The sequence below is a fragment of the Bidens hawaiensis genome, unplaced genomic scaffold, assembly GCF_021521415.1.
Source record: "Bidens hawaiensis isolate Kalapana, Puna unplaced genomic scaffold, B.hawaiensis_p1.1 tig00008515_1, whole genome shotgun sequence".
Taxonomy (NCBI): Eukaryota; Viridiplantae; Streptophyta; class Magnoliopsida; order Asterales; family Asteraceae; genus Bidens; species Bidens hawaiensis.
This window is the reverse complement of record NW_027491608.1, coordinates 869,038-999,623: the sequence shown is the minus strand read 5'-3', so window position 1 is coordinate 999,623 and position 130,586 is coordinate 869,038. Positions and strand designations below refer to the sequence as shown.

Sequence of the window (130,586 nt, the reverse complement as noted above, 5' to 3'; positions counted from 1 at the left end):
TGAAATGAACTTTATTTTGCTAATACGTTCTAGATATATTTTGTTTGTACGTTCAAGTTAACAGACCTTTGTATGGAAATATGATGGAGTTTAATTAGATTTTGCTTATACGTTCCAGTTGACATATAGATTTTGCTTATATATTACAGTTGACATATCTTATTTTTGCTTAATTGTTTATAAGATAATATGCTCCAGAATAACAAAAGAGTTATTCTATATTGCTAATACGTTCTAGATAGATTTTGTTTGTACGTTCAAGTTAACAGACTTGATAAAACAAATAGTTATTCTATTTTGCTAATACGTTCTAGATAGATTTGATTTGTACGTTCAAGTTAACATACCTTCTATGGAAAATATGATGGAGTTTAAATTAGATTTTACTTATACGTTCTAGTTAACAGATCTTATTTTTGCTTAATTCTTTATAAGATAACATAAAAGTTATTCATAAACAATACCAAAAATAAAACATAAAAGACATAGAAATGTTATCAAAACCACATACAACATAAAAAAAATACAAAAATAAAACAGGCAAACAATTATTAGGTAACCAGAACACACTGCCTAAAAATCCATTGATTACATGATAGATTTAAGAAACTATGTCTTCAATTCAATAGAGCAGTTTAGAAGTTTGATCGCCTTACACAACTCTTTCAACTCATCTACTTCCTTTTTACCTGTGTCAATCAAAAACAAAGCACACAAATAGTTAATAGTACTACCAGGCATGTTTGCTAGCAACTTTGTTATTTCATCCCTCATATCCATGTTGACACCAGCGGTGATGATAAACTCATGTTGAAAAGCAGCCCAATTCTTTGTATCCTCAATTATTTGAGCTTGAATCTGTTTCAACAACAGATCCTTAGCTGATGAAGAAGAAGATGAAGATGAGGAATCCATATCTTGTTGTACTGAGTTTTGTGTGGTGAGATGAAAGGTGTGGTTATAATTAAATAGATAAAATAAAGATACATAAAGACAAAAAATAACTACAGTGGCAATAAATTATTGAGAAAAACGTTCTCAATAATTTAAAATATCTGACACCTATGAACCACTGCATGTAATTAAAATATCTGACCAAAATGTTCTCATATGTTCTACACCAAAAAGCATTAAAAAGATTGGGCTCAAAAATAACACTACTGAAGTGACAACTGTGTGTAATTAAAAAATTATCATCAGATTTTAATTTAATTATGAAATATATTAAATCTCCAACCAATTAAAACACAGAGAGAAAAGAAATTACAAAATTCATTAATACGTTCAGCTACTCACTTTGAAAAAATTGGCAATGCAATCATGACTACTAAAAAATGTTATGATGCCTATATATAATTATACCCAGTTCAATAAATTAAGTAAAAATTATAATAACTTCATTCACCAACCAAAAAACATCAAAAAAGTCTATAAAAACATAACAAGCGCATCCCACAAACACACAACAAAAAATTTGAAAAAAGAAAATGGATTCTGGAAATGTTACTGTTAAAAGCATTTTCCGAGCAAGAATCAACATCGAGCTTAAAAATAACTGCAATCGGCTAAGAGTAGTCGAAGATACAAAGAGGTGTGTGACAGATGAAGCAACAAAAACCGATGCTCTTCACAAAGAAGTTCTGAAGCAACCAGATAGCACATTCAAGACACAGGTGACAACCTATCTGGAAAAGCAAGCTTCATACTATGGTCAACTTCAAGATGTGCTAGAGAGAACAGCTCACAAGGTGACGGTGAATAAAAGAGTGAAGCGTGAAGGGTCCGAAGAGATCCTCGACAACTAGGGTTTCCTGTTGACTGCTGGTGTGATGTGGTGATGGTGTGGTGTGGTATGGTAATGTGGTAGAATAAAATAAGTTTGTGAATAGGTTCGGTATGATCCTCTTTTGTAACCTCCTTTTTCAACCGGGTTTAATATAAAATCTATTTAGTATCAGTTTACTTACACGTTCTTATACGTTCCATTATACAAACTTGCACGTTCCATGAAATATAAAACATTTTCATATACATTCCAGTATACAAACTTGCACGTTCCATGAAATATAAAACATAAAAAGTATAAAAACAGAAAAATATAAACAAAACAATAACGCTAAAAACTATTTTTCTTGAAGTTGAGGACAAGTTCAACTGTTATGACCATGTTTATGACAAATTTTGCATTCTCTATATTTCTTCCCAGACCGACTTATAGCAATCTCTTTATGAGATTTAATCTGTTTATGTGACCCGCAACCCTTATTCTTAATACCACTAGGCACACGGACAATCACCTCTGATGGTTGATCATACCCTAGAATAGCAGCAAACCTATCCCTTTTTGATAAATGAGTTCTTTTGTATCTTGTCTCATCGGCTTGTATGATCATAATGTTCATTTGATCCCTGACTTTAGTAAGTTCATCACATCAGTTGCGTAGCTATTTATGAGATACTCACCAGCCAATGTTATTTCCCTTGCGATCTCTTTGACTTTTAAAATTTTGTCATTACCAAAAGTTGAAATTGGAGCAGTTCTAGGATTAACACCAACATCTCTCTTCCAACGATCGACCATGTATTTCTTTGGAAATCTTGTAACTCTAAACAAATTTAAAATATAAAGGCTGTGACGACACAATAACCCATAATGTTCAAATCTTTTGCATCCGCAAGAAATCGTCGAATCAATTCCTTCCTCACATTCCTTCTTAAACAAAACTTGACACACAAAAATATATTAAAAATACTTTAAAACATTTTGTCAAAAAATCAAATAAACTTTAAAAAAAATGTTTTAATACGTTCTAAAACGTTCAAGCAAAAAAAATAGAATCTTTAACTAATTCATACCTCCAAACAGCCTGGAACGTATGCATTAAAGTCAAATACTGAAAACCTCACAAAATCTTCTTCTTCAGTTGATTTCAAACATGCTACACCGCTCCTAATATGATACATTTCATCTTGGAAATCATTAAAAATAGCCTTTGTATACATCAGTTCTGCTTCCTTCTCAAAAGGGTTTTCACTAACCGGATCTGGATGCGTGTACCTTGTATCATGATCATTATTCCTACCATTGTGCCTCTGTATCTCCATACAATGATCAAAACAACTAAAGAACTCAACTAGTGATAACTGTGAGTTAGAAACTTGACAAAAAAAATAATTTTCACTTTCTGATCTCGATGTAGTTCTCATAAGACCAGACAACGGCTCATCCATGTAATAAGCAGGAATCAAATCATATCTCATTTCAAACATGTCACACAACCATTTATTTGTTTCAAGATCATATTCCTTTATTATAAGTTTCCGTTGCGTTTCGAAATCAGATTGAGAAATTGCATCCGTCCAAACAATGTCACATATTTTACGTTTAAAATCTTCATTGTGACAAAGGGTAGCACCAACCTGATGTAACAAAAAATAATAATTTGGTAATAAGATCAACATCAGTTAAAAAACAAGTTCTTATACGTTAAAAAATACACACTTAAAAACACACTGATGCATGCTAGTTTGTTATACACGTTCTAAAACGTTCTAACACTAATACAAATATGAAATAAATATACTAAAACGGTAACATGTTTATACGTCCTTAAACGTTCTAACACATTTAAAAAAATATGCAGCTATCAAATAATGATGGATACTACTATGTTTAGACATTCTAATACGTTCTGAAACATATGCATAGTACATTGAATACATTAAAAAGTCACCTTATCAGCAAGTTTTTTCATAATGTGCCACATACATAACCGATGTCTCGAGTTTGGTAAAACAAAGGAGATTGCTTGTTTCATTGCTGGGTCTTGATCAGTAACAACCACCTTTGGGGCAACACCAAAAGAATCAAGAAAAACTTTCAACAGCCATGAATAAGATTCAATAGATTCAGATGATAATAACGCAACACCAACTGTAACATTACGACAGTGATTATCAATGGCAGTAAATTGTACAAATACCATATTGTACCTGTAAAAAACAAAATTATTAGAAAACGAATTAAAAAAATATGTAAAAAAATAAAAAATTAAAAAACAAATGTATTAAATTGACATACTTGTTGGTCTTAAATGTTGCATTAAATGATATAATATCTCCAAAAGCCAAATAATTTTTCTTTGAAATTTCATCCGCCCAAAATAAACGATCTAATTCACCATTAGAATTAACAGTATACTCAAACGAATAACCATCACAACAGTTTTTCTTCCCACTTAATCTTTGTACAACCATTTCCGCATCATACTCCCCAATATAACAAGTCAAACTCTGTTTGAAATTCTTACAATCGTCTTTTGTAGCCCCAACTTCCTCAAATCCTCCATACTTTGTCCTCATAATATTAAACGCCTTAACAGGGCCCAAATTCAATGTTACAACTCATATATAATATCTTGTTGTACATGAATCAACTTCCTATTTGATCGAACAAAATGCGTGTCTTTTGCATCCACCAGCTCATGATTATGTCCTTCGACAAAATCATTTATTTCAAACCTCAAACCGTCATCAGATTTTAGAAAAATTTGAGCTCGACAACCACACCGAATTGTTGGTCTCTTCCTTATTTTATAATACGGTCTATTGGAACCATCTTTTTCAGCCATAGAATCATAACTGTTTGCAGGTTTATGACCTTCTTTGGAACATGTAAAATATTTAGACTTTAATAAACCGTCATTCATAGACGAACCTCCTTTACGAACACAAAAACCAGCTTTCTTTGCATATTCACAATAGAAATCATATGCATGATCAATAGATTCAAAAATCATTCCTTTGACAGGTTTACAAGATGCATTAACTTGCGGTATAACAACATCTGATGAAGGATCTGATAAACAAAAAGCAATTTAAGTCAAAAAAATTCACCTAAAAAACAACTAATTACAGTTTAGAAAATACATACGAAAATAAATAAATTTAAAATATAATCAAACATCAAAAATAAATTAATACGTTCTAATACATTATAATATGTTCTAACCGAATCACAATTACTAACCAATTATACGTTCTAATACGTTCTACATAGAAAATCAACAATCCTATCCACGATTTGCTATTAAAACACATAATTTGAAGTCTAACCGAATCACAATTAGTTGACAAACTATAAAACACAATATCGATCATAAAATTCATCAGAAACAAAACCTAAAAATCGAAAAACTTAATTTATCCGTCAATTAACCCTACAGTATACAACTAAATAAATAAACAATAAATTAGAATTAAGCCTACAATTACTTACTTTGATGATCGTAATACATGACGCTAAAAATCAATGAAGACCGTCAAAGCTAATCGAACAACAACTCGCCAATTGTTAAGCAGTTTTCGGATACAAAAGATCAAATTCAATAAAACAGGGTATATGCAAAAACCGTTTATTATACAGGCGTGATTAACTTTAAAAAAAATGTAAAAAGACAAATACACCCTTCTGTTAACTTACGCGATCGAATTAATGAAATTGGAAATCAACGATAGAAAGCCTCGCATACGTAATGTACGATAACCAATTTTTGTATTGAATCTTTTATCTTATATATAGTATAGACTAGGTTAGTTACCCGTGTAGCACACGGGTTAGAATAAATAAATAAATTTATTTAAATAATAACACAATATAAAATTTAAAAAAATATGTTCAACAAATATAAAGATATAATATATGATAGAATAAATTACACAATACATAATATGGAAATAAAAAGTTGTTACAAAATTAATGAATCTCAATACATTTCTTTATACACAGTATTTGTAGTTTTATTTGCAACTTTACTTTTTATATAAAAACTTAGTAGTTTCTTATTATTTCTGCTTTTAACTATGAATAATACAACACACAACTGATCATAAACTAAAATAAATTGTTTAAAAAAGAAACCAACTATCTATAATGATTGACCTTAGCTTTTATTAATCTTCATTGCAAAACAAAAATAAAGTGAAAATTTCATTCTTAGAAATTAATTATTTTATCTAAAGGTGTATGATTATTTTTAAGAATGAAAATATGAGTTCCAATATTACTTCTGGATATGATTTCGGCTTCTATAGCACGGTTATCATATTGTATTTTCATATGTAGTTTAGTTTCATTGCATAGACCAATTTTTTAATTGCTATTTTAAGCAAAATCACTTAAACATCGGCTTTAAGGACTAACATATGGCTTGACAACCTTAGATTTTAAGGCAATTTAAAACATCAGGAAACTAGTACCTTCTTGTAACGTATCATTTTATGTTTGATAGATACCATCTGAAAAATAGTAATATTTTTCATCTTTCAGAAACATGGATAACTAATGTTTGCTAATTTCTTGAACGACCTAATTTTTTGGTGCATGTACAACTCGTTTTAATAAAGAAATCTATATTTTTGAAATCTCCAATAATAGAAGGATATACAGAGTCAATTTGTCATTTGATAACAGTGTGCTAATGTCTAACATTTGTATTCCAAATATAAAAGGTTGTATTATCCACCTGAAAACCAAAACATGTAGTCTAGTGTTTATATTTTTGTGAATTTTTAAGATGATGAATGTAACATAAATTGAGTTGTTTAAACAATCAATTAAAAAAAGAAGTTGTAAATGGTTACTTTTAAACCAACCCGTGATCGAAACATTCTAATCATAAATATTTTTTTTACTTGAACCATGTTTAATACTTTAACCAGTTAAAAAATTCGCTCGTTTAAATTAATATAAACACTGAGAATACATCGATAGTGAATTTGTCTTTTAAGAGTTTGAAAAAAAAAACTTGTAATTTAGTAAACAATCATATATTTAAATAATAAGTTAAAGTTTATCGAAATTTTAAATTTAAGTTAATCTTGCCTCTTCATCCAATAATATCTTTATTAAAAAGAGAAAATTAAAGATTAAAAAGAGAAAAATGAAATGCAAAACTATTAATAAGAAAGATAAATGTATTTAATATGAGAGATGAGAGTGAAAATTTTGTATTTAATAGGAGAGAAATGAGGGAAAATTTTGTAAGGAATACTTTGGTGATGACATATGACAATAAAAACATTTATTTATTATATAGTATATATTAAATTTAAAGAATAATTACAACAATAACCATTAATCTTTTGTTTAAATCTTATTTTAATTTTCACTTTTAAACCAAATAACAACATGATTTTTAAACGTTAATAACTTTTTCATACGCTAATATTTTTTGAAAAACATTATACCATAAAAACGAGCATATTTTTATCTTTAATTTGAGTATGATATTGTCATAGTTTTTTTCAGTTAAAAAAATACATTTTATGTATGTGTGTTTCGGCTTGGTTTTGATAATTTTTAAATTAAATCGTGAGCCAAACCTTTTGTAACAGTTTTTTTGTCGTTGAAAACCAAGACAAAACCTTTGAAAGTTGAAACAACTGGCCAAAAGTTAAAGAAAAAAAATCAACCGTCAAATCAAAAGATGAACGGTTTACGGTTTCAAACCGAACAATAAACACCCATAAACTTATTACGTAGTCTGTGTTTCCCGCTGCATGGCGCGGACACCGGTCTAGTATGACACAAAAAAACGAACTAAATCTTTTATTCCATCTTTTATCTCCATTTTGTTTAATGTTTCATGACTCGTGCATATACGCATCTCGTCTTGTTCGATGAGAAAACCAAGTTATTTTTGTACGTTCATCACAAATCTAAAACTAAATACTAACACACTAAAATGTATTTGCTTTTGTACATAACAAATATTTTATAATGGTTCTTGTGGGATTTATTAGAAAAATGGTGTTTTTCAAAACAATATGATATTTTTTGGTTTCTTGATATCAGTCTTTTCCCAAATCCAACTTTGTAGCGTCGAATAGAAATGGTAGATCCGCAACACCAATACCCAAATTCAAGCCATGCGATGAAATCTCAATCGTCCATTATTAGTTTGACTTCAGTTTTAACATGACAAAGTCTTCTAGTGCAATTAGATTTAAAATCAGATAACCAAATTTATAAACCGCAAGCCAATTTAATCCAAGAAACTAAATTCGAATTCTACAAATTAAATACAAAAACAATAAAAGCAGTTACAAATTTACAAACCGCAAACCACACCGTTGAGTCTGGCAAAGAAGGCGCCAGGCTGATCAAATGCGACGGCAAAGGCGGCAGAGCCACCGATGAATTCGTATCCTCCTGATCAGGATTATACACTTCCAGCGCCATTTTCAAGCCTTCTATACACTGACTAGCATCGCCAGAGATGAAACACATGATACCGGCTTTATCTAGATTGATTTGGGTATCACCGCCTTTAAAGACGGCAGCCGGCCTCCTATTATCACAGCGGGCAAACGCCCATTGCGGTATAATCATAAGTGAATCAACCGGATTGTAATGAAACCCTATTTCGAAAAATAACAATAATATTAATAAATTTAAATCATTCTAGAAATTTAAAAAAACTTCAGCGGTAAGCAACCATTCAAATCGACTATAATAAAGTGACAGGTAAACATGCAACATGTTTTGTCGCAGTCTTTTTTGGATAACAAAACTGATCCTGCTAAATTGAAACTTACGTAAAGTATCACCGACGTAAAATTGGCGTCTGAGAGCCCATACATAGTAGAATTGGGTGTCATTGGGAACTTCCCATCCGAAGGCACCCCCAACGACGAATAAGTCGGCGGAGACGGAGCTAATGACGGTGACGGTGAAGAAGAATAACCGGAAGAAGGTTGAAGTTGAAGCCATTGTTTGTGGGAATACGAATATACGATGATGGTGGTGGTTATATAAACGGTTGAAGTTTTGGAGGGAAGTTAGGGGATTGGATGTGTGATGTGTCAGTGGTTATTTTAGTGTTTGTACTATTGTTTTAAAAGGTTTGTACAAACTTTGAGTGTATGTAATAATAAGTAATTTCGTTTTATGTGGTTATATTTCAGTTTTTGTAATGGGTAGTATATGTTATGAGCACGTGACTTGTTGTAATTGATCCTGTTAGTACAGACGAGGCATGTCATCTTAATAGAGACGGCTCTATGTTTTAAATTGAAATCAAATTGGTTCTTGAAGTGACATTTTATTTTTCAAAGGGTACATAAATTTGTAACTATATGTGCATAAACATTTTTAGTAAATAATAGAGGGTGCATAAATTAGTTCTTGAAGTGACATTTCATTTTTCAATAGTTACTATCACGTCCAATATTACGACCAAATGTATTTTGTTGAACTTAGAAAATAATGATTGTATGTAGTTAAAGTCTTGAAGATGAAAGTTGGGACAATTTTATGATCATGACATAATCGAAAAGCTTCAAGCTAACATGTAATCTAATTACTTAATCGATAAATGATAATGGGAAAGAGGGTAGTAACACTATTGAGACGTACTAGCAAAGTGCTATGGCGGATGTTACTCGCGTTCCAGTTCTTCACCCCGCATTTGATGAGACCTTTTTCAATGGTGGTGCTGGTGCGGGTGAAGGAATTTACGATAGGTCTTTGAGAAAATGTAGAAATCAATTAAACCAAATCCATCCAATAAATCAAAATTATTATTTTTTTTAACGACCAACGCAAATTTTATTAATAACTAGCAAGACGCTAGCACCGTCAAATACAAAACACCCTAGCCATCGCGCAGGCGACAAAACCCAAACAGACACGAACCGTGAAACAAAAACTTACATATTACAACCTAAACCTTCTCCAATCTTCCCACTTCAACCCCTTCCTTTTGACCTACTTTTAACATGAAGGAAACTCGTTGACTTTATATCTCTTCAATCAAGCTCGGTATCTGAATCGGCGTCCCATTATAAACTAACATGTTTCGCTTCTTCTAAAAACACAACATATATCGTAACTAAGGAAACCGTATGAAGCACCTTAGCTTTATCCTTAAGAAATAACGAGTTTGACTCTTAACTCCAACAAGGCACCAAGTACACCAATAAATCAAATTCTAAATTCTTAACACACAACAAAAACTAAAAATTCAATTAAAAAGAAAAAAAAAACTAAAAAACCGTTATGCCTTTAGGAATTAGGGCCCACACTCCTAAACCAACAATAAAAGCAGTTACAGATTTAGTAACCGCAAATGACGTCACTGCATCCGACGGAGACGGCGGCGGTGACACGGAGGAGTTCGTTTTCTCCGGCGGAGCAGATACAAACGGCGGCGGCAGCGGTGGTTTAGATGTAACCGGTGGCGGAGGCGTTGGATTCTCCGGCCGATTGGACACAAACGGCGGTGGCGGCGGGTTAGATGAAACCGGTGGCGTAGGTGAGGGGTTCTCCGGCGGATTGGACACAGGCGGTGGCGGCGGTGCCGTGAGGTTCTGAGGAGTCTCCGGCGCTGTCGGATTAGTACTCTTAACTTCCAACAACATATTAACGCCTTGTTTGCACCGATCAACATCATCAGTGATAAAATACATGGTGCCGGGTTTATCGAGAGTGATTAATGTATCGCCGTCGTGATAATGAGCAATCGGTTTACTTGGATCGCAGTGGTAAAACCCGTATTTTTCAACAACAAAAACCGAATCAATCGCTTCGTAACGAAACCCTGTCAAATAATTTCCAAACTCCAAATATTAATCAAATCAGAAGTAAAACAGAAAAATATGAATCGTAAAACTCAATATTTTAAAAACGACATTCTTTAAGTTTCGAGTCATAGCATTTTTATGCATGACGAGTTGAATATTAAAATTGTAGCATACAACAAAATAGTTATATTAATTAAATAAAAAGTAGCAATTACATCGAAACAGAAGAGAAACAAGTAATTTTGAATTGCAAAACTTATTTTTTTTAAACTGCATTGATTGATCTTTGAGTCATAACATTACTATGAATAACCAATTTAATATTGAAACTTACTTAAAGAATCACCGACGTAAAAGTTGCGCCTGGAAGCCCAAACAGTGTAGAGTTTGGTTGCGTTCATGAGGGGGAGTTTCCATCCGACTACGACACCGCCGACTGCGTATTCTTCAGAGGAGACGGAGCTAATAACAACGGCAGCGAAGAAGGTGTAAAATAGGGTAAAAGTGGAAGCCATTTTTGGGGTAAAAGGTTTGTAGGGAGAGTGGGTTTATTATTATAAAGGTGGTGGAGGTGTATGGTCGTGGGTGGGGTGGTTATTGATGGGTTAAAGTGTTTGTACGATTGCATTAGAAGGTTGTAATTGTTTTGAGTAAATAAGTAAGTTAATTAATTACTAGTGATTTTGTTGAAATGAGTAATGGTATGTATCGTTTTATACTTCTTTTAAACGTGGAAAATGAGGTAGCTTTTTATTTGTAGTAACAGGATAATAAATGAGAGTTCGAAACTTATTAAACGAAAGAAATAAAGAGAGAATGAATAAATGAGAGAAAGAAACGAAACGTAAGGAAAGCGATATATAAAATATGACTAAGTTTTATAAAGGAAAAACATACAAGAAATTAAAGATTTTATGTGTAACTGTTTAACTAACGGCAATATTGAGTTTTGATTTTATTAGTAACTTGACATCAATTTGAAAATTTTCAAAGAGTTTAGTTTGATTATGCCTTTTTTTTTGTATATCTTAAAATTTCTCCAAGTTTGAACGATATAGAATAAGTATCACTGTATCAGTTTGACAATATTGTGTGATGTTGCTATGGGTCTAATTAGTTATTTGGGCTAACTTTACACTTATTTACGGCCCACATTTAGTTTGAAGTGAACATTTTCTGATGTTTATGAATCTTGGAAACAATTATTTCAATGTATAGAAGTCATTTTAATATGAGTAAACTTTACAAATAGCAATCTACTTAGTTCTTGGTTTCAGACGTATTGAGATACACAAAATGGTTATATTTGATAAAATATTAACTCTAATACCGGTGGTGTTTCATGATTTAATTTTCAAAGGGTTCTGTTAAATATACCAAAAGTATACCAAAGTCATTAATGATGTTTGATTCCAAGAAGCTTTTTTGCTCAATTTCCAAATTTCACAAAATTCAATGACATAACTTTGGTGAACCAATCATGAACACATCTCCCAAAAATTCAACTTTTAATTATTAAGTGTATTATTTATTTTTTTATTAACTAATATATTATTAACTTTTTATTATTAAGTTTTTTATTAACTTTTTATTATTAGGTGCATAATTTATTCTTATTATTATTAACTTATGTACACATGTTTTTATTAACTTTTTATTATTAACTTATATATACATGTTTTTATTAACTTTTTTATTATTAGGTGTATCATTTATTCTTTTTTATTAACTTATATATACACATTTTTTATTAACTTTTTATTATTAAGTGTATTATCTATTCTTTTTATTAACTTTTTATTAATTTTTAGGTGTTCGGGTCCCATGAAGAATTGATGAATTGGGTACAAAACTTGGCACGCTCTCTTGGTGTTGTCGTCGTCACTAAAAGATCGAACAAATATCCTAATGGGTTCGTGTATAAAGTTGTAATCATGTGTGATCGTGGCGGAAAATATAAATTTAAGGATTCAAGTAAAGTTTCTGGCACAAAAAAAAACTGACTGCCCATTCGAATTAGAAGGGAAATATTCAATAGAAGACTAGTAATAATTCATAATTGTATAATAAAATATTTAATATACTATTATTAATACTAGTATTGCAAAAAACTAATTACAATAGTCTTTAAAAAACCTAATTAAAAAATAGATATTAGTAGTTTAAATAATTATTATGTAATGATTAGTAGTTATATTTAAATAAAATAGAATAAAAATGATGATTGATATGATTAGTAGTTGATTGAATGATTAGTAGTTGATTAATAGGGTTGACTTGGTATACCAAATAAAAACTTTTGGTATATTTAAAGCCCCCCTTTTCAAAATATGACGGAAACTACAATTCGCTTGTGGGACATTGAAAATTGTAAACCTTTGTCCGGAAATCAAGAGAGAACAATAGGAAGAGGAAGTAACGGTTAGGTCACTACTCAAATAATAAGAGCATGATACTCATACAACTTTAACATCTTCACACAGTATAATTATAATATAATATAACGATCGTTGACATGACAAGAGACGATAAAGATATACATAAAGAACAAAATAGCTATATAAAAATAAATTAATTTATTATTTGTAGTTAAAATGAAACAATTATTTAGGATCATTTATTGTTGCAACCACAATAACAATTTGAAATTTACATACATGAATAACATACAAATGGAAACAAATATATCACACATCAAACATTAAGGCATTTTATTTGATCACAACGATTTCTTCATTAACTTAATCATTATTACCGCCACCACTACTAGTATCAACATCATAATCTTCATGATCTATTAACAACCAGACTCCATCGTCAAATCGAACCATACCTTTGTTCTTATCAACCCACCAGTTAGCAGGCACATGACAATCATCATTGAGACCATCCGAATACTTATTGACTAGAGCAATTGAGCGCTTAACAACCAAATCAAACTTCCCTTCGTCACCTTGTGTACCCGCGACTCCATGTAAATAAGTCTCCAAATTATGCCATTTGTGTATATCTCCGGGTTGCTTCAAGTAGGAGACTTACTTGTATCAATCCTCAAAACATTCCCAACGTGCGAGTACCCTATATTTACGGGGAAACACATCACTTGTAGTTTTAACGGGTAATGTGGGACCACATCATTCTCATTTTCAATGCGTAACACACGAATATTGTCACCTAGTGAAGTGAACATACTTTTGAAGCTCGAGTTTCCCACGCGAGGGCTAGCAAAAACAAAAGCAGTCACAAGAAAGGCCTCACAAGAGGTGTCCGTTGACTTGTATCCATTTACGACAATATCAACTGCATTGAGTGTTGCAAGTGCCGCACCCATACTATGACCAACTATTGTCAAACTTACTTCCTCGTTTTTGTGTAAGTCTACCAATCGTCGAACCTCTTCAAGAACCTATGTCAAAATTATGTTTAAACAAAGTTCTGAATTAATTTTTGTTATGTGTGTAAACTGATAAGCTCATACCAAAAGAATATCTTTGCAAATTAATTTGTTTGTGAAGTATTTCAGTATTATTCATATATTTCTGTTATATTTATGTTACATTAGTTAGTTTCTAGTTATGGACTATGTTTCATCGTCTTTTATCAGAAATACAGTGTAATTTATTAACATTCAATGGTTTAGAGCTTGATGATTTTATTAACCACTTTCAATATTACACAATGACCAAATTTAAAGTTAATTTGATGATATTTATGTTAGGGTGTTTACTCCAAGTTGACCGGTTTTGATCAAATTTTTCCCTAATCATTAAGTATAGTTTTAAAAAAACCAATCTAGATCAGTCAGCTTGGTTGGATCGGTCAGTTCAAAATGGTTCAGTTTTGATGATTGGCCCGTTTGGGACACTTTTTATTTGCACATGATTGTCAAGTCCCGTATCGATAATCAACACACAAACTAAACGAATAACTCGCGTTTATATTAATCAGAAAATATCACTCTAAAAACTGATTACAAACCCTAACTCGGTTTGACTCTTGATGAACCCTAACTCGGTTACACCAACCTCACCCTAAATGAACCCTAACTCGGTTACATCTCGTGTGTGTCTCCAGATGAACCATAACTCGGTTGCACCTCACACCACACTCTATAATGCCAAACCATGCATCGGTTTATATAGGACTAACCTAACTTTCTATCAAAGACATTACCTATTATAATTACAATACAATTAGGAAACATAACCACTATGACCTACTTGTCAATATTGGTCCTTCAAGTTCACCGACTTGTGACTAGAAGTCTGAAATTACTTCCAACAATCACCCCTAATTTCTGACTCGAAATAGGTGAATCTTCAAATTCGAGCTTGTCTCTTTTGCCCTGTTTGATTTGACCCATGACTTGACCTTCTCAATTTTCACAACCATATTAGCCTTGATCTCCCTGGAACTTTTCTTGATCCATAGATGTGTTCTTCGGCTCCCCCGAACTCGACTACCTCTGTGACCATGTCCCTAGCCATTTACTCGGTTGTATGAACTCGCATAACCACTCCTTTGGCTGCAATCCCGGTCATCTAATCGAGCGAACAGCAATCTTCCTTGATCTTCTTTTGTTCCCGAATCTAAACACGAGCACATCCTCCAAATCAAAACTTAGTCAACAAACTTGATTGCTTCACACAACTGACTCAATTTCTAATCAATCTGTCACAGATTGACATGTTTTTCTTCATCGGTATCGCAATGCACCACCCGAGTCACTCAGGTAAACACCGGTATCACACAATACCACCCCGAATTGCTCAGGTAAATTTCACACCTCTTACAGGTGATCAATTTTTCACGCAATCTGAATCACTCAGATTGATGTCCCGTAGTTGCCTCGCACAACCCCATTTGCTCCACTTCGTTGGAACAAATACAAACCAATCAATCCGTCCTAAACCTCTTTTCAGAACCAAACACGATTGTTCAAACCTTGGTTAAAACCTAACTCGTTTAACCCAATAAAATATAAACTCTGAATTGAACCGTCTTGTTCAACCCAAATAAAAACACTTAATATTCAACCCAAACTAGTTGAACTACCAAAAAAAAAAATAAACCAAACCAACTTGTTTTTATTTATTTTCTTGTTTTTAAATAAACTTTTCTTCGTGAGCACCAAAATTATCACCTTCTGACTTTTTACCTACACAACCAATCACAGTAAAGAATTCATTTTCTCCTTCTATACCTTAATCTATGGCCTGCTTGTAAAACTGATCCACCGATCAACAAGAAACCAAAGAAAAGAGAACGGAACCTTCGCGGCTACAAAATCCGATCAACCTCCCTTTCACTATTCCGATCGCTGCAGCCGGACAGAAAAGAACCACTGACATGTAAGGCCCCATTACCGGTAGCCCTACTTTCGTGTTGGATTTACTCATAAACGCAGTTCTAAATATCAGAGTTAATTAAAACATTCGCGGAACATTAAAAACATTCAAACCATTACATTCCATAACCATAATTCTTGTCTTATCGAGCATTCATAGTCATTTAAAAACAAAACATACTTATAAAATAAAACATCATAGCAAGATCTCCCGATGCCAGCTTCGTCCAACTCTGCCATGTGTCCTCCTCAAGCTACCTGCCTCATTCTACTCACCTGCGTGCATACTAAAAGTCAGTTACGCTTAGTGAGTTCTAGTTAATCATATAATCATACAATACCTTCTTACATTTCATACTTAACCTCTTAACTTTCTTTCATACACACGTAAGTGCATATACTTTCATTCTTACCTTCATACTTTCTTTACATACATAATCATACGTTTTAAAGAGCCTTTCGCCCTATAACCTCACAGATATTATAAGGGTCTGGTCCCTAACATCACAGATATTATAAGGGTCTAGTCCCTAACATCACAGATATTATTAGGGTCTGGTCCCAACCATCACAGATATTATTAGGGTCTGGTCCCTTTGTTCGTGTAACTGTACCGTACCTGTTCATACATACTTTCCTTGACAATACGTGCAATCTCCGAAGAGCGTTCACGTACCATCATCATAACATACATACATTATGCATACATCATATATTCATACACACATCATATCTTTCATCATACTTATCGATCATATCTTAACTACCACCTGACGGTACATGCAATATCCGAAGATCGTTCACGCACTGTCAAACAATCATCCTACATAAATCATACAAGGCATACATTTACCACTTAAGATAAGTGTATTAACTATCACATCGAGTATGCACGCAGCCCCGAAAACATAACAAGGAAGTGGGGCTAGAAACTCACCTCAATGCGGTTGCGTTCACCGTTTACGGTTATTCCCTTCTTGAGCTGTGCACGACTAACTGTATAATAATTATACGTATCAATAAACTATCACTACACATATCGTCTTTCTAGTTTATTCTTTACCCTCAACGAACGGGGGTCTGGGGGCAGCGCCCCTGGTAGCGGGGGTTCTAGGGGCGGCAGCCCCTAGCGGGGTCCAAGGGGCAGAGCCCCTGACTGGGGTTAAGCTGGCAGGTCAGCTTGGAAAAATTTTATTTTCCTTAACTGTCTTATCACATTTTCCATTAGCATTTTGAATCATTGAATAATATGCTACTTAAAAGTTCAAGGGTTTATTTGTAATTAAATCATTCTTTTCTAAGTCCAGGGACTGTTCTGTCATTCTTTCAAAGTTCTAATTCGTCACTCAGTTCTTAACGAATGGGAATTCATAACGAATTAGCCATTATAGCGAATCTGCCTTTGTAACGAATCAGGCATCTTAACGAACTGGTCCTTATAGCGAATTGGACTTTAACGAACTGGTCCTTATAGCGAATTGGACCTTAACGAACTGATCTGGTCAACGAATGAACCCTATAACGAAGGGGGTTCATTCTTCCCTCCCTTAGCGAATGGCCTTAGCGAATGGCCTAGTTCGCCCTTATTTCCCTAACGAATGACATGCTAGTTCGCTAATCTTTCCTTAGCGAATCGGCTGGCGAATCACACCTACTTCGCTAATTACCCTTAGCGAATTAGGGTTAGGTCAGGGAATGTCAGAACATTCCCTGACATCGCTAACCTCGTACCAACCTTTTCCGGCGCCGTCATTGCCGGAAAGCCGCCGGAAAAACGCGATTTCGCCGGAAAAAACGGTTTTTAGCTCGTTTTTCACCGTTTTTCGTCCCGTTCAATCCAGATCTGAGCTAGGGTGACTCCTAAGCTCATCATAGGTTCGGTTTATACCCAAATCCACCCGGATCTCGTGACTTAAACGGTTTAACGGTGTCGGCTCGTCGTTTCATGATTATATCTAACGGATTTAAGCTCAAACAATAAAATACTATCATTACCTCGGGTCGGTTCTCGGTTTCCTTCTTGATATCGGTTTAGAGAGAGAGAGAACTAGAGAGAGAATCTTAAGTGTGTGTTTTGGATGGTGTAAGGGATATGTGTAAATGAATTAAATGGAGGATTAAGGGTATATATATTTTTGATCATGGGCTTAAGCCCATGGTCTTTCCTTCATTCTCCCATAACCCAAGTCCATAACCCATATCCATTTACCCAACACAAGTCCATCTCGTATTCTATTCAACTAAACCGATAACGACCCGCTATAAATTAAACGAACTTTATTTTATTAATATAACCGAAAGTAGGATGTTACATGACACAGGTTAGACTAACCCGCGTTAACAAAAACACACTCTGATTCGGAAACCCAACTTGGTTCCGATATGCACCGATGACTCCTCCTCAAGCCACCGCTCACACTGATCTCCGTTAACTCGATTATCGATTTCTTGAATTTGGCTCTGATACCAATTCAAGTCCCGTATCGATAATCAACACATAAACTAAACGAATAACTCGCGTTTATATTAATCAGAAAATATCACTCAAAAAGCTGATTACAAACCCTCAAACCCTAACTCGGTTTGACTCTTGATGAACCCTAACTCGGTTACACCAACCTCACCCTAGATGAACCCTAACTCGGTTACATCTCGTGTGTGTCTCTAGATGAACCCTAACTCGGTTGCACCTCACACCACACTCTATAATGTCAAACCATGCATCGGTTTATATAGGACTAACTTAACTTGCTATCAAAGTCATTACCTATTATAATTACAATACAATTAGGAAACATAATCACTATGACCTACTTGTCAATATTGGTCCTTCAAGTTCACCGACTTTTGACTAGAAGTCTGAAATTACTTCCAACAGATTGTATCACTAGATTTACGAAAGTTTGGTAAAGCGAGAAGTTCAGAATAAAGACCAAACGTTTTACCTTTGAATATTATAGAGTTAATGAGAAGACTTAAAAAAGAAAGTTAATAACAAGAAATTGATTAAGCTAATAATATATGTGTATTGTAACTAAAAATAGTTATACTAATTATAATTTCTTTATATATATATATATATATATATATATTAAAATTATATAAAATAAAACAATTACTTTTTTATGCTTCAGCCGGTTCGTTACCATGTGAGTTTCAACCCGTAAAACGAACCTTAAAACTAGGGTTGTCACTTTTACCCGAAACCTGAAACCCAACCCGAAAAAACACGTACCTGAACCCGAACTAACCCGAACCCGAGAAAAGCCTTACCTGAACCCGAACCGAAATAATTCTGGTTGGTTTTCAGGTTTGATTTATAAGTTTCGGGTCAACCCGAAAACCCGAATAAACTTTTAGTTTTGAAATTAAATTTAGTTTTAGGTATAATAGGCTTAGTCTTAGCCTCTAATTTTATCAGAATCCGACCCAAATAAATTGTTGTCATTCCAACTATTATGGATCGATTGTTTATTGTTAATTTATGTTTTTTGTTTATTACTAATAGCAACCGTAATCGAACCAAATCACGTCTGATTCAAGAAGATTATGGTTCAAGTTAGTTAATTAGTTTTATTCTTCTATTGAATTGTTTTATCAAGTTATGTTGGTTTATTATTTGATTATTTGCTTTATGAGTAAAGAAGAATATGTTGTTCGTTATTTTAGAATTGAAGTTTTTTTAATTTTGTTTTGTTTTGTTTTGTTTTCTAGAATACTCGAAACTCGATTAACCCGAACCCGAATTACAGAAAACCGAATAATCCATGAGAGATTTGGCTTAGGTTTCGGGTTAAAATTTAAAACTTTGAAACCCGAAGAACCCGACCCGAAACCCATAAACAAACCCGAAGAACACCCCTACTAGAAACCCTTGTAGATCGATCATGCTTGAGACAGTTTTTACAATTTTAGAAAATTTCTCTTATATATTTACTTAGTTTTTATTTTAACAAACCAAATCTTAATTTTAAATATATATATATATAAACGAAACTTTTAAAAGTTCTCTAATTACTCCCTATATTATCTCAAGTCACTAGATTGCTTTATTTATAAACAAAGACTTTTCATGCATTTGACCCGAATTCATGCATTTTGGTCTCACCAAAACCAGATAACCCTTGAACGGGTTATTAAATCTCATGTAATTTAAATTAATCTTACCCATTTTTTGTTATGAAAATCCTACAAAATACGAATATACTAAAAATTAATATCCTATTTTTAGAAAAAAAATATTATTTATAATTAAGAAAAAAAATAAACGAGTCATTGATTTTACCAAATCCAAATAGCTTTTAAACGAGTTATAACATCTCAATTATTACGAAAAAGCCTTTTATCATCAAACCATATGTATATTATTAATTTTTTTAAAATAAATAAAATTAAAATTCAAAAAGTTATATAAGTATTATAAAAAAATTGAAAAACAACCACCGTATTACAGGAGATAGTATCTAGTATAACCTATAAGAAAAACTCACTTGGTCTCTAACACATGACTTGTTGAACTTAGACTTAGGATCCGAAGTAGTGTAAATAGAATGCCACCCACGTTGTATCTTAACATTCTCATCCCCTCTAAATATATCAGGAGCAGATGCCTTATCAAACTTAAGATCATTAATCCACTCCAACGTTTGCACGGTACCTCTCCAAGCAACCACAATATCCCGCCGCCCTAACGCCTCCTTCCCTTCGTCGGTAGCCACCGCAACGTACCCTATCCAGTTAGACTCCTTGCTCCACGCCTCCCTCGACAACGACTTCACAAGGAACGATGGTAAATCCACCGCGGACGTGCCATATAAATATTTTGTGACTTCATATTTATAAGGGTTCTATTTGGACTTTAGAAAGTAGATGACTTGGTTTGTATAGACAGTCTCCCGCGTGTCTCGATACTTTCTCTGAGTTAAAAGAGTCGCCCGTCGCCTGAGCCATCTCGCCATAGTGGATGATGTATTGTCGGAGATCGATGTCTAGAGGATCTAATAGACCAGACCAGTTGTGTTGTCCACTTAGTTTCTTCCAATTGCTGCCCATTTTGTCTTTGATACAAAAGTTGATTTCTGTGTGTTTTGTTGTAGTATTGTTAATCTTATATATCTTGAATTAATCGTTAAGCATATTTATTTCATAATGATAGCCATAACTCTTAAAATATTCATTGAAGATGATCGATTACAAGAATTGGTGTTTAAGAAACTAGTAAATTAGTTTAAAACTTGTTTAAATAAATAAAAAGAATATGTGTCACACGTTGCCTTAAGTCTAGAAATGCACCATAATCAAAGTTTATTGGGTGTTATACACGTTTTAAATAAATAAAGACATTATGCTTGTAGGATGTAGTAATAAACCTTTTTTTAATGCTTGTCGAATGTATTATTTAATCTTTCTATAGCGTCCGTAATTGAAAGACGAAGGACGTCCGTGAGCCAACGTGGAGGGCGCAAGATTGAATAGGCTAAGGACGTTTGCCAGTTTTCAAGACAAAAGTACTTCCATAATCAGTTTACACAGACCGTCAAAAAGGTTTCGTTGTGAGAGTGGATGAAGAGAGATGCAACTTATAACTTACAAAGTTTCAAAAAAGTTATAAGTTGTTTGGTTTTGATAATGCTTGTGAGGGCATAAGTCAATAAGTCACAATATTGTGACTTATTTGTGAGAAGTCATAAGAAGGGGAAATAAGAAATCCCAAACACCCACTTAAAATATACCAAAAATGGTTAATTGTAATCCGTTGACCGTCCATTTTCCACATACCATCCTCACAAACTCAAACACAATAAAATCAAGCAACATCTCTATATAAAAGGGCGGCCCGACTGTAATTTTAAAAAACCTGCGACATAGTTCACCAACTATATACGGGCGGTCCGACGATCTAAAAAGATGTTTCCAACGGACCAATGTTTTAGAAATGTCGTTGGCAGTTTCGTGTTTGACATCAAATTTGAAAATTTTTGAAGAGTTTGAGTTTGATAATGCGTTTTTCTCTTAAATTTAGTCTCTCAAAATTCAAACAATGAAAATAAATATCAATTTTCTTCACTTTCTCTCCATTTCTTTCGAAAAATAATACTAAGGGAACATGACATTTCCCTGCTTCCTCCTAAGTGCTTTTACTTTTCTTTTTAAACAAGATACATAACCATTTAAGAAATGTTTCCCGTAGTGGTGTTTATCGTTTGGTTTTAAACAGATTAAGCTGAATTAAATTTGTTTAAAACCAAACCTGAAGAAACACTAGTTCGACCCTAAGAGGATTAACCTAATATCTCAGCCGCGGGTTCAATGTGATATGATCTCCACAAGTTGACACCGATCAATCATGCAAAACAGAATACCGTGAGCTCGTTACGAGAAATGGAATATGTGGTCTTCTCGTAACCACCATATGGTGTGTAAATCAGTATGACCGAGAGAATGATCGTTAAACTGGTCTCAATAGGGAGAGGAAGTAAGGGCTCGGTCACTACTCGAATAATAAGAGCCCCACACAAAGTAATTATAGTGTTACGTATAACATAGTGATTGTGGAAACGATAAGAGCTGATAAAGAAATATGTAAAGAAACAAAATAGCAATATAAAAATAAATTAAATTATTATTTGTTGTTAAAATGAAACAATTGTTTAGCATCATTTATTGTTGCAATCACAATAACAATTTGAAATTTACATACATGAATAACATACAAATGAAAACAAACATATCATACATCAAACATTAAGGCATTTTATTCGATCACAACGATTTCTTCATCACCGTTATCATCTCCATCACCACCACCACCACTACTAGTACCAACATCATAATCTTCATGATCAATTAACAACCACACTCCATCGTCAAATCGAACCATACCTTTGTTCTTCTCAACCCACCACTTAGCAGGCACATGACAATCATCATTAAGACCATCCGAATACTTATTGACTAGAGCAATCGAGCGTGTAACAACCAAATCAAACTTCCCTTCGTCACCTTGAGTACCCGCGACTCCATGTAAATATGTCTCCATATCATGCCATCTTTGTATGTCTCCAGGTTGTTTCAAGTAAGGAGACTTACTTGTATCAATCCTCAAAACTTTCCCAACGTGTGAGTACCCTATATTTATGGGGAAACACATCACTTGCAGTTTCAACGGGTAATGTGGAACAACATCGTTCGCATTTTCAATGCGTAACACACGAATTTTGTCACCTAGTGAAGTGAACATATTTTTGAAGCTCGAGTTTCCCACACGAGGGCTAGCAAAAACAAAAGCAGTCACAAGAAAGGCCTCACAAGAGGGGTCCGTTGGCTTGTTGTATCCATTTACGACAATATCAACTGCATTGAGTGTTGCAAGTGCCGCACCCATGCTATGACCGACTATTGTCAAACTTACTTCCTCGTTCTTGTGCAAGTCTACTAATCGTCGCACCTCTTCAAGAACCTATGTCAAATATTATGTTTGAACAAAATTCTGAATTACTTTTTGCGAACAACAGTTTTTTAAATCTAAGTACCACCTAACGTGTTACTTGGACGGATTTGAACCCTATAGGCACTAACGATAAACAAGCTAAATTGGTTTACTTTGGGTTTTTATATTGCAAGGAAATGTATTCATCACTTGCAATTTGATTGGCTTTTTTTGAGTATTTTAGTATCATTATCCATATGTTATATTTATGTTACATTAGTTAGTTTCTAGTTATTAACTTATGGGCAGTTGGTTTAATTGAAATACTTGTGAGTAGAAGTACCATCTTTCATTGTCAAACTTATGCTAAATTTATTAACTACTCTCAATGCACTATGACCAAATGTAAACTTAATTTGTTGATATTTTTCTAGGATGTTCATGGTCCGGTTTGACCGTTTAGTTACCATTTTTTTGTCCAAATCTATATAAAGGGTTTCAAAAACAGAGTGGACCGGTCACTGGTCGGGTTAGCTGGATCGGTCAGACGGGTAAAAACGGTTTAATTTTGATAGTTTAGTCGTTTGGGATGCCTTTTATTTTTTGCATAGCCCATAGTATCGAATCACTTGATTTTTGAAAGATTAGTAAGTTGAGAGGTATAGAAAAAATACCAAGCGTTTTCGCTTTGAGCATTAAAGGGTTTACGAGAAAAGTTAAAAAATAAAAGCAATGACAAAAAACCTATTAATCTAATCGTATATACATGTTATAATAAAAATATGCATACCATTTTTTAGAATGACGACTTTTTTTTTCGGTTTAGGCCATCGCACTCTTTTATTTGGATAGGTTTTGTTTTCCCACTCTGATCAGATTATGTTATCATACTTATTATGATAATTATTTTACTTATATTAAATTTATGTAGATTAAAATAAATACCTTTCTAAAACTCGGCCAGTTTAGTTTACCAGGTGAGTTTCAAACTGTATAACGAACCATGTTAACCAAGCCGGTTCACTCTTAAACCGGTTGATTCCTTTTAAGGTTTAGAGGGGCCGGTTCAACAATTTTAGAAAAATCCTCTTATATTTTTACTTAGTTTCTGTTTTAGCAAACCAAATATAACTTAAAAGAAAAACTCACTTGGTCTCTAACACATGACTTGTTAAACTTAGACTTAGGATCCGAAGTAGTGTAAATAGAATGCCACCCACGTTGTATTTTAACATTCTCATCCCCTTTAAATATATCAGGAGCAGCCACCTTATCAAACTTAAGATCATTAATCCACTCCAACGTTTGCACGGTACCTCTCCAAGCAACCACAATATCCCGCCGCCCTAACGCCTCCTTCCCTTCGTCGGTAGCCACCGCAACATACCCTATCCAGTTAGACTCCTTGCTCCACGCCTCCCTCGACAACGACTTCACAAGGAACGATGGTAAATCCACCGCGGACGTGCCATATAAATATTTTGTGACTTTATATTTATAAGGGTTCCCTTGCTCTATTTGGACTTTAGAAAGTAAATGACTTGGTTTATATAGACAGTCTCCCGCGTGTTTCGATACTTTCTCTGAGTTAAACGCGTCGCGTGCTGCCTGAGCCATCTCGCCATAGTGGATTATGTAGCGCCGGAGATTAACGTCGAGCGGGTCTAGTAGGTTAGACCATTCGTCTTCTCCACTTAGTTTCTTCCAATTACTGCCCATTTTGTCTTGGGTCCGATTATGTGTGTTTAGTTGTAAGTTTTAACTTTGAAATGTTATAATTTATATAATGTGGTAATGTGGTATTTGGTGTTTATTATCATATAATGAACATATAGTTAATTGATCGTGATAACCATTGCTATTAAATTATTGTCGTGACTTCTTCAAAACAGTATTTCATAAGTAGTAAATTAGTTTAAGTTATAATAAACAAATATAAATTAATAAAGAAAATGTGTTCACGGCTTCACGTTTGCTTTTGAGTATGGAAAACCCATAATTAATCAAATTTGATTGGATGTTGTATAATATTTAAGTAAATAATTAGAAATTGTCTACAAGTCGATATCCAACCTTCTTGACAACTTCTGATTTAAACTATGTGTGCCACTGTGTTGAATTTTATATATTAACTTTTTTAAGCAAAAGTTGTGTTTAACATGCTAACAATTTATTGACGGACACCGAAGTGGAATCTCATGGTTTCATCTTTTTATAGGATTCCCATTTTAGACTTTGACAAAGCTTGCAATAACTTGCATGCAGGACCGTCTTCGAGAATCGTGAACTGTGAAAAATTTGGGTCTTAAACAAGTTGAGATCAATTAAACATTAAGAATACATATTTTTTTTTTTAAATATATAATATTTTTTTATAAAAAACACTCGACCCTATCGAGGTTTCGAGATGGGGTCGGTCTACCACTCGGCCCTGCCTTATAGCCGGCTCTGCTTACATGCAGTGATGGATTACTTACCAATGAAGCATTTGTCGGTGAATATACATATAAATAGCAACCTTATTAAACAAACATGTCAACTCAAAATCGTTTATGTTGGATGCCTATAACTATGATTGTATTTGTTCGTCACTTGTCAATTGGTCAAAGCTCGTTATATCATAGGTTATTCGTTTCATGTGGTGGTAACTAAAATGTTGAGATAGGTGTTCGTAGAAACTAAAACACATCAAAGATGCCTTGGATTCTTGGAATACCGATCTTCGTGTCCTGCAATCTCCGTCTTTGTTTACGATATATCTATTGAGCAAGAAAATCACCATTGTTAAATTGTTATGACCTAGTGTTGGTTTGTGTAACCTTAACTAGCCTAGTAACATATGACAGGGTTCATTAGGGACAAAAAATATAAGTTACTCATAAATATGTTTAATAAACCCAATATAACTCACTATTACCTAATGTTTGTTCGTTTAACTTTTAACTAAACCGACTGACATGTGTCAAGGACCATGATTTTGTTATGACAAAAGGCTAAACGGATTTGTTATGACATAATTTTGCTTCCTTTAACTAGCCCACTAAACATGTTACAGTTCATTAAAGCCCAAAAATGTAAACTAGGGATAGATATGTAAAATAGGCCTGAAATAACTTGTTACGGTCTTAGGTTGTTTTGTCTAACCAAAAGTAACTCACAAAGGTCTATTAAGGTCTAACAATTAAAAAGCAATAACCTATATGCTCTATTCGTCATCTATTGCTGACAGATTGTTATGTTGTTGTCAATAATTGTTGGATGACTGATATAATAAAGTAACTTTTGAGTATACGTGTCAAGATGTGATTGGTTCAAAACGGAAGGATGACAGAAAAATGTATTAGGTGTGAGTTCTGTTACAGTGGATCATATCATTTCGAAATGGGCCATTTTAGGTATTTTTAGCTTAGAGGCTAGTTAAGGGACTGGTTTGATCAAATGAGTCATTTTAATTATTCTCCCTAATATAAATGGTAAATGTCTTATTTCATCTATTTATAAATATTTGCTTTGAATGCAAAAATTTTTATTGAAAAATTACAATCTAGTTGTTTTAAACATAACTACTACTACATAATAATAATATGTTGTATATGCGTCATTGTTATTATATTGTCCTCGTTAGTATTTTGTCCTTTCACCTAGTATTTTGTCCTTTCACTTATATATAGACGTCAATCAGCATAGGAATTTCAAGCTTGTGAGCAAGTTGTTCAGAATACTGAGTGTGGCCAAATGGTGCACGACATCGAAAGCCAGTGTAGAGAAACTGTTACGAAATTAAAGGAAGACCTCGTAATTTGTGATAAATTGTTTTTATATATTTTTATCTTAACATATGCCTTCGCTCGACAAACAAAAATCATCTTAATATTTTTTTTGTTATGTTCAGATGCATGAGATTAATATCGTATGAGAAAAGAACCAACTTGTTAATCAAGTGCTATGTTATTTAATTAATTTTATTTATTAATAAACAATTCAAATTTTCTTTTGACAAAATTTAGCTATCTCTAAAAATTAAAAAAAAACATTTTTTTTCTGTTTAAATAAGAAAAATACATTATTTTTACAATTTTTGTTTTTTTTTGTTATTTTAGAAACTAAAAAATATATTTTCTAATGTTAAAAAAAGAAAGAAAATATGTTCTTTAAAAATAGATTTTTTAACTTATAATAATAATTTTAAAACTTTAGGGAAGAGGTATATGTAGTAAAATTAAAGATAATTCTCATCAATATCTTTCTTCCTATGTTTTTATTTGATTTCACTTGCTTGAATGCATGATTAGTTGACATATAAGAAACTTCATAACTGTTTGTTTATAGCATTCATTTTGGCCTTGAATATGTTTCTTTACTATTGCGGTGTCTATTTAAGCTATGTGTTTACATAGTATATAGGCGTTTGTTATTTGTCTTTGTAATTGAAGATGCTGTTGTCTACACTATACGTACATTTTGCCATTAGCTTTAGTCACCATTTTGTTTTTAGGTGCTTTAGGCTTATTTCCTTTGTAGGTCTAATTAATAATCTTAAAGACATGGGGGTGTCATCTTTAAACGACACATGGACGTCTGCTAAAGAACTCCTCACAAAGGTTGAACACAAGAGTTCCGATTAAACGTGAGGTTTCTTTCTGTTTCATGTATCATTCAAATGGCATGTTACTGTTACCGTTCTACTTGATTTTTGATAGTATAAATTGTATAATTGTTGTTTTTGTATAATGTCTTTATTGACAACAACAAGAGCCTGCAGCTATGCTAGCCCAAAAGCAGAGGACTTACAAGCTGTTGGAGGCTGATGAGTGATGACTATTGTGAAGCCTAAAAATACCGACAAAAAAGATAAACGTTTCAAAACAAGAGTAAAACTGAAGAAGATGAAGATGATGAGGTATAAATTCTTGTTCTCTCTATAATAATTTTTTTTTTGTTTTATAAGTAGTATATATTGGTGTCTAAAAGATCACTCATACGTTTTAAAGTAGTGAATAAATATATATGAAGTTATAAACATATATTAGTGAAATTTACGACAAAACACTTGTTGTTGCAAACAACTGTCTACATGGACAATATTATTTATGTTGTTTAAAACTTTCGGTTATTTTTCAACAAAAGATAACATGATGGTTTTTAACTGTTTAAATGTAGAGATTCTTAACAACTTCAAGGACACCATTCAAAATGCTAAGCCACACCCAACAGAGGATATGGTGACCGTACTTAACTTGTATGAGGCTTCTTATCTTTGTTTTGAGAATGAAAGCATTTTAGACGAGGTTAAAGAGTTGACAACCAAATATCTGAAAGAAAATCTGGGAAATATTAGCGGTGGTTTATCGTCATTAGTAAGCCATGCTTTGGAGTTTCCATTGCATTGGAGAGTCCCGAGAGTTGAGGCAAAATGGTACATTGAAGAATATGAAAAACGACATGGATCGATTTCCATTGTGACCGAGCTTGCAAAACTTGATTTTGATATGAGCCAAGCTATCCACCTTGAAGATCTAAAGCACACATCACGGTATCATTCATTTATGCTTCTTTATATATAATATTCTAGTTAAACAAAAATAAATTAAGGTGTGCAAATGATACATGTATATGTGTAGGTGGTGGAACAATACAAGATGGGATGAGAAATTGAGCTTTGCTCGAGACCGATTGGTGGAGCATTTTATGTGGTCTCTTGGTTTTAGTTACGACCCAAAGTTTAGTCTTGGAAGGAGAATACTTACAATGGTTAACTCCCTGATTACATCCATCGATGATGTGTACGATGTCTATGGTACTTTGGACGAACTTGAACGATTTACTGATATCGTTGACAGGTTAAAACTCATTTATATACCCTTAATTAATTTCTTGTGGACGTTAATCAACTCGCAAGCTAAGCTTATTTATGGGTTCTAATTTGTAGATGGGATGTGAATGCAATGAAAGACCTTCCAGATTATATGAAGATAGCATTTTTGGGATTCTATAATACCATAAATGAGATTTCGTATAACATACTTACCGAGACAGGATTCCTGGCACTTACATATCTTAAGAAAGGAGTAAGTAACTATGAAATCCTCTTGTTTTTAAATATCTATGTGATTGCTGGCTTCAACAATATAATTTTTCGAATGACATTCGGATTTAATTATCATGCAGTGGGCAGACTATATCAAGACATACATGGTAGAAGCACGTTGGTACCACGGTGGACATAAACCAACACTCCAAGAGTATTTGGACAATGCTTATGTATCGATCGGGGGTCCTATCATACTCATGACCGTTAATTGTTTAACACCGTTTAGTTCAAGTGAAGAAATGTTGACAAGCATGGAAAGAGCTGAGAATATAATTTGCTACTCATCAACAATATTCCGACTTGCTAATGACTTGGGGACGTCGTCGGTATGTCTTTAACATACCTAAATTACGTTAACTGACTATTTCATTAAAAACCTATAACAACACCACTTGAGCATTGTCTTTCTTGTCTTGCTACTTGAAGGAGGAAATTGCAAGGGGAGATATTCCAAAATCAATCCAGTGTTACATGAATGACACCGGTGCAAACGAAGAAGAAGCTAGAGTGTACATCAAAGGTTTGATCGAAGCAACGTGGAAGAAGCTTAACAAAGAACGAGCTTGTGGTTATTGTGAGTTTTCAAAGGAGTTTATCGACTGTGCTTCAAACATACCTAGGATGACACAATTCATGTACAATGATGGAGATGGGCACGGTCATCCGTATATTACCGAGTCTCATGTGTTATCACTATTGTTCAATCCAGTTCAGGGCGCGAACTAGCCAGGTTTAATATGTGTAGCATTTGTTGGACGTGGACTTATTAGTAAAATAAGATCACATTAAATCCATATTTTTTTAACTTTCCAAGAAGTAGCAATAGCTTAGTCTACTGTAATGGAGATCGAATGGTTATGTTGAATGTTAGTTCCGGATGTTTGCCACAATTACCAACTGTTTTCCCTAATTTCCTTTCCTAACATACACGTTTGATGACTTGTAATATTCAAATTACAAAACGCTAATCATAGTTATCAAAAGCGCTTGCATGGTGCGCCTGCGCAATTTTTAGGTGAGGGCAACCATACCGCCTTGCATAGTCAAAGGCATTCTATTGGTAAGTTTACCGGCCAAAAATGGTCATCCGTATTTTAAACCATTATTGCAAGTACACAATTGTATGTACTATTTCATTTTACATAGTTTATCTTAAAAGATTTAATTTTATTTTGAAACTAGGTAGATGATTTTAATATCCAATTATATTAATATTAATTTTATATACTTACAAGATATATTTATAATTTTTTTTTCAATGCATACTATATTTTATTTTTAATTTAAATACGCTTTTTTTTTATCTCAGATTCTTGTTTTTTTTACGTCTTGCGCCTAGGCCCCAGACGAGGCCTATGCGCCTTGAATGCGCATAGCGCCTTTGATAACTATGACACTAATCTACTTGTAACAATGTGAGTCAGGATTGTGGAGTGTGATCTTTATGAGATTTGGCAGCATATGTCCCTTCCATTGGTTTATGGGAGCGACTCTCTGTTCCCATTCTCCATCGGGGGGTGAATATTGCGGAGACGGTTCAACCACTCTTCATGTCTTTTACCTATGTTGCGACTCTACTGGTTCACAAATGTACCCGAAGGCGGTCAATGACATCAGCAGCTTCACAAGGTCTAGAGTTAGCTCAAAATGCATGTATCCTTCAAAACATAGCCCAAAGTGCCCCATTACTCAGCCCATTTAAACTAACAAAATTAATTATTATGAAAACTTAGTTGAACACCCCATCCATCAAATCTCCAGGGTCTAATTTTGATCACTTGTTTCGAACTTGTTTACTCCTGATCACTTCCTATGTTTGTTGTAGCTTATAAATTTGTTGTTGTAGGTTAACCACTCGGGTTTCCGTTAGAAAATTAGTTGACTTGTTACAAGAATAATAACAAAACATAGTTTCATAACTATAATGTTAACGCATCTTGTCCTGATTGTAGTCAAGATGGTAGAGAGAAATTGATAATCTGTATTGCTTTCTATTGTGTTTCTTCTTATTTTCATAGACAAAGAAAACATTTAAATGCATACAAACATACTAGCTAATAATGGAAAATACAATAATAAAAATAAAGATGAAATCCTTGATTGATGGAGGCAACGGTATAATGGCTGTAATCTTGGAGGTGAATCTTCAAATAAGGAAATGGTATAAAGTGGTTTTTATATATATTTTTTTTATATTTTCTAACACTGATAACCTCATAAACCTGACCTGACGTGCATTAAAGAAAACAAAATCACATTTTAGCCAAACACCCGGTGAAAATGCAAAAGAACCAGAAGATAACAATGAAAATAACAAAACTGTATAGTTGGAGCAACATAATAAATATAATCGTGAACTCAACCAATCCAAATGAGTCATAATGAATATCAAACCGAATACTCATACGAATAACGAATGTAAGTAGTACAAACAAAGCATAGAATCAAATAAGTCATATCATGGTGAGTGATAACCAATGTGCACAAAACATATATTGTTCTCAATGGGTGCGTCATATTTAACAAAACATGACTTGTAATGCGAACGCACACTACTATCCATCAAAACAAAAACAAAAACAAGCTAGCTTAATATAACTAATCCACACGACTACATGGTTATCCAAAACAATACAACATAGAGACATTGTGGTCTAGTTATACTGCCACGTATATTACAACGATGTTGATGCCTCAATTATGCACCTATGGAATCACCCACCAAACGTTTGCTCGGGCATCAAGCTCGAAATGAATCATTAGACATTAGTTTAAATGTAACAAACATGTAGAATTCCAGATAATATAATCAAATGTCAGGCCAAAAGATCTTATTTATATTATATCGTACCTTAAAACAGTTGACTAGTATGAATATCATCATCATCATCATCGTACTCAGTATATCCCACCAATAGCAAAGCTATGGTAGGGTCTGAGGAGGGTAAGATGTAGGCTGTAACACCCCGACCGATGGCGGATTATACATCGGGGCGCCACGTATTGTTTCATTACTCGCGACACTATTTGGGTGTCAATATTTAATAAATACATTTCCTTGCGCACGCGCAGAACATGACATAAAGTAACGATTCATATCATAACTTAAAATATTCAAATAACATAATATGTCTTGTTACATTTTAATCTAGGTCCAAACAAAAAGAAAACATCCTACGCGTCCAAGAGATTCCCAAAAGCTGCTACAGCAAACCTGAACATGTGTTAAAATAAAACGTCAACACTTGCGTGTCGGTGAGAAATCAAGATTAATACATATAAATAGATAACAATATCTGCGCGCATCATGTGTATAACTGGTGTTCAACAAGGGTGTAATCAGATTGTGATCAAGCCTTAGATCATAGCTCATAGTTCAATCCGTGCTCCCAATTGAGCACAAAAACAGAAAAACTGTGCAAGTGTAAACAAAAGAGAAATCATAAACGATAGTTCTCCCGTGTTCATCTAATGGATCCATGAAAACTGCGGAATAGGCCGACAAGACGGTTAATGATCCACACATACAAATAAACAGCCAAGTCTACGTCCATAACACATGGGGTTTTGCGCGACAAAAGTTCATAAACAAGTTTAAGACTCAAGTTTGTACGAACACATGAACATCCCAAAACATTAAAAATAAAATGGATTAGGTACGAGATTACTCACATGTAAACGGTGCGTTGAAAGGTAATGCAAGAACCAACTTTTAAACAAGCACAAGTTAACCTATAAATAAGAGGTTATTGGTTTAACGATTGGTTTTTTTTATGTCTTGAATATATGTAAGTTACTTAAACAAAATATATATATTTACCGAGATCTGGGCAGAACAGAAGAGAAGACGGAGGCAAGAGAGTGGAGGCGGCTGAGGAATTAGGGCAGAGAGCAAAGGGAGAGAGATATGGGGAGTGATTAAGTGTAGTGTGTGTAGTGTTAATAAACAAGAAATTAGCTATTTTATAGGCAAACCCTAGGGAACACAATCCCTAGAAAAGAGGAAAAGATCTAGACAAATCAAGCAAAAGATATCAAAAAGCATAAGAATCCAAAAGCAAAAGATATGGAAAGATATGCCGGCAACTGCAGGGGAACAGGAAAAAGGGCTGACAGGTTACAGAATAAAGCATGGGAGAAGTCAGATAAAACACTGTTCAAGGCATGCAAAAGAAGATTTCAAAAGATTATGTCAGTCACTTTTTCTGTCAACCAATAGGATTGGTGCGCATGCTGCGCCGAAAGTGGCTTTTCGGACAGATGTCGGAACTGACCTAAAGAGCTCAAACAAAAGATAAGATATCAAAAGAATACAGGCAGACCTAAACAGAAGAAAAGACTTAAGGTCTAGCGCGAGAAGATACGAGCGCACGCGCGAGGGCGAAGGCAGACAGAGCAATCCTTAGCGCGCCGCGGGAAGAACTAAAATTCTTAGCGCGCTGCGAGAAGAACTACAATTCTTAGCGCGCTGCGAGAACAGTTCGCCTCGCGTATCGCAGGAACAACTGGTCTTCACGCAGGCTTCCTTGTAAGGAGTCTGGCGCGTGGAGCTGCGCAGACATCCTTAGGCGGGAAGAACCAAAGGACAAGCAAAGAGTTAAGAGGAAAAGGGGTTCAAGGCGCAAGGGTTAAGCAGAGGGGCGGGATGGCGACAAGAAAGAGAAAGAGGCGGGAATGAAATTATTATTATTAGTAAGTAATATAAAAATAATATGTATATATATATAATTTATTTAATGTTAAATTCACAAAGATAAATAAACAAATTTTAAATCATAAAAAGAATCGGATTCGAAAACGGGTACCTGGGTCGGGTCGGATTGGGCAGTTGTCACAGTCTCCCCTACTTTAAGAAATTTCGTCCCGAAATTTAACTCGAAGTAGGATGCGCAGAGAAAAGGTGCGGGTACTTGATCTTCATCTGATCTTCCCTTTCCCAAGTGAACTCGGCTCCGCGCTTGGACTGCCAACGAACTTTAACAATAGGGATGCGACTGCGCTTGGTTTGCTTTACCTCGCGATCCATAATCTCAACAGGCTTCTCAACGAAATGCATAGACTCATCAACTTGAACTTCATCAAGTGGTATGTGAAGGTTCTCGTCAGCTAAACATTTCTTGAGATTGGATACATGGAAAGTTGGATACACATTGCTGAGCGCGGGCGGCAGGTCTAGTTTGTAGGCAACTTTTCCCACCCTCGCAAGAATCTTGAACGGACCAACATAACGAGGCGCAAGCTTACCTTTCTTCCCAAAGCGGACAACACCCTTCCAGGGCGACACTTTGAGGAGAACAAGATCACCAACTAGAAATTCGAGAGGCTTCCGCCTGCGATCTGCGTAACTCTTCTGTCGGCTTCTGGCAGTCAGCAGATGATCACGGATCTTGGCGATTTTATCGGTTGTCTCTTGAACTAGTTCGGGTCCTGTGATTTGAACTTCACCCACTTCGTTCCAACAAATCGGTGAACGGCACTTTCGACCGTAAAGTGCTTCAAATGGGGCCATACCGATGCTGGAATGATAGCTGTTATTATAAGAGAACTCGACCAGAGGTAGGTGTGAATCCCAATTACCTCCAAAATCAAGAACACAAGATCGAAGCATATCCTCCAGGGTTTGGATGGTTCGCTCAGACTGTCCGTCAGTCTGAGGATGATATGCAGTACTCATGTCCAAACGAGTTCCTAACGCAGATTGGAGAGATTTCCAAAAGCGAGATATAAAACGGCCATCGCGATCGGATATGATGCTCAAAGGAGTACCATGACGGCAAACAATCTCTTTGACATAAAGATGCGCAAGTTGTTCAACACGGTAGGTTTCACGAATGGGCAGAAAGTGGGCAGACTTGGTCAATCGATCCACTATTACCCAAATGCTATCATGTTTGCTTGCGGTCAATGGTAACTTGGTGATAAAGTCCATTGCTATACCTTCCCATTTCCACGTAGGAATTTCAGGTTGTTCGAGCAAACCAGATGGGCGTTGATGTTCAGCTTTTACCTTAGAGCAAGTTAGGCATTTAGCTACGAACACAGCAATATCCTTTTTCATACCAGGCCACCAAAAAGAAAGGCGCAAATCTTTGTACATTTTGTCAGCACCAGGATGAACTGAATACCGAGATTTGTGCGCTTCACTCAGTATGACAGAGCGAAGATTCTCATCATTGGGGATCCAGATGCGATTGAGATAGCAGAGAATTCCACTCAGATTAGGGACAAAATGCGCTTCCGCGCCACACGCTAACTCGGCGCGAAGGTTGCCATTGCTGATGGATGCGCGCTGCGCGTCACGAATGCGTGATTCAAGATTGCTTTGAATCGGCGCGAAGTGAAGCTGCGTGCGCGGCAAGATACAGTTAAGTTGGCTGGGTTTACGGCTGAGCGCATCAGCTACCACATTAGCCTTTCCAGGGTGATATCGGATCTCACAATCGTAATCGCTGATGAGTTCGTTCCATCGGCGTTGTCTCATGTTAAGTTCCTTTTGATCAAAAATATGCTGAAGGCTTTTATGGTCGGTGTAAAGGATACACTTAGTCCCATAGAGGTAGTGTCTCCAGATTTTCAAGGCAAATACAACTGCACCAAGTTCGAGATCATGAGTCGTATAATTCTTTTCGTGAATTTTGAGTTGCCTTGACGCGTAAGCGATAACCTTGCCTCGTTGCATAAGTACACAACCGAGACCTTGGTTGGAGGCATCACAATACACGACAAAATCATCATTACCCTCTGGTAAAGTTAGAAAAGGAGCTTCGCACAACAATTGCTTGAGCTTCAGAAAGGCTTCTTCTTGCTTCGAGCCCCAAATATACGGTTTGCCTTTGTGCGTTAAAGCTGTTAAAGGCAAAGCGATCTTTGAGAAGTTCGAAATAAATCGCCGGTAGTAACCAGCTAAGCCCAAAAAGGAACGGATTTCGGTAGGAGTGGACGGTGTAATCCAGTTCTTGATTGCTTCAATCTTGGATGGGTCGACATGAATACCCATCTTGTTTACAACATGACCAAGAAACTGTACTTCATCCGACCAAAACTCACACTTGGAGAGTTTGGCAAAGAGTTGCTCGGTTCGAAGCTTTTGCAACACCAACCGAAGATGTTGCTCATGCTCGGCCTTGGTTTTAGAATACACCAGAACATCATCGATGAACACGATCACGAATTTATCCAAGAAAGGCCTACACACCCGATTCATTAGATCCATGAAAACGGCGGGCGCGTTGGTTAAACCGAAGGACATGACCAAGAATTCAAAATGGCCATAGCGGGTTCGAAAAGCAGTCTTGGGAATATCCTCTTCGCGGATACGCAATTGGTGATAGCCAGAACGGAGATCGATCTTGGAGAAACAAGAGGCACCTTGGAGTTGATCAAAGAGGTCGTCAATACGCGGTAAGGGATACCGGTTCTTAATGGTGAGCTTGTTCAGCTCGCGGTAATCAATACACATGCGAAACGTACCATCTTTCTTTTTAACGAACAACACCGGAGCACCCCATGGCGAAGAGCTAGGGCGAATGAATCCTTTAGCGGTCAACTCTTGAAGTTGACTTGCCAATTCTTGCATTTCAGCGGGTGCAAGACGATAAGGAGATTTGGCTACGGGGGATGCGCCAGGGACAAGATCAACACGAAACTCGACTTCCCGAGCAGGAGGTAAACCAGAAAGATCATCGGGAAAGACTTCAGGGAAGTCACGCACGATAGGGATTTCAGAAAGTTTCTTCTTTCCTTCATCGGGTTTGACCACATGGGCTAAGAATGCAACACATTTCTTCCGCAAAAGTCTTCGGGCTTCAGTGCATGACATAAGTTTAAGACCGTTAGATGGTTTCTCGCCGTAGATATGCAGATCACCATTTTCTCGAGGAATGCGAATCATCTTTTTGGCGCAAATAACTTCGGCGCGATTTTGCGAGAGCCAGTCCATACCGATAATAACATCAAAGCTTCCAAGCGGCATAGGAATGAGGTCGATTAGAAAATCGTTTTCGTTAAGGTTAAGCGTGCAATCTTTGATCACGGAGTTTTTTAAAATAGTTTCACCATTAGCCAATTCAACTGAAAAGTTTTCGCTTAAGTTTATGCGCGGTCGCGCAAGTTTCTGCTCAAATGCGCGAGAAATAAAACTTCTATCGGCGCCAGTATCAAAAAGTATAGATGCATATTGTCCGTTAAGTAAAAATGTACCATTAACCACGTCATTATTCGCTTGCGCTTGGTGCGCGGTTATATTAAAAGCTCGGCCGCGCGTCACTTGGTTCGAAATTTGGTTAACTGGGTTCGCTTGCGTAATCTGAACTTGTAGTCTCGGGCACGCGTTCCGGAAATGACTGGGATCACCGCAGTTATAGCACGACCTGGGTCGTGGATTAGGGTATGTTGGTTGTGGGTTTAGCGGGTAAGTTGGTGGTGTATGCGCGATTGGGTTGGCGGGAAGGACTCTACAGTTCTCAGCAGTGTGACCAGTACGGCCACATCGGTTACATTGTCGACACGGGACTTGAGGTGGGTGGTGAAGTCTACAGGTTGGGCAAAAGGGTTGGTTTCCTGTGTAGGGTTTCTTAGTTGGCGGGGCAGGGAGGCTGGATTGGTTAAGGCATAGTTGTGGACTACAGGAGGTGTTGGGTAGGTCGATAGTGGGTTAGGCGCGTAAACTGGAGGTTGGTAGGTGGGTTGCTGGACAATGGGCGGGCTGGTAAGCGCATAGGCTTTGCGCCTGCGCTTGAGGTTGTTACGGTTTGAGGGTTCTGGCTTGGTTTCTATTGGTTCTGGGACAGTCTTGGTGGGTTTGGTCTTCTCAGCTCCCCGCAGGAACAGGGTTCCTGCCCTGACATGGTTGTCGCTGAGCACAGCGGCCAACTCGATGGCGTCAGAGAGGGTTAGTGGGTTCCTGGCCCATACAGAATCTTGGATTTCCATGGGGAGACCCCCAAGGAACTTCTCGATGGCTCGGCGGGAAGGGGTAACTAGGTGCGGGACAAGCAAACTTAGTTCGTGGAAGCGCGTCGCGTACTCGCGCGCTTCGCCACTGTACTGTTTCAGGTTCCAAAACTCTTCCTCCAGGCGCTTTACTTCGTTGGGAGGACAGAACTCTCGCGTCAAGATTTCCTTGAATTCCTCCCAAAGCATGCTAGAAGCAGCCTCTGCGCCACGCGCATGAGCTACTCCGTTCCACCAAGTAAGCGCCCTTGATTCTAGGACACTTGAGGCGTATAAGGTTCGTCGGTCTGGAGGGCATTGGGTATGGAGAAAGGTGTTCTCAATTTTCTCAAGCCATTGGAGCATAACGGTGGCTCCTTCAAGTCCTGTGAATTTCGGAGGGTTACCCGCATTAAAGGATTTAATATTGTATCCGGAGGGGTTGGTATTATTTTGGTTTAAGGCTTGGGCTATTGCGGCGGCCATTTCCTGGGAACGTTGCTGCCTACGTCTGCGCGAGGCTTCTCTCCTTTGATGACGAGCTGATAGCGGAGGCATTCTATAAAAGTTTTAGTTTTCGTTAATATCTTGGTATGGGAAATCGTTTTAGCGCATAGTATATCGTCGCAAAGCTTGTCTCGTGAAGTTAAATGCTATCAAATTTTGAAGTAAAATATGAATTTAAATGCAAACTTAATATAGGTAATGAATTCGAATTGAAAATCGACCATTCATGCATCACCATGACTTTCCGAATTCTCAATTTAAAATATCGAGTAAATGAGCATTGAAGGTTGACCATTCATGTATCACCATGACTTTTCAAATCTTCAATTTAAAATATCGAGTAAATGAATATTGGAGATTGACAATTCATGTATCACCATGACTTTTCAAATCTTCAATTTAAAACATAAAGTTAATGGTAATTGAAAATCAACTATTCATGTACCACCATGACTTCTCGGATTTTCAATCCCCACAACAAACGAATATGTAAGTAAAGAAATAAATTGAAATTTAATAAAAATCGAAAGATCGCAAATAAAACATGAAATCAAGTGCTGCGTATACGCAAGCATATTTTATAAATATCGAGTAATTAACAATTAGCGCGTAAACATGAGATATTTCTCATGCGCGAAAAGGGACTCTTAGGTATTTTAGGTCGTTACGTCTAACCACCTATCCTAAAGTCACGGAGCTCTGATACCAATCTGTAACACCCCGACCGATGGCGGATTATACATCGGGGCGCCACGTATTGTTTCATTACTCGCGACACTATTTGGGTGTCAATATTTAATAAATACATTTCCTTGCGCACGCGCAGAACATGACATAAAGTAACGATTCATATCATAACTTAAAATATTCAAATAACATAATATGTCTTGTTACATTTTAATCTAGGTCCAAACAAAAAGAAAACATCCTACGCGTCCAAGAGATTCCCAAAAGCTGCTACAGCAAACCTGAACATGTGTTAAAATAAAACGTCAACACTTGCGTGTCGGTGAGAAATCAAGATTAATACATATAAATAGATAACAATATATGCGCGCATCATGTGTATAACTGGTGTTCAACAAGGGTGTAATCAGATTGTGATCAAGCCTTAGATCATAGCTCATAGTTCAATCCGTGCTCCCAATTGAGCACAAAAACAGAAAAACTGTGCAAGTGTAAACAAAAGAGAAATCATAAACGATAGTTCTCCCGTGTTCATCTAATGGATCCATGAAAACTGCGGAATAGGCCGACAAGACGGTTAATGATCCACACATACAAATAAACAGCCAAGTCTACGTCCATAACACATGGGGTTTTGCGCGACAAAAGTTCATAAACAAGTTTAAGACTCAAGTTTGTACGAACACATGAACATCCCAAAACATTAAAAATAAAATGGATTAGGTACGAGATTACTCACATGTAAACGGTGCGTTGAAAGGTAATGCAAGAACCAACTTTTAAACAAGCACAAGTTAACCTATAAATAAGAGGTTATTGGTTTAACGATTGGTTTTTTTTTATGTCTTGAATATATGTAAGTTACTTAAACAAAATATATATATTTACCGAGATCTTGGCAGAACAGAAGAGAAGACGGAGGCAAGAGAGTGGAGGCGGCTGAGGAATTAGGGCAGAGAGCAAAGGGAGAGAGATATGGGGAGTGATTAAGTGTAGTGTGTGTAGTGTTAATAAACAAGAAATTAGCTATTTTATAGGCAAACCCTAGGGAACACAATCCCTAGAAAAGAGGAAAAGATCTAGACAAATCAAGCAAAAGATATCAAAAAGCATAAGAATCCAAAAGCAAAAGATATGGAAAGATATGCCGGCAACTGCAGGGGAACAGGAAAAAGGGCTGACAGGTTACAGAATAAAGCATGGGAGGAGTCAGATAAAACACTGTTCAAGGCATGCAAAAGAAGATTTCAAAAGATTATGTCAGTCACTTTTTCTGTCAACCAATAGGATTGGTGCGCATGCTGCGCCGAAAGTGGCTTTTCGGACAGATGTCGGAACTGACCTAAAGAGCTCAAACAAAAGATAAGATATCAAAAGAATACAGGCAGACCTAAACAGAAGAAAAGACTTAAGGTCTAGCGCGAGAAGATACGAGCGCACGCGCGAGGGCGAAGGCAGACAGAGCAATCCTTAGCGCGCCGCGGGAAGAACTAAAATTCTTAGCGCGCTGCGAGAAGAACTACAATTCTTAGCGCGCTGCGAGAACAGTTCGCCTCGCGTATCGCAGGAACAACTGGTCTTCACGCAGGCTTCCTTGTAAGGAGTCTGGCGCGTGGAGCTGCGCAGACATCCTTAGGCGGGAAGAACCAAAGGACAAGCAAAGAGTTAAGAGGAAAAGGGGTTCAAGGCGCAAGGGTTAAGCAGAGGGGCGGGATGGCGACAAGAAAGAGAAAGAGGCGGGAAGGAAATTATTATTATTAGTAAGTAATATAAAAATAATATGTATATATATATAATTTATTTAATGTTAAATTCACAAAGATAAATAAACAAATTTTAAATCATAAAAAGAATCGGATTCGAAAACGGGTACCTGGGTCGGGTCGGATTGGGCAGTTGTCACATAGGCAGCCTTACCTCTACCCCATGGGGATAGAGAGGCTGCTTCCGGTGAGACCCCCGGCTCGATAGTAGTTTTGCATCAAGCCTTGGACATAAGGCACATAGCACTCAATCATCGGGACACCGGCTGATCGGTGCATGTACCCTTATCTTTCAGCTATCAACGCCACTACATGATGTCTGATTAACCGTCCGTCACTTTTAACGTTATTTTCACGAGATTAGTAAAATAACGTCAAAATTAGTGCAATTTCACTTTTGCCCACCCGAGGGTTCACACATATATACATCATATGTGCGCACCGCAAGCAGGGCTATTGACTAGTATGAATATAACATGCTTATACCTTATTTGCAAATTGTTATGAATATAAATTCTTAGTTCAGTAGTATATTTGACGGTGTTTCAACGAAAGTACATGTAATCTTTAACAACTATATTTGTTTATAAACAAGATAACATTGATGAATAGACAATACATGTCGTCATAATATTTGCTCAAGTTTATTTTTTCACACTTTTTAGTTCATGTTTATTTTATTAAACCTTCGATTTTTTAAACATCTCAAACCGACGCTCTCAAAGATGGATGCACTTAAGCATTGTCTGAAGGACCACACATGCTCACCCTTTTTTTCGTATTCCTTCTATCCCTTCTCAGATCATGGTGTCTGCCTTCATAAATGACGGTCATATCTCTCAACATGAACTCTCAAATTCCTTCTTTCCTTTCATGAACACCCTTGAGGTCATGAGCATCTCAATGAAAGACGTTGTTAGTAAAACTAAAAATTGGGAGATATAAGGGATGACCATGGTTTGTCATGGTTCGAGTCCTGATCTCACCCGGTTTTATCGGCTCCTCGCTGTCGTGCCATTTGGCGGGCGTGGGGGTCGGGTTTTATCCGGTGAATCCCTCAATAAGTGGACCGCTAGGGGCTTCGTCCGTCCGGACTAGTGGCCGGCTCGGGCTACCTTTAGCCAATGAGGGCCGCGTATGAAGTACCCAGCGTTACTTAGTTGGTCGTTTAAAAAAAAAAGTAAAACTAAAAATTGTTCATTTTAGGTGATTTTGCCTTTATTAACAATTCTACACCCACCTACTGGCTACTGTTAACGATTGTAGACGTATCATTATAAACCTAGTCCTTCACAAAAGCGCATTTACTAAAAAATCTGCCTAATCTAGTAATCTTAAATGCACAGTCCACTTTTACTTTAATTTATCCATATACTCTCCAACCAACCCAAGCATTTATATACCTTTTTATTGAAATATACATAATAAAGTGGAGGTACGTGTTGTTTTGTTTTTACCATATAATCGAAGGTATTAAATATTTAACAGGTGTTGGGCATTAAAAGACAAAGGTTCTGTTTTTGCTTAAAAGGTTTATAATGAGCTTATGTTGCCGACGCGTACATATGTCTCTAAAGACAGTTTGTTTTTGTTTTTTTTAAAAGACATAAAAAATGCTTTTATGGTCTTAAAAAATAAACTAATATCCAATTTCTTTAAACTTCTTCACACCCTACAAACACTCATTGTCCACCACTCACCGCCCATCGTCCGCCAACACCACCGTCCATCACCACCAAATTCTAACTGATTGATGATGAATATGTATTTTCACAAATAATATTTGTAGCATAATGCAAGTAATGTCTTTGTTGGTATAAAGTAAAGATGAGGTCGGTATGGTACCGTACCAGTATCGACTGATACGGATCCTGAATTTATCTAAACCTTAGTACTGGTATCGGTATTTAAAATACTTGGTTCGGTACCAGCACTGCATGCAAAGATATAATAAATAACCTTGATTTTCTTGAAAACCTAGTACTAGTACGCTTCCGAAGTGCTCGTTTAGATAGTAGTTCGATACCGAACCCGAAACTATTTGCTCATCCCTAGTATAAAGTTAACTAAAAGCTCTAGAAGAGTTGACACAAGTTCATACGGAAACAAAAATTTTAAATTTTAATGTAATGATTCATATACCTTTTTTAAAAAATAAAAGGAGGCAAAAATTTAATGTGATGAAATTTTAACCCTTTTTAACTCAGACCCGATTCAAATTCAATAAGCGTATGTGTCACTGGTAGAGAAGAACACGACCGTTATAGAATTCAAACTTAGGTAGCACGAATTGTATACGGGTGATAAGTATTTCGGAGTGTTTGGTTGCGCTAAATTTGATTAAAGAAAATATAACTATTTTTAACAAAAAGTTATTGTGATTTTATTTTATAGAGGTGTGAAATGTGAATGGAGGTGTAAACTGACATGACAGTGATCCAACGGCCAAGATAAGGGCAGACTGGCATGATCAGTGATCTTGTCCCCACAGTATCCTTGCTTTAAAAGAAAAGCGGGCCCACATTAACATCTTCTCAATTTGTCATTCGTCAACATGTCATGTCTTTGTCACGTCAATGTATGCGAGTATGTTATGCTGGCGCACACTGGGCCCACCAGCTTTCATTTTTGTTTTATTATACCACACCTTATTATCTATCTCACTATTTGCTTACTAGCCTTTTAAGTTCATATTGTTTTTACTTCTTCTAACTTTAGTCCTCCAGTTTTTATACTTATATTTTTTTTTTTAGAATAATTGCGTGTTCAATGCTACATATTAATTATTGGCTAGCTTGTTCTAATAATTTGATCTCGTGGGTTTGTTGGATGTAAATGAATAAATAAACGTGTGTTATGCAGATTGATGTAATAGGCTAGAGGTATTGGTAAACGATTGAAACTAAACAAACTGTTTGAATCGTATCAACGATTTAAGATTTTGCGGTTTACTAGTACAACATATGATTTTAAACTCTAAAATGCTCGTGCAAACTGAACCGGCTTATGGTTTCAAATTTGGAGACATCTTGTAAATCGAACAACCTTTTATAGATTACAATTATAGAACATTTTTGCCATTTAAAATGTTTACTATAGATTGATTTTGAGTAGTAACAAATTAGTTTAAATTGTTAAATCGTTAATCACTAACTAGTGTAGTTGTGCCATATAAGGTGAGGGGTTGACGACAAAGCTGTAAGGGTGGTGTATGGAGGAACAGAAATATCACGTTAGGTTGAAGATAAAGCTCAAATGCCTTCAACCGAGTGTTGGTGCTAGATAGCAGTTGATGTGTGGCATCAGTACCGCAAATGCATGTAGTATGACACCTTTTCAAATACCTTAGTTAGGCTAAATGTCGTGGTATAACATTGCTGTCTTTAGCTTAGCCCGACGTGGCAGAGAAAAAAACGCCCACATACCGTGCCAATGCAACATTAACAAACGTTACAGGTCTACGTTATAACGGGAGGTATTGGATTAACGGTAGGAATAATTGATAGGGCGGCGTTTTGGTGGGTGGCCAACGAAGAAGGGGTTAACGCCAACGTCGCTAATCCTCAACAACCAGGCTTAGGTTGAAGCACTAATATTTAGATATAATAATTTAATAATCTATATGAAAATACATTCTAATTATATATTGAAATTCATAATATCTTAAGCATTTTTCAAATACTGTTAATGTGATTTTACTAAGTATAGATTTCTCTATAAACTTCATTAACTTGTGTTGTTTAAAATAACTAAAAAATGCATGGTTTATAGATAAAAACAACAGTCAATGCATAAATAAGATGAAAAATTGAAAAGTAACATCTAAATACGTTATCGAAAAAGCCAGTAACTTTTTGTTAAAGATTTTGGAGTTAAAGTAAAAAAGGAAAATTTGTAAAGGAACGAAAGTGAAAATTTCTGAAACCAAAGAACAAAAAACAGTAAAAAAAAAGTGCATAAAAATGAAAGGTGTTTGAAAAGAATAAAAATAAAAAAGAAAAGGCAAAATCGAGGCGCATGCAAAGCCGTCATCATGGTGTCCTCTTTGTCCCACGAAACCTCCCATGCCCACCCTTCGTTCTTTTTATGAATTCTTGCCATTTATACCCTCTATTTATTATTTATTTACCTTTATGCCACCCGACAGACCACTAAATTGGTAGGTTTCATGATATTTTGATTTAACCAAGGTATTTTATTTATAGTTTAAAGGAACCTTCTTCTTCTTTTTTAAAATAACTAGCATAAGTGTCCGAGCATTGCGGCGGGATCATATTAAGGTGTTGTCGATGACGTGTTTGTTGGTATATCCGTAGGATCAGTTGGATCAGTCGAATCAGAGTCAAGAACCAGATAAGTATATATATTTTTTATATAATGTAGTATATAAATTAATACTGATGAACCGTTAAATTGAATAATACCATAAACTTTGTTTAGAGTAAAACTAACTGAAGTATTATCCTTGATTTCCTTGATCATGAACTAACTTGATAACATTATCTACCATTGTTGGACGCATGAACGTTATACCTAAATATTTTTAGTTACATGAATCAATAATCAATTAAATATACCTTAACAGAATGATTAAGCTACATTTAATATTTTGGTTCAATATTTGCAACCAAATGATAAACCAAAGAAAATGGTTTTCATACACTTAAAAACCAACATATACCTGGACTTTTGTCATCTCTTCTTTATTTTGAGCAAGCGTGACATAAAACAGTTTATTTCCATTATGAATTTCAATGTTACTTGGTTTGATAACAACTATTTTCCTATCCATACCCGTAAATTATATATTAAGTCTAATGTATAGTCAAATTATATTAATTACTTTGCACGGTTAAAATGTATATTAACATTACACATTTTAGTTTAAAATGCCACTTAGCGTGTGTTCGTTTCACAGAATTCGTGAGAATTAAAAATCTCATGACATGGCGTGTTTCTTTCGTTGGAATTGAATCTTAATTTCATTTTGGTGTGTTCGGTTCAAAGAATTGGAATTGGAATTGGAATTTAATTCCTTCAAATTCCTTTAAATACATGGATTTCAAATCCTTCCAATATGTGGAGGAATTCAAGGAAATTCATTGGAATCTTATCTCGAGTTTTTTTTAACGAGGACAACGAATAAAACATTTTAGCCTTTTTACTTTTTTATTTTTAATTTATATTTTGAGTTATGAATTTTTTATTATTATTTTTGAATATTTTTAAGGGGTTTTTGATCTTAATATAAAACCCATAAAAAAATTCAAATAAAATTAAAAAAAAATCATAACGCAAAATATAAATAAAAAACAAAAAATCTAAAAAAAACTAAAATATTTTCGTTGTTATCACCGTTAAAAAAAACCTTCTTGATTTCTATTTATTTGTCAAACGAACACACTATAATGTATTTGGATTTCGATTCCCCTCAATTCCAATTCCTATTGGAATGTTCATATTCCAAATCCAATTCCTTTAAATTCCAAATCCTGTGCAAATTCCAATTTAATTCCATTCCATTCTGTGAAATGGACGCGCCCTTAGAGTTTGAGAAGCTATTTAAGGAGTTAAATGCAACAACGAAAGACCCTATACTATTTTCATTGTTGTCCAATATTACCTATTAAATTATCTCAACTCATATAAATATAAAATTTAACAAAACCTTAAAAATAATTGAGCAACAAAGCGACAATTGTATCAGACTCAAAAACAATTCTTTACGTAATCCAACCTGCCTTATGTGACATATTGTTGTAGAGATTATTTTCAACCGGCGTGTGAAAGGCGTCGTACACCTAATGGGTTTATGCTAATACAAGTCAAATTGGGTCTGCCAATTATGTTTCAAATATCAACACCCTAAACTTCAATCTATTTATCGACTTGTATTCATTTTTATATGTTATTTTACTATTATCTTAGCAGTTTCTCATGGATTAAAAGATTAATGTGTGCAAAATTAAGGAAAATTCAAATCAACGAAACAAATTAACACACTTATAAAATAACTCGTTTTGACCCGAACCAGGTTGACAACTTTTTAAAATGGCCCGCTTTGACTTGAACCAAATCGATACCTTTTTAAAATAACCAATTTTGAGCCAAACCAAATCGTTACGATTTCAAAAAGACCCGTAAAGACCCAAACCAAATCGATACGTTTTTATATTGATTTGTTTTAAGCCAACCAAATCGACATGCTTTTAAAATGACACATTTCAAATGAAATATAAATTGACACCCTTATAAAATAACCCGTTTTATGGTATTCGAGTTAACACACTTTTAAAATGACTTTCTTAAATCGGTCGTGTTACGTGGCAGGGATACTAATTGTTTTGTGTAGGCTATCCTTCGTTTGCAGTCGACGTTCCGACAAGGTATGTCCGTCGACATTTGAATGTTTCGATCTGGTTCGATTCATGGTCTCATCTTATAATACCTAGGGAGTTAATGAAACTGTCTCAATTCCCCGACAGTCGCACCAAAAAATCGACTTCCGTTTTTTTTTTATTATTATTATTATTATTATTATTATATTGTTCACAATGAATGCATCGAATTCAATGCACATGGTATATTCTAGATCATGAATATAATTGTCCATTCAATCTATTACAACATACGCTGTGTATTTGTGTAATTATGAAATAAACCTATCAAATTATATTTCCTAATCATGAAGATAAAATATTACCCTAAACCCTAACTTCTATTGTAGCTAATACCACATTTTTAATGTTGTTAATTTAACTCACAGGACAATTTTATAATATCCATCTATTTGATTCACGCCCCGTGTATTTATTGTACTATAGGAATGAAGACATGTAAAGACTTTTAAAAAAATTCTTAACATGTCCATGCTATATGTTTTATAATATAGTGTAGATGTAGTAACTATAGATATAGATAATATAGATTATATAGATATATTTGAGTATTTTTATCTTATATGAACTTAATGTGATAATGTAATTAATAATTATTATATTGTCACACCCTCAAAATCCACTAACGGAGTTTTACCGTCAGAGGGTGTGAACTGGCAGGATCGGAATCATCAGTTATAATCAAACCATAAAATAAAGTTTCAAAACCATGAAAACGTTTACGAGTAATTAAATGCGGAAGCGTAAAAACCTTTAATCAAAAGTTGCGTCACGCAGGACGACTTAAAACCAAAGATAATCGTTAAAAATAAGTTTGCAGGACAAAAGCGTTTTCAATCAATGCATGTTCCTAAACCGCGAGCCCGCCTCGGCTACCTGAGAATAACATACAAAAAGTGTCAACACAAGGTAGGTGAGTTCACAAGTTAAATAAAAATAAATCGTTTAGCGTTTGCGTTCAGCGTTACAGCGTTTTGCGTTAAGCGTTTTGCGTAACAACGTTACGCCGTTTTGCGTTACCAGATAGTGTTATGTCAAATTATATATCGATAGGTAGCTAGTCTATACAACAAGTATTACTAAGTGTTCGACACCGAAGCTGACTCGTTTGATAAGTGCCTTGTCACCAGGTCCTCCAGACCATGGTACGTGTTAGCCAAAATTACACCCGCTCGACCTCCAGTCGAGTTTAGCGTTGGGTGGGGTTTGTCAAACCCAGTAGTACTACTCAACAGTGACTCGCTATTCTAAATATTAACCGGTTCGATGTGTAGGACTTCAAATATTTCGTTTGCCACTTAGCCTTTACAAGTGATATATAATTTATAACAAAATCTTAAATGCGTTGTGGAGTATGTTATCTCCCCCAAGTGAAAAGCGTTTGAAAACAGTTTAAAGAGGGGAAAGTGAAACTCACTGTTTGCGAAGAATTTCCCAAAATAAATCACCAAGATGCGCGTCACCGAAAAACTCTCTCTAATGTTCTAAAACAACAAAGAGATTTTTCTAAGTGTCGGAATATTATCGAGTCTCTAGACCCGGCACATAATACCTATGCACATAACATGTTTCGTGTTTCGTTTGTGAATCGTGTGTGACTTTAACAAGTGTTTTTGTGACACATCACATGTGTAAGCAATCATATACGTGTCATGTATTCATAACGTATATTACTAGCAATTATTCCCCGCAAGGGCATTTTGGTCAACAAATAACAATTAACTAGCCATTATTCCCCATAAGGGCATTTTGGTCAAATTATGACAATCAATTAGCAGTTATTCCCCGCAAGGGCATTTTAGTCAAAACACGACAATTATCTTGCAATCATTCCCCTCAAGGGCAATTTGGTCAAAACACGATAATAAATTAGCAAGTATCATATTTCATGCATTTTCACAAAACTCAGCAGTTAGTTTCACCGAGACAGAAATCCTACTAGAAAGATTGTACTATTTCACCGACCATAGCATCTCAATTAATTTACCAAAAATCATCACAGAAGCACATATGTCTTAGGTTTCTAGAACATATTTTATTACATTTTTATTCCTCATAGTTTTCTCACAATCATCAAATCATTACAGCAAACTCATAACAGTCAAATTCATGCGCAACAGAATATTATTTGCAATTCCCGTTAAACGAAAAATCCAATAAATGTAAGACCACTTGGGTTAGGTTCCTAACTCAAAAAGTCAACTTCCAGAAGTGGAACCAACCCAATTGGCCTCGTAGTTCATGAGATATAACATTTACAACATAACCTAACAGCAGGTCTAACAGCTCAGCTTTGCACAATGTTTTTGTAAAATCATAAAAGTTAACTTCTACTTGTCCAAAAATTACAAGTTTATATTCTTTAGAAACTAGACTCAGCCTAGTTTACTGTAGTACCAACAATCTCAACCAATTTTCATGTTTACACTTCGTTACAGTCACTTAAACATCAAATACACATTCTGTCCAGAAACTGTTTGCATCCAAACTCAACATAATAACAACCTATGAACTATCATGCATTCATATGACCCTCTAGACTCCATAAACACCATCCATGCACATCAATTACATATTACATACTTGATTAAGGTTTGTGTTTGAACTCAAATCAAAGACACAACAATTTACATGCAACAAGATTCAATCTAGTTATCAAATCATCATCAATCAACAACAATCATGTTAACTTCATACATACATGAAATCGGCTCATCTAGGGTTTTCAATTAACCCATTAAACATCAAAATCAATCAACAAGAATGTATAGAATAATCAAATATACCTTCCTAGCACCTAGTTCTTCAATCAACCACTTGATTTGATGTTGTATGTGTGTGTATAATGGACGGCAGCCGTGAGGGAGGGGGTAGGGGGTTTCCGATCGGGGTTAGGGAGAAAGAGAATGGGTTAGGGTTAAGGTTATTAGTATATATTTATAATAATAATAAGTTACACTCAAGTCCCTCCACTATCAAGTGTTACTTTTCTAGCCTAACTAACTTGTTTACATCTTGAGTTAACGTCTATAACCATGTTATCACATAACACATAAGTCTAACACATAATTATCACATAATTACTGTTTTGACGTTTTTCGTTTATTCATCAATCGTTTGCGTCAACTCGTTTGCGTTTCGGTGCAAATCCCGAAAGACTACACATGTAGTAAGTGTTAAGCGTCATTTAAACCCTAGTTTAAATGTAATGAAGTGTGTGTTATAGATTTAGTGATCTTAAGTTTGAATTGACGGAGTTGAGTTAACGGAGTTAACCTGAAATTGACGATTGTCACATATATGCACTTAATGTAGTTATTAAATTATAATTATCATTAGCTAAAAGACCATAAACCTTTTGTATCTTCTAAGAATGTAAGAGTAATTTTACAAAATGTGAAGCTTAATCAACTTGTACCAAACGCTTTGAATACGAATCGAGTGATTGTCAAATTACTTTTCCTACCCAATTATGAATTGCCATTTTTGTCCTTGTCATGTAATTATGAAATTACTCAATTGTCCATCACTCTTCCTTTATATATAATATAGAATATAGATATAGATTTTCAACTTGTGTACGACCCGCCCTACTATAGCTCGTTTCATCAAGAAACACCATTACATGCAACTCTTCTTTAGTTGTTGAGTTACTTGTAGAGCAAGGTAAAAGTTGTCTCATTATTGAGTTATGGATACGGTTAGCTTTTATTTTCAACTTTATAATGAAAAGCCATTAAGCCAATTCCCAAAGTTACTTAAATATATTGGCCCAAATCATAAATAGTTAATGTAAGATGGAAAGAATGAACAACATGTGACATATTAAACTAAAGTGCAATGCAACAATACTAACATGTAACAAATAATTTAAAGTCTTGTCTACAAAAGCACTCTTTTTAGTACCTAAGACTTTTAGCAACCTAAAAAAGTGAGCAACATTTTCTTCTGGTGTGCCTACAACAATCCCATGACCAAGATTCAATATACGTTTACCTTTCCCTGCTTTCTTCACGGTAGCATGTATCCTATTGGCGATGAAATCTTTTGACCCGAACAACACACCCGGGTCTATGTTCCCTTGAACCGCTATATCAAAACCTAACCGTTTCCTGCCTTCAGCCATATCCACGGTCCAGTCCAAACTAACCACATCCACCCCGGTCAAAGGTAGCCATTCCAACAACCCACCTGACCCACTTGCATAAAGAATTAAAGGAAGATCCGGGTGAGTTTGTTTAACCGTGTCCACGATTCGTTTCAAGTAAGGCAAACTGAATTCTTCAAAGTCAGTCGGGCTCAGCTCGGTGGCCCATGAGTCAAAGATTTGAACTGCTTGTGCACTATTGTCGGCTTGGTATTGAATGTATGTAGCCATTGAGGTTGTGAATTTTTCAAGCAGTGCGTGTAGGACCTGCAATAGTGAACCGACTGAGTCACTTGTAACACCCCGAACGATGGCGGATTATACATCGGGGCGCCACGTATTGTTTCATTACTCGTGACACTATTTGGGTGTCAATATTTAATAAATACATTTTCATTGCGCAAGCGCAGAACACAAATCGTAAAGTAACATAAATCATATCATAACTCAAAATATTCAAATAACATAATTTGTCTTGTTACATTTTAATCTAGGTCCAAAGAAAAGGAAAACATCCTACGTATCCTTGAGATTCCCAAAAGCAGCTACAGCAAACCTGAACATGTGTTAAAATAAAACGTCAACACTTGCGTGTCGGTGAGAAATCAAGTTTAATAGATATAAATAGATAATAACAAACACTGCGCGCAACATGTGCTTAACTGGGGTTTAACATAGGGTGTAATCAGATTGTGATCAAGCCTAAATAGATCATAGCTCATAGTTCAATCCGTGCTCCCAATCGAGCACAAAAACAAATAATCATACGTGCATGTGTAAACAAAACAAGAAAACCGTAAACGATAGGTCTCCCGTGTTCATCTAATGGATCCATGAAAACTTCGGAATAGGCCGAACAAAGCGGTTAATGATTCACACATACAAATAAACAGCCAAGTAAACGTCCATAACACATGGGGTTTTGCGCACATAAATTTCATAAACAAGTTCAAGACTCAAGTTGTACGAACACATGAACATCCCAAAACGTTAAAAATAAAAGGGGATTAAGTACGAGATTACTCACCTGAAAAAGGTGTGTTGAAAGATAATGCAAGAATCCAATTTTTAAACAAGCACAAGTTAACCTATAAATAAGAGGTTATTGGTTTAACGATTGGTTTTTATGTCTTGAATATATGCAGTAAGTATCGATTTTTTTGTTAGTTAAACAAATTAAAACAATATATATATATTCATATTTACCGAGATTCTGGGCAGAACAGAAGAGAAGACGGAGGCAAAGAGAGGAGTGGCGTTGCTGAGGAACTACGGCAGAGAGCAAAGGGAGAGAGATTTGGGGAGTGTTTAAGTGTAGTGTGTGTAGTGTTAATAAACAAGAAATTAGCTTAATTTATAGGAAAACCAAGGGAACACAATCCCTTGAAAGAGGAAAAGATCTTATCAAATCAAGCAAAAGATATTAAAAAGCACAAGAAACCAAAAGCAAAAGATATTAAAAGATATGCCGGCAGCTGCAGGGGATGGGGAAAAGCTGACAGGTTACAGATCAAAGCATGGTAGGTGTCAGATAAAGCACTGTTCAAGACATGCAAAAGAAGATTTCAAAAGATTATGCCAGTCACTTTTTCTGTCAACCAATAGGATTGGTGCGCATGCTGCGCCGAAAGTGGCTCTTCGGACAGATGTCGGAACTGACCTACAGTGCTCAAACAAAAGATAAGATATTTCAAAAGCATACAGGCTGACCTAAACTGAAGAAAAGACTTAAGGTCTAGCGCGAGAAGGCTTGAGTGCGCGAGGGCGAAGGCAGACAGAACAAGCCTTAGCGCGCCGCGGGAAGAACTACGATCCTTAGCGCGCCGCGGGAAGAACTACGATCCTTAGCGCGCCGCGGGAAGAACTACAATCCTTAGCGTGTCGCGGGAAGAACTACAATCCTTAGCGCGCCGAGGGAAGAACTACAATCCTTAGCGCGCCGCGGGAAGAACTACAATCCTTAGCGCGCCGCGGGAAGAACTACCATCCTTAGCGCGCCGCGGGAAGAACTACCATCCTTAGCGCGCCGCGGGAAGAACTAATATCCTTAGCGCGCCGCGGGAAGAACTACAATCCTTAGCGCGCCGCGGGAAGAGTTCGCCTCGCGTATCGCAGGAACAGCTGGTCTTCACGCAGGCTTCCTTGTAAGGAGTCTGGCGCGTGGAGCTGCGCAGACATCCTTAGGCGGGAAGAACCAAAGGACAAGCAAAGAGTTAAGAGAAAAAGGGGTTCCAGGCTTAAGGGTTAAGCAGAGGGGCGGGACGGCGATAAGAGAGAAGAAAGAAAGGGACGGTCGGCGGAAAAGAAATTATTATTATTAGTAAGTAATATAAAAATATATATATATATAATTTATTTAATGTTAAATTTACAAAGATTAATAATCAAATTTTAAATCATAAAAAGAATCGGATTCGAAAACGGGTACCTGGGTCGGGTCGGATTGGGCAGATGTCACATCACTAACATTTAACTTATGAAATATGAAATTTTGAATTATAATAATATAATGTAATAAATTAATCACCTTAGGCTGTGAGAAAGCAAGCCTCTTAATTTTGGAAAAGTGCTTTGATGATCCGCATTCGACGCAATATGATGCTAGAGTAAAAGGAGCACCAACGAAATCTACAAATTTCCAACACTACCAAAAGTGTTTTTACAAATTTCCAACACTACCAAAAGTGTGCTTAGTTTAGTCCGAACTTTACACTATCATCTTTTTCCTTAGCTCAAATCGCCTCAACTTTTCCTTATTACATCCTTCTAACCTTAAGAAATAGTGTATAGAGGGTATGAAGTTGTTATTCATTGGTATGTATGTGTGTTTATGTAATAGAAGCACAAGAATGCACTATATATAGGCTAACAAAGTTAATAGAAACATAATGACACATGGGAGTTAAGAATGTGAATAGTCACCATAATAATGATAATATGTGGATAGTCACCATAATAATGATAATAATAATCTATAAATACAGTATCGGGAAGTACCGCTTGCGGAACCTCAATATCCACCGGTTTATTAGCTAAATGGCAATTGGCGCATACAATACGTCCAGTCGCTTCTCGTGAATTTTCTAATAACACATGTAAACCATAACTTTTTGTTTTCTAAAGGATTGAAGAGTAATGTCTTAAAAATTGAAGCTTCATGATGTTGTAATAAGAGCTTAAGAGTTGATGGATACATTGACAAATTACTTTTCTTGCCCTATTATGAAATGACATTTTTGTCCTTGAACTCTAATTATGAAATTACCATGGATACCCATCACTCTTCCTTTATAATATTAAATACGTTTTTATTTCAATTGCTGCATAAAACTTGTAAAACATATATTATAAATTTCTGAATTAAATACTGTTCTATTAAATATGAAATTGTGAAATAAAAACGTAAAAGATTTTGAAACACAATCCTACCACCCAGATTCATTGATCTAATCGGTCTAACCATTAATAGAATATTTATAATTAAAATAACTGAAACTAACGAAACCGTACAAGTTACGCCACCGCTTTCTAGTATGACATGCTCGAAGACGGGTCCAACTAGAAATTTTAACAATATATCATATATGCTATTATCATTCAAGTTTATTTTACTCATATACTACGCATATTTATCCTTTACATACCTTTTTTTTAACGACAAAGAATCTCGCATGTAAACCTATTTTTTTAGTGCTATGTCCAAGGTTGACTTTTCGACCGCCATGAAACCGTACCCCCTGATGTGTGGAAACCCGATAAAATACGTAAACCCTCGCCGCCTGTCAGGTTCAAACATGGAATTATATGCCTGATTCATGTTTCACCCAGAATCCCAGATATCTTTCGAACTGGCCCAAGTGAAAATCGAACTTGTGTTTCCTTTAAAGAAAAAACAAACCTCTTACCACTAAACAAACAATATCTTTTACATATCTAATCATATCTCAAGACTTACTCATTTTAGTAATAATTTAAATGTAAAAAAATAGTTAAAATGTGATAATAAAATAAAAAATCAAAGCACTCTTATAGAGGGGTAAAACCGTAATTTTCAGAAAGATTCAAATATATTCGTAGAGATACAAATAAATAGCAAGTAGCAAGCTAGCCAAAAGCAAACCAACAAACAGCATATCAGGCACAGGCAGGCAGCAAACACCCACCCATTTCATTTCATATCAATCACCAGGCAAAGATCTCTCATCTTCTTTACTCTTCTTCTCTTATTATTATTATTATTATTATTATTATTAAGTCAATCTTTTTCTTTTACTTCTTCACAGAACCATCATAAAACATGTTCCAGAGACTAGGCACAATTAACTCTCACCAACATTAGGTACTAGCAAGTATTCGGGTAAAGGTGTTCACATATTAACATACAATAAGAGTGAGATATAATATTATTATGATGGCAATGAGCTGCAAGGATGCTGGTAAAGGTGGGAATAATAATAATAATAATAATATAATGGATAATGGCAAGTATGTTCGATACACACCTGAGCAGGTTGAAGCTTTAGAGAGGCTGTATCATGACTGTCCCAAACCCACTTCGCTTCGCCGTCAACAACTCGCTCGTGAGTGTCCGCTTTTATCCAATATCGAACCCAAACAGATCAAAGTCTGGTTTCAGAATCGAAGGTTGGTTGGTTGTTGATAATGTGTTGTTTGTTTCAACTCTTAAGTATGTGTAAATAATGGCGTAATGTGAGATATTAACTAGTTTTAATGAGAGCTTGAGCTTGGCACGTTTCAGGCTCTTTCACTAAAGTTTAAGCTCGGCTTTTGAGTTGTTTTTCAGCGAGCTTTTTTAAAGATCAATCTCGGCTTGTGAGTTATTATTATTTTTATATGTATTAATTAAATTTTTATATACTTCTATTTTTTTAATAAATATAATTTTATTCTAAATTTGATATAACCTACAATATGTCTATATATTATTCAGTTATTTTTATTATAATAATTTTATATATAGTAATTATGATTATTAAATATATATTTTAATAATATATAACCTAGAATGTATTATTTAGTTATTTTTATTATAACAATTATATATATAATAATAATGATTATTAAATATATAATTTTAATTATAACTTTGTATATAACCTCGGATATATTATTATAATAATTTATTTTTTTATAATAATATATTTAATAATAACTAAATAATATATTCTAGGTTATATACAAATTTATAATTAAAAATATATACTTAATAATCATTTATAAAAATTATATTGTTAAACATATATTTTTAATTATAAATTTGTATATAATAATTATTATTATATAAATACACTATATTGAAATTTATAAATTAATAGGCTGGCAGTGCGCTCGAGTTCGATAAGTGAAGTTCAGGCTTGGCTCGTTTATCAAATAAGCTTATTTCTAGGCTTGAGCTCGTTTAAGCTCGGCTTGATTCGAGCTTTTCCGCTAGCCAATCTCAAGTAGACCTCTATTTACAAGGGGGGGTTATATATATTTAACACATTTTGCTAATATAGTAATATAGCTTAATATATATGTTTGATCTTGGTGTTGCAGATGTAGAGAGAAACAAAGGAATGAAGCTTCACGTCTTCAATCAGTGAACCGGAAGCTGAGTGCTATGAACAAGTTGTTAATGGAGGAAAACGATCGGTTGCAGAAGCAAGTGTCTCAGCTTGTGTATGACAACGGCTGTTTTCGCCAACATACACAAAATGTGAGACATTTTATTTATTGTGATTTTTTATTAATTTTTTTTGTGTACAGATATTTAGTTTCTAAATTTATTTGTATTGCAGACTAAGGTTGCTACTAACGATACTAGTTGTGACTCTGTGGTTACTAGTGGTCAAGTTGGTCAACGGCAGTCAACACCCCAGCATCCTCCACGGGATGCTAGTCCTGCTGGGTCAGTTGGTTTTCTAATAATACATTTTTGTATTATAGCTGTGACTTTGAATGTATTTTGTTTAAGTTTGGTTTTATAAATGTAACCTCTTTATACTTTTATACCATAGGCCTATGAATCTGTGTATATCAGATACCTACATATAGCTGTTTAGGGGTGTTCACGGTTTGGACGGTCTTCGCGAAAATTATCGGCCAAAATCGGTAACCATAGTTTTTGGAAAAATACAAACCTGAATCAGCCAGTTTTTACGGTTTAACATTTTGGTTTTGCGGTTTTTAGAAATTTTTTTTTACAAAAGCATAGATTTGTATTAAGTTTTAAAATGATAAGGATTGTTCATGAATGTAACTTAATGTTTTTTATGACAAAAAAACAATAATAAACGGGTAGCTTCAAACTGTAAACTGTGAACCGAAGTATACATATTTCAAACCGGCCGGTTAGCTTCCTCCGCTTTTGGGGGTTTATGAACACCATTGTATGAGATATGTATTGCAAGTGAGGGATTCGTAAATATATAATTTTTGGCAAAGCCTCTAATTTTTTGTTTTTAATTTTTCAGACTTTTGTCCATTGCAGAAGAAACTTTAGCAGAGTTTCTTTCGAAGGCAACTGGAACCGCTATCGAGTGGGTCCAGATGCCTGGAATGAAGGTACCCGATCAATATCCCGTCACATTTATTTATCAGCATTTAGAGATTAACATGACTTGTTAATCCGCAGCTGTTTCTTTGTTATTGTAGCCTGGTCCGGATTCCATTGGAATCGTTGTTATTTCTCATGGTTGCACTGGCGTGGCAGCGCGAGCGTGCGGCTTGGTCAGTCTCGAGCCTACAAGAGTAAGCAAATTTCATATTTCAAACAAAAATTTGGCTTCATGAATCCACTTGATGCCACCTGGCACCTTGAATATATAATATATTCAAATTTAAATTTCAGGTCGCTGAGATCCTCAAGGATCGCCCCTCGTGGTTTCGTGACTGTCGAGTCGTTGATATCCTCGATGTTCTGCCCACTGCCAATGGTGGAACCATTGAACTTTTATACATGCAGCTTTATGCCCCTACAACTTTGGCTACGGCTCGTGACTTCTGGTTATTGCGCTATACTTCCATTACTGAAGATGGCAGTTTAGTGGTCTGTGAAAGATCACTAACCAATATCCAGAACGGTCCCAGCATACCATCGGTGCCAAATTTTGTGCGGGCTGAAATGCTGCCTAGTGGATACCTTATCAGACCTTGTGAAGGTGGCGGGTCGATCATACACATTGTGGATCATATGAATTTAGAGGTATACGATGCTATTTTGATTTATCGATATATACTTGCATATATGATGTTTTGGAATTTTGATTATTATGTGGATTATAATTAGGCGTGGAATGTACCGGAAGTGTTGCGCCCGTTGTATGAATCACCAACCATTCTAGCTCAAAAAACGACGATGATGGTAATACCTTGAATCCTTTGTTTTTTTTTCAAATGTATGTAACGGGTTTGGGGAGTTTAACGTTTGTTAATCGTTGGACAGGCGTTACGCCAGCTGAGGCAAATAGCTTTCGAGGTTTCTCAGCCAAGTACTCCTAATTGGGGAAGAAGGCCTGCAGCTTTAAGAGCACTTAGCCAGCGGTTGAGCAGGTATCGGTCTTTAGCTATTTTTAATTTCATCTTTTTGACCCGTGAAATAATATGTAATCTGATCTTACTCGTTAATAAGTAAATGGCAATTTTATCTCGTATTTATGCTATCCATTTGATCTGGTAGAGATAAAATATACACTGAGTTGACCTGTTTTTTCTTGTTAGGGGATTTAACGAGGCTGTAAACGGGTTTACTGACGAGGGATGGTCATTAGTGGGTAATGATGTAGCGGATGACATTTCAATTCTCGTAAACTCTTCACCTGAAAAGCTAGTGGGATTAAATCCTTCCTTCTCAAACGGATACCCGTCTGTTAACACCGCTATCTTGTGTGCAAAAGCATCTATGCTTTTACAGGTCAGCCATCAAATGCTAATGTTTATGTTGGTCATGAATTTAAATTATATTCATTTACTAATTTAAATTATGTTCATTTACTATCTTGTGTGCAAAACCTTAATATTTTGTGTGTTTTCTAGGATGTCCCTCCGGCCCTCTTGCTTCGGTTTTTGAGGGAGCACCGTTCGGAATGGGCAGACAACAATGTTGATGCTTACTCGGCTGCAGCGATCAAACTTGGTCCTTGTAGCTTGCCAGGTGCCCAAGCCGGTAATTATGGGGCTCAAGTTATTCTTCCTCTCGCTCAAACAATCGAGCATGAAGAGGTAATTAATCACTACTAGTTTACCAGTGGCGGACATACAGGCCACCACTCAACTTTCCGTCCGTAGTGCAAAAAAAATATATATATTTTGTCGGTTTTTGTATCTTGCTACCCTTGAAAAAATATAATATTACCCATGTTTGTTTAATGCTCAAACCAATTAAACCTCAACCAAAGTTTAAAGCCCAAAATAATTAAAACCCAATGACCCATTAACCATATTTGTTTTATGTTTGCTGTTTAGTTTAAAGTTTATAATTTATTTATTTATTTTTACCGTATTTAATACAATGTAAACGAAACAAAAATAAAAACATGATAATAAATTAATTTAAACACATGAGGTGCATACTTGTATTCGGTTTCTTGAAAACTTGACATTGAGTCATTACAACCTCTTCTTTTACTTTATTGACGTCTTTCTTTCGACTGCACAAATGAAAGCATTGCTCAAAAACTCATTACTCATGCGACTGCGCAAATATGTCTTGATAAACTTCATTTTAGGAATACACCTTTTGGCGGTTGCGGTTGCAACCACGAAAAACAACGCTAGCTTCAATATTCGATAAACCAAAGTAAAGTGGCATCCTTTCTGGTTTACCAGATATTGAACATAGCGTTGATTTTACCGGTTACAATTGCAACCGTTAAAAGATGTTTCTTCTAATATGAAGCTTATCAAGATGGATTTGCACAATCAAATGGGTAATGAGTATTTGAACCGTGCTTGAATTTGTTCGGTCTAGCTTTCGAAAACCGTTGTAATGGCTCAATATCTAATAGAAACATTTGATAATGTAAAATAAAACGTTGTAATGGCTCAATATCTAGCTTTCGAAAACCGAAGAGGATAAATCTGCAACCCATGTGTTTAGATTTATTTAATATCACGTTTCTCTTTTTATTTTGTTTACATTGTATGAAACACAGTAAAACAAATTGAACTTTATCCTTGAGATTGTGTTCTAGATCTGCCACTGTAGTTTACTTGCTTTATTATCTTTTTAAAAGAATCCTAGTATGTACCTGGTCAAATATATATCTATATCTTTGTGGTATATAGCTTTTGGAGGTGATCAAGCTGGAAGGTGCCGGGTTTTGTCCTGAAGATGCACTAATGGGTCGAGACATGTTTTTACTACAAGTACGCGTTGTTCACGGTTCTTGTTTATTGTTCTATTTTAACATATACTTAAATTATTAATATTCTGACATTTTTTATGTGACTGCATTAATGTAAATATAATAGCTATGCAGTGGAATGGATGAAAAGGCGGTCGGTATGTGTTCAGAACTTATATTTGCTCCAATCGACGCTTCGTTTTCGGACGAGACACCACTTTTGGCTTCCGGTTTTCGCATCATTCCTCTCGATTCTTGCAAGGTGAGTACTTTTATACCTTAAATTGCAGTCATTTTAGTACCTAATTCGACTGCAATATACAAACAGGGGGGTTCAAGCCCGAACCGAACACTTGATCTTGCTTCTGCACTTGAAGTCAAAGGGTCCGGGAATAATTTATCTGGCGAGCGAGATGTCGGTATTGGCAATGCAAGATCTGTGATGACAATTGCTTTTGAGTTTGCATTTGAGAGCCATATGCAAGAAAGTGTAGCTGCTATGGCCCGCCAGTACGTCCGCAGCATAATATCATCGGTTCAGAGGGTCGCTTCTGCATTATCCCCGTCTCCAAACAGAGGTGTTCAGGCACCATTGGGTGCTCCCGAAGCACATACTTTAGCCCGTTGGATTTCCAATAGTTACAGGTGCTACTCGGGTATGGAACTTTTTAAAGATGCGGGTGGAGGGAGTGACTCGATTCTTAAATCTATGTGGCACCACCCGGATGCAATCATATGCTGCTCAATGAAGGTTATTATTATTATTATTGAACCAGGGGCTCGTGGGTTATGTGGTTTTGGTTATGTTATTGACTACTAAACATCTACGGTTTGATGCAGGCGATGCCGGTTTTTACATTTGCAAATCAAGCTGGTCTAGATATGCTTGAAACCACATTATTGGGACTACAAGATATCAGTTTGGAGAAAATATTCGATGAAAATGGGAAAAAAGATATGTGCTCAGAGTTCCCACGGATAATACAACAGGGTTTTGGGTGTCTTCAAGGGGGTTTAATCTTGTCGAATATGGGGAAGCCGGTATCTTATGAGCGAGCGGTAGCATGGAAAGTGTTGAATGAAGAAGATCAGGCTTATTGCATTTGCTTTATGTTTATCAGCTGGTCGTTTGTTTGAGTCTTCACCGGGTCACTAGATGGTGCGGTAGTTTTAGCCGTTTTTTGTGTTTGTTTTGTTGGGTAGTAAAAGGATGGTTTACTGTTCGGATCTTGTCTTTTGAATGCTTATTTAATGCAGGCTTTGATGACGTTTAACGTGTCAAGTGTCTTGCTCTAGGTTAAAACTAGTTTGTTTTCTGGCTCGAGCTTTTGATCTAACTAGTCATATTAGACTGTATGTTACTTTCACTACAAAGAAGTTATGTTCTTATCACTTATCAGGTTCACTTTGTTTTGATCACATATAATGCTGATGATTTAAGTCACTGTGTCAGCAGACTAGTGAAAATATGATGTAACAGCTAACTCGACGAGTTTGTAGGTGTTATTAGACTTAACCAATGTGGATAATCTAACAGTTTTGGTATTTCATTGTATGATAAAAAAGAAAACGGACTTAGTACCGAACCTAACTGAGTCCGTTTTCTTTTTTATCTATGATGGAACACCAAAACTGTTAGATTATCCACTCTGGTTAGGTCTGATAACACCTACAAACTCAGAGAGTTAATTAGCGGTTACGTCATATTTTCACTAGTTTTACAAAAACACCCTAATTTTCTCTATTCATACATATATTTTTTATTTCCATGTAATCACCTAAGGTTGAAACTAGTTAGCTTTGTACTATTATTACTTAATAAAGTTCCTAACAGATTTTAAGGAACTGAAATGTACATATAAACATGAATTAGATTAAGTTGTCATGTTTTGTGATAATAGAAATATTGTAATCTCAAACTTGTTACAAACACAAAATTAATGTATAATCATCAAATTTTCGCAATCGAATTCAACAAAATAATTAGGAATTTTACAATGAAATAAACACTCTTACAAGTTCAAATAACTTAATTACAATTACAATAAAACTTATAAAATAGAGTCACAATGAGAATAAACAAAACTTGGTGACCAATTGAAATAGTTTTCTCCTTCATGAGTGGTGGATTATAATAAAAGCCATTGAAACACAATCACCACCTTTAAACACTAACCTTGCCATTACATGCTTATACTTCCCCTCACTCCATCTTTGTAACTGATCACCAATAGTGATCAACAGCGCGCCTCGCTCTGGACTATATGACACCCAGCCTTTCTTCGAATACACACGAAACTCGGATCCATTGCATACGTGAACACATAGCGTGTGAGAATGCTCGGATCCTCTAATCAGCATTCGGATCATGTCGTACCTTAAGGCATTCGTGTGGTCATTTTCATTTATGATTGTTTTTGAATCCGGATTTTGGCGGTAGAAGTAGCAAATGGATCCGGCAGTTTGTTTCGTGCTTGATTTATTGTCGAGGAATGCTGATATTCCTGGAGTGTTGTTGAGCATAAACTTTATGATGATTCCGCATATCTTCTCAATTTCGGTAGTCAGGATCTCCAGGCTTTGGCTGTAAGTAAGTTTGATTTGTGCAAATGATTAATGTCTAGATTCATGTTACTACTATTGGATATATATATAGACTTTCTTAACGGGATAAACAATTTTAATGAATAATTAAAGAGTACCGATTACATCAAAACAGAAGACGGGCAACATACTACACCACTAGTGCTAGTCCTTTTTAATGGCAAGACTAATTCGTTTACAAATTACTTTCATAACTCTTGGTGTGCTAACATTACTATTATTGACTCGTTTGACTTAACTAAGTAGCTCCATAACCTCAGCCGCAACAAAATCAAAAGAATTAAGACAGAATTACAAATTTTGTCCTTTAAACATATGCAATTTATGGATCATGTCTTTTAAAAAGTTTATTTGCATGTGGTATCCTTTAAATGACATGTTTATTTGATTTTCGTCATTTTGACTATCTGTCATCCAAAAACCCCGTTAAGTCTTGACATGTTAGGGCATTTAAGTCTTTTTACGCATACTATTTAATATTTATAATTAAAAAAATAATATATAAATAAAATATTTAGATTTAACTGAGTTTTTGGATAACAATTAGTGTAAATGACAAAAAACGAATGTATTTTGTCATATAAAGAACACTGTCCGCAAGTAAACTTTTTAAATGACTTGGTACATAAATCACATATATTTAAAGTACAAAATTTGTAATTCTGTCAAGAATTAAATGCAAATGGTATAATTAAAATTAAGTAGCTCTCTCGCCCCAACATATATTAGTTTGAAAAATATGAAAACTAGCTTTATATTCTCATTCAAGATGTTTGTAATGCATTATTCAGATTGTAATGCATTATTCAGTTCGGTATATACTGTAAATTTGTAATGCATTATTCAATTCTTTATATATTGTAATGCATTATTCACCTGGAATTTGATATCCGAGGAGGCAAAATGGCCTCCATTTCCGACCTCAACGCCTCGTCTCTACACCAAACGAACTCTTCACCGGTTTCCTTCTCATCTCCATAAAAATCAACAAAACCGTACATCGCATCCCCCGATCTCGTCATAACCGCCTTCTTCTCCGGTGCCAACTCAAACACTCCATCAGCATAATCCAAACCCAACCGAACAAGCCGATCAGATATTCCATGATTCACCATCTCAAAACAGCCAGTTCTCGCAATCACATCATACTCTTCACCATCAACCGAGTCCAGTAACTTGTAATCAAGTTTCTGAAGCTTCTCGAGTTTCGACTTTTGCGTTGGAGATACGCGATCAGGTAACACGAGATCAGGCACACGAAGGGAGCTGTGAAGACACTCGGTGAGAAACTCGTCGTTAGCGACGGAAGAACGACGGCCGGAGGCTATTGGTGACGGCGGTGGTGCTCGGAACTCGGTTCCAATTTGCCATTAGACTAATTAGTAATTGAAAGACTGTTTTAGTTTTGATAAGAATAATTTAAGTAATATTAGTTGTTAATATATACAATTGTTTGAAGGCATTAGTTTTACATTAATTAATAATTGTGAAGGCTTTATGACTGTAAAGAGGCTGTAGGATGAAGCAGCAATGATGGCAGTTTGATGGTGGTGAATGAGAAAGGTGGTTGGTTGTTAACTTATTATTATTGCCGTTGGTGGTGTGACAGCGTGGATTAAGTTGGGCTAGAATAAGTGGGTTGGGCTTAGCTTTAAAAAGCCCATTGATTTCAGACCATTTCTTATTACAAGTTGGGACTTGGGAATTGATTTAATCAGGAATCCCAACCAATCCACTGTAGAGGTGTAAAAAAAGGGTTTTATGACCGGTTTTATGCAAATTGAACCGACCCAGTTTGATAATAAATCCGATTTTACCCAAATCGCCAGTTCAGGAGTCAGGATTGGTTTCCCTAAAAATCTACCAAACCGGCTATAATCCCGAACGGTTTGAGGAAAACCGATTCTAAACCGGATCGAACCGACTTGGACCATGTCGGCCTATCTTGCATCTAAACCGGTTTATAAACCGAACCTGCTTGAGTCAAACCGGTTTGGCCAGACGTTGACCAAACCGGTTCGGTTTGGGTTTAAAAGTGGTTTTGTACACCTCTTATCCAGTGTGTTTTCACAATTGATGATGTTATAAATAAAAGTTTAGAAATATTTTTAAAGATTATTATGTGTTAAGAACACCAATAAATTTCAAGTATATAAGTTGTTATGTAAGTAGTATTTATGATATAAAGAGAGATTGTTTTCTTAAAGAAATTGAAATAATGAAGAAACTTATTAAAAATGAAAAACAGTTAAATGGAACTTCCAAATGAATTTTTCTCCGCGAAGATACGAGCTCAAAACCTACGTATCGAAAAGAGTTGTTAATTTTGAACCGTTTTCACAAGTCGATAAATACATGAGAAACAAAATTGATAAGCTGATCAAAGTTGGTGTTATAGTTAGAGCATTCACATCTGATGCTCTATACAGACTATCTTTATATTCTAGTGAATAATATAAAGAATACTCAGATTCACATCTTCATCCTATTATCTATTTTACTTACATATGGGTTTTATACAATGCACATATTTAGAAGGTTGCATTTCACCATCTATATAATTATTGTCAGTGTATAAATCGAGGAGAAAAATACTAAAATAAGTTTTTATGTATATGATAAATATAGAGATGAAAAATGAAGATGTGAAAGATCTTTTTAAAACAGGCACAACCTACCAATTTAAGTTGTAGTTTATCAAGCTAAAGTTAGTCTATATATGTCGAGCTATAATATGAGTTATTGAGTTGTAATCAACTTTTTTGAGATATTTGATTTTTGTTAAAACAAATATTTGAGATTTATCCAATTTCGTGTTTTGGCGTTCCTATCGATTCTTGGCCTTAGAAAAGGCCTTCGTAAAAAATATATATTTTTCAAACAGATCAGATCCGGTCTTCAAGACGTTACTTTCGGGAAATTTAAGGAGATGATATGAGGAAATTAAAAGAAACGATAAGAACGACTAACGTGTGTTTGTTGCTAGTTGACTATGTGACCATAGACATAGCAACCTAAAAAGAAAATATATCAAAGCCGAGGACAATAAACGACTTGGTGAGTTGGTTCATATTGTTGAGTCAAGCTTTAAGACTTTTCTAGGCTTATATTATACGTAAAATAATAATAATCGTAGTATCGTATTATTCTTATCCAAAGGTATTAATAAAATAAGCTTTTTTATATTTTCTATAATCAACATTGTCGGTGACTCGGGTGTATATATATTTTTAATCCATATCTACGTTTTTGTTGTTCTAGATCTTCAGCTTTTCAACTTAGTAGTTGTAACTAAAATAGGTAGAGTTCACATACATATACGGTATACCCTCTTTATTATTAAAAATTCATATACGCCCGTAAAAGGTTTTAATACATAAGAATTTACTAGACGTATATACAAATTTCTTAATAATACTAAAATTTTTAACCACTTGTCTTTTTTTATTATTGTGGGAATGTTGATTTCGATTCACTGCGGGTCAGCCAATTAGAAAGAGAATGTTAAAGCCGAAACATGAAAACTCAATGAGTTCTCTTGTTTGGGTTGTAGCAATGGTATCAGAGCCAACATGGAGAGAGCTAGCCATGATCGACGAGGGCATTAGCCCCTATGGATGGGTTGCAAGGCATAAGATTTGCCTCACATTGGTTGTGTCAGTGACAAATGTGGGATTCGTAGTCCTAGCGTGCTCTCGCGCCCATCAGTCTTGACTTTTGAGTCGAGTTTTCCTATTTAAGCTGTAACAAATAAGGAATAGCAAGGTCCGGCTGCAGCCAGTTGTTTCTCTAGTTGCTTAAGTAAACAAGGGATTGACCCTAATTATGTTTCCTTATTAGTTTAGTTGGTTCTCTATGTTTCCTAATTAGGTAGTGTTCTTTTGGTTTATTAAAACGTATGAAACAAAATAAAAACACGTTGAATAGTACTTAGAAATACATATAATAATCATATAAATAAATAAAAAGAAATAAATTAAATAGAGGAAAAGGATATGCATGGAATGTGAGGATATGGAATGTGAGGATGGCATGGAGAAATAAACAATTTAAAGCTTATTCTCGACACGCTTTTCTTTCGTTGGTCATATTAATCCGCCTACGGAATTCCATCACAGATAGTGACCACCAATTCTTTCATATCCAACTAAATATATTCCTTAATTAATTCCAACTTTTAATTTCTTCCAACATTTTTGATGTAAACGTAAAAAATCAACCCTACATTGTCTAGGAATACATTTTTCTTAAAAGTGTTTTTGTTTTCTTAAATAGGTATAAAGTTGGTTTTTACTTTTTATGTAATTAAGTTTTGGGATATATAAAATCAGTTTTAGACATAAGGGTTGAAGAAAAATAATGTAACGTTTGTATGGAAATATGATAGATGATTTGATACCAAATTCTCTCTATAGTCTATATACATACAATAAAGATGTATATTTCAAATGAAGTTTTACATGTTTTTATTTTGGTATACGTCGTTTAACAAATTGACGCACGTTTACTTTAAAGAACAAACATATTTGGGTTATACGTAAAGGTTGTATAATCATGCATACAAAAAATTATTAAATTGAGGTTATCATGTAATGTAATAATCAACTTGTGATGATAAGCTAATTTGGTACATTAATGAGTGTGGATGACAAGCATGGAAGTTTAACCTTTATTTCATCAACATTTTTAGGTTATTTTGCGAAATCAACCGTTAAAAATGTGACAAACACCTAAGATAGCGGGCACACGATCATCTTTCACCAAAGTTGATTGGCTAAGCATTTTTATTAACTTGGTAACGTGCTTAAAATTAATCCACACATTGTCAACTTTTTATTAAAGCTAACAGATAAATCGTAGCCTTTTGCAAAACACTAAAAGAAAGAAACCATGCAATACTATCAACACTGGTGTTATCTTAAGTCTTAACATGAAAGAAAGAAACCACCCTAGAAGAAGAAATTTACACTAACATTTAAATACACATTTTAATATATTCTGTTTCATGTCCAGATCAATTAAAAAGGCACTCAATTATTAAAAGGTGTACTAGGATAATTATATAAATTTATATTTATTAATCTTGAAAAGTTCCATCCATATCCATATCCATATCCATATCCATATCCATATCCATATCCATATCCATATCCATATCCAGAATGGCATTTGGGCAAGTGGGTGCAACTGGTAAGGTACTAAATCCCATTCAATGGAACCAACAGATGTCTGCCACGAGTCCATTGTAACCACGAGTCCTCATAATATGTTTGTATATATATACATATATGCTCCCCATATAACTTCCAAAACCCATGTTTAGTATTTCACTATTTCAACTCCTTTGCTCTTGACTACTCATTTAGAAAGAGTCATCAAGTTTGAAACTTTCTTTATTATTAATCCTTAAATCCTAGATCTTATCTTTTGATGGACACTCATACAATGAATGAACACAATAAACAAATGTTTCAAGATCATCATCATCATCACAAATCATCATCCATTGATGAAGAAACTTCAACAATCTCAAATGAATCATCATCAATCTCTTCATGTTCTTCATTTGATTCACTAGATGAAGCTTCATCTTCATCATCATCATCTTCACTCAACTCAAATGGATCTTCTGTGATTGACTTATCTGACCTCATGGTCCAGTTACCTATCAAGTAAGTTTTATTTCATTTAATATTATTATATCAATACAAAAAATAGCAACATATGCTAAACTTGTTTTTTATATAATTATTATAGGAGAGGATTATCAAAGTATTATCATGGGAAATCAGAATCATTTACAAATCTTGCAAGAGTGATGAGCATAGAAGATCTTCCTAAAAAGATTAATAATCCTTACAATAAAATGAGGAAGATAAAAGGTAACAGCAAGAGTTATGGAGGTGGTCTAGATAGCTACAAGTCACATACCCTCCCAAAACCACTTATTTCAAAGAAACACACGTCTTTCTTAAGGCAAAGAAGCTTTGCAAGGTCAACTCAGGTTCATGGTCAACACAACAACTAAGATCATCTTATAATTAATGCTTTGAAATTTTTGGGTCAGTGTATTTATTTAAGATTTAAGAAAATTTTGGGTAGTATGTTTGTTAAGAGTTGAGATCATGTATCATAAGAAATTTTGACCTTTTAGTATTGACTCATTCCTCTTGATATTTTTTATCTTTCTTTCTTGTAGTAGTAATTGAAATTAGTTGAAATTTAACAATTATATGATATTTTGGTTGCTAATTATTTAACTATCATTTATCAATTTTTGTTTTACTTTATTTCAAACAAATAAGCAGTCCACGAACACCCTTAAAACTAATCCTCATATAGTGTGTCCATTTGCAAATCCAAAATCGAATATCAGTATCATACAAATGAGTATCACCGACGAACACTTTATCAGCAATCTGTTGGTGAAAGTCAATACTAATGAGTATCCGTTGGTAAAGATATGTAGGAAGTCTAGGCCGGGATGGGTAATTTATACGGATAACCTAGTGTCCACCCACACCGAACTTTAGCGAGGGATCACTGACGATGATATTCTCGATGGCTTACGAATCTTCTCTATCTGGTGATGCGAATACTATATGTCTTTTTCTGCCAATAATAAAATAGAGAAATTAAAATTTAATTATACTTACCAAAAAACTTATCTAGTTTTAGGAATAGATTCAGTTCCGATAACTGATAAGTAATATAAAATCTAACAATAATAAAAATATATATGAAAATTAATACAAATATGTAAATGTATATAAATTTGATATCTTATGGACTTGGTTTGAGCACATCTCTGTTAATATATTTTGTTTTGGACTACACATTTCTTTTGATAAACATGTCTAAAGATCCAAGGGTGTTTAAAAAGTTGTAGTTGGTCTGTCTTAGCAAAAGTCAGCTTTTGTATTTTGATATCACAGGACTCCTACAATCAAGGAGTAACCCGAAATATGTTTATGTACCCTTTTGTCTATGTTAATGCTATTAACACTTTCTTCTCTATCTTCTTGGCTTAAGACAAAAGGTTAAGTTCATCACATATGGAGAGTTCATAGAAGAAAATAAATAAAAGAAACGAAATTAAAAAGTTATGGAGATAATAATGGGAAAGCAAGCTGTATTGGACTTATTTTCATGTAAAATCATTGAAGGCTACATATTTCAAAATGAATGTTTGTTAAAATCGTGACAAAATTGAAAGCTTTAGTGTACATAGTTGATTTAGCGACCATAAACCTTCAATTATGGAGCATGATATATTTGACTTAAGTGTCGGTGAAATGTGGGCAGTTGGAGTCTTGGAGACACGAAAAGATAGAATTCACACAATGCAATACAATTAGGTCTGATCTAACCGACAGTATTGGGTGAACAACATAAGATGAAGTAAGAGATCTAACTTGGAGTAAAAGAAATGGTGTAAGTTTAATTTTATCATTTCCCGTTACGAGTTGCCTTTTATATATATATATAAAATTTGGCCCTTCATAAAAAAATCTGCATATAAAATTTGGCCTTTATAAAAAAATCTGCATATAAAATATTTCTAAATAGTGTACATGACTTTGAGAGAAGCAATTTTGGTGATGGGTTTATTCTCTAGTTTGGGTTGAAATGAATATTCTAAGATTAATTACTTCTATTATTCTTTTAAATGGTATGATTTGTGTATTATATTTTTTACTATAATTAGTACATATGAAGCTTGTGAAAGTTCGATTTAAAATGACAAAAAAGTCATTAAAGGTGTGTTTGGGATTTCTTATTTTCCTTTATTTATAACTTATGATGGTTGAATAAGTTCTATTTGTATTATTAAAGTGTTTGTGAACACATAAGGCTTTTTTCCATTTCTCTTTATAAACAAAGTCAAAATAAGGGTTTTTAATAAGTTATAGTTTGCTAACTTATCTGCTTATAGAATTAGAATACCATTACATCTTTCCAAGTTCCATTTCACCCATTGCTAACTTATGTCTTTTTTGGTCATTTAAATCAATAAGTTAATTCAAACACTTATTTACTTATGTTAATCCAAATACTTTTTTGAAACTCCTTATTAAAAACTCATATGACCTTTTTAACTTATCACAAAAAGACCTAAATACCTTAAATAAGAAATCCCAAAATCCCCTAAGTGTTTGGATGTAGACAAAGGTACACAAAACCCGAACCTGAAACCGGACCCAAAAAAAAACTCGGAACCGGTTTTTATACCCGAACCCGTACCCGTACCCGACCCTACCCGTAGGGTACGGATATAGTATGCATTTTAGTACAAAACTCGTACCTGAACCGGGCCCGATTTGTATCCGCTAATACCCGAAAACCCGAACCAGTTCCATACCCGAAACCAGGTCTTCCAATACCCGAACTGGGTTTTTCAAATACGCAATCTATACCTGAAATTACCCGAAAAATAACTGGAAATACCCGAAAAATACCCCTAAAAAGTGCAACCTCTAAAAAATTCCAATCTATACCCGAAAGAGACCCGGAAAAAACCCAAAAATATGGTTTTTTCAATACCCAGAAATAGGGTATTCAAATACCCGGTACTATACTCGACCCGAACCCGATACATAGGGTATGGTTTTTAGTGGCAATACCCGGACCCGAACCCGAATCGGGTATTGCTAATACCCGATCATACATGAACCCGGTTCTATACCTGAAACCGGGTTTTTTCTAATACCCAATTTGTGCACCTCTATTTGGATGAAAGAGCATTCCATTGATTATAGATTCATGTCTGGCCCGTTGAAGAAGTATAATTGGGCTTCTGATATGAGCCCATTGATATAAACTGTAACTATGGTCCAACGGATGAGTTGAGGAAATAAGACCATGTTTGTATGGGCCTAAGTTATTCCAAAACGACTATGGTAGAACAAGTCAACAAACTAACAATCCACAATTAAAATAGACTAATTTACGATAACGAAGAGCCAAATTATCGTACAAAGCATTTTAAACTGATATAGTGTTTAAATCTTAAATAATAAGTTCTCAGGCCACAATCATTTGTCACTATGTTCTAATCTCAATTTCGTCCGCTTAATCTTATAGATCTTGCTTCGTCTATTCTGGTAATAGCAGTTAGAAGATGTGAAATATATACTCGTCTAAAATGGTTTGAATCTCATACTAACCAAATAACATGACTTGAATGTTGACATTAAGTTAATAATGCTTAGTAAAATAACAACTGTGGTGAAAGTTGACCACTTATTGAATCAACTTGATTAGTAGCTTTACATTAACCGTATTACAAATGCAAGTTTGAGAATCGTTAATGTTCTCTCTCATTGGCTTTCGAAAGCAAAATTTGCAAATGTTGAATCTATAGGCTAGCTAACAAACATTGCTAACTCAACAACGTACTTGAACGTTAAACTTTAATGAAATTGTTATTCATGCATGAATCTCAAATCATTATGCATGAGTTAACGGTTATCAACTAAAATCTTTTTTTTTTCCTCTTTAAGTTGCATTTTATTGAACCCACGTCCATTCAAAATGACCTAAATTTTTATCCAGTTTTTTAATACCGCTAGAACAAGTTGTAACGATTAACTAAGCATTTTATTTGGAACCCACGTCCATTCAAAATGACCAAAAATCTTTTCCAATATTTTAATACCGCTAGACCAAATTGTAGCAATTAAGTTTTCATGAAATTATGCAACATTTCATGGAACAGTACCTTTAGTAGAAGGGTATAATTGTCCGTATACAAAAATTTGCTATGCGCTTTTTTTGCTCATCCGTAGGTACATAGATTTTCGTAATTAATTCCTTAAATCATGGTTTAATATGTTATTAGCATTTTTTTAATACGAATGTACAAAAGTTTTTGAATTCTGCTGACGAAACCAAACGTCATTCAACCAATCATCACAATTCACACCCTTACATGTTTTCTTGTATCCCGTGCCTGTATTTTAATGTTTTGGTTATGGGTTAATTATAATTTTTTTAAAATATTTAACAACATATTCAAAACTTTTTGAACGTATTGAATAGATGTAGTTATTTAGCTTCAAAATAACTTTAAATTGGTATAAACTGTTTTTTATTTTCCTTTTCGTCTATTTATCGTAGCTCTTTCAGCTTAAAATGAAAAACTTTCAAATGAATAAACTTCTAAGTTTAGATTTAATTGAAAACCTATTTTGCCTATAGACTAGGCTATTATCAATTATCCCTTGTTAAGATTACGAATAGAGTTAGCCTGAAAGGCGAAAACCACAAACAAATTTTAACTTCTTAGCCAAAAAGCAATTTACTCAAATGCTTTTCTATTACCTTTAAAGTTTATTTATTTTGTTTTTTATTGTTCTTTAATTAACTCGGTTAAATACTAATTAACCAAACCTGTTACATTCTTTGAGTTTATTTTTCGTTTGGTACCCGCTCCAACATGTGAGTTTGGTATTGAGTTTGCACGTTGCTTAATAAAAAACAATGAAACAAACATGATTATCTTTTTGTTTATACTACAATCATATATTTTTGGTTTTTCCTTTAATTCACAAATTTACACCCAAATTATTGTATTTCTTAAAAAAATAACTCAAATAAAGTGGCGTGGGACATAATGTTTAATAGAGATCTATCTATGCAAGTATTATATATTTATTTTTTTAACGATTAACGAATAAAGTCCGGCTATTCAGGGTAACTTCAGTGACAAACATCATTGAGTAGCCCAATCATTACCATATCCTGTTATAGGAAAAACCCGTCGTTCAAATGCTTAATACGTTAAAACTCAGTTACGATTGAATTCAAACTTAAAGCCTTAAAATCTTGCGGACTATTATATAAATATTCACTTCCCTTCCGGTACATGTTGAACAAAAACTCATTGATGCAAGTTTTATTTATCTAAAAATATATTTTGAAATACTAGTTCTATGTACTTGTATATTTTTTTGAAAAATATGGCCTAGAAGAATAAACTAGAGGGGATAACCTTATCTATTGTTACACACTGCACGAAATATACAAAGGTGATGCAAGCCAAGGGAATAATGATGTATTCATAGATCGCACACTTTGAACTCATTAGCCGTACGAATTATCATTAAATTAATTATTTGAACTTTTTATCATTATTATATACATGATATTTTCTACGTAATTACGGTGTTTTACATTATAAAAGTACTAGGATTTAGATTTTAGACTTTACGTAGTCTGGTTTACTTAATCAAAATTGATGTTTGAAATTTGAGGTTAGGCTAGTTTATTAATTGGGGCTTCAATATAAGTTCAATTTATTTAGCGTACAAATTTCAAAGAACACATAATTAGGATGGGAGTAAAATCCGAACAAAGTTGACAGGGTTGACGTAATCGGCATTTTTACCCTTTTAGTTTTTAAGTTTCTGATAACTCTTTATATCGTGAATCCTCACTTTCATGTTAAGTATACATGGATTCACTAAATTAACAATTAGTCAAATTGATAAGATAGAATATTTTTATTCAAGAGAAGCTTTATTTTTCCTTAAAAAACGAAGTACGAAATTCGTGTGTTCAAGCATACGAGATGATTCCTTTATATAGGTGGGAATAACCACAACAATGTTAGGATTAGTGAAGGCCTTTGGGTCCGGTTCGTTGGTTGATAGTTAGAAGACAAAATGGGGCGGCCCGTTTAATTATAGAGGATGACCCATTTGGAGTTTTCTTGGTCCGTACTCTATTAAACCTAATTGCTATCTATATATACCTAGTCATGTATTGTAATCTTTTGTATCGTGCTTATTAAAATACCATAATTGCAGCCCGTGGACATAGGTCGCCTTGACCGAACCACGTAAAATCTCGTGTCTCTTATTTATTGCTTTCGTTTGTGCGTGTGTGTTGGTGTTTCCGCTGCGTACCAACACTGTTTAATACCTAACAAACAAATTGTTGCAACTCTTTAAAAATAAAGTATTATTGTTTAGCGATTATAACCGTCCAGAATCGACAGTAAGATAAGTGAGAAAAACGCGCAGTGTAAACCATGCACACCAACGCTTCAGGCTGTCACTTTTTATGGAGTTACAATTGATTCAGTAGTAGCAACTCTTACATAGTTGCCACTGATGATCGATCGAATCCAATGTTTAACTATTTGCATAAAAATTTGAGACTCGTACCAGTGATGTTGGCCCTAGACTAGGCGTGTACATCATACCAAGTATCCCGTATCAATTTGTATTCCTCACACCTGATCAACATCCTCGGCTTCATGAACCCGAACCCTAAATTCAATTTCCTTAATCAATGGAACGGTGGCGCTTGATAGTACCGAACCTGAAGGCTTACCCGACGAAGTACCCGGTACCCTTACATGTTAACGTAGCTACAATAGGTGTACGGATTTTTTTACAATTAATAACCCTTAACCATCTCCCCAAATATGATTATTTTAGATAAAGATAAAAACGATTACAAAATAGAAATCAACTTTACCACACTTTTAAACATCATTGTTTTGCATAAAGATGACATATTACTAATTAGTATAAAGTAAAACTTTGGCGCCATAAAGCAAAATTTGTACGTTTTTTATTTTTGTATATAGTTTTGAGTGTTATCAATAGTTTTAATGGTGGCCTGATGGCTATTCTAATATCTGTGAATTCATTCAACCACCTGGGTTCGAGTCTCTAAGACTATATAAGGTGGTTTAAGTTTTTAATGTTCATTTTTTAGTTGGGCTCATGGCTGTGTGGAGTTGTCGTTTTTTTTCCAGTATCGTAACGAAAACCTACTGAATCCTAATTTTGAATTTTTAGTTTCGGTACAATAACGAACGTGACTTGTAGACTCAACGGACGGGATCAACAGTAGTCGGGTTTTACCAACGCTGAAGTTTTACCAACCGACTTCACCCTCAAATTATTATTTTTTTTTTGTTTTGATTTTGGTTTTTGTCCCGGTAGTGCACATAACCGAAGTCGACCGAATTCACCTCCACTTACCGCCTCAACGCTTGGAACCAACAACACTTGGATTTTACACCACCCGGTTTTACTGACCTGCCCGGTGCAACGCGCCGAGTAAACCTCTAGTTAGATTAATAAAAGAAAGGCTTCTTCACCCAAACAACTTGGACAAAAAAAGAAGAAAACAAGCCCTTCTTGCCTACTTACAACACAAGCATTCCTAATTCTCTTATCAAACACAAAGTTGTGAGAAAGTTTAATTAAACAACAAAACCCATCAAGAGTTTATAGCTTCTTGAGCTTTAGTACAAGACCTTTGCATCCTCAAGCCACCACTAAAACTACTTCTTGATGCCATTATTTCAATGAGAGATTGCCTCCTTTTAACCATCTCAGGCCTTTGCTTAGGAGCACTAAGTGACCTTTGTTTCGCATTGAACGATTGTGTGTTCGCCATGTAACTTGGATGGTTCAAATAGGGCCTAAAATAGCCGTCCCCACATACACTTCGTGCGGGCGTTGGAGGCACGTTTGACTTGGCAAAACGGGGCGTGCTTTGTGTGGTGCTTGAGTACTTGTAGTCTTCACCAATGAATCCCCACTCGGGATCTTGAAAATGCCCACACCTGACCATACGGGTTGGCATATTACAAGGGAGGGGAGATGACATGTTGTGATGGCAATGTGATTCGTCACTAGAATCCGTTGCACATGTGTGTATGCGCCTGGATCTCGCGTGTGGTTTATACGTGTCGATTTCAACGATTTTTAAGCTTTCGTCGTACGAATTAGTTGTTGATTCATAGGACGTTGAGATCCTCTTGCTATGGAATTCACTTCTTGTCTCATGATCAAACCTCTCCTGAAAAATGGTAACATTTGTCACATATTTTATTTAAAAAATCAAAATTTTTGTTATTAAATAGTTGCCAAGAACAAAAAAAAAAGGATCTTACAATAGATTTTCGGTGACGGGTTTCTGGTTGAACCCGCCGATCTTTAAACGAACGGCGAGCCTGTTGTTGGGACCGAGCCGCGGTCTGAGCTCTATGGAGAGCTTGCATACTATATAGAGTTGCGGCTGCTCTTTTCCTAACAAGAAATCCTCTAACAAGAGCTTGTAGTTTAACTAGTCCTCTTAAAGCTCTTAGAGCCTTTCTTGCCTAAATTAAACATAAATCAACATTTAAAAAAATTAATAAACAAAAAGAAAAAAAAACTGAAAGTAGTTTCGGAGTCAACAAAGTTTGACCAAGATGTTGTCATCAAACGTTTCAAGCGTGTCACGTACGTTAAATCAAACCAAAATGACAAAAATACCGTGCTTGGTGATCAAAGCATAAAAAACTAAAAAAAGAAAAAGGCTTTATATTTGGAAATTAGGAGAGTACAAAGTCAACAATCACACCTATGTAAAGCCAATTTCAAACTCACATAAAATAATTACCTAAAAATAACTATAAATATATAAATCATAGTACAACAAGATCGGTGATGAATACTTATCAACACTACATAGAGTTATTACATTTCTACATTATATTATATCTCAAGATTATTTTTATATCTTAAAAATTCAAAAGTTTGAAAATTTGAAATTTATGGGTGCAAATTATAGCTACAATAATTTATAAAAAAATCTGTATTTACTGAGAAAATTTTTATGACTAAAGATTCAAAAGTTTGAAAATTTGAAACTTTATGAGTGCAAATAATAGCTACAGGAATTAATAATTTTATAAAAAGTATTAATGAAGAGAAATAATGAAGAAAAATAAATATAATAAAGACAGATGAGTAATGATTAATGAAGTACTTCAACTAATGTACTTGCCATCACAGTCTACTAGGGCTACCAAAAAGGAAACCAGGAGAACATAAAATATTTATGAAACATAAACACAAACACAAACACAAACACAAACACTAGACAACAAATTCAACCAAAAATCTAATAAAATTGTTGTAACAATAATATTAATAAATCTTACCAAATAACCTCTAAAGTTTGTTTGAATCATGACGGCAGCCCACCGTTCTTCGCCTCCGTTGAACCGATTTCCTCGGGCGAGGCTAGTTAGTCTCACAACTGCCACGGCGGCCTGTGCGGCTGCCACGGCAGCATCAGCAGCGGCAGCGGTTGCTGCCGCCACTGCAATTGCATGTTTGTTTTGTTCTTTTTCGGTTACGGACAAAGTTCGCAACCAGGACGACGGCGGGTAATTAGTACCCGTCGTCGCCGCCTGGGGTGTCATGGGCTTCCCAAAACTCCACCTTTTCTTCTCTTTTGTGTCCAAATTATTAATATTTTCTTTGTCTTTCTTCATACCCAATAACCCCTTTAACCACCTTGAAGCTTTACCCATACTTTATCTATATGTATATATGTATATCTCTCTCTCTTGTTCTTAAGATAAACTAATATTTAGAGAGAGAAACACAATACATTCGGATAAACAAGAGGGAAGAGGCAGGTGGTTCAAAATACAAAAAGAGCCAAGTGTCTATTTGTAGTGAAGGAACATTTGAAAAGAGTATTTAACTATTTATAATCATTTTTACATGTTACCGTGTGTTGGGGTGCCCATTTAAATTGATTGTTTGGTTTATTGTGTTTTCATGTAAAAGTTAAAGTATGTTTATTACAAACTAGAGTATATAATGTGAAAACTTTATCATAACTTTTTATTTAGTACAATAATGTTATCAATCTAAAATTAATATACGAAAGTTGCTGTACTTTCCTAATATGCGTCTACTTATATAATAAGAAAAAAAAGGACAAATAAGATAATGTTTTGTTAGCGTCTAAATTTTGTCAAAACGACATAGTAAAAATGTTTTGTGCAAAAAATGTTAGGATGCGATACAAACCTTTTGTTTTCCCCCCTTTAAAACGAGTACAGTAATGGGATACAAATTTAGTTTTAAATAACATTTTCTTTAAGTTACAAAAGCGCTATGTCATGTAAACTATGTATTTACATGATACGACTATATGATGTAAAAACTTACAAATATACGTCTAATTAACAAACCAACGCAACGTGTGTCTGTATCTTAAATGAGTTTTGGTTACGCATTAAAAAATGTGGTTACTCGCACTCATTAACTCACTCATGTAGACATGTCGTTATCTCATTGTGTCTACGTTTTTTATTTACAAAAATCATTTTATGTGAGCAGGGTCGGCTCCGTAAAAAAGAAAAAAAATTTGGGCCAAATACGAACTTTTTTTTGGGCCTTAATTAAAAGAAACATTTTGTTGGGTTTAAACAATTTAATTATAAATGGACTTATTTAATTATGATTTAAGTTATGTAAAAAACATTAATTATGATTTAAACATTAATTATAGATGTCATACTCCTTTACCATTAGACAAAGCTAGTTGTTATGTAATTGTGTTGAAACATTGATTATACACATGTTTTTGATAAAAATACATATAATTTTTTTTGAAAAAAATTTTTTTTTGGGCCTAGCAAGGTGTCGGGCCTATGACCGTCGACTATCCTGCCATTAGGAATGGCAACGGGGCGGGTTTGGGGCGGGTTTTGCTTAACCCGAACCCGAACCCGAAACCAAAAACCATCCCCGTACCCGCCCCATTACCCGTCGGGTTTAATTCGGGGATTCCCCGTTTGGTTTTTTGTACCCCCCCGACCCGCCCCGTCCCCGAACCCGAAAACCCGAAACCGATCCGACCCGCCCCGTCCCCGAACCCGAAAACCCGAAACCGATCCGACCCGAAATTGGTTCATCACATAACTGAACATTTATCGAAATAAACTTCTGCATCACACACATGAAAGCTGAAACAATGTGTTACAAAGGAAATAAAACCAAGTCTACATGGCCGAAAAATCATGCCAAATACACAAACTACAAACTTGCGACCAAATCTAAATACCAAATCAAACCAAATCATCCAAAGTCGTCGTGCCACTTTCTTTAGTACCTACCTACATTAAGAATATTTATCAATAAATCAACCAAGTTAAAAGAATAAAAGCTATGTTACAAAAATAGTAAATTTTATAAATATTATTACCTCTTCCACATCCATTTCATATTCAATGGTGCGGCAATATGCCTCGGTCTCTTCCGAACAAGTTTCTATATTTAATAGTAATAACATAAACATATATTCATGATTATGAAGATAAATAACATGAGTAATAATGTAATATTCAATATAGCGTTACCTCGAATCTCATTCAACAACCAACTTTGAGCACACATTAAAGCCTCCAAAGTTTTTGGGTGAAGTCGACTTCGGTGAGGACTTATTAATCTTCCACTTGTACTGAACATTCATTATGTAATTTGATATTACATAATATAAAATGTTATGCCAAATTCCGATTATTACCTAAACTGACATTTCTGTGAAAAAAAGGCAGTGAGTTTAAATAAGGGGTAAATGGGTAATATTGTTTTACAGGGGTTCAATGCAACATTGACTAAACCAATGAATGCTGATGGAAGAGGTGACCAGTTCAAAGAAATGGAACTTAATCTGCATCCTGAGCTAGAAGAGGCTTTAAAGAAGCTTTGTGATGATCCAAGATCAACGGTTGTAATTGTAAGCGGGAGCCCTCGAAACGTACTCGATAAGGTAGCAAACTGTTTTTTGCAAATGCATTTAATTTTTCCAAGGATGCTGTGGTGGTTTGGGGTCAGGACTGCATGCATTGGTGCCTGCCTGGTGTCCCTGACACTTGGGTTAACATTTTGTGGCAACTTAACTTGTGCGTTATAGGATCAAGACTTGAAAAGTATGTTCTTTGACTTTGACCTTTTATAGTGAAAATTAGTGATGGGGTCAGTTGTAATTATAAATTTATAATACTGGATTCATTGTATTGTTTGTCAAGTATATTTGAACACAAAACCGAACAAAGAAGATCGACACCTTAACTGACTTTTTCGGTTATGTTTTGGTTACTCACAAAACAGATTTAACCAAATTCTATAGCTGCTTATGAATTTGCAGTGTTCACAAGTGATTATATTTTCTATGTGTTGGGTTTAGTTTGACCCGAAGCACTTTTATTATAATAATAATAATAATAAGAGAATTAGGGATCTTACAGGTGGTAGGATGAGAACGAGGAGGAGGAGGGTGGTCCGGTGGTGCAGACGGCGATTGAGTGGATGGTGATGGTGGTGCAGACGGCGATTGAGTGAATCGGGGGCGGACTGGCGGTGGCGGAGTCTGGATGTAGGTAACCTAATCAGTCACTTTCCTTCCTTGTTAGGCTTTCCTTGTTAGGTGATGGTGGTGCAGTCTGCAGACGGCGATTGTGTGGCTGCGGTGGACGGTGGTAGTCTGGAACTCTGGATGAAAGACGGCGATTAAGCAGATTGAGATTTGAGATTGTAAACCTACAGTAGGTTTAGGTTTTTAATATATATATATATATTATTTATATTTATATTTATATATTATATCGGGGCGGGTCGGGGCGGGGGTACCTGAACCCGAACCCGAACCCGAACCCGAACCCGAAACAATCCCCGAAACAATCTCCGAAACCCGACCCGAAACCGAAAAACAAAACCCGACCCGACCCGAAATAAGCCGGTTTTCGGGTTTCCCCGTCGGATTCGGGGATTTTTGCCATCCCTACCTGCCATGCCTCAAAGACGGCCCTGTATGTGAGATATAAGCAAATTTTAAAGAATGTGGCAATAATTCATGTTAAAAGAGTGATGGGTTTGAGGGATAAGATATGAAATAATGTTGCGAGGGAAGAGGGGGTGTAGTATGGTTTTGAATTTTATTTAAAAGTTTTAATTATTTTTCTGACACAATCTCGTGAAGAAATACATTACAAGACAAAAGGATAAACCGAAAGAAATAATAGTAAAACCGGAGAAAGTGACACAACCTCGTTTGTCTTAATTTTGGAGAAGATGCTTCTTACATCTACTTTTAGTTTTTAAAACCATTCATAAAAGTAAATTTACATTTATGCACTTGATTTGTATATTAGTTAAAATTTTAATTTGAGTTTACAAAGTTCATTCATTTTGTTTCGAATTAGTTGATTTAAATTTTTTATAACTTATTTTTATGGTTTAGTTGTTACACATATCGTCGTCACACTATTGAAATTGAAAGCATAATATTTCAAAAATCAAAATAAAAACAATATTTTTATAAGGTATTTTGATTTTTATTAATCTCAACTATTATCTTTTGGTCATTACTGATCCTAATTAACGAATTGGCTGCTGACGGTAATAATTTCTAACGTATTTGTTTCTAACCGTCAGCGACTAACATAATCCTAACGCTGTTTGTTACAGGTCGTCGAAAAAACGTTTTTTTTTCGAAAACACTGTGTGAACGGAAAAGTCAATTATTTGCTCGAAAACACCACCTGAACACCGCCACCACCACCAATTGACTAACTGACAACCAGCCACCACCACTTGAGCACCATCAACCGATTCCGACGATGGTTTTAGGGTTCCGACGACCTCAATAATAGGGGCTTTTACTAAAAAAAACTTTCTACAAGTCCGATACAAAGTTACCAAGTTATTTGGGACGAAAATGAGTTTTCGGGAAAAAATGTGAGTTTTCCGGCATAAAACGTTTTTCCGGCAACTTTCAACTAACGGTGTTAGGATTATATTAGTCGCGGATCGTTAGGATTATGTTAGTCGCGGACCGTTATGAATAAATACGTTAAAATTTGGGACCGTCAATTAGTTGAGACCGACAGTGAACAAAAGACGATACTTGAGATTAATAAAATCAATATTCCTTTTTGTAGTTATAAATTATACAAGTTTGTAAGGAAAAATGTGAGCAGGAGAATAAATACCTAAATTGCACTATTTTTAGAAGTTTGATGAAATAAAGACAAAAGTAATAAAAAAGAGAAAAAATAGAAAACTCACAAATGAAATATGGCTTCCCACTGGCCAGAATCCTGACTGAGTCCAATAGGAAGGCATTGATACAAAAAAAGTACAATCATTCCACTGAAAATAATCAACAAACAATACTCATCGCAACTGCAGTCAAAGAAGGCATGAAATACACAATCGAAAACCACTTTTATGGTAAATAGTCTCTTGAAATGTATACATCTATCTCTTGAAACGTATACATCTATCTATCTATATTTCCAGCTTTTATCATTAACCATTATCACACTATATTATACTGTACCAACCTAAAGATATGCCCCTGCCAAAGCGGTACATAACTTCGTCAAAACTATGTCCTTTTAGGGTATTAAAGGTTTAACCCGTTTGAAGAAACATGGATCTACTTTTCTTGACGGGTCCTAGATCCAATGAGTCCACAGGGTAAGATACGGATAACAACCAGTACGATACAAGCCCAATTCCTCGAAGTCCAGTGACCGAACATGCAAAACAGACACCGTGAGCTCGTTACGGGAATGACAAGAGGGAGGGGGGGGGGGTCTTCCCGTAACCACCCTCCGGCGTGAGAATAAGTACAATCCTAACGAAGATAAAGCACTTATGTATATAGAGAGAGTACAGTGGAAGTGAATGAATACCTCATGAAGATTGATAGTGTATTTATAGCCGAAGAGTGTGGGAAGGTGATTGGGCAAGCTGTCCTTGTCAGAAGATGCTCTCGTAACCACATGGGCACGTGTTCTCAAATGATAAGTTCAGTTATATGTCGCATGTGTATGTATAACAACCTGGACACGTGTCCTTATGAGATAGGATGATAAATATCCCTGGCCATGTACCCGGTTATAACGGTTTCGCCAGATGTCCTTTAATCATTGGCCGAGAGATCACGTATTGCCCAAGAAAGCATCTTGATAAATCTTCTAGAAAGTAATTAGTTAATTACAGCTGTCCCGTTGGCACTACAAATCTAACCTTTAAGTCTTTATGGTGGTTATAAGTCAGTCTAGCTACAAATCATTAATTCATAAAAAAAAACGTAATATTTATCGTTAATGAACGTGCAAGTTGTTACAAGCATGTCACCTTGTTATCACTCAACAATTCATTAGGTTTGTTTGGCAAATATTATATAATTCAGTTCAATCATTATGATGGTTTGTTATGATGATAGAAACTTAGGCTGGTACAATCATTATTTCCCAAATTGCATGGTAACATTCAAAAGGTTGTTGTCCATTACCAAATAAAAAAGTTTCCTACATAAAAAAGGATTCACTCATTCACATGATAAAAATTCAGGGACCTAGTATTTTAATAAATATGGATTTAAATATATGTTATATATACACGTATATATATTATAGTTGTAAAAATCTCATGCGCCAATTAATGCTCAATTAATTGTTAATTAGTACCTAGTGTTGCAAAAATCCTGACTAAGTGCCGATTAATCTCTGATTAATCGTTAGTTCCCACTTCACTGATTACTTTAGGCTAGTCGGCCAATGGTCAACTCCGGCTTATATCCGGATTAATCGAACATAATTGGTCATTTCTGACAAGTTCTGGCCAAAATCGACGGTTTTCGGCTAGATCTCGAACAAAATTAGAGGATTCCGACGAGATTCCAGCAAAAATAAGCGGTTTCCAGTGAGATTCCAACCAATTTCCAGCCAAAATGTGTTTGTGTATGTATAAAACATAAAAATACATATAAAATATGTGTGTGTGTGTATAAAACAAAAATATCCATTAAAGTCTGATCCGATTAATCGGGATTAATCTAGATTAATCATGATTAATCGCTAGTCCCCATCTCACTGTCCGACTAGCGACTAGCGACTAGCGATTTTCCAAAACTGTCGGTACCCACCAACTAGTCGTTGAGTAATCACTCTCCAGTCAAAAAAATTGGTATATATATGTATATTTGAAAGATTACATATAAATTATAATCCAATTAATCCTTATAAATATCAATTAATTGCTAATCACTACCCCCACTGCACGACTAGCGTATAGTGAGTTATGCAACACTGCATATACATATACGTGTTCATACTTCATATAAATATTATAAGATACATTATTCACAGACAAATCTAAGTTCAAGGTAGTGAAAATGTGAACAACCAAGGGAGTAGAATGAAAAGTATATAAAAAGCAAAAAAAAAACAAAAAAAGTTAACCCCTCAATTATGACTTATTTACAAGATTGCCATTTGTCATCTTTATTCTACTTTTTTCTTCTTAGGCTATGTGTAGTGGAGGGACTACAATTAGGGGTGAATTGTAACACGTGACGCCCAGTCAGCATATAGTGGAAATTTGTTTTTGGGGTGTAATGGTGTAAGGGCTACAAGTTGGGCCCACAGTGTGTTTTATATTATTTTCTTTTTATAACTAAACTAATTAAATAAAAACCAATTTATTTAAATAATTAAATAAAAATGCATTAAAATTAAAAAGAAATACAAAAAAATTAAAAAACATAACTAATAATGCATTAAAATTAAAAAAAAATACATAACTAAAAATATTAAAAAACATACTAATATTCATAATATTTGCGCATTTTTTCAATTCGTTGTCGTTGCAATAATGCGGCCTCTTCGTGTGACCCGGCCTCTTTGAGGGATTCGTGTTTTTACTCAATTCCCGTAATTCCAACATTTGGTCAATCTTTTCTTGTTGTTTGTTAGTTTCGTTCATGACATCGTTGAGTTCCTCGACACATTTTTTTTGTTTTTTGATGATTTCTCTCATGGTAGCGACGACTTCCACTAGTGTCGGTTGGTTCGGGTTGTTTGTAGGATTCATTTGTGTATCCGGTACCGTCACCGGCTCCGACTCCGGCGGTGTAGCACCGAACGCCGGCATTATGTTTTGAGGGCTGTTTCTAGGGAGTTGGTAGTTCGGTTGGTTCGGGTTGTTTCTAGGATTCATTTTGTTTATTTTTTGTAAGAAATTGGGTATGATTTGTGTATAAAATAGATATAAAATGGAGAAGAATGGTGTATGTTTATATATATATATATTGTCTAATTTTTTTAAAAAAAATTTGACCGTTTCACAATGGTCGTTTTAATATAATATTATTATTTTCTTCTTCAACCGGGTGACAAATATATCCCGCCCCCGCCCCTTTTCGCCCAATTATCACCGGGGGGGGGGGGGTGTTCCTCCAAAAAATCACCCCTCCTCGCTCCTTATTCCCGCCCACTACACACCCTAAGAAACATAAATAAAGGAATATAGGCTTTTTCCGTATATATGACTTATGATTTACTAAGGCTGAGGGGTGTGGGGGGGGCGAGAGGGGGCGTGAGTGGGGGCGCCAGCCAATAATATTGTGACGTGTGGCAGAGAGAGAAACTTGATAAGATGGGTGTTGGTAGTGGTGATAGCGCCCCGGGCCATGGTGTGGAGGGGCGCGAGAGGGGGCGCGAGCGGTTTATTTTTTTATTTTTTTATAAATGTATTAAAAAAACGTATTATTAAAAAAACAAGAAATTATTTAAAAAAACACACATTAATTAAAAAAACACATTAATATATAAAAAAAAATTAAAGTACTAAAGAAAAACATTATTCTTATTATTCGGCTTCGTCTTCTTCGATCAACCTCTTCCGGATACGTTCCTTTTGTTTTTCCATCAGCATTTGGTCGACCGGATTTAGGTGGCTGAAGTCTCTTGCAAGGAAGTCCAAATCTCTCATTCTTTTTTTTTTCCTTTTTGTCAATAGAGACCACCTCCATGGTTTTGTTGAATTTATTGAGGGATTCAACAAGATCGTTGATGTTTACGGCTTCCCCCTCAGCCGGTTTTTTCCCCCTGGCGTCCCTTCCCAATGGCCGCCTCCTCGGCGGTGAAGACGTTTCCTCCCCCGCAACGTTTAGGTCGAATCCAACCCGGCAATCCGACCCGGCGGAAGTGCTGTACGCTCCAGACGAACTAGTTTTAGTCCGTTTCGGCCCTACTTCCGCATCAAGGTCCGGCGCCACTAGCTCAACCCACTTGGAACACCTTCTCAACCTCTCCCACACCTTTACATCGTCCCACGTCTTCACCGTCCCATACCTCCGCAGGCACTCCTGCCTCCACTCTTCGACAGTGAAATTATAGACCGCCAAATCGTCACTGCCACTTGGTCTCATACGACCGGCGTTCCTGTTGAACAGATTAGTAAACAAGCCGACAAATTTTCTGATTTCGGTCCACCGACCCGAAATCATATCGGCGTTCCGCTCTGTACTCCCAACGAGCGAATAGAACGTCTCCCTAACCTTTGTCCAAAAGACCTTGCTCTTTTGGTAGTCCGCTGCAAAATGCATAATAAATTTGTATGTCATTTAACTTTTTTATTTAACTTTTTTATTAAAAATCATTTTTAAAAACGTTAAAACAATTACCGCAACGCCGATCCTCAGAAGTGGCTATCCAAGCCCGACACAGGGCTTCCTTCTCATCCGATGACCACGGAGTGATTTTCCGTTTCGCCCTTCCGGTCGAAGCCGAACCCGACCCGTCCATTGCAACTTGTTTTTTCCGGTGGACGCGTCTTCTTTGTCCCGCAGCTTCACCTTCTGGTTCTGGTTCTTGTGTCTCCGGAACTACAAAGTTAGGAGACGGTTGTATGTTGGATGGTTGAAAGCGGGATGGTTGTTGCGACCCCGAATAAAACATCGGTTGGTCCGGTGCCGACCATAAATCGTCGTAACTGTAATCTGATTCTAGGTTTGGGTACCAATTTCCAGCCATGTTTTTAAAAAAAGGTTTGGAATATGGGGTGATTTCGGGTTTTGGGTGTGGTATGTGATATTGGTTTTGGGTGTGGTATGTGAGAATGGTTTTGGGTGTGGATATATGTGATATATATTGTGATATATATAGAGGAAAATTTTTTTTTTTTTTTATTCACATTTAAGCCTCCAACGGCTCTTTCACCATTCCCCAAGCACCCTCACGCGCAACAGCTCCTGCGAGCCCCCTGGCGCCTGCATCGTTTTCCGCTCTCGCGCCCCTCTCGCGCCCCTATCGCGCCTCGGTGGTGTGGTGCTCGCGCCCCGGGGCGCGATCGTCTGGCCTCTTGCGCCCTTCCTAGCGCTCCACACCCCTCAGCCTAAGCTATCTAAAATTATTGCTTTTCTAATTTGACCCAATCATTGCTATTGTTGAAGTAAGAAGCATAAAAATCCAAATAATTTAGGTTCAAAGTCTGATTGATAGCAAGCAATGGTCATATCAAGAAAGGAAACACTCATTTGGCCACACACCCACCTTCCTAGATTTCAAAAAAGCACTTATTTGCTTCTACCCACTTCATGAAAAACAACCCGAAAAAAAATGAATAATAATAACAATAATAATAATCATAATAATATCTATTAACGTTAAAAGTATATAAAAGAAAGTTCACTTTGTAAAAAAATTAGTTCTAACAAAATTCAATATAGCATGTAACTAAATTCTATATATCAAAAAAACTTTGGGACCATTTATGGGGAGAGGAGAAAAGTTCATTATGTACAAAAATTAGTTCTAACAAAACTCAATATAGCATGTAACTAAATTCTATATATCAAAAAACTTTGGAACAATTAGTGTGAAGCATATGTAAACGGGAAATGGGTTGAGCGAATTACACATGATTTTATGGACTTTTTGGAGAGGATATAGATTTGCCTTAGGTTTGTATTAGGCGTCATTGCTTTACATGGACTTTGTTTACTTTAGACTGAGCCTTCTCTTACTGTTGGCTAGACTATACACCTTTCTATGGATTTATATAAGTTTTTGGACATGGGTTAGTGCTTCTGGTGCATGTTTATTTGCTTGTTATCGATAGCTACAGTACATTACGTATCATTGTACGAAAACGGTAGTTTACATCGTGCATTATTAGTTATCTTGTATGGTCGCCGGTTTAACTATTACCTATGTGTATTTGTATTGGTAATTTTATATTTGTTTTTCTTTAATTCTATATTATTTTATATTTAAAAAAAAGACACTTCTCCGGTCCGAAGACTCAGCGGGAGCAACCAATCAATTTATTGGGTTAAAGCTAAGGTATGACACCTTCACACCCTAGCTTCCAAGAATCAATAGCTTTGCAATGAATGGAATTATACATGATATCATTTTTTTCTTATTATTTATCAAAACTTTCACTAGAACTAAGAAAATGTTACATTAGATGATAAATCGAATATAGTTAGGGTTATTTTGCAAACATAGATGTTAAACGAGCAAGTTAAGCCGAGTTATTATCAGCTCGGGCGTGTTGTCTTGACTCAAATCTTCTCGTCTGGCTAAATTAAACTTGAGTTTAAACTCAACTCGTACACAAGATTCTGATATTGTTTTCGCTAGTTATGTTGTAGCCTTGACCAGACACCGTCTTAGAGTCATGTATGAGACTTGAGTATTACTAAAAATTCAAAAGGTAATACAACAATAACCATTTTTCTAGCTATCTAAAGCCACTTAATCTTCGTTACGTGTTCTAAACCTATATAACCTTCATTACTAGGCCTAACTCCGTTTAGTTATATGGACTTCTTTAGACGGTTTTATCTTTTTATTGTGTTCCCGAGTTCATTTATGAAAATGAAGTTTTATTTTCTTATATTTTCTTTTGGCATCTACCATTTATCTTTAATTTCTTTCCTCCAAATCTTGCTAATTTGTAAAGATGCAAATTCCCTTATTTTACTAATCATTTTCTTTCGCCTTCCTACATTTTCTTTCTTTTAATAAAACTCGGGAACACCCTTTCTATTTATCCCTTCCTTAAATAAAACTCGGGAACACAACATATTTTTTACATCCCTTATTTTACTTATCTTTCCTCCTTTAAATAAAACTCAGGAACACAGATTCAAAGATAAAATTGACTAGGAAAAATTATACGAACCAGCGAACTACAAAAATTATACATGAACGACTCGTTTTTGACTCGACCTTTTTTCTTTTTTTAAGACGACAAACTCTAATGACACCAATATATATTATTCACAACAAAGAGACATCACCTTATCTAACAAACTTATATTTAAAAACCCTATATTGTGACAAGTTCACTATTTGATGACGACAGTCCACAAGCATGATAATTTGATAACTCTAAAAAAAATGGAACGAAGTTTAACGTATATCATTAAATGATATGGTACTTGCCTGATGACAGCTATTCAACTACGGCGCGACTGAAACTTGACAATAAATTGAAAAAGATTTTAGTCGATATTTTGGCAGTAGTAAATCTCTGAATGAATATGAGATTATTACCGGAAAAGAAGGCTGCGGGTGAGTTATGATTTCCAGGGTAAAAAGAGTTGAAAACTGAGAGTTTAATTTCATCAAACGCGGGAGGAAACTGTATCATGGACTCGTCTTTGTTACATAGCATCTCAACCGTCTATTTTTGGATGTGGTCCTCTATCTATAGATCTTATAAAATATTAATGGTCCAGATTTGATCAATAGCTTTTTTTATTATTATAAATATTATTTTTGAAATGTTCAATTTTGAAAAAAAAATGGTAGCATTTTTTACTTGAGAGTTTTTAAAGATAAAGATTTTTTTCCAAGTTTTTGAAAATAAGTTTAATTTTAATGTCACTTTAAGAACAACAAAAAAGAATGCATTATAATAATGGGCTAAACACTAAGGGGGTGTTTGGTACAGAGAATGGAAAAGGAGAGAAAATAGAAATGGAAATGGAATTGTAGAGAAAGAGAATTGGTATAGAGAATGAGAATCATTTCTCTTGTTTGGTACACGAGAAAATAAACAGAGAACTCTTCCATACCCAACCCCACCTCCACCCAACCTGACACCACTCACCACCGCAGCCCCACCAGCACCACCACCACAGCCCCACCACCACCAGCCCCACACCACCAGCACCACCACCACAACCCTTTCTTCAACCATAGCCCACCACCACCGGCTGCCGCCACCAAATCCCCTTCTTCAACCACAGTACACAAGAAATTAAAAAGATTCAAATTTTTGGAACATAAGATATAGAAAAAGGAGGCTCATATCTGTCATCACTGCCTCTTTGGAGATTTTGTGGTGGTGGTTGTGGTGGCGATGATGATGCTGATAATCAGAAGCCACCCGCGACCACCGCCGATTTCCACCACCACTGTCACCCACCTGCGACCACAATCATCCGACCATCTGAAAACCCTAACCTACCACGAACCACCACTTGAAACCCTAATCTCCGTTCACCCGTACCACCTGCAACCTACAACCGGTTACCATCTCTGTGTTCACCACTGCGAACGGCGGAGACGGGGTGGTGGTTGCAGACTTGGAGACGAGGTGGCGGTTGCAGACTTGGAGACGAGGTGGCGGCCGGAGACGGGGTGGTGGCCGGAGACGAGGTGGTGGCCGGAGACGAGGTGGTGACATACTATGAGGAGGCTGCTGAGAAATGGATTTCTCTTTGTTTTAAAGAGAAATGGAATTCTCTAGTTTTAGAGAAATAGAAAGAGAAATAGAAATGAAAAGTGGAAAACAAACAAAAGAAATATTTCTAATTCCATTTCTTCTCAATCAAATCCCTCTACCAAACACCCCCTAATAAGCTTAACCTTAAGAGTTAAGTGCGTCCGTTATCGAGGTTACATCACTCAAGTTTTTGCATCAAAATGCCAAAACGCAACTATGCATATGGGTGTTTTTTGGGGAAAAAAAGATCATGTGTACACAACGGCGTTTGTAGCCCTTGTTGACCCAGTTGCTTAACAACCAATAAGTTAGTTAAGTTACTTATAAAATTTTTGAATATCTAATTATTATAAATGACTTCTACGACTATGCATATAAACGGAAAAAACTCTATGTGGCATTGGCATGGTTTAACTTTAACCTATATCTTTTTAAATATTGTACCTTCAATATACGGATAGAACCATGCATTTCAAAGTTATATTTGTTTATATCACTTAAAAAAATCAAATTTGAATAAAAAACACAAAACCCGTACAATACGCCGGTATGAAAGTAGTTTTGTTAGTTGTAAAAAGCTTTTTTCTTCTTTTTCTTTTTTGGTTACTCAACGATGTTATTCTGTTAAACAAAAATATTAAAGTATTTATAGTAATTCCCTATCTTTAAATCTTTAATTACGTACTAAACGTGTATAGTTAGTCATTTTTTGTCAAAAAAATTCGAAGGACAAATTTTGGGCTATGTCTTTTTCGCCATATCTGTTTTTCATTTATTGTTTTTTAGAAAACACATAATTTATTTGAAGTTTCAAAGGCCAAAGTCAAACAATTAGGATTGATGAACTCGTGTTGGACCTCAAGGATCTAAGTTTAATCTACCTACATAAATCCAGTAAACTTTATTGGGCTACTGTTTCGGCCCTTAATAATCTGACCCAATATATATCTTGATCAAAGTTGCCATTTTATTGATTACACATAAGTTTAATATTTTTGTTGACTTTTTTGAAAGAAATAAAATCACCATAGTATTTTTATCCAACTTCTCTTTTAGAAATTTAATTATACTAAAACAAAATAAAACTACTAATTTTATTATATCCATATTATCTTGAAAATTTACAACCGTTTTTGACCATTTAAAATTTGAAATTAATTTCTCAAATACTTATAATCCATTTCTTAAATAACTTCTCCCATTAATTTTTCAAAAACATTTTAATTATATAGTTAAAACAGCTATCTTATAGTACAAGTAAGAAGTAATTAATAATTTGAATCCACTTGTAAACGTGATCCGGTAAGAAGTAATAAGGGAACAGTTGACAAGTTCATATATATTAATATTACACCGCCACCTTCTTTTTATATTTAAACATACACTTTCTCTTCTTCAATCTTTAAATCAAACAATCAATCACTATTGTTATTATTCTTTCATTCTAAGTTCTAAGTTCTAAGTTCAAGATCGATTTTAAGTCGATTGTGATAGGAAAATGGCGGTGATACGATGGTTTAAAGTGGCCAAATTTATATGGAATTTGAAGAGAAGTGAGCTACGTCGAACGATAAGTTGAAAAAGATTGCTGATGATATGATGGTAGAGATGCATGCTGGACTTGCATGTGAAGGTGGTAGCAAATTACTCAAGATGCTTGTTAGCCATGTTGATAATCTTCCTACCCGGTAATTAATTTATTTCGTTTCGTATATTTGAATTCTGATATTGTTACATTGTTACATGCAAACAGTGTGAATAATCGATTGTTCAAAATTAGGGATGGTCTAGTTTAATTCCGTTTAGTTGATTATCCTTGCTTGTTTATTTTGATTATTACGATGGTTAGAAACAGTTGGCCGGTAATTAAGAATTTAGGACTTATAGAACGATAGACATGATTTTTTTAAACAGTATGTATCGTTCCAATTTTATCGGATGTCCCTAAAGGGACGAACGATAGACGTGATTGATTAGTATTGTTTTCTTTTTCACTACGTTTTTAAATTAAGAACTAGAATATGAAGGGGTGAAATAAGATTAGCGGGAAAATTTCTTGAATTATAACACGTGACGCAAATCAATACTAAAAATTAGAAGGAAAAAAAATTCTTGTGTGGCCCAATATATTTAACGCAACCAGATACCAAAAAACTTATGTATCGGCCTAATTTTATGGTCCGGCAGGACCAAAAACTAGATGCTTGTAAGAATTTTGTGTGGCCAATTTTGGAATTTATGTGTTTCTAGTTTCAAGTAATTTACATATAAAAGCTTTAAAATCTAATAAACTAGGGAAAAGTTTAAAACAAAGGCCTAGACCAAGAATTTTGGGCACATTAACAATTCTGTCTACTTGTCTAGTTCAAAGTTATGTTCATAACTTCATATGAAATAAACATATTAATCTACACTTGAAAGATACTTGAGCTAGATGTTAATTCTTATTATAGTGAGGAGGAAGGTTTGTATTACGCGTTGGATCTTGGTGGAACAAACTTTCGAGTGTTGCGGGTGCAATTAGCAGGGAAGTCGGGTATTAAGTCTCAAGAGTTTGTTGAGGCCTCAATTCCTCAACACTTGATGGTTGGAACATCACAAGTAAACCTCCAGTTTAACCTCTTTTTTTATTCTCATTTGCGCGTTTGAGATAAAACATAACCCAATTTGACATATATCTTTTCAGGCACTTCTCGACTATATCGCAACAGAACTTGCAAAATTTGTCAGTAACGAAAATGACCAAAAGTTTCATCTGCCTCTGGGCCGACAAAGGGAGTTAGGCTTCACCTTTTCATTCCCTGTAATGCAATTATCAATTGCTTCGGGGACTCTCATGCACTGGACTAAAGGATTCTCTATTGATGACGTGGTATTTACTTTATTTTGCTATTTATCCTTAATGTTATTTGCATCAAGCATACATTATTAGTTTCAACTTCTGAGACATTTGGCTAAAAGTGACTAATAATGTTCTTGTTCTATTAACTAGGTTGGTCAAGATGTAGTTGAGGAATTGACAAAGGCAATGAAAAGAAAAGGCGTTAATATGCGTGTTTCGGCTCTGGTAAACATTTCATTTGGTTAATTTTTCATTACATTATAACTATGTATTATGTTTCTATATAGTTTTGTAATCTTGTACTTTTATAAATACAATGTGCCATGTTGGATACAGGTCAATGATACGGTTGGAACATTAGCCGGTGGTAGATATGACAACGTCAGCAACTACGTTGCCATTGCTGTTATTTTGGGTACTGGGTCGAATGCGGCTTATGTGGAACGAGCCCACGCTATACCAAAATGGGACGGCCCGATACCAAAATCAGGAGAGATTGTAAGCCCAACTGTTGGTGTTGACTGTTACCAACTTACCATACTACATAACTACTATTATTATACTTGTATCAATACTAATATATTCTATAACATAATAAATTGTTGTGTAGGTCATAAACATGGAATGGGGTAACTTCAAGTCATCACATCTTCCGTTGACCGAGTACGATAATGCATTGGATACCGAAAGTTTAAACCCTGGTGAACAGGTGATTGTTAATTTCTGTTTATGCTCTTGTTGATACTGATACATCTACATATACAGACACGATACATACATATATATATTGTTGTTAACGTATAATGTTGGCAGATATTTGAAAAAATGATTTCGGGGATGTACTTTGGAGAAATTCTTCGTAGAGTTTTGTGTAGGATGGCGGATGAGGCTGCCCTTTTCGGCGACAAAGTCCCCCCGAAACTAAAAACTCCATTTGTGTTGAGGTATTAATATTATGCTTCTATGTTAAACCACTTAATTATATTCATAGGAAGCAGATTTTTATACTTTTTATTATGAAATTCGCAGGACGTCCGAGATGTCAGCAATGCATCATGACACATCCGAGGATCTTAGAGTGGTCGGAAACAAGTTAAAAGATATTCTAGAGGTATGTCTTTCAAACTAGCAAATATACTCCTGATCATTGTTAAAATAATATAGGTTTGGTAATTATTTTATAAAAGTTAACGAAAATTTTTAACGCGACAACTTTAAATTTGGCTGCAGATACATAACACATCCCTGAAGACACGAATGCTCATAGTCGAGCTTTGCAATATAATTGCAACACGAGGAGCTCGTCTTGCTGCATCTGGGATTTTGGGCATTTTGAGAAAAACCGGGAGAGATATTGCTAAAAATGGGGAGACGCAAAAAACAGTGATAGCGATGGATGGTGGTTTGTATGAGCATTACACAAAATACAGGAAGTGTATGGAGAACACATTACATGAACTTGTGGGAGATAATGCATCTGGGCATATAAAGCTTGTACACTCTAATGATGGTTCAGGAGTCGGGGCGGCTCTTCTTGCTGCCTCTCATTCTCGGTATTCAGCAGTTTGACCGGTCATTGTAGATTCTTATATAACTATAGAGATAATGAGGTGTAGTAACTAGTAACAAAAATTGTAGAAAATACTTGTTTGAAGTTTTGAGAATCTCTATGTTTTATAACCTGTGGTTAATACTATTTTGTCCCTCGTGCACTTCTGGCTCTCGTTGTCAACCGCTCTCCTCTAACTTAATTCTTAATGGGCATCATGTTAGGGATGAAATGCATGACGATTTGACAAACAGTAGGGACGATATCTGTAATACTCAAGCCTAGGAACGAAAGGCGAAATTGTTACCTTTTTCTGCTAAATTACTAAATTTAGAACATGAAACGTGTTTAGTTTGTCACAGGAATAAGAACACGGTCAGGAACACCACAACATATTAAATAAACTTAATGTTTTCGCGCCTAATCTAAACCTTATTTCAATCTTTTATATCAACATCTAAAAACAGGGATGCATTCATCTGCACAAAGAAAAGCGGATATTCATTCGCTCACAGGTTATGTTATCGTTTCTCAGCTTCTACACCGACCAAAATTATTAAGATACTAAACAAACAAACGTACGTAACGAATAAAATCTCACTCATGGGACACGCTCAGCTCCAAAAAAATTATCAAGATAATAGTGAATCAAAAGGTCAAAAATGCAATAAGAGAACAACCACCTAACCTCAATCTTCTTCTTCAGAGGCTTCATTCAACCATTGAATAAACTTCGCTGATTGTTTAACAAAAACTTTATCAGATTCGTCTGCATCTTCTTTCTCATTAGCCCAATTAATAATAGCTTCTTCTTGTATAATATCTTTATCATACAATAAACTCAAAATCTGCACAAACACAGCCGCAAACTCCTTCGCATCCTCCAAACACATTTCTTCCAGTTTCATTATCACTTCTATCTCATCGTCTATACCTTGAAGATACGGTTTCAACAGTTTCCCCCACCGCACAATCACATCAGAAACGTTTTTAACCAAACTTGCAGGCGAGTTATGCGCGGTGTCGAGTGCTAGTTTCATCATGGAATAAAATAACGCGCTAGCACAATCCTCAAGACCTTTGTTGTATGATAATCGAAGCGAGTTGACTTCTAGAATTATATGATCGTCTTTGACTTTTTCATGCACTGCCCTCAAAAACGTCGCTTCAATCTCCTTTTCAAAAATCTCGTTTTCAGATTCGTTACCCGAGTCTTGATCATCGGGAACCGCAAATACGTTGTTGTCTTGATTGTCAATTTCAAGGTTATCAAAAGCCATTTGAGTAAGCTCAATTAGTTTTGATTCAGGTATCGGTGCAACTGAATGCCGCCATTCTTCGTCACGGTCAATTTCACTCGTTGACCAATCAAAACCCTGCCCACCGGTACGAATACTTGAATTCCCATTATTGAGGTTATTGGCTGTTTGTATAATTAACCCATTGTTATTAATATTATCAGCATATTCAAGTTCTTCATCACTATCTTCTTCCACAGGCTGCGGATGTAAAGAAACTTTGGAATACGCGGGAACTACGAATTCCCGTCCAACAACGACGTTAAAAGACAAAACTACCCCGAGTTCAAGAACCGACCCGGATTTCATAACCACCCCATCACATAATATCGCCTGCTTTAGAACACATCCATCTCCTATCGTAACATTATTCCAAATATAACAACCGTCAATTGAAACATTAGACCCAATTTTACACCCCTCACCAACAACCGAATTTGAAATTACCGTCTTGCCACCAATGCTACTTCCTTTCCCAATACACGAAAACGGGCCAATTTCAGCCGAACGCGATTGTGATATTTCCGATCCCCGATAAATTCCGTGTCTTTCAAGGTTAGTTCCACTGTTCAATGAAAACCCGACATCTGGCACAAACGGGTATGTCCATCTTTGAATTATGTCTTTACTTATCGAATCATAGCTTCGAAAATTATCGATTCTAGCAGCATAATCTGAAAGGATTTCATGAGTGAAGATTTTATAACCCATTATATCATCTTCAAGCAAACCTTTAACAAAGTCTCGGCGTAAATGCTGATAATCAAAGTTGTCGGCAAACAAACTAAGTACTTCGGGAGAACAAATGTCAATATAACAATCTTGTTTATCGTTGTGTACCGAAATTGAAGAATTTTCAGCAAGAAACGCTTTATCGAGAGTTAAAGTTGCTTGAAGATTATCAGACTTATCATCATAATATAACAACTGTTTTGTAGTCGGGTTGATTGCCATAAACAATTCATCGGTTCCTAACCGTGTTTGGCGGGTGATTTGAGACGGTTTTGATCGCTTGATAACCATTGTCATTACAACATTACTGTCCTTTTGTCTTCTTTGTTTGTGTTCTTGAAGGGCTTCAGTAAGTACCATATTGCTGACTGTATCACCACTCACGAGCACGAAATCACCATTAATGACGTTATGTTCGTATATTATTCGTAAAGCGTCACCAGCACTGATGCAGTTGTGAGATTCGATTGTTTTAATGGAAAATTTTGGTTGGTTGACCCACTTTGACTTGTTGAGATAATCGATTATTTGTTTCGAATGAGAACAGCAAAATACGAAAACTTCTTCAACGTTTGCGGATTCAAGCCATGCTAATGTGTAGTCAATCATAGGGGTGTTGACTATTGGTAGAAGGACTTTCGGCCGTTCAAGGGTGATTGGGCGGAACTTTGTGGTGAAACTATCGGCCAATAGGATTGCTTTTAGAGGTACATGTGGCATCTCTACAGCATCTTCTGGTTTTCCGCCTTTCTTAGCTCCCATTGTTTTTGTTCGATTATTTTTCACGCCTGAAATTACATGCAGAAACAAAAGCTGTTACTAGGTCACAGATAAATATAAAGAATAGTAATATATGAACTTTGATTTTACATTAATTAGTGATCGTGGCATACAGGGTTGCAAATGAGCCAAGCTGCTCGTGAGCTACTCGAGATCGGCTCACTAAAAGCTCGAACCAAGATGAGCTTGAACGAGCCTGACTGGCTGAGCTTCACTTATCGAGCTCAAGTAGGCCCGAGAGCCCAAACGAGCCTATTATTTATACAATTTTTATTTAACATATTTAATTTATATTTATATAATAAAAATATGTATAAAATTATGATGAAAATGAACTAATTATACATTATGTTAAAAATAAAATATATAATATCAAATATATTAAAATAGTTATTATAAATCTATATAATTTACTAGCTTTAGAAACCCGTGTGTTACACGGGATAGATTAATGTATGAATTACAATGAATAATTTAAAACAAATAAAAAAAATATAATTAAGTCTTTTTATATTATGTAAAAAAAATGTATTGCAAATAGTCGTTTTATGTCATCAACTATATTTATTTGAATTTTAAATTGAGAATGAGTTGTTGTACGTACCATCGGTATATAATAATGAAGCTAAAATCTTTCACAAAAATGTTATACATTCCATACCCGATCATAGACAAAAAAGACATCAGATTTTTCTTTTTTGAGAAGCTTTCATGTTGTCTTATAAACACATTGTTGTTCAACTATTACAACAGTCTTATCTACCTATACTAATAAAGGAAAATAATTATATACACATGACATTCTAAGGTTAATTTTCACTATCAAATTCCCGTCAAAATCATTTCTCTTCTGTTGATGGATATATTCTAACAATGTACATTTGTATAATATGTAAATATTTATTTGTATAAAGTGTATAGATATAATACAAATAGAGCTTAAAGAAAAGTGAATAATTTAATTAGATATAATATAAATAGAGTGTAAAAGGAAAGTGAATAATCATTGATATATGCCATATATTAGTTTTGGAGGGAAAAACATTGTGAGAATTAACCACAAACTGACATGTGTCACAATTATTTTACTTTATTAGAATAGGTAGATTTTACAAATAATAACCGAGCCGAGCTCGAGGTTTATAAACAGAGTATGAACGAGCCGAGCGCAAGCTTAAATAAGCTCGGGCACAACTTGAACTCGAACACGGATTAATTATCAAAACTACAAAAGTGCACAAGTGAACTTGTGTCTTAAAATACATCTCTTTTGTGATCTTGATTGATTTAATTTGTAATTACTCCTTTCGATTACATTCTTTAGCTAATTAATAGTCCAGGAACCATATGCATATCAATAATTCAATATAACAATAAACCCTAACGCGCATACACATTAGTCGAAGTGTCGAAAAGTTGCTGCAAATTGAACTAATTCTTCCACTGGCAAATCAATTATTCACTAAAAGTATAGTTCTAAGAACATGTTGCTACGTTTAATTGACCTAACACAAATTGTATTAAATTCAAACTAGTGAAATATAACCAAAAAAACCATAATAATTATAAACCTTATTTATATTCATAGAGCAAATTCAAGCTTAATTTTGATAATCGAGCAAATTAGGTTAGATAGTTTAGCTATGGTTATTGTTATAAATATGAAAAACTATATAAAAATTCATCCTGATTAAACAATAGTAGAAATTGGTGAAAGCAAAACAACGAATTAATAATGAAAAGAAGTAAATGATAATGAACTCACCTGGATAAAGAATTAAGACGACGGAGACAAAATAAACAAATTTGAACGAACGGACGAACTCGCTGTAGAGTCGACCAGAGAGACAGAAGAAGCTAATTAGGGTTGGGAGTTAGTATGAGAATATAATTATTGCTTCCTTCTACTTTCGATACATTTGACTTCTGGCCATCAACTACGTTTTTGGAAAGAATTATGACGGGGAGTGCATAATAACTCAACAGAACGATAATTTTGTTTTCAGTAGAATCGGTTTTTTCATTCAAAAGTGGGTGGCGGACTGGCGGCCGCAACTTCTTACCCGATTAGTTTTCTCATCGTTGTAATTAGATCATTTTATTTGTTTTTATTTAATCTTTATTTCACTTTAAAGACGTAAACAAGTAAAATTGCTAAACATGATAAAACATGTTTACATAATTAACATGTGCTTTTTTTCTGCTTTCAATACATTAGATTTTCTAGTCTCAGAGGTTGTGGAGTTCTTGAACAGAGTTCTTTGGGTCGTGCATAATAATTTTTCGACCACTGAGTCCCAAAACTTTGTTTTTAGAAGAATCGGTTTAAATGTTACTTTACTATGCTCGTTTAAATGGTAAATTAGGTGCAATGACCCAAATTGCGTAAATTAGGTGTTTTTTTTGTTGGTTAAAGTTTCGAAAATGGCAAATTTTACTTCTTTTTAGTGTGTTATCACCTTTATAGTTAGTGGTTGTTTTATCGTCTCTATTTGCCGTCAATTACTCTTGACCGTATATTAATGTTGGTTGGTAAATCAAGAACATGGTAAGTTACCCGAGCTCGAGTTGGTGACAAAAAAATGAATGGGTCACGCTAGGCATGCACAAAATAACCGGTTCCGGAACCGAACCGGTGGAACCGACTCGGAACCGGTTCCTACCCGTACCCGGAACCGGTTCCTTACCGGGTATAGGATTTCTCCTCGGAGCCGGTTCCGGACCCGGAACCGGTGGAAAAAAACCGGAGGAACCGGTCAAAAACCCGAAAAAACCCGGAGGAACCGGTCAAAACCCGACCCGGAACCGGTCAAATACCCGACTATACCCCAAACCGGTTCCTACCCGAACCTGGTTTGACTTTTGTTGACCATACCCGGAACCGTTTCCTACCCGGTTCCGGGTTTTTTAAATACCCGATTTTGTGCACGTCTAGGTCACGCGACATTATACGAAAGTTTTTTTTGCTACTTGCTAGTGTTTGGTCTGCTGGTTACGTAAATAAAAAACTTTTTTGCCTATCCAAAACAAAAAAAATAGATATGTATACATGTGTGTGGCTTGAAATTAATTATTTTAGATTAATGGCAAGGGTAGTAAAATTATCTAACATGATAATTACCAAGTGGTATTAGATAGGCATGTTCAAAACGGTTTGGGACTATGAACCGGAACCGGTTCCTAACCGGTTCCTATATTCAAAACCCTCAATTAAACTGGTTCCAGGCTCGAACCGGTTAGGGAACCGAACCGGTTCTCCCACCCTCGGACCCCTAACCTATCTAACCGGTTCTTACCGGTTCCTAACCCGGTTCCTGTACCGTAACCGGTTCCAACAGGTTACAGTGTAAAAAAATTTTTTTTTTCGTTTTTCGTTTGCGATTTGGATTCTAAACTACGATTCGTATTTGTATAACATGAAAAATAAAAAAAAATTAACATAAAAATAAACAATTAACTGATGAAGAAAAGACAACTACTGAAGATGTTTGCCACTGAAGACAACTACCGAAGGTTGCCACTGAAGACAACTACCGAAGGTTGCCACTGATGACAACTACTGAAGGTTGCCACTGATGAGGAATACTCATCAGTGGGAACATTCATTAGTTGCAGAGTTTGTTGTCACTGACGCAAAATATGAATCAGTGACACATCAGTTGCAGAGTTTCATCAGTTGGAACATCATCAGTTAAATATGTAACCATTGTACAATGTAAACTTGTTCATTGGATTTGCAATACAAGTGCATTTAGTTTTTTTTTTTTTTTTCGTTTTTCGTTTGCGATTTGGATTCTAAACTACGATTCGTATTTGTATAGCATGAAAAATAAACAAAACAATTAACATAAAATTCATTTTATTTACTTTAAGAAGTTCAAAAAAAAAGGTTACATGTTTTAAAATCTTCAAAAACAAACTAACAAAACATTAAACTTATAAATATAAAGTTGTGACATATTATTTCTAGAAAAGCCTTATTGTTCGTCGTAATTATTGAGCGGCGACTTCTTCCTCGGAATTACTTGTAGAAATGCCTTCTTGTTCGTCGTGCACTCGAACATCAAGTGGTGTTTCATCTTCGAGAGTGGTTACGTGTTGAATACGATCGATTGAGTCCAAGTGATCCTTTAAGCAAATGCACATCTCCACCGACTCCGAATTTAGTCTTGTTCTTCTCACCGATATTACCCTGCCACTAAGAGAAAAAGCGGATTCCGAAGCTACCGTAGAAGCTTGGACGGTTAGTAAATCACGGGCCATGGTGGCAAGAATCGGAAACTCGGTTTCCTTTACCTTCCACCAAGCCAAAACATCAAAAGTGCCATATTCCTCTTCGGATAAACCGGTAGAGTAATCATTTGCACTATACCTTCCTAGTTCGCTTGAAGGGGTGTTACCCCTTTGTTTTTTAGCCGTTACGTTGCGAACGGTGTTCATAAGGCTAATCATGGGATCTCGTACTCTAGTAGCACTTGAACTTGATGAAGACCCCCCGGCATAGGCATGTGTATGTTTGACCCATATTTATTTAAATAAAAGTCATACATAAATTTAAAATTCAAGTTAAAATCATTTTTTGCCTCTGTTGAAAAGTTTGGGTCAACTTCATGCATATCTAAGGCTGAAAAAATTTCGTCTATCACACATTCAACCCCCGTAACATTTAACATTGGGTTTAAAGCGGCGGCGCAAGTAAAAACCGGTGGCAATTCAAGAAAGTATTTTTTTTAATTTAAACTTCATTGGTAATATGATGTTTGAAAACATTGGACTTTTATTTTCAAATTCTTTAAGATTGTTAACGATTAAAAATAACTCCGAAAGAACCAAGGGACTTGTCGGATAATACGTTCCCGATAGTTTCGTAGTTGATGTTTTAAAAACTTCAAGAAAAGTCGATAATAATTGATAAAAATTGTAAACTTCCAATATCTAGTTATCTAATACTATTAGATAACTAGATATTGGAAGTTTACAATTTTTATTAAAAATCGGTAAGAAGTGACATGGTAACTAGATATTGGAAGTTTACTAATTTTTATTAAAAATCAGTAAGAAGTGAGATGGAAGGGGCAGCCGGGGGTTGTACGATGATCATTGCAAGAAACGAGTGATCATATGTGGTGGTGAGAATCAACGGTGGTGGTAGGTCACATTGGCAAGAGAGATCAGTGGTAATGGCAAACTAACAATCTGTTTAGCAAGAAAGAAATATAAAAAAAGTTGGGCGCTCATGTGATGAGTTATCGGATCAAAGGTGGTGGACCTTATTTCTCTCACAAACGACTGAATCTCAAAACTATTAACATTATTGAGAGAAGATGTAGACTGCAATAGGGTGACATTTCAACTGGGCAAAAAACAAAGCCAACAGCGGAAAAAGTAGCGGCTAGGGAACAATGTTATGAAGCCAACAGCAGACCAAACATTCCAAGGCACCATAGACTAAACAATGTTTATCTATTTTTCATTTTTTTCTGTTGAGTGAACAATGAAGAAATAAAAGTGCAATTTCCATGCCAAGGCGCCATAAAGTCGAAAATTGAGCAAAAGTGCAAAACAATCTTGGTCTCAGTAACATAGATCTAAATCTAGTACTCTGATCATATTGTAACAAAAAAATAACCATCTTAAACTCCCAGCATCCAAAAACAGACACAAAAAAGTTGTTTTAAAGAGTCTACGACATATAAATTCAAGAAAATGTAACTCGGCTCACCAACACCGACACACTTCCATTTCATTTCCTGCCATGAACCCTTGAAGCTTGTCGGTTCTTCTTCTTAACACCAGACTTGGCAACCTTCAAACTCCTGTTAACAGCACTAAGTCTTGCAAGAGCTGCTTTTTTCAAATCTGGCCTGTAGTAGTTCTCAGCAACCTACACATAATACATACAAATTAACATAAAAAACATACAAACCAGCTACTAATATGCATAAAAAGTTTACACTTTAATAGCAAACAGATACGGATTCATCGGTTACCTGGTTGATGACAACTTTAGCCATGCGGTTGAACTCCTTTTTCAAAATGGACATATGAAGTAAGGCAGCGGGTTTAGCCTGTTTCTTAGTCTTGGTAGTTGCTAGCAAAACAGATTGGTCCTTTCCAGCAGGCTGAATGGTAACTGTCTTCTTGTTTGCTAGTCCTATAAATAAAAAATACAAAAAATAAATTAAAATGAAATCTAATTCAATTACCGTGAAGCATAAAAAAATTGAGAAAATGAATGGAAAAATGACACCCACAAAAAATAAAAACTTGCTAAATGTTTAAAAAAAAACTTTAAAAAACTTGTTTCAAATTTACTGTCTAAGTACAAAGTTCAAACATCAAATATGATTAAACTCACAAGCCAAATATGATTACACTCACAGGCCAGTCTTATATACACACACAAATACCTATCAAGCTTGATTGAACTCACAAGCCTAGTACTGTATACATACATAAAAACATTAAAACATGCACTTACATACACGTGTATACACCCACAAATATATAAATATGTAAGTATATGTATCTATAAACCTCGCCTATCAAATGCTCAGCTGAGCTGCAATTTTGGCTTGAGCTATCAACATGTTATACAGACACTATAGTTGCGAATAGAGGTTCGTTTGAGCTATGTTTTACCTGTTAACTTAAATGGATTCGAACTCAAACTTGAGCCCATAACTTAAGCGTAAGTATAAACTATAAACCAGTTGAGTCAATAGCAAAAACATAGATCAATTAAACCCCTAAATGCATCCATAAAGGCTCAAATAAACTAAGCAAACACTACTGAGTACTAAAGCACAACACAAATACAAAATCAATTACACACATATTGACGCTTATTAATTTTTTTAATATGATTCTAAATGTCACATCCTGTAAATTAAAAATATCAAAGCACACAAACTGCGATCTAAATACAAGTGATAAAATAGCATATCATAAATGAATTACCAGAGTGCTTGTACGAGTTGAGATTGTATAAATTATTAGGCTCTTTGCTGAACTGAACACTCTGAGTGCCATTACCGAACTCCTTCACAAGGAAGGAGTTGTTCTTCTTCACGATCTCCCAAACTAGCTGGCCTGGTACGGTTGTCATTTCTGCTGGTTAATAATAAGCCTGCGTTAAACAGCACAAGTTAGATGATGATGTTACAGATGAGTGAGATACAATTGGAGGTTAATTGAGATCACTCACCGGCTTAGGGTTTTGCTGCTGCGGCGGCGTGCGTCGTGAGAAATGTTGATGGTGGAATAATGGATTTTGGTTTTATATGTGTGTGGAAAACCTAGACTGGTGGGTTTGGGTTGGGTTTAAGATTGATATGATATTGCCCGGCCCATTCGAAATTTGGACTTTCAATTGAGCTACAAATCCAAATCCATAACTGGGAACGGTTTCGAGTATGGTTGGGTATTTGCTGGTTCCGGGTATGGTGAACGAAATTCAAGAACCGGATTATTAGGTAGGAACCAGTTTCGGGTATTATGGTTGGGTATTTGTTGAATATTTATTGAACTAATTGCATGTTTTGGAATACTGGTAACCTCATTAAACATTGTTGATGAATAATCTCATATTTAGTCGTTGTAATAGTCAATGCGGACGTGGTATTTTTTTCACAAGCACATTCTTAACTTTAAATCCCTCGCCGTTCTAGTATGAATAAACGTTTTGGGATGACAAGCATTTGGCAATAACCTTCATGATAACCCAATTATGAATAATATCATTGAGTATGGTGAATGCGGTTCATGATATGGGTAAAGGTAAGGGTAACGGGTGTTTCATCCCATGGTTTATTCCAGCATCATTTGAATTATACTCACACTTTGGGTGTGAGATAGCTTTGTGTGCTCGCAAGTGCACGGGACAAGTTTGTGGGTGAACTATGTCCCCGCCACATGTGCATGAAACTCCATCAATGGTAGATTTTAGTTGAATAAAACTAATTTTAAATTAAAATTCTAAATATGAAACACATGGTAAGACAAGAAAACATGCGGTCACAATCAGGTTTGATAAAGGTAACCCGTGACGTGTAATTCACAACAAAGCAAACAAACTAATCCATTGTATAAACATAGTTTCATTTTATAATTGCGCTAACTTTGTTGGCATAACTCATAACATTACTTCAACAACTACTTGTTTCCCTAACTAAGTTATGTAATGTTGGATTTAAAATAGTTCCATGACTATCATATCCTTAATTTATAACATTCACAAACAAATGATATTAAACGAGTTCAATCTGTCCAACGATCACAAGTTCGGTTTAACATTTTACATATAAATCAAACCCTATACTCAGTGGTGATCACGAGTTTCTTAGCCTTTCATGATTGTCACAAAAACGATGGAGATTGGTGTATCAAAACATCCTCAATTGATCCCACACCAAAGGAATCCTTCGTCACAAAATGTTTTTATTGTCTTGTTCTTCTGTTAGTCTTCAAATATTAAGAACCCGTATTTGCAATTATCTTCCATGAAACTACATGAAAAGACACTCGAAACCATTTTTTTTTCTGACTTGAGTGCACATACGCCTATGCATGCCAATTTATGAGTAGAATCCATGGGTGATAGCAATAAAACATGCCCTTCTACTGCTACATTGTGATACATAATATAGTGATTTTTTTGTAAATTCTGGAAAACTTTATTGGCCCATATTTATTTTTTAGTATTTGTTGAATTGGTTGTGAGTGGGTGAGAGAGAAAATTGTAGTGACAAATGTATAAAAAAATTATTTAATTAAGCAGAGGAGAAAAATGTAACGTTTGTTAGCGTAATTATAGAGATAAAGTTGTGGGACAGGATGGGCTACTGTTAGTTGTTTATCATCAACAACTAGAGGTGCACAAATCGGGTTTTTCAAATACCCGGGTTCGGGTATGACCGGGTTTTGGAAAATTGGATATTGGCAATACCCGGATTGGGTGCGGGTATTATCTAAAAACCCATACCCTATATATCGGGTTCGGGTATAGAACCATGTATTCTAAAACCGGATATTTGAATACACTATTTCCGGATATTGGAAAAAAAAACCCTATTTTCGAGGGTTTTACTGGCTTTTTTTCAGGTATTTTTCGTATATATATTGGATTTTTTAAGAGGTTGCACCTTTTAGGATTATTTTTCCAGGTATTTTTTGGGTAATATTGGGTATTTGAAAAACCCGGTTCCAGGTATTTGTAAAACCATGTTCGGGTATGGAACTGGTTCGGGTTTTCGGGTATTACCGGGTATAAATCGTGCTCGGTTCCAGGTACGGGTTTTGGTACTGAAATACACATCCTATCCGTACCCTACGGGTAGGGTCAGGAATAAAAAAATCGGTTCTTAGTATTTTTATCTGCCCGGTTCCAGGTTCGGTTTTTTTTTCACCTCTACCAACAACCAAGACCTGGTCTTCTAAATGGGCTAACATAACGGGCTTTCACATCGTTTTTATACCAAAAAAAAAAAAGAAAAAAAAACAAACCAACCATAAAAGCCCATAAAATTGAGGGTTCCTTCCTTCCTTCCGGCGATATTTCTTGCGTTCAGGTCAGTCCTTCGTTCACCGCCACTCTCGTACCAGTAACCATTTAGGTTTGAACAACTCAACATTCTTTTACTTCCTATTTATTATTTACTTCATAAATCGATAGCTTCAATTTTTTCATGGTTTAGACTAATTTTATTGTTTTATTGTAATTTTGCTGCTGATAGTTTATATTAGTAAGATAATATCTTGATTATTGTGCTGTAAACGAACCGAACATTCACTGAACTGTTTCGAACATGCTTATAAAATTTAAGAGGCCATGTTCGAACGTTTGATAATTTGTTTGTTCATTAAAGCTGTTAATGCTTGTTAATGACTTTTCTAATCTTATTATATAAATTTAAACATAATTATTAATTATAAAACAAAATGTATGTGAGTATTAGGTGATAGTTTATCTGTAAAGTTAACATAAGAATGTTAAAAAATCACCAACACACACTTGGTAGCCGGAATTAACTGTTGACGCACACCATTCCCGCTTAGCTAAGCCAGATAAAATACTGTTTGTGTTCATTTGTGTTCGTGAGCCGTTCACGAACAAGAAATTTCGTGAGGTTGGTTGTTCGTGAAACGTTCGGTTGTCCGGTAAAAGCTCAGCAGACGAACATTAACTAGACGTTCTTCGGTTCAGAAATTAACCAATCGTTGTTCGGTTCGTTTACAGCTTTAATCTTGAACATTGTTTATTGTTCCTCTTTGTTTACTCTTCCAGAAACTTGTACCGGTGAAACTAACTTTGAAAGCTGAGGCAATGTCGGTATCCGATGAAGAAATCACAAGGCTGTATAGAGTCCGGAAAACATGCTTTGAGATGCTGCGAGACCGTGGATACGAGGTTGAAGACTCGGAGATAAATATGACTAGAAAGGAGTTCATTGACAAACATAAAGGAAGCATTACAAGGGAAGATCTTACTTTCATGAAGTCCAAGCCAGACAAACGTGATCCGGTATTATGCCTTAATTTCATGATTGTTTTTGTTTTCTACATGGATTGTTTTTACAAACCCTAATATGATTTATTTGCGAGTCAGATATTTGTTTTTTTTCCTGAGGATATGAAGATTGGTGTGAAGATAATCAAGAATTATGTGATTCGTATGGAAAACGAGAACGTACGAAGAGCAATTGTAGTGGTTCGTATAGATATGACTCCCAGTGCAAAGGCGTGCCAGACCGAGATAGCTGGAAGGTTCCAGGTGGAGGTGTTTAAGGTGACAGTTAACGTTTGCCTGTTAGTAATACGCATACTAAATGGGCGGGTCCGGTGGGTTGGATGAAGGGCCAAAACCTTTTTTTTTGTGTTGGGGGGGGGGGGGTAAATGAGCAGAGCTAGAGCTTGAGTAGGCTAAAGCTCGGCTTCTTTAAATTACCAAAACTCAAGCTCGGCACATGAGTAGCTTTTCAAGCTCAAACTCGGCTTGTATATGAAGTAACTAATAGATTCTATTAGTTACTTCATATACATTTATAAAAAAAATTATAGATTTTTTAATTATAAATTATACACGTGTCATAAAATATATTTATTTTGGTATCTTTATCATAGTTTTATACATAATAAAGATTATTATATAAGTATATATTTAGTATATTAATTATTAAATAAAAGTTATATAAATGATAGGCTCGTTTAGGCTTACGTGCCAGCTCAAGCTTGATAAGTGAAGCTCAGGCTTGGGCTACGTAATTTTACAAGCTTGTTTTTAGGCTCGAATTCGTGCTCAGGTTTGTTTCTATGATACTGTTATAAACGTGACTCAAAAAACTATTTCTCTGAAAATTTCAGTTTTTAAATATAATCAGTGCAACAGATATCCGTTATGCGTATAAAAGTTATATTATTTCAAAATTAATGTACCTTTTTTGGATAAAAGTGTTTTAGAAGGTTTTTATGGATAAAAATGAACTGCTTCTTTCTTTCTAAGCTAATTTTTATGTTTTTACACATATGACTGGTTGGAGATTGAACATAACCGTAAGCAAATGGTTTACTTGATTGTTGGTACAGGAAGCAGAACTGCTACTAAACATAAGATATCATGAACTTGTTCCCGAACATATTCTGCTAACAAATGCGGAAAAGAAAGCTTTGCTGGATAAATACACGGTCAAAGATGCACAGGTCAGCAATTATTTATCGAAGTTTTGACTTTTATGGTAAATGGTTTACTAATATAAGAATTTGGTTTTTTGCAGCTACCTCAGATTTTGCCAACAGATCCGATTGCCAGATATTATGGGTTAAGGAAAGGTCAAGTCGTTAAAATTCTGAGACCGATTGAGACAGGGACTAGTGAGAAAGACAAGGATGACTTTGAATCCAATAAAAGAGACCGTAACGAGGAGATCTGTTATGTTAGTTACAGAATTGTTCGATGAACTATTGAACTCAAATTCTGGTTAGTTAATTTGTGTCATTAGAATTTTGTTACAAGTAGATCTTTTTATTATTATATAACAGTTATTTTTAAGTTGAAGTTTATAGACTTGACGTATAAACGCCTGGTATATGATATTTGTGATTTTTATCGGTGGAATCGACTGATTACATAATGAGTCAACATGAGAAGTTTTTAAGTTTATGAATAATTAGTGCATTATTATTAAATAATAATACAGTATATAAAGAAAATGCTAAGTTTTATTTATAGTTAAAGTACTATTTTAAAAGGTTTGTAAGCTTTTGAATACATTTTAATTGTCTGACCTGTCTAGGCCTTTTTTTTGGCATATTTCATTTGGATTTTTAATTTTAGTTAGGCTTGTAAAAGAACCGGACGAACACGAACGGTGCATGTTTATGTTTGTTCATCAAGAAAATAAGTGTGTTCTTTTGCTAATAGTATAAATAAACGAACGGATCTAACCGAACTTAGATGAGCATAATCGAGTGAACACCAATTAAAAATTGAACATTAACATCAGTCTGTAAAATTAACTGAATATATAAACAAACATATACAAACTTAAAATATACATACACCGATGAGCAAACATAAATTAACTTCATGCCGAACAAACGAACGAACATATGTTCTTGTTTGTTTAACTAAATGAATGCAGAATTTTGTTCATGCTTGTTCATTTGATAAGTAAACCAACATAAATGAACTTTATGTCGAACGGTTAACAGAACATTCAGTTTGTTTGTAGGTCTTATTTTAGCCATTTTTAAAATAAAATATAACCCGAAGTAATTGAGATGTGAATATTGTGTATATTCGGGGATCCAACCACCGAGTGTGCAAAACTCATGACCGAACTGAACCAGAACCGGTATGCTACTTCCGGTTATTGCAAAAGTTCAATTGTGGTTTGGTGTTGGTCGGTCTGGAACCAGATTTCGGTTCTCGTCTGATTGAGTTATGTGCCCTTAAATGAACCATTTGGATTAGGATGGGATTGTACAGTTTTAACATAATAAGGTATGAAAATGACAATGGAAGAGGATAGTAGCCTAACCATGTGGGTTGATTGGATATAGGAGTCCTACATACCTTACTGTGGTCCATGGCTCATGGGTTTTGGGCCTTTCTTAATGACCATTAACTAGACATTACGGCTTACATGACATCATGACTCATGCCTCCCACTCCACACATCATTCCTTCACTTACTCTTGCTTTTAATGGACAACCCATCAAGTTCAATGATGGATAATAATACTATCTAGTGCAATTGGTTTCTTTAAAGTACCTCAAAAAAGAAGGTTTTCAAACTAGTTGCTTGTATATGTTATGTATAGGATGATTTTTTTAGAGAGGTGTTAAGTATTTGAACTGGACTCGAAAAACCTAAATTTTTAACCGAATAGAATGCAACTTTTGGACTTTCATATAGGGTTGGGCGGTTAATACCTAATCACTGATCACACATCATGATTGTTGTGTCTCACAAGTCATGAATCATCTCATTACTTAACGTTTGGAATAGTATAACGTTGCACAGTCGAACTACATTGCTTATATTTTATATTTATAGGATAAAGTTTAATGTTATTAAAGATTTTTGTATAGAGGCTGTTAAATATTAGAAAAATGTTTAGTTTTCCATATTTCATCATGTCTTTGTAATAAACAGACCTGCCCCCCCCTTTCTTGTAATAAATAAATGACCCCTTAAGAACACTTGATACATGAAAAAGTTATATACACAAAATTTACATACTTGATAAAAACTCTTCTATGAATAATACAATAAACGCGTTTGCTTAAAAATAATAACAAAAAAATATTCCTATATCTTTCGACTGCTCACCTTAGTTTTCTTCTCTAGCAACCCACCATCGGCTTAGTCTTCTTCTCTAGCGACCCCCATCAGCGACTCACACTCACCGTCGTTCTCTTTCTCAATGATCCCCTTTACACTTGTAAGAAAACTAGCAATGTTAACCGTGCGTTACGGCGGTATGCTTTGGGTTTGCCTGTTTGGTTATAAACATAATTTTTGTTTGGTGACACTCAAGTATTGCATTCAAATCAAGCAACATAATATAGGAAGTAATATTTATTCTATATACAATAGTTATATTTGAATATAGAATTTTAACATTTCTTCTGATCAATATAAATATCTATGTAACTTGATTTGATAAAAAAACAGATAATTAAAAACTTTAAGTGATGTCATACATACACACATGAGACATATATATGATTTTTTTTCTTTTTCAAACCGTTTATTTAAAAAAGTGTGATGTGTTCAAAACTTTTTTGTGCATAACGTGTTTTATTTTTATAAAAACTGAAAAAAACATACCTTAATGTATTTTTTTCTTCATGTTATTGCATCAATTCTAAATGTAAGATAGATAATTTATTGACGAGTTGACTAAGGAATCAACACCTCCTGGATATTTAGGGTGTATGGTCTAGATTTAAAGGATTTTTTTTAGGAAGAAAATGTTTGGTTTTTTTAATTTTAATTTTTTTTTTGTAAACATCAATTATGACAATCTTTCATTTTGAGATTTTTGTTAAAATCGATTATGCCCACGACGGCTTTTTAACACATAAAACTGGTTGGATCATTATTCATAACAATTGTACCATCGCATCACCACTTAAATTCAAGCACATGTTTTTTTTGGCATACTATTGTCCCCCTAGCCCTAATTCCAACTCTCAAAACATGTTACACTAGTGTAAATATATGGCATCTTCTTCTATCACTACTAGTACTTGAAACCGAATCAGTAATTCCATTTCCATCACCTTCACCAACACCAATTTGATTCTTCCAAATTATATTGTTTCTCACCATTTACCAGACCAAGTGGTATGAAAGACATACATTAACCATCGCATTATTGTCGCATAATGATTAACTAAAATATAATTATTATCAAATTTTTTATTATAAAAAAAGTATATTGGTGAATGCGATTGGTTGAAGAAACATATGGTCCAATGTACCACCTCCCTCTCCTTCTAGCGCCGCCACCACATTGCACCATCTCTCTCCTAGATGTAGTGACGTGTGGGCGCCCTTATGGTTGATTTGGAGTTGGTTTTAACGTCCATAAACACTTCAAAACCACCGTAACTGTAGTTCTGGTAACCAGGACCCCAGTAGCCTTACCACCACCTTTTCGAACATATATCCATTCGTGGATTTGGGTTTTTATACGTCTTTTACTCTCTTCATATAATTTCACATACAATCTTGTTACCAAACAAAAATATGCAACTTCTAAAACTTGAAAAATGTGACTTGACTTCAAAATGTATGCATGAACTTAAACCTATATATTATATATATATATATAATATTCTTTAATATTAAATCGTAACGCCCCAAACGTTTACAAATTCCAACATAATTATATTTTTCCAACGTCGGGAAGAATAGAGAGTAGAAAAAAACAATATTCCGGATATAACTGACAACGTGGGTCCAAGTTTCCAAGCTGCTACGCTACGTACATTTTCTTCATATTTTTTTATTAATACGTCCGATTTGTTTAGATATTTCAAATTTTAAGAATGACACGATTAATAATACATATACTTGCATGACTCCCGTCTCTCTCTTTATATTTTTTTATCACGTTAAATCAATAAATTAGGCGTGATAATGTTTAATCAGCATGCAACAATAAGGTCCTGGGTTCGAATCCCACAAGGGGGTTTTCTTAAGTTTTATTGGGTTTCCTCCTGAATTGATGGTTAGGCATTATTGCCTAGTGGAGATGGATATGATCGCGTGGTTTTGCTGGTGACACGATGATACTCCCAGTGGTCCGTGAGTGATCCTAATTTGTCGTTAAAAAAAACATACAACAATAAATATTTCAAGGTGCAATATATGTGTCGGGAGCACTTTTAGCCTGTTGGGGTTTCCGCCAACAAGCCCGATGACGGACCCATGAATTTTATTCAATGGACGATAAGGGAGGCTTAACACTAATTTAAGAAGACAATTGGGATTTTCATATACAAGTAACTGGCTACGTGGCTGCCCACCCTCTCCAAAAGCTAGGTCCGCCACTCCTAAAGGGGCATTCGAGCCTGACCTAATTTTCAAATAACCTTCGACAGTTTTAATCTCGTTACAAATAAACCATAAGAATAACATTGTTGTGTTTCTTGTTTTAACTATAAAAATAGTCATAATTAATTTTAAGCAATGGCTAAGTATACTTAGGATGGGGGCCGCCAACACTATTTTGTTACGAAGTAGTGTAAATTTAGCCATTTTTTTCTCGAAAATTTGAGCCAGAGAATTTAACCGTTTTTGGCCGAAAATATGAGCACGGTATCCCTCGTTTATGAATTTTTTTATACATTTTGAGTCCGGCCACCTGGTGTCTTAGTCCAAACTTCGCCACTGGTTTCGGACAATCAATCAAAACAAGAAAACTGGCTGTTGCAGCTCCAAGCAAGATAAACAATAAACATTAAACACTTGCAGCATTAATATTAATTTCTAGATCATCAAAATTGACAATTGAACGTCAAATCTCGGACTTATATTACATCCAGGGAGTTAAACTTAAATTCTTAAAACCATAATCATAATTGATTAATGCATCTGATTTCATATAATCTACTAAAGTATTTCTATAACTTAGAACAATAATTAATTAAACTACCCCTAGCTTATAATTAATTAAAACTCGAACCTGGTATGAAGATCGAAAGATCAGGCCATCCACTCTCACCCCCATTCCAACAGCTCGAGTCATCTCTTTCGTTTCCATCATTATGATTATTATTATTATCATTCAACTTCAAGAAATTGCTTCGAAAATCATCCGCAATCGGATTTCGAAGCAACATATCTTCATCAGATTTAGTCACAAGATTGAAATTCAAACCTTCCATCAACAAATTACCGAACGGTCCCATCGGATACCCCCCACCAGACTCCACCGGGTTATTATTATTATTGTTTTTCTTATTATTAGTATTAGTGTTACCACCTACATGGTAACCAGGTTCCGGTTCCGCTTTCGGTGCTTCCGGAAGGGGAACCGGAACCTGAGCTGCTGGCGGTACGGCGACGGTAGACGCGCGTTTGGTTGAGGTTGAACTGGACGCGCTACTGATTTTGCGAGTACCGCCGCCGATCGGGATGTTACGAAGAGTGCCGCCTTTTGTCCAGTACCGGCGGCAGTTTTTGCAGAAATGACGAGGCTGGGAGAGGTTGTAGTTGTTGTAGTAGCAGAACAATGCATTGGGTTTTTGTTTTGAGTCTCGGAATTGTATAACAAAGGAGATCGGAAAGACTCAAAGAAGGAATTGATAGGAAGATATTTGCAGAGGGAAGTCAGCGTGAAAACGACGAGCACCACACGACACCACTCAACAAATGACTAATTGACTACTACTACTCCCAGTCGCTTTTCAAATGGAATTTGGTGGGTATTTCTTAAGTGCGATAAAACGAGGGAAGATGTGACATAGTGGTCAATATTTCTTTTAACATTTAATATTTTTTGTATTACTATGGTGTTTTTTATAAATTGGTGAAATTTGACGATTTAAACTTCAAAGGTAGGTTTGTTGCGTTATAATAAATTGCCGTGGTGTTCATTCGTGAATGCAAAGCTTTTAAACATTATGAGTTTAGAGTATCTACAATGGTAAGTTGTGGTCTTTTTTTTAAAACCGACACATCAGCATGCCATATCAGATTTCAAACAACCCTCTAAAACTTTCACTTATCTTTCAATGGGTAGTATATAATCCTTGTTTCAAACCACCATCTCACTATCTGAATTTTCTTTTATTTAATCTTTATTCATTTATTAAAAGAACACATAAAATTAATAACAATTTCAATAAATTTATATATCAACTATCTTTTTATCCCCATTACTTTATTAACCTCTCTCTCTCTCTCTCTTCTTCTCTTCTTTCCTGTCACTAACTCACCTTCTCTTACAAAATACAAACTATGAAAAATAGGGATAAATCTGATATTGATTTGAACCATTTATGAAACAAACAGGGATTTGGAATTGGAAAATAAGCTGAGCATGTATTTGCTTTGTTGAAGTGGAACATGTCGTACACTTTTGAAGCATTCCGGAATTACGATACGGTCCCTCGTCTCTCTCATCCAGCTGGCCATCTTCAATGGAAACATCCTTCTATGGGTTTGGTTTGGAATTCAGACCGGTGCCACATCTTCACCATTAGAGATGCTCTTAGAAGAGAGGTATTGAGTTCAATTCTCACATATCATAAAGATTGAAAGAAATTTTTTGTTAAAAATAAAAAATGTTATATGAAAAGAAATACCTAAAGTCTTTGGTTATTCGTACATCTTTTGACATATTCAAACACCTAACATATGAGTCGTATGAGATCTTTACGACTCGTATGATGAGTTTTTTTCAATATTAAAAATAATGATGACACACACATAAAAGATGTACGGATATGGCATTTCATACATAAATTGTTTAGTTTGATTCATTGAGTGTTTTTTTTCTATTTAGATGTTATAAACTTATATACACATAAAAAATTGATCTATTTAAATTGTTTGTATATTTCTAAACTTGTTTTACCTATACATGTGTAAGTTATATTGGTAATATAGTATGTTAAGTATTTATTAACGAAACTTGTTCTTGAATATTTTTATGAGTTGAACAGATATGTTATTTAATACGTTCGGTTAACGTTTGGTTATGGGACGCCCGTAACATAATCATAACTGATATATTGTTTTATCAAATAACCTTTACCATAACCATCGATTAATCTCGGTTATCATTTAATTCCACTTGGTGATGGTTCGGTTATCTGTAATTTCAATTAACGGTTAAGGCATGCTCACTCTACAATCATCAAAGCAATCAAATTGGTTCAATAGCTTAAGAAACGCATTTCTCAATTTTTCATTTTAGTTAGTCAACATATAATCTAGTGTGAACAATTTAGTTTTTTTTTTGAACCGTGAATTTTATAAACAAGGAAACAACAAGACCACCTCCACACCTCGGAGGAAAGTCACCAAACACCCAAAAAATCTACATAAGCTTAAACTTACACCAACTAGACCAATCTAAGGATCTATTTTTTGATCTATATTTGAACCACAAAAAGCCGAGAGACTTTATATCCCCAATAATGTCTTCAATCTTGATATCTTTTCCTTCAAACACCTTTTCGTTCCTAGCCTTCCACACCCTCTAACAAGCAATTATAACTATACCATGAAAAGCTTCCTTCTCAACCGGCCCAAGCTTACACGATTTGTGAAGCTCCAATAAATCTCTAACCAAGAAACCGTAGATGGGGGGAACTCTACACCACTTACTAACGTGATCCCAAACTATCGACGCAACCATACACCCGGTGTATGGGGGGGGGGAACAATTTAGTTAATTTAGTGATTTTAAATCGTTAGTTTAATTAAATTATAAATTATCTTGATTATATTATCAAAATAAAAACTGATAAATGTCTAGTATTAGTAGTTGCACACATAATGCTCGTGAATCCTTACTTGGTTATTATTCTAAGTTTCAAACTACATTAAATTTGTGATTTATACACATGTCTATATGTGTAGTTGGTTAGTTATCGTTTTATAAATTTAAAAATAGTTTGTGTAATTCATCACATGTCACACACCTAATTCCGATCCACTACTAAAGCTAAATCATTATCTACCATTAAACAAAAATCCTTAACATACCTTGATAAAGAGCGTTGGTTCTTTTGTTTATATAAAAGTATAAATACTCTTATTGTAAGAAAATTTTAAAACTTATTTTTAAAGATTTAAAATTAATTTTGTAAGTTTTTTTTGAACGACCAACAAAAATTTTATTCATCCGCTTAGCCAGCGGCTAAAGAGTATATATACCCCATAATACACCAAATAGCACCAATTCACGGAACTAAGAAATTATTAATCAGACATATACAACTAACTTCATTTAGTAAAAACATCAAACCTCCTCCAAGAATTCCATGTGATATCCGACTCCTTCGATCTACATCTTACCCACAAGTAACCCAAGGACTTTATTTCTTCGATGGTCTTTGAGTGCAAGGTTTCCGCTTGATTGAATACTCTATCATTGCGCAACTTCCATATACTCCAAATTGTAATAAGCACCATAGCGTGAATAACCTTCCTCCGCTTCTCTGTTCCTTGAATAGTGAGATGAAAATCCAAAAGATCCTTAATACTAAAGGCATATAAGGTTGGAACCTTGCACCATTGAGCAATAACCTGCCAAATAACTTGAGAACTCTGACATGACACAAAGAGATGATCACTAGTTTCATCATAATCCCCACAAAGCGGGCAACGGGTAGATTCCAAGTGGATGTTTCTTGCGGCTAGTGCCATCAAGGTAGGTAATCTTTCTTGTGCCGCCCTCCATGCAATAATACCCACTTTCATTGGAACCCAATTATTCCATTGAAAAGATGAAAATGATTGTAAACCTTGCGACTCCCGGATACATCTCTTTATACTACTAACCGAGAACTCACCCGATTGGTCTGGCTTCCAGCTCCAACTATCATTTCCTTCCAAAGACGCTACGGTTCCAAGGTAATTTTCCATGTCCTGCACCCGTTGCAACTCTGTATCGGACAGTTCCACCCGGGACCATTGCCAACAAAACACCAAGAGATCCCCAAACAGTTTTAGCCGATCCGACACCCAACATCTTTTATGCTTCTCTAATGCAAATAATTCTGGAAAACGATCACGTAGGGGGCTGTCTTCAAACCAAGCATCTATCCAAAACATAATACTAGAACCATCCCCCAATATTGGTTTGATGACTTTGTGCAGTTCCACTCCCCACTTTGATAGTTGTTCTGATACGTTATGAATTTGTTTCCACGGGCCCGACAGAGATAGTCTAGCCGGGATAAAGATCCAAGACCGTGAATTGTGATGTATTGCCCAAATAACCTTCCTCCAGAGACTGTGCTTCTCCGTTTTGAATCTCCACCACCACTTAGATAGCATTGACAAGTTTGCTTCTCTTAATGACCCGAAACCTAAACCCCCACGATCAATTGGTTCTACCACTTTCTTCCAAGCAATCCAGTTTATTTTTGATTCATCCTCCGTCCCACCCCAAAAGAAAATTCTTCTAAGTTTTTCGAGTTCATCAATGACTTGATTCGGCGCTTTATAAAGCGAAAAATAATATGTTGGCAAGGAATTCAGGACAGATTTTATCAATGTAACTCTCCCTCCGTATGACAGTGATCTTGCTTTCCAAATAGACAATCGCTTTTTAACCAACTCTATGATCGGGATCCAACTTCTAATGAGATTCATATTGGCCCCTACTTGTAGGCCTAAGTATCTAAATGGAAATTTACCTGGCTTACAATGAAGAATGCTCGCCATGTTTTCAATTTCTGATTCACCAACTCCTACCCCATAAACGCTGCATTTTTCCAAGTTAGCCTTGAGACCGGATGCTAGATGGAAGCACCTTAGAATACGCTGTAAGTTCATGGCATTTGTAACAGACCATTCTCCAAGAAAGACCACGTCATCTGCATACAACAAGTGAGAAATAGCGGGGCCATTTAGAGTACATTTCAAATCATGGAACAAACCGATATTAGTTGACTTCTTCATTATGCCGGTGAGAGCCTCCATTGCAATAACAAATAAAAATGGAGATAGTGGATCTCCTTGTCTTAGCCCCCGATTACAAATTAATTTTGTAAGTACAAAGCTTATACTAAAGAAATGTCACTAATTAAATTTGCCATACATTTGTTGAAATGATTCTTGATTGTCAACAAACCCTTCACAATTATACGCTCAATATCACAATAATACAAGTCGTATCAAAACAATACATACCATATTGATGACATGACGATATGGACTATTATATATTGACGGTGGACCAATACATACATTATCACAATACTACAATGGCATGAATGTTTTATTTAGTCGATAAAATTGATAGTTCGGAGATTATCGTCACCCATATCAAGTGACATAGCATCACTTGACAATGTTTTTTTGAATAACTATTTTCTTGTATTTAGATTATCATATTTTCTTAATTTTGAAAATTACAAGATATTTTCACCCATTTTTTAATGGTTAAGCCGCCAAAGCGTCAATCGGCGGTGGCATAAACATTGCGTCGGAACAAAGCGTTGTAATAATAACTGTTGGGTGCAGACAAAACATGCATCCTGGCCGTTGATTTGGTGGTCAAGAGTAACGTGAAGGTGAAGTCAAAGCACGACGTGGCAGACCCCCAGGCTTCACTCACTGACACTACAACTCCTTGTCATCATTCACACTTGTTGTTGGAATTTTGGACCACTTCTACCTTTTTTTTTATTTCACAAAATTATTATCAATATTAAAAATATCTTCTTTCTACTTCTAAACCCGATAATCAAATAATCAACTTGAATCCAGTGTGGTATAGGTAGGAATTATATGTTTTTTTTATGAAGTTTTAAGTTTAATCCTTACATACAATATTTTGGAGAGGCCACGGTTGACTCAATGAAAGAAGATTGAGATATTTATGATTTCCGGTTCAGTCATAGGAACGTCCGGATTTTATCACCAGTAGATCTTCGGATGGGTGGGTTTTCCTCGAAACTGAAGATACGTACGCCCAGGTTGGGTCAGCCGGTGGTGGTTTTACCATTGGGTTACCCTGTACGGTGTACCTAGACAATTCTCTATTTATCGGCCGTTCAAAAAGGATACTCGGCATAAACAAAATCTGATTCCAACCAGGTTTCACTTAGTTATTATTAGAAATATCTTCTTTAGCTCAACTTATATCGGATATGAAGTAAAGATTTGGGCCGTAGGCCGCAATGTCTCAAATTTGAATCCGATTCCAATAAAGTTTTTCTCGAAACTGGAGATTACGGGCTTGGACGACCCAACGTTATTTGTGATTGTGGGCGTGAGTCGTCTTTTACCATTGGGTTAACCCTAGATAATCAGGCTGTGTTCGTTGTTTGTTCAAATAAAAAAATCGACTGAATCATATATTATGACATGTTTAGACACTTTAGTCGTTCATATGAGATTAGATTACAAAAGGCTTGAAACGTACTTGAACTGATTTTATAATTATAAAAAAAATATCTCAATAAAATAATTTAACAAATAATAAATGAATCACTCCCTAGTTGAGTTTTGAAAAGGTATTAATGTATAAGATCGAGCTTTAGAAATGGAGTTTAAAATAAAAAAATATCATTATTGAATGAGTTGAGTTCAAAGTTAGCCAAGTTAAAGGTTAAAACGACTTATTTACATTACTAGTCAAATGAGTGGTAAAACCAAACTCACCCAATTTAGAACCAACTAGATTTTTTACCCGCGCGCTTCGCGCTGCGTGACAATGTTCATGATACAAACACAACACCTAATTTGAAATCAATGACTACATCGATGTGTTTGACATGTGCCACATTCTAGTTTTCACAGGCCGAACCAATTGCCAACAAATATATGGAAAATCCATTCACAGTACAAAAACCAAACCCGATAACATGCATTTGGTTCGATATATGGTTGAACTACTTATTGATCGGGATAACCCGGAATACCCAAAAACCACAAAGTAAATCCCTATTTTGTAGGTTGGCATCCCCTAAACAACAGTGAACAGTCATCAAAATTTGATACCACTCATAGCAGCCGATATTGGTGTAAGCTTCTTTGTATGTCATTTCTTATGCTGGATTATTGTAGACATTTGGTCCAAACAATTTTACTAAAGTACGTGTCATGTCAAAAATTGCATACTTTTTTTCTGGGACATGGAGAGTACATGCGAGATTTAGGATGACTTTCTTCTCAAAAAGGAGCTGTTTTCTGCATACACAAATAAACATTATATGCCATTAGACAATTTAACATGACAGTTTAATTATTGTTAACAGGACATCCAATACTATTTTACGACCTTGTTAATTCCAAGCTCAAAAAAACTTCTCTCAACAACCTAAAGAGCAAGGTGAATGATGACTATGAGTATTGACTTTCCCTAAGCAACTATAAAACAACTCATCTGAAGAAAAGAAAACACAAAAATAATTAGTTAACCTATGTCAATTGTCATTAAGCATCTTTACTAAGATTAGCATCTAAAAAGAAAACGTGCAGTTTGGATTATTTAAACGGGTCAAACGTCAGATTCAAATAGTGATTTTATATGATACCGTTACATTAGTAAGTATGGTTTTATAATCAATTATTTATGTTGGCGCCCAACCCAACAATAAGATTAAGTTCATATTAAATCAACATGCTTGCATAATAAAGTCGCAATGAAAGTGAAACACAAACCTGAACTGAAGTATCTGTTGCCTATCCGTTTTTGCAAAACATATCAAAACACCCTAATTCTTAAATTAATCAGATGAAACTAATCAAAAGAATATCCGTGCATCTTCAAGCTCGAAAGTTAGGTTAACCAAATCTAAACAACAAAGTTGAAATAGATGATGAAGACGGTGTCGTAGGCGTCCATTTTGGTGGTGTTGTTGACGTTCATGGTACCTGACAAGAATGTTTCCAACCTTAAAAATGGCTCCAGGTAATCCCATATCGGAGGGACACGGAGAAAGATAAATGAGACGTGTTAGAAGAGAAATTAGATAAGTGGAAGTGTAAGAACACGTCTAAAGGATTCACCTCATGAACTTTGTACAAACCTTGTTGCACAATGCACACGCACAACTTCCCCAAAATTGTTATATTATAAATTTGAACCGTTTATATAAATATAGGCATTACGTATACTAATAACCCAACAATTAACATTTAAACGTGTAAACTTTAGGACTATTTTTTTAAAATTGAGTGCTTTTGCATTATATTTATAATATGAATTAACTTTTGAATTGTTTTTTGTTATAGGAATTTTTTTAGTTTTGGGTTATTTTTGGATTGAAGTCAGTGGCGGATCCAGAAATTTTCGCTAGGGTGGGCACAAAATAGATAGGGTAAAACACGGGTCGGGTCAAAGAGAACTGGGTCAACCAACCATTTTGAAGACCCATAGTTGAATGAACTTTTGAGAGCAAATGAGAGGGTAAACTGGTATTTTCGGGTCACTGTCATTATTGTGACCTTCGGTAACGAAACAAGAAACTTTTAATTGGTGAGTCACAATATACATTTTGTTTGTATATACTTCACGAGTTGATAATTTTAGGATGTTCACAAATTAACTATTCAAAAAAATTATTTTTACATATAATGATAATTATATATGTATATATATTTTGACAAACTAAAGTTATTTATCAAACCATGGACTGCTTGTGGAGGCATAATATACTAAAAGCGTACTCGTAAACGCGACACTCCGGCAACCCGACGGTGGGCACCGGCCCACCGTAGTGATACCCTGGATCCGCCTCTGATTGATTGAAGTTACATTTATAGAAAATTATAAGGTAAACTATTTAACCGGTTAAACCTCCCGATTCAACCCGATTCAACCGGTTATACCATTTTTAGCCTAATCCGGTACAATTAAAATATTGGTTTTAAAACATTGATTAGCTATATAAATTGATGGTTATATTTAGAATCAAAAGATTGGTATCTATAAATATCGAACCTACCTAGGGAATAGAAATAGTTCTAAATTATTTTACGTATTAAATATGTTATATGAATTATTATATTTTATTTTTTTAACGACCAACTAACTTTTTTATATATAGTAAGTATAATAGTTTGTATTAAAATAAGTCTACTAGATTTTATTTTAGTGATAAAATAATGTTTTAAATACAACAAAATTTTGATAACCACTAGTTTTGTCTACTAATAAAGGTGTATACCTAACAATCAAATAGTTATGGGTTTAATTTCATTTGAGACATATTGTTAAATAAGTGAAAAAAAACATAATAGTTTTGTATACTTTTCACATACATCAGATCGCTGTTAAAATAAGTATTCATGAGTAGATTGTGAAGTCAAACTAGTATTGACAAGTTAACTAGTAACAAACTACTCGTATTGAACATGTATATCGGAAGAACCAGCCGTTGACCAAAATTTACTCATATTGACTAATTGAGCTTGCAACCTAACTAGTCCAGTTAGTCTTTTGTAAAACTACCCGGGACGATGAGTTTTGTGAGCCAAACTACTCGTCTCGATGAAAACATTTATGCAGTAGTCGTGGCGTTGTTTACGAGGCATGCATCTTTTTTATTCATGGTGACTAAGCGAGTATAGAACGTGCTCATCTCGATTGGATTATGGCCACATGGCATGTTTTAAGTAGTTTTATAAACTACTCATTTGGTAACACATAATACTCGTCCCGACTAGTTTTAAATACTTATTTCTGGAATTTTATATAAATAATATGTACTAGAAATTTGTCTATGAAAATACCTATTTTGGAAAATTTCCCCTTTTTCTATATAAATGCTAAAATGTTATAAAGTTAAGTGACTAAAAATCATATTGCTACCATACACTGATCATGTTTTAAGGCAGAACTTTTAAGTATAAGATATTGTAAAGAAAAAAAATAGGTTATTAAATGATAAATAAGTTTATAATTTTCCTAGTTACGCCATCCAATTTACAAAACTAAAAAAAAACGAATTAACTTTGGGGAGATTTAAATTACTAGACGAATTAAAACGAATTATCAAGAATGCCGGAGTACTTGCTCTAACTAGACGCGTTACATGTACACAAAATATCATGCTAGTACATATGGATGAAACTATTAACTTTTGGTTAAAACGTAATATTATAGTTAGAATGTCATAATTAAATAGAAATAATTATTAGCATACCAATTTAAGATTTTGATGAAATGGCTAATAATAGATGATGATTGAAATTTAAGGCACTTGCATTTCCCGTGTATAACTTGAGTTTCTAAATTGCAATGTTTTATACGTAATTCTCAGTAAATAACTAAAATATAAATCACAATAGAACTAATAGCATATTTTTCCATATTATAATTATGCCGAAAATTACTATTAATAATTATTAGTAAATTGACTATGACTATGACTATGATTTATGCATATACACTACCTGCATAAATAAACCTTTTTTTCTCAATACATTTTGCTATTTTCCTTGAAGTGTTGTGTAAACACGTTTATGCGATTCTTGTGATTGTTAATATATTGTTGGTTCTGAATAGAACGCGTCCTAAAAATAACATTGTACCAAATTACAAAAGAAATTAATTCACAGTGTGAAAGTGTTTGATGTATTGTCCCATGCGTACCAGGATACATGACACTGTGATGTCTATGAGCATATAAGATGTGTTGTTCGTCTATAACAGTTGTATTTTATGTCTTTATTCTTTATAAAAAGAGTAACAAAACCATATTAACACGTTTATACTATCTTTTATTTACTAGTTTCATCGTCATTATTATGTAGTAGTTGATGTGATTTTAATCATTTGCACTTGTATTCATCTTCTGTTTATCGACAACTAAGATTAGTTTGCCTTGTTATTACAGTACTAATAAAAATTTCTAAGCATATTATATGAAACACAAAATGTTTATAGCCGACTATTAGACAGACAATTATTATTTTGTGGATTCAGCCCATTTCAATAGCAACCCTCGGCCCAGACACCAATATACAAACAATTGCCCCCTTCCTCTACCCTATTTTAGGGTGCACACAATACTCGGTTCGTGAGCCGACCTGGAACCAGTTCGTATCCGTATCCTACCTGCGGGTATGACATGGTATGGGATTTCTCCCCGAAACCGGAACCAACCTGGACCCGCTGGAAACACAAATACCCGGTCAAAACCCGACCCTACCCGAAATCCTAGAAAACTCAGTCAAATATCCAACTACACCCGGAATTCAGTTGTTACGTTAACTCCTATTGTTTTATACTTCCAATACGAGGAGGAAATTGAACTAACTCAACTCGTATCCAAGCATAAAAATAACTACTTATTAGGGGGTCCTAAAAATCATAATAACAGTACAGTTCATGACCATACGCTTGTCACAGCCCACGGCCCCTATATCCCGGGAGGGAAGCCGTGAACATTGATTGATGGTATCGGTGTTTATTAAATTATTTTGCAGCGGAATGTTTCATCAGAACCGTAGTTAGGAAAAATGATCAGAGTTATAAAAACACCATGATTATTATTATGATAAACCGGGAATTTAATCCCTTTTGATGCAAACATAAGTTTTACAGGGCTAAACCCTTATTTACAAAACAAGTTTCTTTATTCTTGTGACAAGCCACTTATTTAAGCTGGAAGCCCGCAGACATCATTCCTTTGTCTCTAATAGGTCACCTGAAACATGTTTAAAATATTTGATCAGTAAGAAATACTGGTGAGTACATTCATTTGTAAATGACACATTTTACAGTTACTGCATTAAGATGTTTTTACATCTGCCTGCTTACAAATTACCGAAAGGTACTTGTCACTCGATCGTATCTATGACTGTGGTCATATTACTTATTGGCTAACACTTGTCCAATAAGTAACGTGTAATAGCCCAGTAGGCAAGCCTTGTATACAAAATCCCACAATACCAGTAGTAACCATCCCGTAAGTCTACAGAGACTTAATCACTGTAATGTATTTAAAATACTTTAAAAATATATTTGAAAACATTTAGACCATTTGCCATGAGTTTTATAGGTTTTGAAATCATCATGACAATGTCGGAAAAATAGTTGTCTCACGCAAATGTGAGTGATACAAAAACTCGAATGTCTCACCTTGCAAGTTTACAATTAAAGAAAACGCCTCTTGGTATTAAGCCCCTAGGATAAACACAATGTAGTATGTCTAGGTTAGTATAAAACCAATAATCATAACGATAATCACGAGAATAGAAAATTTACACGATGACACAATGTCTTACCTTAATAGGTAGAGCTTTCGGATTCGTGTATATTTCTTTCGATTGGATAGGATATAGTTACGACACTCGGGTATTATACTATAATCTTAATATATATGTGTGTGAGAAAATTTACAGAGAAGAAATTTTTGTTCGAATTTTGAATGTCCCGTTCCATTCCTATTTATAGCTGATTTTGGACCCGTTGCGGTACGCGATGGCCATGGGCAAAGGCCGTCGCGTATCGCGAAGAATCTTATAGCTATGTCGAGTCAGCCCTAGGCCTGCTACGTGGCACGCCACGTGGCAGGCTACGTGTCTCGTATGAGCAACTTCCACGTCGCGGTACGCGATGGAAGGATTTTTATTTTATTTTATTTTTTAAAAAAAATCTTAATTCCCAACAAAAATACTAAGGCGGCCCTGCGAGCGTGCAAAGTGCAAAGTGCGCCATCAAAGCGCCCATCGCACTTCGTCCGAGCCCGTGCACGTGCGCGTTCGGGTGTGTGATATGTCTTATAAGAACATTAACATAGAAATTTCTTTTCTTATAAAGAGCTCACTAGTTTTATAATCTAGCGATGTGGGACAAAATGCTTACACTCCTATTTATACTATGGTGGAAGCTTCTCCATTTCTTTCCTCCACCAATGTGGGATGGAATTTCCTCCTTTCATTTCCTTATTTTTTCCTTTTATTTATTTTGTGGTTTGTTATAACACTTGTTGCACATTATATACCTAACATATACGGACATGACACATACATCACAATTTTACATGACATTATGGATCCAAAAAAGTTAAATTTCGGATGGTTTGAATATGTAGTATAATTTTTTGGGTCAAATCGGGTCATATACACGTATGTATTATTCTCAGATACCATGTTAAAATCTAAAATGCAAATGAATCAAGTTAAAATGGACGAAAACCAGTCACCATACCACAGTCGTTGGTACATCCACCGCCTCTGTTGCTGCTAACCATCATAAAAACATATATCGTAGGCAAACCGTGAATGCCCAAACCATTACAAACCAGCCCGACTCGACCTCTTCTCGCTCATAATTATAACGAGCAAACATGTTCTTGTTGATCTCTTCAACCTTTTGTCTTAAACTTATTTAAACAAACTAAGTGTGCTAGTGATACTATAGCTTGCTCGAGGTTGAACCTTGCTCGTGGAAGTCCTTTGAATAATTCCATCATAGCTTCCTTCAAGTGTGCTTGAGATCACTGTTTATTGAACCTTTCTCGATCAACCAAAATACTTGGTTTTATCTTGGTTAAGTCAAGAGATTGCTCTGAAATAAACCTTGCTTGACTGAAGAACAACATTGCTTGATGAAGTGTAGTTTGCTCGAACTAACACTTAGAAGAATTCTAAAAGATAACTTTGCTCGAAAGTAAAATAACTTGCTTGAATAAGTTCTAGGCTTGCTTGAAGTCTCACGTTTGCTCGTAATCCATACTTAGCCATTTCTTTGAGGAGGTTGAGAAGATTTCAGTCTTCCTTTGTCAAATCTTGATCCCAACAAGCATAGAGTTGATTGCATAGTCCTAGGAGAAGAGATATATACAGGCTAAAGAACCAGAGACTAAGATAGTTTCATATTATCTCGATAATCCTCCATTACATATTATTCATACCGATAAAGTCAGGTATGATGATTTGAAGTCAAATAAAAGTAAAGTGAAGATGAAGGATAACGGGCAAAATAGTAAGAAGTGGGCCCATATTGGTTATACTGACGTGTCAACCACAAGGAAGAAGGAGTGGCCACGATACCACAACTATCGAGCATACTCCGTGAACTTAGTGGGAAAATGATCGTTTCGCCCCTGGTCAACATTTGATGCTTCAAAATTAAGAAAGAGGGTGAGGGCTAGGCGTGTTAACTATTGGGCATATGTGGGAAACGAAGAAGGCAAATGTGCATTTACACCTGTCCATATTTGTTTATTAGACATGCTGGTCATAAAAGAGGAAGCACAACCTTGGCACCCTAACTACTGAGCTCACATGAGGAATTCGGTAGGTAAATGTTTCATTAGACCACCATAACCACAAAATGAATTAACAGTCCGGCTGAAGACCTTAACAAAAACTTAGAGCTAACCGGGATATAACCCGACCTTTTATTTTATTTTGTTTTGTTTTTCTTTGTTTTTGCTTTTCTTTTTATGTGTTACTTTTTGTTTTTGTTTAGCAGTCATAGTAAACCCTAAGCGTGGGGAAGCTCATGGTGGTCTAGTAAAAATTCGGTGGACTATATATTGTCATAT

The 130,586-nt window shown here is 35.2% G+C and overlaps 8 protein-coding genes and 4 pseudogenes across 13 annotated transcripts; 4 read left to right on the top strand and 8 right to left on the bottom strand.

The window, feature by feature from the left end:
• Positions 1 to 10,047: 10,047 nt before the first annotated feature.
• On the bottom strand, positions 10,048 to 11,330 carry LOC143529246 (early nodulin-like protein 6). Its single transcript, XM_077025067.1, has 3 exons — positions 10,915 to 11,330; positions 10,856 to 10,868; positions 10,048 to 10,620 (listed from the first exon to the last, which is right to left on the bottom strand). The coding sequence occupies exons 1-3, from the start codon at positions 11,097 to 11,099 to the stop codon at positions 10,048 to 10,050; spliced, it is 771 nt and encodes a 256-aa protein (XP_076881182.1). The 5' UTR covers positions 11,100 to 11,330.
• A 1,918-nt stretch (positions 11,331 to 13,248) lies between these two features.
• Positions 13,249 to 21,157, bottom strand: LOC143529212 (phospholipase A1-II 1-like; annotated as a pseudogene). Its single transcript, XR_013134618.1, has 2 exons — positions 20,422 to 21,157; positions 13,249 to 13,990 (listed from the first exon to the last, which is right to left on the bottom strand). The product of XR_013134618.1 is annotated as a phospholipase A1-II 1-like (transcript).
• A 1,513-nt stretch (positions 21,158 to 22,670) lies between these two features.
• On the bottom strand, positions 22,671 to 25,085 carry LOC143529211 (phospholipase A1-II 1-like). Its single transcript, XM_077025043.1, has 2 exons — positions 24,510 to 25,085; positions 22,671 to 23,390 (listed from the first exon to the last, which is right to left on the bottom strand). Exons 1-2 carry the CDS (start codon positions 25,077 to 25,079, stop codon positions 22,686 to 22,688), a joined length of 1,275 nt encoding a protein of 424 aa, XP_076881158.1. The 5' UTR covers positions 25,080 to 25,085; the 3' UTR covers positions 22,671 to 22,685.
• A 3,325-nt stretch (positions 25,086 to 28,410) lies between these two features.
• On the top strand, positions 28,411 to 30,177 carry LOC143529245 (R-linalool synthase QH1, chloroplastic-like). Its single transcript, XM_077025066.1, has 5 exons — positions 28,411 to 28,893; positions 28,982 to 29,200; positions 29,290 to 29,428; positions 29,529 to 29,777; positions 29,878 to 30,177. The coding sequence occupies exons 1-5, from the start codon at positions 28,451 to 28,453 to the stop codon at positions 30,175 to 30,177; spliced, it is 1,350 nt and encodes a 449-aa protein (XP_076881181.1). The 5' UTR covers positions 28,411 to 28,450.
• A 21,347-nt stretch (positions 30,178 to 51,524) lies between these two features.
• Positions 51,525 to 55,162, bottom strand: LOC143529244 (uroporphyrinogen decarboxylase pseudogene; annotated as a pseudogene). Its single transcript, XR_013134622.1, has 3 exons — positions 55,150 to 55,162; positions 54,412 to 54,512; positions 51,525 to 52,151 (listed from the first exon to the last, which is right to left on the bottom strand). The product of XR_013134622.1 is annotated as a uroporphyrinogen decarboxylase pseudogene (transcript).
• A 957-nt stretch (positions 55,163 to 56,119) lies between these two features.
• LOC143529280 (homeobox-leucine zipper protein ATHB-15-like) lies at positions 56,120 to 62,387 on the top strand. The gene is made up of 14 exons (XM_077025104.1): positions 56,120 to 56,528; positions 57,444 to 57,603; positions 57,686 to 57,795; positions 58,361 to 58,451; positions 58,542 to 58,637; positions 58,738 to 59,091; positions 59,176 to 59,250; positions 59,332 to 59,438; positions 59,607 to 59,799; positions 59,922 to 60,107; positions 61,173 to 61,253; positions 61,359 to 61,493; positions 61,560 to 61,982; positions 62,072 to 62,387. Exons 1-14 carry the CDS (start codon positions 56,293 to 56,295, stop codon positions 62,366 to 62,368), a joined length of 2,544 nt encoding a protein of 847 aa, XP_076881219.1. The 5' UTR covers positions 56,120 to 56,292; the 3' UTR covers positions 62,369 to 62,387.
• Positions 62,388 to 63,260: 873 nt separating this feature from the next.
• LOC143529243 (gibberellin 20-oxidase-like protein) lies at positions 63,261 to 65,769 on the bottom strand (annotated as a pseudogene). The gene is made up of 3 exons (XR_013134621.1): positions 65,653 to 65,769; positions 64,712 to 65,187; positions 63,261 to 63,815 (listed from the first exon to the last, which is right to left on the bottom strand). The product of XR_013134621.1 is annotated as a gibberellin 20-oxidase-like protein (transcript).
• Positions 65,770 to 76,973: 11,204 nt separating this feature from the next.
• Positions 76,974 to 79,390, bottom strand: LOC143529210 (protein IQ-domain 26-like). Of its 2 annotated transcripts, none has more exons than XM_077025041.1 (3): positions 78,789 to 79,390; positions 77,754 to 77,960; positions 76,974 to 77,659 (listed from the first exon to the last, which is right to left on the bottom strand). In XM_077025041.1, the coding sequence occupies exons 1-3, from the start codon at positions 79,161 to 79,163 to the stop codon at positions 77,075 to 77,077; spliced, it is 1,167 nt and encodes a 388-aa protein (XP_076881156.1). In that variant the 5' UTR covers positions 79,164 to 79,390; the 3' UTR covers positions 76,974 to 77,074. The 2 variants fall into 2 exon arrangements, with proteins under 2 accessions (XP_076881156.1, XP_076881157.1); XM_077025042.1 differs by having other exon boundaries at positions 77,787 to 77,960.
• A 13,010-nt stretch (positions 79,391 to 92,400) lies between these two features.
• On the top strand, positions 92,401 to 96,595 carry LOC143529242 (hexokinase-1-like; annotated as a pseudogene). Its single transcript, XR_013134620.1, has 10 exons — positions 92,401 to 92,450; positions 93,708 to 93,872; positions 94,638 to 94,785; positions 94,871 to 95,056; positions 95,177 to 95,251; positions 95,363 to 95,524; positions 95,637 to 95,735; positions 95,840 to 95,970; positions 96,056 to 96,137; positions 96,257 to 96,595. The product of XR_013134620.1 is annotated as a hexokinase-1-like (transcript).
• Positions 96,596 to 97,007: 412 nt separating this feature from the next.
• On the bottom strand, positions 97,008 to 99,367 carry LOC143529278 (uncharacterized). The gene has a single exon (XM_077025103.1). The coding sequence runs from the start codon at positions 99,365 to 99,367 to the stop codon at positions 97,265 to 97,267; it is 2,103 nt and encodes a 700-aa protein (XP_076881218.1). The 3' UTR covers positions 97,008 to 97,264.
• A 5,711-nt stretch (positions 99,368 to 105,078) lies between these two features.
• On the bottom strand, positions 105,079 to 106,651 carry LOC143529209 (large ribosomal subunit protein eL28y-like). The gene is made up of 4 exons (XM_077025040.1): positions 106,593 to 106,651; positions 106,346 to 106,514; positions 105,376 to 105,539; positions 105,079 to 105,269 (listed from the first exon to the last, which is right to left on the bottom strand). Exons 2-4 carry the CDS (start codon positions 106,491 to 106,493, stop codon positions 105,129 to 105,131), a joined length of 453 nt encoding a protein of 150 aa, XP_076881155.1. The 5' UTR covers positions 106,494 to 106,514; positions 106,593 to 106,651; the 3' UTR covers positions 105,079 to 105,128.
• A 2,261-nt stretch (positions 106,652 to 108,912) lies between these two features.
• Positions 108,913 to 111,339, top strand: LOC143529240 (DNA-directed RNA polymerases II and IV subunit 5A-like). Its single transcript, XM_077025064.1, has 5 exons — positions 108,913 to 108,987; positions 109,671 to 109,907; positions 109,992 to 110,171; positions 110,969 to 111,082; positions 111,157 to 111,339. The coding sequence occupies exons 2-5, from the start codon at positions 109,710 to 109,712 to the stop codon at positions 111,337 to 111,339; spliced, it is 675 nt and encodes a 224-aa protein (XP_076881179.1). The 5' UTR covers positions 108,913 to 108,987; positions 109,671 to 109,709.
• Positions 111,340 to 130,586: the final 19,247 nt, after the last annotated feature.

Excerpts from the sequence above, each read along its gene's own strand:
- LOC143529245 (XM_077025066.1), top strand. The coding sequence starts at position 28,451 with ATGTTGTTTAAAACTTTCGGTTATTTTTCAACAAAAGATAACATGATG. Across the intron at positions 29,201-29,289 it reads TTTACTGATATCGTTGACAG|ATGGGATGTGAATGCAATGA; the intron begins GTTAAAACTCAT and ends TCTAATTTGTAG. Across the intron at positions 29,778-29,877 it reads ATGACTTGGGGACGTCGTCG|GAGGAAATTGCAAGGGGAGA; the intron begins GTATGTCTTTAA and ends TGCTACTTGAAG.
- LOC143529246 (XM_077025067.1), bottom strand. The coding sequence starts at position 11,099 with ATGGCTTCCACTTTTACCCTATTTTACACCTTCTTCGCTGCCGTTGTT.
- LOC143529280 (XM_077025104.1), top strand. The coding sequence starts at position 56,293 with ATGATGGCAATGAGCTGCAAGGATGCTGGTAAAGGTGGGAATAATAAT. Across the intron at positions 57,796-58,360 it reads CGGGATGCTAGTCCTGCTGG|ACTTTTGTCCATTGCAGAAG; the intron begins GTCAGTTGGTTT and ends TTAATTTTTCAG. Across the intron at positions 61,254-61,358 it reads GAGACATGTTTTTACTACAA|CTATGCAGTGGAATGGATGA; the intron begins GTACGCGTTGTT and ends TAAATATAATAG.
- LOC143529240 (XM_077025064.1), top strand. The coding sequence starts at position 109,710 with ATGTCGGTATCCGATGAAGAAATCACAAGGCTGTATAGAGTCCGGAAA. Across the intron at positions 109,908-109,991 it reads AGCCAGACAAACGTGATCCG|ATATTTGTTTTTTTTCCTGA; the intron begins GTATTATGCCTT and ends TTTGCGAGTCAG. Across the intron at positions 110,172-110,968 it reads TCCAGGTGGAGGTGTTTAAG|GAAGCAGAACTGCTACTAAA; the intron begins GTGACAGTTAAC and ends TTGTTGGTACAG.
- LOC143529209 (XM_077025040.1), bottom strand. The coding sequence starts at position 106,493 with ATGACAACCGTACCAGGCCAGCTAGTTTGGGAGATCGTGAAGAAGAAC. Across the intron at positions 105,540-106,345 it reads CAACTCGTACAAGCACTCTG|GACTAGCAAACAAGAAGACA; the intron begins GTAATTCATTTA and ends TTTTATTTATAG. Across the intron at positions 105,270-105,375 it reads CTAAAGTTGTCATCAACCAG|GTTGCTGAGAACTACTACAG; the intron begins GTAACCGATGAA and ends TATTATGTGTAG.
- LOC143529211 (XM_077025043.1), bottom strand. The coding sequence starts at position 25,079 with ATGGGCAGTAATTGGAAGAAACTAAGTGGAGAAGACGAATGGTCTAAC. Across the intron at positions 23,391-24,509 it reads AGTCATGTGTTAGAGACCAA|GTTCTTGAAGAGGTGCGACG; the intron begins GTGAGTTTTTCT and ends TATTTGACATAG.
- LOC143529210 (XM_077025041.1), bottom strand. The coding sequence starts at position 79,163 with ATGGGTAAAGCTTCAAGGTGGTTAAAGGGGTTATTGGGTATGAAGAAA. Across the intron at positions 77,961-78,788 it reads CAAACTTTAGAGGTTATTTG|GCAAGAAAGGCTCTAAGAGC; the intron begins GTAAGATTTATT and ends TGTTTAATTTAG. Across the intron at positions 77,660-77,753 it reads CCCGTCACCGAAAATCTATT|GAGAGGTTTGATCATGAGAC; the intron begins GTAAGATCCTTT and ends ACCATTTTTCAG.
- LOC143529278 (XM_077025103.1), bottom strand. The coding sequence starts at position 99,367 with ATGGGAGCTAAGAAAGGCGGAAAACCAGAAGATGCTGTAGAGATGCCA.